We start from the raw sequence: 109,772 nt of genomic DNA on the forward strand, positions 1-109,772 counted from the left end.
TTGTCTGTTAATTTATAGAGTGACTAAAATGCACTTAGAAAGACCAAGTCCCTGCCATGAGGAAACCGGATTTTGACTTTACACAAATATGATATGGGACAATAGCTCAAGCACAAGAAGGCCTTGACAAGTTGTCTCTGAGTAGAACTGCACAGGAAGGATACACAAGGAAAGAAAAAAAAACAGGAGTACTTGTGGCACCTTAGAGACTAACAAATTTATTAGAGCATAAGCTTTCGTGGGCTACAACCCACTTCCCACGAAAGCTTATGCTCTAATAAATTTGTTAGTCTCTAAGGTGCCACAAGTACTCCTGTTCTTTTTGCGGATACAGACTAACACGGCTACTACTCTGAAACAAGGAAAGAAAGACTTTTAGGAGGGAACGGAAGGAAGAGAAGGTTGGTTGCTGCAAAGGACATGGATAATTGCTCCAAGAATACAGATAAGTGTGTAAGAAGGTGTAAAGCTAAGAGAGGGAGAAAGAGACAAACAGAGGAGGGCAAAAACTCACTGTATCTTTACTAGTGAACAATGAACTTCAAAAGCATGGGCAACAGGTATAATAGGCCAGGAATAAGCCTCCCCTAACCCAGGCCGGGGGTCGGGGCAGCGCGGTTCGGCTGGGGCTCCTCCGGGCACGGGGGGGATGGGGGATGGAAGGGTAGGGGCAGGACCTCAGGAAGGGGCCAGGCCAGGGGGCTAGTCTCCCCAAAGGGAGTGTTCACCCATCACCCATGTTCAAAAGGTTCAAATGTTCAGTTTTGATGAACATCAAACCTATCTCCTATGGAATTCTTGCCTGAAAAGCCTTCTTACACAGTTTCCAGTACTTCCTGTACCCGCCAAGTCGGAATACGATATAAACCCCTATTCTCACAGCAGTTCTGCATGCAGAGCTAGATTCAGCCTGTAGGCACCATACCATGCTCCCAGCAGCAAAAAAATCCACTCAGATGGTGATTGTGGTGGCATGAGACACCTGGCCTGGATTTGGTCATTGAAGTCCCTAGAATGGCTGGTACATGTCAGAGAAGGATGTGGTTAGGGTGCTGGTGAGGTGCATCAATTTGCTACCCTTAGGGTAGTCTCCATGGGGTTTCAACCACAATTTAAAACGGACCTATCCCAGCAAAACCACCATCTGCCCCCTTCTGGGCATGAATTGTCAGCTTGGGCAAAAAGCCCCTTCTGGTGCAGGAGGGCAATATTCCTCTGCTCCACCAGGAGGGAATCAAGCCCCAATATTAAACAAACCAATAAATGCAGAGGTGCATGAAAATTAAAACAAACAAAACAGTTAATAAAATTCAAGTTCATTTCAAATGCTGAGAGAAGTGTTATATCATTTCTCATTTGAAAGGTAGTCTGGCCTAGGGAACAGGGTACTGATTGGGACTCCTTGGACTCAAGGTTGCACAAATAGCAGTTTACACTCCTTACCTTATTCCAGAATAATTTCCCCATGTAGACAAACCCAGAGACTCTAGTTTGTCCATAGCAAAGGATAAGCCACATATCACCTAGCTCTAGTAGCTGCCAAATCTAAATCAATCCACCTGAAGTCTCTCACGTATGATCTTCTGACAGAGGAAGGAGTTGGGGTTTTTTGAGAAATGCTGTGGGTAACCAACAAGGGATCTGTTAAATGCAACTGTGATGTTGTGCAGTCTATATGGTTTTATAAAAACATGATGATAAGTGAATATAATGTAACTGGAATAGTTTTATAAAAACATGATAATAAGTGAATATAATGTAACTGGAATATGCTTCATGCAAAAGGTCTCTTGTAAGGTATCATTACAAAGCTTATAATCTACTGAGTGTGATCATCCTATTTGTATAAATGTACCACTCTTGTATCTAAAACTATAAATATGAAATATAACTCTGAGGGCCTATTGTAATTATGCAAAGTGTGGGCCATTAATGGTCTTGGAATCTTGATGACCCAGATTTGGTCTGTTCTGTTGTCATTGATGAGAATTGGTGCCTTTGATTATTTGTAGAATGTTTGGTGGATTAGTTATCTGCTATGCTTTAATATTAGCCTGTGATAACTCTGCAGGGTGTCCAACAGATTTTGTAAATATGGGGTTGCTGGCAGGGACATATGCAGGGTTTATAAATGCTACAGAAAGACCCACCACCTTTTAAATGGGTCTTTTAAATTCCAGACTGAGAGCAGCCAGGAGCAAAAGTATATCTATTACACCACAATTTATAAACTCTATAGGCTGCCTTGTCTTTTTGGGTCTCCTTAATCCCAGTCCTGGCAGCTTTTGGGGGTCCCTTGTGCTCCATATGGACAGAAGTGCTAGGGCGCCTTCAAAGATTATACACTGTGCAAAATCAAAGAGAGATACTGGGGCTGGGACTCCTGCAGAGTTTCTAAGGTCTTTAAGAGCCTGATCCAAAGCCCACTGAAGTCAATGAAAAGACTCCCAATGGATTCATGGCTTTGGATGAGGCCTCAAGAGCGGAGCTGAAGGCAGAGTTTCTGACTAGCATAACTTCTAAGATGCAAACTGTTCTCATTATTATTTATATTACTGTAGCACATCGGAGCCAAGTCATGGACCAGGATCCCATTGCACTAGGTGCTGTACACAAACACAGAACAAAAAGACAGTCCTTGCCCCAAAGAACCTACAATCTAAATAAGAATGTACAATTTAAGTGGTGAAACTTAATTGTTTTATATGTAGGTCAATGATAGTTTACTGAGTTTTACACACAGATTTTAGACAGAAGGTGGTATACATATGAGATGGCCTGTCATTAAGATAAAATTAAGGTTGTAATTACATACATTACAATATTGTAACTATTTAAAAAATGAAAATAAAGAGAATCAAAATTCATATTAAAATACAAATATCTTAAATTAGAATGTTGTACTAACATTTAGATAAAGCCCCTGATTATTAGAAAATTTGGAAATATTCAACTAAAGCACTAAAGTTTTCTTAAATTAGATGTTATACTCAAGGGAAGGCAGCAGACTGTCTCCAAATTTTATCAGTATTTTGTGTCTACAGTATCTTTACAATGTTGTTTTTTGTTTCTTCTGCTTTAGCCTTGCTGTTCCATTATATCAACACAGCAACATATTTCTAAACACAGAAAATGGCCATGACGCTGAAATAAAGGAGGACACAAAAAGATTAAGGTTGTCTATACTTAGAAGGCCTTGCTGGCATGGCTATGTCAATCAGGGGCATGAGGGGGTATGATATTTTGCTGACATAGCTGTGCTGGCAAAAGCAAAAGTGATACCAGAAAAACCGTGCTCCTGCCAATATGGCTTATGTTGCTCTTTCTAGCTGGAGTAAACTATGCTGACAAAAGTGCAGTTTTGCTAGTTCAGCGGTGTCACCATTAGGAGTACTTTGACAGTATAGATACACCAGCAAAGCCTTCTAGTGTAGACAAAGCCTCAGCAACTCTAGGTTAACAATCTACAGTAAAGTATGTTAAGGGACATGGTCCACGAATGCTGACCTCCTGCAATGGGAGGAAGATAATGTAGGATTGCCCATATTAGCTCGAAGTCTGATTTCTAGTTGAGAGGAAGATTAAAAAAAAAAAAAAATCATCTAGCTCCCTGTTCTTGGTATATTCAGCAGCAGTCACATTAGCTGTGTCTACACTGACTAATCCAGAAGTTGTAACTCACCACCTGTGCAGTCCCACTAATGGTGGCAGCAGCAGTGGAGAGGCTCTAGCATGGACAAAACCTGCACATTTTTACCACTGTTTTGTCTAGATCTGTCTCATGAGATCCCAAGAGGCTCGTGAGACTGAGGCCTGGTCTACACCTAAAAATTAGATTGATCTAACTTACCTGGCTCAGGGCTGTGAAAAAATTTCCACCCTATGCAACACAGTTAGATCAATCTTACCGCTACTGTTAATGCAGCTATGTCAACAAAAGAATTCTTCCTCAGCCTCTTGGAAAGGGCGGCTACCTACATCAGCAGAAAAACCCCTTCCATCGACATAGAAAGCATCTACTCTAGCTCTGTCGCTATACTATAGACATGGCCTGAGTTGTTCTGAGAAGTGCTGAATGTTCTCAACTTCCATTGAAATCAGGAAGCTGAGAAAGTCAGAGGCAGTTGAGAGTGTCCAACAGATCTCAGGACTTGCAACTAGCACTTGAGCAGTAACAGGGCCAAAGTTGGGGGCTACTGAAATAGAGAGGTCTAATTTTTAGGGGAAGCTTCTATCCAGATGCCCGTTCCCCTATACCAGCTGGGACAGCTTCAGGAAGGAGGTCCGTTGAGACGGCAAGAGTCACAGCCAGGAGTCACCACTAACACAGCTCTGGACCATCCACCCCCACCAGTTGGGACATTGCTTGGGGCTGGGCCTTTGGCCTAGTCTAGGCTAGGATTTAAGGCATGATATTAGCATATGGAAGCTAACACATTTTAAACGTCTAGTGTAGACAAGTCACACTGCCTTTAACACATACAGTAACTCTTCACTTAAAGTCGTCCTGGTTAACGTTGTTTCGTTGTTACATTGCTGATCAATTAGGGAACATGCTCGTTTAAAGTTGTGTAATGCTCCCTTCTAACGTCGTTTGGCAGCCACCTGCTTTGTCCACTGCTTGCAGGACGAGCAGCCCATTGCAGCTAGCTGGTGGGGGCTTGGAACCAGGGTGGACTGGCAGCCCCCTATCAATCAGCTCCCCGCTCCCCTAAGTTCCCTGTGCAGCAGCTGTCTGCAATTCAACTGTGTCTCTCCCCCCACTGCCATGTGCTGCTCCTGCCCTCTGCCTTGGAGCTGCTCCCCAAGACTCCTGCTTGCTGTGCCGGGGGGGGGGGGAGAAGGAAGAGGGGGGCTAATGTTAGGGTGTTCCCCTCTACCCTGCTCCTGCACCCCACTTACCCCATCTTCCATAGAGCAGGGCTCAGGACAGAGGGAGCTTGCAGCAGCTGTGGTCTCAGCAAGCTGATCTAATTAACAAGGCAGTGTACTTAAGGGAAATGCACATATCTCCCTCCATTCCTGCTGCCTTGCAGAGTGAGAGAGTTAACCCATGAGGGCTCAGCCAATTGTTAGTTCATCATTTAGCACAGGGGTCGGCAACCTTTCAGAAGTGGTGTGCCGAGTCTTCATTTATTCACTCTAATTTAAGGTTTCGCGTGCCAGTAATACATTTTAACGTTTTTAGAAGGTCTCTTTCTATAAGTCTATAATATAACTAAACTATTGTTGTATGTGAAGTAAATAAGGTTTTTAAAATGTTTAAGAAGCTTCATTTAAAATTAAATTAAAATGCAGAGCCCCCCGGACTGGTGGCCAGGACCCAGGCAGTGTGACTGCCACTGAAAATCAGCTCACGTGCCGCCTTTGGCACGCGTGCCATAGGTTGCCTACCCGATTTAGCAGTAAGGGAAATATCCCACCCTCTGACTCCTCCACCTCAACCAAGCTTCACAATCATCATCACTGTGTACCAGTATTAAATTGTTTAAAACTTATACTGTGTGTGTGTGTATATATATATATATATAGTCTTTTGTCTGGTGAAAAAAATTTCCCTGGAACCTAACCCCCTCATTTACATTAATTCTTATGGGGAAATTGGATTCGCTTAACATCGTTTCACTTAAAGTCGCATTTTTCAGGAACATAACTACAACGTTAAGTGATGAGTTACTGTATTAAATTAGTTGAATTAAAGCCAAAGAGGGAGACCTAACTAGCTAACATCACATCTTTAAGTCTTATTCTATACGAGGTCTTTGAGGGAGTCCCCTGCACCATTGGGGCAGTGACAGTGCCTAGGACCAACCTCACACAAATACAAGTATTAAGTGAAAAGCAGAGACCTGCAGCAGGTGGAAGCTTTCCTCTGAGAGAGAACTTTTACAAAAGGGACACTGTAAACATAAAACTTATGTCCAAATATTTGGACTTATCATCTTTCATGTTGTTTGTTTACTTTCTGCATTCCACTCTCCTTTGACAAAGAATCTAGTATAGACTCCTTCGTTTTTATTTCTTGCACAGACACAATGCTCTTTTGGTTGCCATCAATGGACTGCATGGAAATATTCAATACTACCTCCACATCCTTGTTTTTCCTGAAAAATGTTTTTTAAATGCCATCTTTGTGATAGTTCTACTCAAATAACAAAAGTTTTTCTCAAAACAAAACAAAAATCTAATAAACATTTGCCCCAAAACTAATTGACAGAGACCCTTTAAACTATAGTTAAATTTGTAATTGGCAGCTGTGACACTCATGAATTACAAGAATTTGACCTTGTACTTCGTGGGTGTAATGTCCCTATACTCTGTGGAAAAGGTGCACATATGCAATTATTATTAGAGATTTATGACCCATGCTTCCACTATGCATAACTGGCTTACTCTCTGCAACTCTTATGAGGAATGTGGATTTTAAAAAGCAGCCAAAGGGAGCAGAAAAGAAATTTGTCCCACACAACACAAATTCCTAAATTAACGAGCATGATTCCCATACTTCTTCCTTCAAAGAAACAAACAGAAAGAATAGAAAGAGCATCTCTGGACTTGTTTCTCACCCTCAGAGAATGTCAGACTGAGTTCATGGCAGATGTTGCTAGATTTTTTTTTATTGCAATATGAAAGTCGGAACTGGTGAAGGGCCAAATTCAGTCCTGGTATAAACCCACTGACTTGAGTGGAATTGTGCACACATAGATCAGGGTTGACTCTGGCTTGAAATGTCTAATCCTCTGTTCATATTTAGCAAGATATAACTAAATTGTTATATTTATCAAAACAAAACAAAAAAAACCAAAAAACAAAAGTGAATTTTACTTAGTTTGATTATTCCTTTAAACACTGCTTAAGTCACCACCATATGGCTGCGTATTTTGCAATGGGTAGCTTCTAAATTCTCACTTGACATCCCTATAAAGCATGAACAAACATCTGTAAAGGCAATAAACAAAAATCATGATTATGGCTGCTTGTCGTGGCAAAAAAAAAGAATAAAAAGCAAACCCCACAAAATTTAGTTGTTTTAAACCCCCAAAGTCATAGCATTTTAAAAATGTACTAAAACGTAATACATTAATTCAAATATGAAAAATCCATAAAGCACATGACACGCAATGCTGGCCCCACTGAAGATACTAGGAGCCTTGCCCTGTCTTCAGCCAGCATTTCACCCATGGAATATTGATAACCTATAAAATAATACTAAGGTTTTTTTAAAACAAAGACTGTGATACAGTTTTAAATTATGTGGTTTTACAGGCGACCTTAAAGCACAACTTTAAACCAAGAAAAGGAACGTTCTGCACAAGCACTAATTGTTGACAGGATTGAAGATGACAGCACTGCATTGGTTACTTTTGTTCATGTTTAGCAGATTATCGTCAAAACCAAGACTAGAAATTTGTTTTTAAACTGAAAGCTAAAAGAGCACCATGGCCAACTATTGAGCAGCTGTGAAAAACTGCAGAATCTGTGAAAAGTGACAAATGAGCAGTTATAATCATGATTCATAATTAGATCATAAAAACTGACATTACCCGACATGCAACAGTAATTCAAGTGATAAAGGGCATACATCCATCTGCAATATGGCTCACACAGAAGTTAAGAGTTACACCCAGATTTGGTTACCATATAGAATTAGTCATGTGCCATAAATTCTGTTTACATGGAATATTTAGAGCTCCTACTCTCTTTCAGTTTAGACCATGTCTACACTGGGGATTTTAGCCATCAGTGTAGCCGTACCAATTCAAATCCATACCATAGACACAATACACTGGTATAAATAATGACTTGTACCTGTACAGTTCAAACTGGTTTCAAACAGACTGCCCCTCAGCTACAGCTGAATTAGCCCAGTCCCAGCAAGATCCCTAAAGCTGATTTTGACCTGGAATTTCCTAGGGAGGCAATAACCAGAGCACTAGGATGACATACTCTCAGCTGTTTATGTTGTTGAGCAGATGGGCTGTTGCATGCTGAACAAGTTGAAACTTTTTAGAATCGGTCAAAAAATGGGAAAATTTGTCTATAGCAGGGTTCCCCCCACTCCCCCCTCCCCCCCCGCAAATGAATCCCTTTGTCAAAAATGTTTAAAACTCAACATTTCTCAACTATGGTTATGTGTATATCCAGAAGCAGTGATGAGTCCACGTGGCCACCCGGCTTCAGCTGTCTGCCTAAATAGAGAGTGATGTTAAAGAGATGGAAGAGTTCTTCAAAATCTTCACTCTCCCACCAGCACGATCTTAGTCTTCCCATGATTCAGCTTCAACAAGTCATTCTTCATTCAGTTACTGATTCCAGGAGACTCTAGTTTTATAGAATCACGGACATGTGAAAGGACCTCTCATGGCCTTCTAGGCCACCCCACTGCAATACAGCAGGATTGACTTCACCATTCCTAAATACCTGGCCATAACTAAGGTTTTTATTTTACAGGACTTCTTTTCTAATTTTTTATACTGCCACCAGCCCACGCTTCTGTTTGAATGCTGTATTAAAATGCACAGAAAGCCAACTTCATTCTCAGCTATACCCTGTAAATCCAAGATTACCCTATTGATGGCAATTTGCAAGTGTAAACTGAGGGCAAAATTTGCCCCACAGATTGTAAAAGCAGTCTCAATTTACATGCTGTCCTTGTGCTAAGTGAAGGGATTAACATACCTCTCAATGGCTAGATTTGTTCTTTAAACTCTCTATTTGTGACTGGGGTCTTTTCCACTTCATTGTGTATTATGATTTCCCCCAAGTCACAAAAAAGCATTAAAAACCTCTAAAGAACAAGAACTCTCCTGTTAGCAATGGAAAAGCAAGTACACTCCCAAACAAGGTGAAATTCAAACCGATCTGTGTAAATGAGGCAGGGGGTTCTTTTTCTAAAAACCAAGGCATGAAATGAGACACTTTCAGAAGGAAGAGTGTATACACTGACAGGATGGTGAGACAAGCTTAGGTAAACTCTACTTGATTTGTTTATTTTCTTCTCCTTTCCCTCCCATTTCCCATTAGAACACCAAAATACATATATATTTTAAAACTGATCACTACACCTGGGCATACTAGAGATTAATTAGTTGTATGGTACCTGTATTAAACTTTAGAAGGCCTTTCAATTTGAAGCGTCAGAAGGGCAACTGCATATATAACTATTCATATGGAAAGCGATGTCATGTAAAAGTGTAACATAACACTACCCTCCACCTAAATTGATTCTCTGTCACCACTGTGCCAAGAGAACAAACAAATTTCCCTAAATGCTTTGAGTTGACATTATCCTGAAGCCAAGTGTTAATGGAGCAACATCTTTATTGTTAACAGGAAGCTGGCTTTACTTTATACTTAATATACATGATTCTTAATTATGTAAATCATTTTACGCTAAATCAGCCACTGAAGTGAATCTAACTGTAGAGGATTCTGATGCAATAATAGCATTTACATATAAGTTTACAGGTCTGAATAATTTGGAGTTGCATTGTAAGACCTGGAAAATGATTAATACCTGTTAACAGGGCCACAAAAATAATCCTGAGTGCTATTTGGTAGAAGCAACTGCAATGGAAGGCCTCATGTACATACTAAAAGTAAGCTACAAGTGGAGCTGAGTGAGTCATCAGTAGGAGACAAGTCTGAATTATATCCACACACCTGGAAAAAAAACTTAAATCTTTAATGAAGTCAAAATTTGTAAAGAACAAATCATGTCAAACCAATCTGATAGCTTTCTTTGCTAGGATAACGAGTCTTGTGGATAAGGGAGAAGCTGTGGATGTGGTATACCTGGACTTTAGTAAGGCATTTGATACGGTCTCGCATGATATTCTTATCAATAAACTAGGCAAATACAACTTAGATGGGGCTACTATAAGGTGGGTGCACTGGCTGGATAACCATACTCAGAGAGTAGTTATTAATGGTTCCCAATCCTGCTGGAAAGGTATAACAAGTGGGGTTCCGCAGGGGTCTGTTCTAGGACCGGCTCTGTTCAATATCTTCATCAACGACTTAGATATTGGCATACAAAGTACGCTTATTAAGTTTGCAGATGATACCAAAGTGGGAGGGATTGCAACTGCTTTGGAAGATAGGGTCATAATTCAAAATGATCTGGACAAATTGGAAAATTGGTCTGAGGTAAACAGGATGAAGTTTAATAAAGACAAATGCGAAGTGCTCTACTTAGGAAGGAACAATCAGTTTCACACATACAGAATGGGAAGAGACTGTCTAGGAAGGAGTACGGCAGAAAGGGATCTAGGGGTTATAGTGGACCACAAGCTAAATATGAGTCAACAGTGTGATGCTGTTGCAAAAAAAGCAAACATGATTCTGGGATGCATTAACAGGTGTGTTGTGAGCAAGACAAGAAGTCATTCTTCCACTCTACTCTGCGTTGGTTAGGCCTCAACTGGAGTATTGTGTCCAGTTCTGGGCACCGCATTTCAAGAAAGATGTGGAGAAATTGGAGAGGGTCCAGAGAAGAACAACAAGAATGATTAAAGGTCTAGAGAACATGACCTACGAAGGAAGGCTGAAAGAATTGGATTTGTTTAGTTTGGAAAACAGAAGACCGAGAGGGGACATGATAGCAGGTTTTCAGGTATCTAAAAGGGTGTCATAAGGAGGAGGGAGAAAACTTGTTCATCTTAGCCTCTAAGGATAGAACAAGAAGCAATGGGCTTAAACTGCAGCAAGGGAGGTTCAGGTTGGACATTAGGAAAAAGTTCCTAACTGTCAGGGTGGTTAAACACTGGAATAAACTGCCTAGGGAAGTTGTGGAATCTCCATCTCTGGAAATATTTAAGAGTAGGTTAGATAAATGTCTATATGGGGTGGTCTAGACAGTATTTGGTCCTGCCATGAGGGCAGGGGACTGGACTCGATGACCTCTCGAGGTCCCTTCCAGTCCTAGAATCTATGAATCTATGAAAATGCCACAGGATCAAATTCAGCAGATTTAAACACATGGTGCAAACTACCATAGAAAATCCCTGTGCTCTCACAACCCCTGCAGTGACCTAGCTCTCTCACTTATAAGATACAAGTATGCCCCCTATAGTCCACAATTCTGAAGTTGCAGAATTCAACTCTTGCTCCAGAATTGTGTCCCAAAATCTCATCTTTTGTTGTTAAAAAGTTATGTTTTAGCCTCCTGCTTAAGAAGAAACACTTGAAAACGTGAACCATGTGTGAACCAATGCAGTGATGCATCCGTGAGTTTGTAGATACCCTGAAACAATAGCTCTGCGTGGCACAGACTGCTCTGTTCATCTTAATGAGTTAACACTCGGAGCTAATAACGACACCCTACGCATATTGAAAACTGACAACATGGAGGCAAGCTAAAGTAAACTGCATTTAATATCAAAATAAACAACACAGAAGCTACTGCAACGATTGTATTATTCATTTTCCTATTTAAGTAAATAAAAAAACCCTATATTTAACATTTATCTGAACTAGCTGCAGAATTTCCAAAATTTCCTCTGAAGCATTATAGAATCTGGGGAACCTGCTGCAGAGTTTAGGTCCAGTTTGACACAGAGAATACAGGGCCCTGGATATAAGCAGCTCCAATTGAGGCCCATGCAGCATGAGAAGGAAAAGGCTGTTCACCTGCCCTTGCAGAGTGTCCTTTCTTTCCAGCCTAACACTGCTGTAAGCTAGTGGGCTGTTTCACCAGTCCAGGAAGGGAAGCAGATACCACACCCAAGTCCTTTTAAGGCCTTTTCTTCAGCAAAGCACGACTTACTGTTGGAATACAAAAGACATAAAGAACACAAAGTAAACTCTACTATTGGCTACAACCCCCAGACCCTACCACCTTGCTGCCTCCACCACCCAGCAGAAAAGAGAAAACACTCTTTCCCTGTATCCTCTTCCTTATATATTCCGCACAGCCATGTGATACACAGGAATCCTGGAACCCTTTCTAGCCTCCTGTTTCACTTTGTCACAACTAATCAAAAAGTACAGGCTCTGCTGACAACATTAGTGACAAAGTCTGTGTTGTAATGTAAATACCATATCACATTTTTGGTTTACAGGTGCCTACTAGAAAGCACAGGGATCTCAGGACCCAATTTATTTTGGCACTGTCTAGATATGGCATGGAAACAAAAGACTTCCATTGGACATCAGGGTGTTCTAACTAAGGACAAGGAGTGACATTTTAATACCTCCTTTGGTGGACTGTATCCTGGTCTGAACTCAATGATTTAGCAGGTCTTTTTCATCTCTAACCACTAGGATTCTAAACAAAGATAATTAAATGTTAAGACCAATCTCACCTTATTTTGAAAAGCAGTTTTCTAGAACTGAACTGATATAATACAAATCAATATAATTTATAATACATATTTGCATATTGGATTGGTTTTCATGGTCCACGTAGCTGTTCCAGGACACTAATAATAATGTCTAATATAACCTTACTAGCTGTTCTTCTTCTTCGATTCCTGGTCTGAGCTTGGCTGGCTAGCCTGTCTCTGCTGGAGCTGCTTTGTCCATACTTTTATTTTTAGAGTACTAGCTCAAGCCAAGTTAGAGGGAGTCTACCTACCTGGGCTGGGTGGCTTGCTCCCAGCTGCAGTGTAGACATACCCTTATGCTGCTCTGGCTTTTTTATATGACAAAGAAGCTGGAGCGAGGGGAGGGGTGTGTATGTGAAAACCTCAGTCTAGGATTTCAACATGTTAGCTAATATGAGTTAAAAAGACACCATTTTGCATAGTGAAGACAAGGGCTTGGTTTCAGGTTTTAGAAACTAGAAATTCAAGGCCAGGTTTGTGAACCTGTTGGTGAACTTGAGTCAATTTATGTTTTCTAGTAGAAAATCCAGGCTAACTCAGGACTGTATTACTCACAATCAGTCCCGTTGAAGTAAATAAAATTACTGTTCGTAAGAGTAAGGATTACACAATCTCAGTTTTGTCCACTCATGATTTTATTGCAACTCTTGCAATATTTGATGTTGTACTTAAAGCCCCAGCTCCATGAGACAAGTGGAGATGTGACAATGTCAGCTTTCATTTCTGAACAGCTTTAATTTTAGCCCACACAGTTGCAGAGGAAAGCTTGAGCATGTGACTCATGTGCACCAGAAAGGCTAAAAAAACAGAAGGCAAATAAGAAAAACCAAAATGTGTGTGTATGTATGTTTATAATATTTAGACTGATCTCATGATTTTAGGAGAGCAGGCCTTCTGATGTTTTGGACATTTGGAGATGGTGATATTTCAAACCAGTCTTCAGTGGCTTTGCATGATTACTACACAAAACCAGGCAAAACATGGTTTCATCTGAATTTTCAGGTTGATTCAGACTCAGAGCCAGAGAGAAACCCTGAAAGCACGAACCCAGGCTGATCCAAATTGAGGGCAAAAGTTTGTCTGAACCCCTGCAAACTAAACCCCTTGAATTCTGCACTTGTGGTAGCACATAGCTCCTGCAATGCCTTGGAACAGTTTCAGGACTTTCATTCTGATTTGCGGGGCCCAAACAAAACTCCTAACTTACCCCTCCCAACCCGGAGCTACACTCTGAAGCCATGACCCACCCCCAGCTCCGCCGGGGATCCAAACGCGCCAGGCTCCTGGGGCTGGCCCAGCTGTACCACCAGCAGCGCTTGAGTGTCTCGGAGGTCACTAGGTGCAGCATGGCCATGGAGCTGTACTGTCCCGTGCAACGGGGATGCAAGCTGGGCACAGCCATAAGCGATAGGAAGGACCCGCAGCTGCAACTCCGCCAGCCGAGAGAAAGACACTTGTATCCCGCCCGCCTTCCCCGCTGGACCCTGGCCTGCACCTCTGCTGGGGGAAGAGGCGAGGCGAGGCTGGGGACCGCCCCACAGCCCCGTCCAATGGGAACGGTAGTGCTTCCCGTCCTCTGGTTTCTTTTCCCCACCCCCAGCTCCTGGGCAGGGGGAGGAGAGATGCGGAGCTGCCGCCCTCGAGAGAGACGCGGGCGGCGGGACAGGAGGGAGCAGCCGCCTGCCGCACCGCAGCCCCTCGCTCGCACAGCGCTCCTCGGGGGCAGGGGCCAGGCGGGTGCCCCGCCACCCCACACGCAGACACTGGCTGCCTGGTTTGAAGGAGCCTCTCGGCAGCAGAGCAGCCCCCGGCGGAGAAGGAGCAGCAGCAGCAAAGAGTGGGGAAAGTTGCCCCCCCCCTTCCCCCTCAGGAGGCAGAGCCATGGGCTGCAGCGGGGGACTGCGGGCTGCCCGCTCCGCGCTCCTGGCGCTGCTGCTCGGACTCTCTGCCCCGCCGCCGTGGCTGCAGGCGGAGAAGCTGGGTGAGTTCCCCCCTTCCTCCCCGGGGAGCTAGCAGGGGGCACTGCTATCAGACTTGGGCACCCTGCGGGGGGGCAGCAGAGCCAGCTCGGAGGGGGCCTGTCCCAGCCACACAAGGCTCAGGCTCTTGCTTGTCCCAGTCTGATCCCGTGTGTGTGTGTTAGTTAGTCTGAGGTTTTTCCTTCTGTGCCCTCTCCCTTCCCTAGTAGCTTCCCCTTTGCTCCCTGGCTTGCTAACCCACGTGTGCGTGGGGGTGGGGGGTTGCAAGGCAGCAGACTCTGCAAGCTCCCCTCAGCTGGAGCAGGACCTAGTGCAGTTGATCTAAGGCTAGAGAATGGGGCCCCGTCAGCGCCTTAACTGCGAAAACTCCCAAACCATACATACCTGAAACCCGGAATCGGGACCTAAGGTGATCCCTTCTCTGGTTTGCCAGAGCAAAAGGCAACATTGAACTCCACGAGGACAAGGCTAAGAAAATGGGGCTACTAGCTAATGCTGCCCCTTGACCATTTTGCGGGAGGGGATTTCCTCCTTTGAGTCTGATCCTCCTTACTCTATCAATTTGCTTTATCTCTGGCAGCTGGGAACCTTAACTCTGCCAATCTAACCATGAATTATGGTTTCTTAGTTGGTCTCAGGGCTGTATATAGTTTGACCTGGTTAATCCATGCCTGGTTTATCCGTGTGTCTGAGTATCCACAGGATTAAAGTGGTAACCAATCTTACAGCAACTGTACGGATGATTTGTTAATCTTTGGTTAATTAGCCCTGTTCTAAAGCTAAACAAACAAGGAAGAAAGATCACAACAAGTTGTAGGTAATATGCAGGGTTAATTTCTACAAAGGTTACTGTTTTCCTGGTTCCGATCTTACATAATGATAGAGGATATACATTATAAAGCGCAGGGAGGAACATTTTAAAGGTACTTGTGCAATGACCATCTCTGTGAAGAACACAGTATCAGTGCTATTAACTTTCATTCACTATGAATGCTGATAGCATTGGTGCAGTTTATATACAGATGGATCCAATTGTGTATTTGCTTATTAAACAGAACTGCCTTCACTCTTCCTGGAACAAGTTCTGTAGAAACCCCATGGGACTGTGCAAGCAACTTTATTACAGATGGTATACTCACCTGTTTGTCCTAATTTTTAAGTGGCTAACATTTTAATTTCCTGTACAATCAAAAGAGTAGCTATAGTTATATTCAAAACTTGCAACCTTATTGCCATGGAACATCAGTACATGACAGGAGTAACCATCCATCTTTCTTAGGAAAACTCACTAACAGCCAGCAGTTAAATAATGAATGTTGGAATTTGTGATCATTATTAAAATGCAACCATAGCACCTCATTAAGATAGGGGAAGTATATGCTTCACCCAGTGCTATTATTTCAGTCTAGCTACAGATTCAAAAACACATGGTGTGTGGGTTTACATTGTCACTGTTAACATCCCAACAGTAATACTAAAAACTTCTTTGCCTTTAGCCTATTTGTGGAAAGACCATGTATGGAAAATGCATATGTTTTCTGAAACTGGATTTCTGATACGCGTTCGTTAGCCTTTTGAAGCTGAAGTTTTGTATCAGTCTAGTGGCCTTTGATTCTCAAGCTTTGTATACCTTTTATTTTCTATTTAGTATGCTTAACCCCATCATATATATATTCTATATATTTCCCTCTTGGAGCTCCCATATCCCTTTGGCTTATTTCTCAGTTTTGAGACTCAAAAATGTGTTATGGTGTCAGAAACACTTAAAAAAGGTTTTTGTAAAACACAATCCAAGGGAGAGTCATTTAGCAATAACAATTGGCATTAAAATCTGGGTCCAGCTCTCCATGTGCAGGGAGTAAGTGGTGACCCTTTTTCTGATTTGGAATGTATTACAGAACCTCATATTGTCTGAGGAAGTCTCTGAAACGTGGATCTTTGGTACTCATTGAATAACTGTGGGAGAGGTGAGGTGGTTTGGAAACTGGTTTTAATTAAGGAAAACATCTTTTTAAGCTTAACTGGGTTTGGCCCCACTAAAAACAGTGCAGCTCTGACTCTGTATGAATAATAAAGAATTTAGAGATTTAACAACAGGCTCTTCCACATATTCTGTCCCTCAGTGATCTCGTGGTTGTGGTTGCCTTTTTCTCTGCTGTTGACTCCAAAATCCATTTCTCTTCCTATCTGTTCAGCCTCACATCTTCAGCTCTCTGGTATCTCTTCCTGGACTTGCTTCCACCAGCTCAAATTCATGATCAAGTGGAGGCAAACCTGAACTTCTCACCTTTCTCCTTAATTCTTCTCTGGTCCCTCTTTTCACAGTTAAGGATTTAACTATCTTGCCTGTTGCCCAAAATTACTAACTTAGGGCTAGTCTACACTGGCGATGCTAACGCGCTGCTGCGGCAGCGCTTCAACATGGCTTATGTAGTCGCGGCAGAGCTCTGGGAGAGAGCTCTCCCAGCGCTCTAAAAAACCCACCTCCATGAGGGGCGTAGCTGGTGCACTGTCTATACTGGCGCTTTACAGCGCTGAAACTTGCTGCGCTCAGGGAGGTGTTTTTTCACATCCCTGAGCGAGAAAGTTGCAGCGCTGTGAAGTGCTAGTGTAGACAAGCCCTTAGTGTTGTATTTGACTCTCTTTCTTTCCACCATGCACATCTGGGCTCTTGCGAAGTCCTGCCTGTTAGAACTTACAAAAGAAGAAGGGGGGGGGGGGGGGAAAGGACCTTAACTGTTGGAAAAGGTTGCGGGGGAGGAGAACAAGAGGGAGAAGAGGAAAAACAGGACTTTACCTCATTACTGGTGGGATTTAAGCCATCTATTCTTGTAGAATTCAATCTTGTATTTAAAATAAAATTCCTAGCTCTAATGAATGCAAAGATCAACTTCTGAATATCAGTCTGTGTTGTTCATGAGTTTGTAGGCAGCTATGGTCTGATCACTTAAAATTGAGGTTGGCATAGCTGTGGCCCTGGGGTGTGTGAAAAATCCCTGAGCTCCATAGCTATGCTAACATAATAGCCGGTGTAGACGCAGCTAGGCCAATGGAAGAATGTTTCAATCAACCTAGCTACTGTTGTTCAGGGAGGTGGTGTTCCTACAGAGATGGAAAAACACCTTCCATCACTGAAGGCTGCAGCTGCACTATGGTATTTTGCTGGCACAGCTACAGCACCATAGCTTTGCTGCTGTAGTCCCTGTAGTATAGACATGGCCTATGTAGAACCTATGGGCATCAGTGAATAAACTTTTTGAGGCAAGGACCATCATTATTATGTCCTACAGTACCTAGCACAATGGGCCCCAGACCTGGTAAATGCAGCTGAGAGTAGAGATAGAGCTGAGTCTTATTGGTAGGGCCTTACAAAAAAACAAGCATCAGTCTCTGGATGATAAATACTGTATCTGCCCCCCCCCCCCCCCAGGCCTTCTCATCAGTTCCTTCCTGTTCAGTAGCTCCAAAATCCATCCATCCTTCCTCTCCATTCTCCCTGCAAAACCCATGGCCCATATCAGAGCCATCTCCCAACTTGACTACCACTTCAACCTCCTTTATCCCACACTGCTTCTCACCTGACTTCCCTTAATTCTATACAAAATGCCTCAGCAAACTAACACTAACTCCCCTTTTTGTCCTGTGACTACAGGGGTGTTAATGGGCCACTTCACTTTGAATGGTCCCTTAGAATACGTGCTAACTACTAAAGCTAAACTATCTGTTCAATCTTGTATTTAGATGAGTCACTCTCAGGACCCTGCAAACGCTGCATCTGATGCAGCTGCACCACTGTTGCGCTTTGATGAAGACGCTCTAAGCCAATGGGAGAGAGCTCTCCTGTCGGCTTAGTTACTCCACCTCCGTGAGATGGAGAGGTGGAGAAGCTCTCCCACCGTCCTAGCACTGTCTACATGGGATGTTAAGGTCACTACAGAACATAAGAATGGCCATGCTGGGTCAGACCAAAGGTCCATCTAGCCCAGTATCCTGCCTTCTGAAAGTGGCCAATGCCAGGTGCCCCAGAGGGAATGAACAGAACAGGTAATCATCAAGTGATCCATCCCCTATCGCCCATTCCCAGCTTCTGGGAAACAGGCTAGGGAGACCATCCCTGCCCATTCTGGCTAATAACCATTGATGGACCTTGTGATGGATTCCGTCACAGAGATCCTCTTGGGAGTGTCACCTGACGTGCTGAAATTACCTCTGAGCCCGTTTTCCCTGCCAGCTTGGGACTCCTGAACCCTGCCTTGTTGAGACAGACACGCTAGCCTGCTGAAACACAGACCCAGGTCTGGGCCACACCCCCAGAGCTTCAGACTTCAACTAAAAACTGCTCAGCAGGATACCTGTCTCTAGCACCCAGACACCCAGCCCCCAATGGGATCCAAACCACAAATAAATCTGTTTTACTCTGTATAAAGCTTATACAGGGTAAATTCATAAATTGTCCGCCCTCTAGAACACTGATAGAGAGAGATGCAGAGCTGTTTGCTCCCCCAGGTATTAATCACTTACTCTGGGTTTATTAAGAAACAAAAGTGATTTTATTAAGTGTAAAAAGTAGGATTTAAGTGGTTTCAAGTAATAACAGACAAAGTAAGTCACCAAGCAAAATAAAGCAAAAACACGCAAGTCTAAGCCTAATACATTAAGAAATTGATTACAGGTAATATCTCACCCTCAGAGATGGTCTAATAAGCTTCTTTCACAGACTAGACTCCTTCCTAGTTTGGGCCCAGTCCTTTCCCCAGTACAGTCTTTGTTAGATTCAGAAGACATCTCAGGTGGTAAGAAGGGGTTTTCTCAGCCCCTTTTGTCCTGCTCTAACCACTTTTATAGCTTTAGCACAGGGCGAGAATCTTTTGTCTCTCTGGGTCCCCACCCCTCCTTCTAAATGGAAAAGTAGCAGAAATAAGATGGATTTCATTATCGGGTGACATGGTCACATGTCACTGTAAGACCCCTAGTCTCCATTCCCCCTAGGCTGGCCCACACGTACACAGGTAACTACTTTCAAGTAACTAAGGCCATTTACAACTGATTGTTTATGGAGCACCCTTAATGGCCTCCACTTAATATGTTTACATTATTTATATCTTATTTTCCTAACTCCAGATATAGAAATAATACATGCAAACAAATAGGACGAACACACTTAGTAGATTACAAGCTTTCTAATGACACCATACAAGGGGTATTTAGCGTAAAGCATATTCCAGTTATGTCATATTCATAAGCATATTTCCATAAAGCATATGGAGTGCAACATCACAGACCTATCCTCCATGAACTTGTTTAGTTCTTTTTGAATCTTGTCATAGTCTTGGCCTTCACAACATCCTCTGGCAAGGGTTCCACAGGTTGACTGTGCATGGTGTGAAAAAATACTTCCTTTTGTTTGTTTTAAACCTGGTACCTATTAATTTCATTTGGTGGCCCCTAGTTCTTGTGTTATGAGGAGTAAATAACACTTTCTTATTTACTTTCTCCACACCAGTCATGATTTTATAGACCTCTATCATATTCCCCCTTAGTCATCTCTTTTCCAAGCTGAAAAGTCCCAGTCTTATTAATCTCTCCTCATATGACAGCCGTTCCATACTCCCAATAATTTCTGTTGCCCTTTTCTGAACCTTTTCCAATTCCAATATATCTTTTTTTTGAGATGGGGCAACCACATCTGCACGCAGTATTCAAGATGTGGACGTACCATAGAGGCAATATGATATTTTCTGTCTTATTATCTATCCTTTTCTTAATGATTCCTAACATTCTGTTCGCTTTTTGACTGCCGCTGCACATTGAGTGGATGTTTTCAGAGAACTATCCACAATGACTCCAAGATCTCTTTCTTGAGTAGTAACAGCTAATTTAGACTCCATCATTTTATATGTATAGTTGGGATTATGTTTTCCAATGTGCATTACTTTGTATTCATCAACATTGAATTTCATCTGCCATTTTATTGCCCAGTCGCCCAGTTTTGAGAGATCCTTTTGTAGCTCTTCGTAATCTGCTTGGGACTTAACTATCTTGAGTAGTTTTGTATCATCTGCAAATTTTGCCACCTCACTATTTACCCCCTTTTCCAGATCATTTATGAATATGTTGAATAGGACTGGTCCCAGTACAGACCCCTGGGGGACACCACTATTTACCTCTCTCCATTCTGATAACTGACCATTTATTCCCTATCTTTTAACCAGTTACCAATCCATGAGAGGACCTTCCCTCTTATCCCGTGACAGCTTACTTTGCTTAAGAGCCTTTGGTGAGGGACCTTGTCAAAGGCTTTCTGAAAATCTAAGTACACTATATCCACTGGATTTCCCCCCCCCCCCCCCCCTTGTCCACATGCTTGTTGACCCCCTCAAAGAATTCTAGTAGATTGGTAAGGTATGATTTCCCTTTACAAAAATATGTTGACTCTTTCCCAACAAATTATGTTCATATATGCGTCTGAAAATTTTGTATAGTTTCAACCAGTTTGCCCAGTACTGAAGTCAGGCTTATCAGCCTGTAATTGTGGGGATCATCTCTGGAGCCCATTTAAAAAAAATTGGCATGTCATTAGTTATCCTCCAATCAATTGGTACAGAAGCTGATTTAAATGATAGGTTACAAACCACAGTTAGTAGTTCTGCAATTTCACATTTGAGTTCCTTCAGAACTCTTGGGTGAATACCATCTGGTCCTGGTGACATATTACTGTTTAGTTTATCAATTTGTTCCAAAACCTCCTCTAATGACACCTCAATCTGGAACAGTTCCTCAGATTTGTCACCTAAAAAGAATGGCTTAGGTTTGGGAATCTCCATCACATCCTCAGCCATGAAGACCGATGCAAAGAATTCATTTAGTTTCTCTGCAATGGTCTTATCGTCCATGAGTGCTCCTTTAGCATCTCGATCGTCCAGTGGGCCCACTGGTTGTTTAGGAGGCTTCTTGCTTCTGATGTACTTAAAAAAAAAAGTTTGCTATTACTTTTTGAGTCTTTGGCTAGCTTTTCTTCAAATTCTTTTTTGGCCTTCCTAATTATATGTTTACACTTTATTTGCTAGAGTTTATGCTCCTTTCTATTTTCGTCACTAGGATTTAACTTCCACTTTTTAAAGGATGCTTTTTTGTCTCTCACTGCTTCTTTTACTTTGTTGTTTAGCCATGGTGTCAGTTTTTTGGTTCTCTTACTATGTTTTTTAATTTGGGGTATACATTTAAGTTGAGCCTCTTTTATGGTGTCTTTAAAAAGTTTCCATGCAGTTTGCAGGGATTTCACTTTTGGCACTGTACCTTCTAATTTCAGTTTAACTAACTTCCTCATTTTTGTGTAGTTCCCCTTTCTGAAATTAAATGCTACAGTGTTTGGCCACTGTGGTGTTTTCCCCGCTACAAGGATGTTAAATTTAATTATATTATGGTCACTATTACCAAGCGGTTTAGCTATATTCGCCTCTTGGACCAGATCCTGTGCTCCACTTAGGACTAAATCAAGAATTGTCTCTCCTCTTGTGGGTTCCAGGACTAGCTGTTCAAAGAAGCAGACATTTAAGGTATCAAGAAACTTTGTCTGCATCCCATCCTGAGGTGACATGTACCCAACCAATATGGGGATAGTTGAAATCCCCCGTTATTATTTAGTTTTTTATTTTTATAGCCTCTCTAATCTCCCGGAGCATTTCACAGTCCCTATCGCCATACTGGTCAGACAGTGGGTAATATATCCCTACTGCTATATTCTTAGTATTAGAGCATGGAATTTGTACCATAGAATCTCTATGGATAGTGTTTGGTTCATTTATGATTTTTACTTCATTTGATTCTACGCTTTCTTTCACATATAGTGCCACTCCCCCACCAGCACGACCTGTTCTGTCCTTCGGATATACAACAAGTGGCTTTTTCACACCCCTGAGTGATGTAGTTATACTGAAGTAAGTGTGTAGCGTAGACCTGGCCTCAGGACCTTTCTCAGGCTTGAAGAAGATCTCTATGTAGCGCAAAAGCTTGTCTCTCACCAACAGAAGTTGGTCTAATAAAAAATATTACCTCACCCACCTGGTCTCAGTAAAAATAATCTTCCTCACCAGCTGATATGATCCTGTGACTCCCTTCTTCATTACACTCTAGAGGCTTTCTGTCTTCTTCCATGTCTCATTCAGGTTCTTCATCTTCAGCTTCTTCTTGCTTCAACACTGCCTACAAGTCTGCTTTGGTCTCCTACTATTCAGCCCTACACCCTTCACTTCAATTCTACTCACCTTCATGCATCTTTTGGCTGCTTCTTCCTCCTGCAGTTCCACATCTTTTTTCATGCCATTTTGTATCCCTCAAACGGCCTCCCTGAACTTGTGCACCTAGCGACTTCACTTACTCCTTCTTCAGATTTTTCTTTAAACTTTACTTTTTTGCAGCTAGTAATATGCAATTAATCTCCACTTCAGCATTCCCCATTGTCATCCCTATGCCTGACAAGATAGTGTTGTAAAGCAAAAACATAGACGCTCCAAAGAAGCTACTCAACATGGTTATTCAGATTATTGTAACCAAGAGTGTTGTCCCATCTCCCCGGATGCTTTCTCAAAACCTGAGAAAGTGTAGGGATAAAGTGAGAAATGCCAATAGCCAAGCAGAGTTGGACCTTGCAAAGGGAATGAAAGCCAATAGTAAAGGGTTCTATAGCCGTATAAATAAGAAGAAAACAAGGAAAGAAGAAGTGGCACTGCTAACCACTAAGGATGGGGTGGAGATTAAAGATAATCGAGGCATGGCCCACCACCTAAACAAATTCTTTGCCTCAGTTTTTAATGAGGCTAATGAAGAGCTTAGAGGTAGTGGCAGGGTGGCTAATGGGAACGAGAATATGGAGGTAGAAATCTCCACATCCGAGGTGGAAGTCAAACTCAAACAGCTTAATGGGACTAAATCGGAGGGCATCCTGGATAGTCTCCATCCAAGAATATTAAAGGAACTGGCACATGATATTGCAAGCCCAATAGCAAGGATTTTTAATGAATCTGTAAACATGGGGGTCGTATCATATGACTAGAGAAAATGCTAATAGTTCCTATATTTAAAGGAGAAGAAAAGTGATCTGGGAAACTACAGGCCTGTTTATTTGACAATTGTATGCAAGGTCTTGGAACAAATTTTGAAAGAGGAAGTAGTTAAGGACATAAATTTGAACAGTAATTGGGATAAAATACAACATGGCTTTACAAAAGATAGATCATACCAGACCAACCTGATCTTCTTTGAAAAGATAACTGATTTTTTTAGACAAAGGAAATATTGTAGATCTAATAATATACTTGCATTTTAGTAAGGCATTTGATACAGTTCCACATGGGAAATAATTAGTTAAATTGGACAAGGTAGAGATTAATATGAGAATTGAAAGGTGGATAAGGAACTGGTTAAAGGGGAGATTACAACGGGTCATAATGAAAGGTGAACTGTCAGGCTGGAAGGAGGTTATTAGTGGAGTTCCTGAGGGATCGGTCTTGGGACCAATCTTATTTAACATTTTTATTACTGACCTTGTCACAAAAAGTGGGAGTGTGCTAATAAAATTTCTGGATGACACACAGTTGGGCTGTAGTGTCAATATGGAGGAGGACCGGAATATCGTACAAGATTATCTGGATGACCGTGTAAACTGGAGTAATAGAAATCTGATGAAATTTAATAGTGCAATGTGTATGGTCATGCACTTAAGGACTAACAACAAGAATTTTTGCTATAAAATGGGGATGTATCAGTTGGAAATGACAAAGGAGGAGAAAGACCTGGGTGTATTGGTTGCTCACGGGATGACTATGAGCTGCCAATGTGATGAGGCTGTGAAAAAGGTTAATGCAGTCCTGGCATGTATCAGGCAAGGTATTTCCAATAGAGACAGGGAAGTGTTAGTACCATTATACAAGGCACTGGTGAGACCTTATCTGGACTACTGTGTGCAGTTGTGGTCTCCCAGGTTTAAGAAAGATGAATTCAAACTGGAACAGGTGCAGAGAAGGGCTACTAAGATGATCGGAGGAATGGAAAACCTACCTTACGAGAGGAGACTCAAAGAGCTTGGCTTGTTTAGCCTAACCAAATGAAGCCTGAGGGGAGATATGATTGCTCTCTATATATACATCGGCGGGATAAATACCAGGGAGGGAGAGGAATTATTTAAGTTAAGTACCAATGTTGACACAAGAACAAATGGATATAAACTGGCCATCAACAAGTTTAGGTTTGAAATTAGATGAAGGTTTCTAACCATCAGAGGAGTGGAATTCTGGAGCAGCCTTCCAAGGGGAGTAGTGGGGGCAAAAAACCTAACTGGCTTCAAGACTGAGCTTGATAGGTTTATGGGGGGGATGGTGTGATGAGACTGCCTACAATGGCATGTAGCTGATCTGCAACTGATAGCAGCAAATATCTCCAACGGCCGGTGATGGGACACTAGATGGGGAGGGCTCTGAGTTACTACAGAGAATTTTTTCCCAGGTGTCTGGCTGGTGGGTCTTGCTCACATGCTCAGGGTCTAACTGGTCATGATATTTGGGGTCGGGAAGGAATTTCCCCCCAGGTCAGATTAACAGAGACCCAGGGGATTTTTTTGCCTTCCTCTGCAGCATGGGGCATGGATCATTTGCAGGTTTAAACTAGTGTAAATGGTGGATTCTCTGTAACTTGAAGTCTTTAAATCATGATTTGAGGACTTCAGTAACTCAGCCAGAGATTAGGGGTCTATTACAGGAGTGGGTGGGTGAGGTTCTGTGGTCTGCAATATGCAGGAGATCAGACTAGATGATCATGATGGTACCTTCTGACCTTAAAGTCTATGACTCTGATTGTCCCTTCCCCTTTTAGGTCACAACACTAACTTTTTCCCCACCCAGTTTAACTCGTAATGTTCTTAGGATAGGGATTTTGTTTTACAGATGGCCACCTTTAAGGCAATATACACAATTTAATAAAATCATACTTTTCCACATATTGTGTAATTGGAGGAGAATAAGACTGCCTCTGTATGGAAGATAAACATGTACAATTAGTTTTGATCAGTGATAAACTATTGAAAAGATACTAAAAGGAAATAACACCATCATTTGTAGGTATTTGAGAGTTAGTGGGTGTTGTAAGCACTAGCTTGAGTCTGTAAAGGCTTAGGTTCAAGACTAGCTTTGTTACAGTTATGCTCTTATTGAATGCTCTCCCATGACACAACTTGTCAAATCAGAAAACTTTGCACAAACTTCAAACAAGCGAACAAAAACACTTTCCATTGAATTCAGTAGGAACAGGATTGGGCCCCAAACTATCTATTACAACAACAACAAAAATAACTTTGCATAATTTCTTCAAACCACACAACTTTTCAGGAAGACTTAACTAGAGAGACAAACATCAGAGAAGACCGTTTCATGTCAGGGTAATTTTTAATGTCCTTTAAATGAATGTATTTCAGACTACGCAGAAGTGTTCTTTTTGCCTTCACAGTAAATCTGGGAATGTTCAGACCAAATCAGTTTTCCAAGCTAAAGTTACAGGGTGTTAAAGGGCCTTTGTGTTGGAAGTTCCATGCTGGTTCTTGCCTTGGAATCTCTGTTCTCCATTCTGTATGCTAATGGAGATGCCTCCTTGTTCCATCTTCGATGTAAATGAGGCTAGGGGAGTTTCCCTAATCCTGTCATCCTTATTCCAGGGGTTTAGGTGTGTCTCCCACCGCCTTTTCATTGCTTTTTGTAAGTCTTTCTTCTGATCGGTTTTGATTCAAGCAGAGGCTGAGGGGGGAAGGTCTTTCGTGAGTCAGGCTGGGTACTGTGCCCTGGTTCCCCAAGAACACAGAGCTGCTAGGTAACACCCCCCAGTGGTGTAAGTTACCCTGAGCTAAGCGCCAGTGTGGATAGTGCTACATCAGTGGGAGAGCTTCTCCCGCCGACATAGGGTACCGCCTATCATGGAGGTGGATTTATTAATGCCAGTGGGAGAGCTGACTCCCGTTGGCATAGAGCGTCTTCACCAGACGCATTACAGCGGCGCAGGTGCATCGGTGCAGCTGAGCCACTGTAGCATGTCTAGTGTAAACTAGCCCTTACTTACAACACTCCTATTAATACACCCCAGAATTTTATTAGCCTTTTTTGCAACTGCATCCCATTGTTGTACTACCAGCTAGCCATAATGCTCCATTTTGTAGTTTTGTGTGATTTTTTTTTTTTTTTCCCTTCCTAAATGCAAAGTACCTCACTTATCTTTATTGAATTTTATCTTGTTGAATTCAGACCAGTTCTCCAATTTGTCAAGGTCCTTCTGAATTCTAATCCGGTCCTCAAAAGGGCTTGCAACTCTTTCCCAGCATTGTGTAATTTTCAGATTTTTATAAGCATACTGTCCACTCCATTATCCAGGTTATTAATGAAAATGTGTTGAATAGTACCAGAACCAGGACAGGTCCCAGCAGGACCCCATTGCATGTGTTGTCCCAGTTTGACAGCAAACCATTGATAACTGAGTATGGTCTTTCAACCAGTTGTGCACCCATCTTATAGTGATCTGATCGAGACTGTGTTTCCCTAGTTTGCTTATGAGAATGTCATGTGGGTTGGTGTCAAAAGCATTATTAAAATCAAGATATGTTACGTCTACTGCCTCCTCCCATCCACTATGCCAGTAACCCTGTCAAAGAAGAAAACTAGGCAAGATTTATTGATCTGGCATGATTTGTTCTTGACAAATCCATGTTGTCTATTAATTATTCTGTTTATCTTCTAGGTGCTTATTGATTGTTTAAAAATTTGTTACAGTATCTTTCAAGGTATCGAAGTTAGGCTGACTTGTTTATAATTCCCCAGGAACTATTTATTCTCCTTTTTAAAGATAGGTACTATGTTTGCCCTTCTCCAGTCCTCTGGGACTTCACCTGTCCTTCATGAATTCTCAAAGATAATTGCAAACTGTTTTAAGATTTGCTTCGCCTATTTCCTTGAGTACCCTCGGGTGAATTTCATCAGGCCCTGCTGACTTGAATACATCTAACTTACCTGAATATTCTTTAACCTGTTTTTTCTCTATTCTGGATTGTGTTCCTTCCCCCTTGTTGTTAATTTTGTTTAAGCATCTGGTCGCAATTACCCTTTTTAGTGAAGACTGAAACAAAATAGGCATTAAACACCTGTCATCAATTATTAGCTTTCCTTCACTTTTCTCTTGCTCCTAATGTATTTACAGAACCTCTTCCTATTGCCCTTTATGTCCCTTGTCAAGTGTAACTCATTTTGTGCCTTAACCTTTCTGATTTTGTCTCTGCATGCTTGCACTGTTCTGTTGTATTCATCCTTAGCAAACTGTCCATGTTTCAACTTTTTGTTGGATTCCTTTTTGATTTTCAGGTCATTAAAGAGCTGCTGGTGGAGCCATGTTGGCCTTCTGCTATCTTTCCTTTGCATCAGGATGCTTTGCCGTTGTGCCTTTAGTATTGTCCCTTTGGGAAACTGTCAGCTCTCCTGAACTCCTTTATCCCTTAGGTTTTCTTTCCATAGGACCTTACCTACCAGTTCTGTGTTTATTAAAGTTTGTTATGCTTCCGGGTTCTGATTTGCCCTCTTTACTTCCACTGGCCATTTTCTTTTTCCCCCTCTCCCATTATGGGTGTCTGTCTTACAAAGACTTTCTTGCTGCTCAGACTTCTGATCAACGTTCATATGTCATCTTAAAAAGGCCAATGTGAGTGTATGGGTGGGTGTGCTGATTTTGGAATTTTTTTTCCACCAGGGTATTTTACTTTAATTTCCAGGCAGGATTGTGGGAGACAAATTCAGACTAGAAATAAAGTACAAGTGTTTTAGCGGTGTGGATAATTAACCATTGGAACAGTTTACCTAGGCAGAAGGTGAATTTTCTGTCACTTGAATTCTTTAAAACCAGGCTCGATAGTTTTCTAAAAGGTACCCTGTAGTTCAGTGGTCACCAATCAGTAGATCGCAATCGGCTGGCCGCTCGCGGAACCTCTGCCAGTCGATCGTAGTCTCCGGCCGCTAAAAGTCCGGCGGCACAGCAGGGCTAAGGCAGGCTCCCTGCGTGCCCTGTCCCCACGCAGCTCCCGGAAGTGGCCAGCACATCCCTGCATAGTGGAGGGGCGGGGTCTCTATGCATTGCTCCTGCCTGTAGGCACTGCCCCCCACAGCTCCCATTGGCCAAGAACGGGGAACTGCGGCCAATGGGAGCTGCAGGGGCGGTGCCTACAGGGAGGGGCAGTATGCGGAGCAACGTTCCCTCCTGCAAGGACATGCCAGCAGCTTTCGGGAGTGTCACGGGGCAGGCAAGGAGTCTGCCTTAGCCCTGCTGCACCGCCCCCCGGGAGCCGCATAAGGTAAGCGCTGCCCAGTGGGAGCCCGCACCCCTCCCACACCCCAACCCTCTGCCCCAGGCCTGAGCCCCCTCCTGGAGCCAGCACCCCAAACTGCCTCCTGCACCCCAAACCGCTGCCCCATCTCTTAGTCCCCCCCCCCCTGGAGCCAGCACCAAATCCCTTGCACCCCAAACTCCCTCCTGCACCCAAACTTCCTCCCAAAGCTTGCACACTTCACCCCCTCCTGCACCCCTGCCCCAGGCCGGAGCCTCCTCCGACATTCTGAACCCCTCGGCCCCAGTCCAGAGCCTGCACCCCAACACCCTGCCCCTAGCATGGTGAAAGTGAGTGAGGATAGGGGAGAGCGAGCGATGGAGGGTGGGGGGTTGGAGTGAGGGGGGCAGGACCTCGGGGAAGGGGCAGGGTAGATCCTGTGTTGCACTTACTTTCAAAAAGTGATCTTGTGCTTAAAAAGGTTGGAGACCACTGCTATAGCTCCAACCAGATGTTAGAAGCTTGATGCAGAAATTACTGAGTGAGGTTTCATGGCCTGTTTTGCAGGAGGTGAGGCTAGATGATGATGATGGCCCCTTCTGGCTTTAAAAATCTATTACTTAATTTTTCAAAGGTGACCAGTAATTTTGGGTGGGACAGGTTTTTGGTTACAAAATTTAAGACACTTTAAAGGACCCTGATTTTCAGAAAGTGCTGAGCACCCACACTGTGAAAATCAGACCCCTGGTGACTTCAGAAAATTAAGTCCCTATGTTTTCTTGTAAAAATAAAATAAAGGATTATGACTTAACTGAGGTGTATCCAAACTCAAGAAAAGTGAAGCGAGAACTTCTCAGACTTTCCTATATGCCGTGTTCCGTAACATGAAAGCAAGAGGTCAGTTGGTAACATCGATGGCCAATAAATTCAGAAAAAATAAAAGGAAATCTATGGAATCACAGTAGCAATACCACAGAGAAAGTTGCATGAAACATTCCATTCTGTTACCCCTTTCACAGCATTTGCAAATTCCTTTTGGCTTCAAGTTTCTCATACTATCTCCTATCAGAGCAGAAAAGAGTGGGCAAGTGAAAGCTTTAAGAAATGTGCATTTCATATGAAGCACTATAATGTTGATTTTGATGCTGTAGGAGTAGTCATTGATGCTCTACTTTAATTTTTTTAAATTAAAAATGTCTGCAACATCCAATAGCTCCCAGACATAGCCATGATAGCCATAAGAAGGAATGTCTCATATTCTTTTAAGATCCCACAACAATGGGTGCCATGAAAGCTATCGTACAAATACTGAAGAAAGGTGTTTCCAGTTTGTCCACAATGCTCCAATTCAGAAACCTACCTTACAGCTTTGACCATCTTTGCATTTGAACCATTCAGCTTTCCATTTAAACTGCAGTATGCAGGGAAGCATTTATTACTGTCGAAGGATGACTGTAATTAGCCTGAAGAGGACTGACTGCTCCAAGATATGCTGACCCAGGGAAAGGAGAAACAGGAATTTGTGTCTGGGGTGGCTAATGGCAGCTATTGCTCTTGTCATGATTCCATTAGTTTTATCCTGAGTCAGTTGGTGAGGCATGTCTTTGGGATCTTGCATAGGGGATTGTGTAACTTGCTTTGACAAAGGGAATGTGTTCTCTGTTGTCACAACTAACTTAAAATGGCACGTATTCACCTTTTGTTATAAGGTTGTTGCCTATATGACTGAAGTACCAGATAAGACCTTGTCTTAATCATTGTAACTGTCTGATTTATGTTATAACAACAAGGTTTATGTTGTATTTGTAAAATCAAAGTGCTAATAAAAGCTGCTTTCTCAGCTTCTGTTGTAGTGATTTAAAAAGAGAATTCACTTGATGTCAGACACAAGTTTTGTCTCACAAGCTCATGACTGCAGTACGTATAGGACAAATACCAGTGTTGAAAGGGGCATCTTTCTAATAATAAATTTGGCTGTAACTATTAGCCCTGGGGACAATGAATAAAAAAACCACTTTTCCCTTAGTGTTTTTCTTTTATAGAGGACGTTGGCCTAGATGGTGACTTTGAAGAGCAAAGGCAGACCTGTGAGCATCCCCTGGAAGAAGAGCAGGGAAACTTGGAGGTGCCCCTTGAAGTGTCTTTTATAAGTTGTCCCTTAAAGCAAGCTGAGGCTTGGGGGTGAGGACTCTCCCTCCCGGGGGAATGATTCACAGGGGCAAAAGCTGTCTGCATGGACAGCTCCTGGCTCTGCTGGCTGACTTTTCCCTAGCTGCCAGGCTTCTGCTGTGAGCTGAATTGTTTCACTTCTTGATTTCCATACATAAATGAAGCTGGTCAGCTGGAGACAGTGCCACTGATGGCATTCTCCCCTTTCTAAGTGGGCAGGAGGATGCCTGCAAATAGAGAATGTCCTTAGCATGTGTATGTGGAAGTGACACTTCCTGTCCATATAGTTTTTGACTAAGGGTCATTCACTCCAAATCTGTTATGGGTACAAAATCCCATGGGTTATAATGTTAGGACTTCAGATTTGAATATGAGTTAGTGTAAATAAGATGAATCGTAAGGCTTTTTAAAACTGCAAATCTGAACACCAGGTGTAAAGTTAATCCCCTGTTCTCCACTCCCTTTCCACTTTAAAGAAATGTAATTTCTTATAAGTGGGACAATTTAATCCTTTAAAAAATTACTGCTTTTTTTTTAAGTTTTAGAAGGGGAAAATCTAAGTAAACAAAAACTTTATCACTGTAGTTTTTACCTCTATCCCAGGGCTTTTTCACAGGAGAGGGGATTTTTGGCATGGTGGAGGCTCTGCAGATGTCCATGGCAAGCTGACAAAAACAATGTTGTTTAGGTCACTGTGGAGGAATTGAGACTTTTGTGTGTCTGGGTATAGAGATAATTTTTTAAACTGTTGAATTTTAAAATAATCCATGGAGAGCATCTTGGGAATACAGAGCATGTCTTTATTTTACTAAATGGGGAGCTTAAAAGTGGTAGACTGTCTTTCTTAGCTACTTGGTAGTGGTGGCCAAGTTTACCTTGATGACTTCATATATGGCCCATCAGGAGTTGTTCTAATTGGGGCATCTACTGAGCTCTGTTTGTGAGATGGAATGGAAAAGAAAGCTAGGCCTGTAACAGATACCTAAAATGTGAATGTCATGGTGCTACATTGGCTCTACTTAAATAAGCTTCAGACTGGTTTGAAAGACTATTTCAGCTAGACTCTTGGTAAAAATTGGTCATTTATTGTGCTTCTGCCGTGGAACTAATTTAGGATCATTTGCCGCTTTCTCCTTACTACTCAAAGAGGGAGGTTACAGTAAATAATGTCCGAGAAAAGGGGGAAAGTACCTTCTAGTTTGTTTGACTTCCTGCTCCTATTTCTTCCTTTTGATATATCAGTAAGTAAACAGTTTGGTCTGACAAAACAATACACTACAATAATCCTTTGTTTCTCCTCCACCAAGCTGCTGCCTGTTCTTTGCTTTGGCAGCTAAGTGATTGCTGTGAGGAGCTGTTGGAGCATGTGGGTTAAAATGTTTCCTGAGAACCGAATACAGCCAAATATGTGTGGATACAATTCAAAGAAAATACATTACAAGCAATTTATTTTTCCTTTCACAGCATGTTGCAAAGCAAAGGCTTCCCCTTTTAAAAGAGGATCTATGAAATTATACTAATTTAGAGGTCATTAATCACTTACCCGATGCTCTCTCTAATGATATTATACTTGCCTTAATTTTCATTTTTTAGTTAGGAACATTTTTAATAAAAAAAATAAGATCAGCAGTGAAACTCTCGGATTTTGTGAAGGAGGTTGGAGCCATGCTACCATGGAGACTGTAGAGCTGGATTCCTAAAAGTTGCCTGTCATTGGGCAGATCATGCATTACAAATTTATACACTTTTTTTCACATATTGGACTCCCTGGGCCAGATCCTCACCTGGTGTAAATGGCATTCCATCGAAGTCAGTGGAGGTAGGTGAGTTTGCACCAGCTGAAGGTCCAGCACCAGCTGTTTGAGTTTTCCAAACGCTGCCTTTTTGTAAATGAGTGATCTCATCCCAACTCCCTGGACAGCAAGCCCTCAGCAGGACTCCAGTTTTGTAGTGCCAAATGATGTAATGGAGTCTGGTTGTGAGCAAATGTAGTGTTCAGTGGTATCTTGGGCTCTATTGTTACCCTTCCTTTTCAATATGTATATGAGGTCATTAGGAGGTAATGAGAAGGTTAGGTTGTGGTGCATTCTATAAAATTTTAAACAATTTAGATCCTGGATCCCTCAGAGATCACTCCTCTACCTGTGTGACACCAGAAAAGTCATATTTCAGCAACAGTACAGTTGCACAATCACTAAGCTACTGGTGAAGACAGAACTTGGGCATTTCTATCACTTTGTCATGAAAACCTGCTTTGACATGGTGGTTGCAGACAGCTGAACCAAGGGTGTGCTAGTGCTTATGCAGATGCTTTCATGGGTGCAGTTGCACTGTTGCTGGCCGTTGCTGAAGTAGATGTATTTATTTTGCATGTGCTACTCCTGGGGGAATTCTGCACCAAAAAATATAAAAATTCTGCGCACAATATTTTAAAATTCTGTATATTTTGTCAAAATAACCCAATATAATCACACTGGCTTCAATTATTTTGGTAATTTATTTCAAAGTACCTGTCAACAAGTATGTCTGTAACAATGCAGACCAAAAAAAAAAAGATTCAGGAAATGTTTTTGACAAATAGTTTGCTTACTAGGCATATTAATACAGAACTTTGACTAATAATTCATTTAAACTACAATACGGAAATGTATTTCCAGCATGCCTCAGAAGCAGTGCAAAGGTTTGGGGGAGTCGTTGTAATGGAGGAGCTGAGGGAGAGGGAAGTAATTGCTGAGAAGGAGCCTGGGAGTGAACTTGGATAGGGTTGTGTGTGGCTAAGAGAAGGACAGGTTTTGGAACAGGTTTTGGGGTGGAGAGAGGGATTGTTAGGGAGTTGGAAGCCCTCCTCCTCCATGCAGATCCTAGCTAACCCTTAGCCTCTCCCATTCAGTCAGGCACATCTGCCCCCTCACCATGCGGCCCTGCACCCCCACTCAGCCACCTCCCCCCATCACCATGCGGCCCTGCACCCCCCCGTCCTCATGTGGCCCTGCACACCCACTCCCATTCAGCGCCCTCCCCAGTCTGTGCCCCCCCACTAGCCCTTCTGACCCCCCCAGTCTGTGATGACCCCCCCACAGCCCCATATGCCCAGCTCTGTCTCTACTCCTCCCTCCAATCCCCTGCCTCCTCACCTGACATTGAGGGCAGGATGCTGTGATGAATGCAGCCTCTCCTCCTCTATTGGCTGGTGAGCTGGCTGCCCTCTGTTCTGGCACTACAGCAGCCCCTGGTGGGCGAAAGGCATAATTGCAGTGCCTCTCCGGCAGAATGTATTTTCTGCGGAGAAAAAAAATCTGTGGAGAAAATGAATTTTGTCCCCCAGGATTAATGTGCAGACAAGGTCTTCAAGGGAAGCAAATTCTGGCTATATTATTTTTTTTCCACTATTGTATGAAGTTAGTGTGACAGAATGGAATATGTCTCTATCGATTTATGAACTACATTTTGTATTATGTGTGGCCAGAACATTGCATTGCATTTCAGACAGTGCCCTGCCCAGGAGAGGTGCTTGCCACTTCATTGAAGGACCATCCCTGAGAAGCCATCAACTTTGAATGGCTTTCAGCTACGAGCCCATCCCCATGGAATAATGTTTTTTTGACCTGGTCATGCAGGGGGTGGGAGCATGCATGACTGAGGGATGAAGCTGGAACGTCTCAGTGGAGCACATGACAAAGAGACAGAGACTCTCCTTAAGAGTGTGGCGCTACTCTGAGCAGGACCATCCATCATCACCAGTCTGCTCAAAACAAGCAATTTTTGGCTCGTTTAGGGGCAGTCGGGCTGGTGTTTTTAGGCAGTTGTGGCCCACAGGTTTTTCCAATTCTCTCGTGGGCACCCCCCCCTTTTTTTTTTTTGAGACCCGTAATGGTGTTTTTTGACACGAACCCTGCCTTCCGCTTATTTTTTCCGGGTTTTGTGGGTCTACCCCACTGCCCCCAGAGAGACAGAAAAGGACTCTTCCCAGCCTGAAACACTGACAAACCTTGAACTCGCAGAAAGGAGTGAGCTCAGACTGTGACTCAGGACTCTTGTTATTTTCAAAGACTCGTAACAAATGGTTTTACTAATGAAGTTTCTGTGGTAAAGAAATTGCTTCACTAAGCCTGTGCACCTTGCTTTCCTGCCTTGTTTTCCGTAAAGGGGTTAAACTAGAAGGCCAGAGTGTCCTCAGCCTAGGTAGAGCTCCAGAGGAGCAAGTAAGTGACTGGGAGGCTCAGGTGGTCTAGGATGCTGATTTTAGAGTCAAGAGCAGATGGTTGTGGCACCCCATATCTCAAAGAAGGGCTCAGATGAAGAGTTAGAACCAGTGTCTGGACTCTCCCCAGACCCAGATAGCTTGGAAGTATATGGGAGCCAATGACTGAGTCATCTCACAACAGACTGGTGACCATAGAATAGTACTGGGCCAGGTTGTAATAGTTGGCAGCATGGGAATGCAAGGTTCTGTCAAAGTAATGGCTCATTTTGCATGATGGTTAGCAATGACAATCATGAGATTTAAATAAAATGGTTTGTGTGGGGCTACTCAAAAAATTTTCATCAAAACTTCTTGAAAAAAATAATTTCCCTTCGAAAAACATTTTTTTTTTTTTCAGACTGTATCTACTTTCCACAGTTTTCATTTAAAAAAACCCAGTGCCCGAAAGCTTAAATATTTTGCTGCTGTGGAACTTCATGGGAGTTGTAGTTTGGTTGCATCATATCCCCATTCTCCTCCAGTGGGCTTCCCAGATGGATATCTCCCATAACGCCGTAGGGCCAGGGTCTCCCATGATGAGTTGCCTTTTCTCTCCAAGAGGGGAGACCATGAACACTATAAGAGATGCAGTCCAAGCAGGGAGCCTGGCTTACAGAGGAGATTGTGAGCAAGAGACACCAAACTACAACTCCCATGAGGCAAAGAAGCAGCATTTCCAAAGCAGATTTTGGTGTTTTGCTGAAATATTTCCACTGAAGATCAAAATTTTACAACTTATACAAGTACAACATTTCGTTGTTTTTGTGTAAACTTTGTGCAGAAACCCCCAATTTTTGACCAGCTCTAGTTTTAGGTTCTCTGTCTTCTGGTTTCTGAATATTCTAGGTGCTCTTTGTCACATTTTCAAGGTTTTCACCACCACCACAACTGAATCCAAGTATTGCAGCCCACGAGAGACTAGACTAATGTGCTACAGGCAGAGAATAGGCGGGACCAAGGTGCACCACTGGCAGAGGCTCCTGCAATGGCACAGAAATGATTAAGTGAGAGACACCCAGTTAATCTTGGCAAGTGACCTGCACCCACACGCCACAGAGGAAGGTGGGGGAAAAAACAAGGTTGCTGCCAGCCGGACCTGGGGGAAAATTGTTTCCCAACTCCACATACGGTGATCAGTTAGACCCTGAAAACATGAACGAGAGCCCGCCAGCCAAGCACCTGACAGAGAGACTGCTTGGTGCCACCCCAGAGCACAGGCCATCCCATTCACTGTCCAACAATGAGCATCTCCGAAGACATTAGGCCTGCTTAGTTTACCGTCAAGGTATGATAACCATATAGGTAAGATAGACATGGGTAGACTCTTGTTTTTAAAATCCTTTTTCTCTAAATGTTTGTTCCTACTGTGAAAATAAACAATAGTTTAAGATAGCTGTCTGAGCATGATCTAAACCATTTTGTCCCAGACTCCCAAAGGAAAGGACCATGGGGGCTGAACTCAGTTAGACTTGCGGATAAGCACAGTTGATACACCAGGAACTGTAGCCCAGAGCCCACTCAGAGAATTGTGGAATTTCACCCAGGATAGGTCAAGACACGAAGCCAGAGACCTGAAAGGGTGGATTCAGATACACAAGAAAGAGGTCAGAGGTGCAGCTAGTCCAGTAACCATGACAAGTCCTGCCAAGAGAAACTGTCTAGGAGATTTAATGAATTGGTGAAGCCCCATTGTCCCCTGGCCCTTGCTTTCTGAGTTCTGTTGGTTCTAGATCCAAAGGTAAAGTGGAGTTGCCAATACCTTGCATCGCTGTGGTAGGTTTTCCTTCCCCTCAGGTCGCCTGATGCATTTTTCACCATAGAGGCCCTCTGATTTACTGCAGTATAACACAGGTCAGCATGTAACCCAGTAGAGCCAAGAGCAATTTGATGTTATTGGGACCTTTTATGTTTCTTGAGTTTTAGTGATTTGTGCTCCACAACATTAAGTTGTATTTGTTCAACTTTTTGCATTTAATTTCCTCAATTTTTGTTTTGTTTTGTTTTATTTATTTTTAAAGAAACAAAGAAAAGGGAAACAGAATCCCAGAGCTTTTCAGCAGTCAGAACTTAAAATCTCCACTAACTAAACCAATGGAATTTTGACAATTCCTGGCTCTGGGGTATATTGACATTCTTTAGGTGCACTGGCATGTGTATTGAACACTAAGATAATCTTAAGCACATAATCTATAGAAGTACATGGCTTTTAACATTAAGTGATTATTTTTGCACACCTATGAAATGAATTTAAATGGTCAAATCTAATTAAAACCAAATTATTTCAAATCTGATAATGGCAATACACCTCACTGAGGACTAGTTGCATACCAATCCTCTGATTCTGCCAATGGATTTATGTGCATGAAGCCAGGTTCAAGTCAATATTTAACTATATCTTGGTAACTGTAATGGAGGACACTGGGATATCTAACCACAGTGCATCGCACCTTTATCCGTAACACCGTGCTGCTGTGTGGACACAAGCATTGTAGTATGACTGTTATAAATGACATATAGTGTGAATGTTCTCTTCCAAAATAGCTTTTTTGATTGTACTAATAAATTCTACATCAGTGCAACTTCTGCTTGTAGACAAGGCTGTGCTTACCAATAGATGTTGCTACCAAGTGATAGCTATATTTATTATTGCTAGGCAGGGGTAGCACCACTAACGGCAACAACCTGCTCAAAAACCTCAATTGTTGTTTATCCTTACCATTTGCCTGTAACATCAAAAGTAAATAGAGCCACGATAACAAAGGGACTTTTTAGTGTGTGTGTTTTCCAATCGTGTGAACAGTAGGGATTAGAATTGCATTTTAATGGAATTTGGTTTTATAGTGGTAGGAGTCTGAATTTTCACTTTCTGTTCATCTTTTTCCAAACAACACAAGCTAGTAATGATGATAAAGCTTTAAAATAAGTGCTGCTTTCTGTGAAAAGTGTGTGTGTGATGCATTGAATGATGACAGTGTAATTATACAGTATTGTGTAAAAGTTTGACAGGTTGGAGCTTGTCTTTGCAAATTATATCACCTTTTTTGTTGCCAACGTATCACACCTTCACCAGCGCTTCATTTTTATTTGCCATTTCACCCAAATGAGTTAAGTATTTTTCTCTAGTAGTTTAAAACAAGGGGGCATGACTGTTTGACCAAAGTAACCCAATGTAAACTTCTGGATAATTACAGTGTGAGAATCCCCAGCCATTCTGAATAATTATTGTTTGTTTGTTAACAGTGATAGTAGTAGTCATTATTTTAGCACTGATAATGTGAAAAATACTGTACTAGATACAAAGATAAAGACTATCTATGCCCCCAAGAGCTTAAAATCCGAGGACCTGACCCTGCAAGCACTTAGGCATGTGAGTAACTTTACTTACTCAAGAAGTTCCACTGATTTCACTGTGAAACCCAGAGGCATGTGTTTGCTTAAGGCTTTTAAAAATATAAACTTCAAACTACTGGTACACTTACTCTTATTCACACAGTGTATTGCTTCCTTAGTAATCTGAGTCTCTTTTCTATACCGATGCTTCCTTTCTTTCAACTAATGCTTTCTCTATTCAATCTCTGTCCCGCCCATTCTAACAGAGGTGGCTTGAATTTTCATTTGAACTTTCCAGTTGTCATACCTAATGCTGTAACTGACAGTTGTGCACCATCAGTGGCTCTAAACCATCCTGTAGTGCCTTTGCTCCATTGCCCACTCAGGGTGTGTGTTTTCTGTGTGCACATTGGATAAGAGGAGAGAAGAGAATAAACTTGACTATAATAGTGATGGGGTAGTGTGGGGTTAAATTCTCTGTGCTTTCACATACAGTCCAACTTCCTTCTCCCCCAGCAATACTGTGTATTGTATTTCTCTGAAACATGCAGTGGTAACTGGGAGAAAAATATTGATGGCGAAATCATGATAGCCAGATGCTACATTATGTGCTTGCATTCTCAGCAGGATTTGGCCCTAAAATAGAAAATCAGAATAAATTCATCTGTATGTGATTCCTTCAAACTTGAAACAGTAGTTTCTACAGATCTTGGTATCTTGATACACAGCAACCACATTCTCCCCCATGTCCCCTTCTTGTTTTAAAAGAAAGATGCTGTGACTCCATCAATTTTAAATTTACAAGGACTTCTGTATAATGGTGACTAAGCTGAGGAGGAGTAATACAAAATAAAATGCTTTATTTTTGAAACTGGTGAGTGACTATTGAAGCCTTATATATGTTGTTTTTTCTTTTCTCTCTCACCCCTTCCACTGCAAACAGGGGATGGATGTGGACACATGGTGGTGTATCAAGACAGTGGCACTTTGTCATCCAAGAACTATCCTGGGACTTACCCCAACTATACAGTTTGTGAAAAGAAAATTCAAATACCTCAGGGAAAACGACTGATCTTAAAAATTGGAGACTTAGATATTGAATCCCAAAAATGTGAATCTAACTACCTTACCATTCTTAGCTATTCAACAATATATGGTATGTATGAAAAATGGGTAAGATCATAAATTGTTAAAAGATTGTGGGTTTTAATTGATTTGTGATCAGAGGAAAAGTATGGGAATTGTTACCTTGTTTCCTTATCAGAAAAATCTTCCTGCATACTAGAGTATTCTGTTCTCAAGCGTGTAAAGTGGTTGGTGTCTCACATATTGTAAGAAACATAGAAATATGACCATTCTGTACATACTATACAACTGCCTGGCCAAAGTGAATGTGCAACAAGTACTAGCATGTTCACTGACAGTTTTAGCCCCAAATATGTGAAATTTAACAATTATGAACTTTATATTGAAAGCATAAAGGGTTAGGCATTGCAAATGCTAACTGATCAGTCTCTGCTATTTCTCTGCTACACCCTTGTTGTGTATAGCAGCAATACAATTAAAATGAAATGCTTCGCTACTTCACTAAACAGAACTGAGATACCAATTGTAACTGATCGCTCTGCAACAAGTCTCAAAGGCTCTCATACCTGTGGCTAGGTAGGGTACATTTTTACTGCATTGTGGTAAAGGAAAGCCTGAAGCTAGGAGAAGGTGCCCAGGGAAGCCTGCAGTTGGCAGGGGACTTAGGAAGGAAAGACTGGACTAGAGAAGGAGTTAGGACTGGAACAAACCTTAATTAACAATAGATTTTGCTAACTCATAAGCTTTAGTACCCAAACTTTCATGAAAGCAGAAATGGCAAATGCTCGGCCAGCTTTCACTGAGGTAAAATAACTGGACTAGAAGTTAAGTTGTTATGTATCCTGAATAGATACGTTAAAACTGCTTATTCAGAAGAGCTAGGATCCTCTCTGGGGATACCCCATGCCTCCCCCATATCAACTTTTCAAAACTGTAGTTGATGTTGAACCTTTCCACCCGTTCATCCTGTAGGAGGTAAATTACCTTTCATGTCAGTGTGACCACTTACAAAAGTCACTGCTTTTTATTCCGATGAAGGTGTGTGTAACTAGAATGAACAGATACTACACATAAAAGCTCTTATTATTAGATAAGATTTTACATAAAATAAGGATTGTTGGTTGAAGAATTATCTGTACTGTTTCCTCACCAGTATGTGCAACATTGGAAATTACTGATGGGTTGGAGTAGAGCAGTGGTTTTCAACCTGTGATCCTCGGACCCTTGGGGGGTCTGCAGACTATGTTTAAGATGTCCAAAGGGGTCTGCGCCGCCATTTAAAATTTTTTTAGGGGTCCACAAATGAAAAAAGGTTGAAAACCATTGGAGTGGAAGGGAGGGGGAGAGTTAGATAAATTCTACTTGGAATGGTTGCTGGTTTTCAAGGTGACCCTAGCGTGGTGCTTGTCTCAGTGAAGTGTGTGAATCTCTGGAGTTATAGATTCACAAGATAGCTTGAGAGTAAAGAATGATGATTGCCTTTCATTCATGTGTGTGATAGAGCTATAATTCATCTGGTGCAATAAGACCAAGTGAGTTATTAGGGTCTTTCTCACAAATGGAGATAAAGATAATTATCGCCCTTCATGGGTGAGTTATTGTTTTTAAAATAGAAAGTCTTCCCGAAGTGTCAAGAGTGATATGTTCATATCCAACACTTGCATAAATGCTGATCATGAGACTGTGTGAAAATATTTATGATGTGATGGTGGGAAGGGTTGATCAGGTTATTTCTGCAATTTTATTCACTTAAAGTATCTGGGAGTACCCAGCAACAAATTGTACAGGGCAGGTCATCATTGTTCCTTAATCATTTCCACATAATCTCTAACCATGTCTCAGCCATCCCACCGCCCTCCCCTCACATGAGATGAAAGGAGGCTGTAATGGGGATGGAGTCTGGCTCCCAGCTGTTCCTGACATAGGAGCCCCAAACTCCCTTACTCAAATATTGTCCCTTCTTTAAAAATTTTAATCTGATTAATTTCCCCCTTTTTATCTAAAATGCACTTTAAAACAAAATCACCTGTAACTTGGTTACCAGTAACATACATCTAGCTATTTGATTATTGCATTTCTGAATAATTTTTCTTTGGTATAGCCTTGACTTATAATCAAAAGATTTTAATAAGAAAAGGTGGGGAAATATGTACGTATTTTAGAGGTGGAGAATAAGATTTAAATACTGGATAAAGTTCTAACCTCCTGTGCCTCTGCCCTCCTCCCCCCCGCCTTAAAAAATAAAGAAAAGAAAAGAAAAAAAAAAAAGGCATCCGCCAAAAACATGACTCCAGGAGGCTCAGTTTTGCAGAGATTTTTCAGTCCATGGACACAGAAGAGTTGAGCATTATGCAATAAATTACCATATAGTAACTTTAACTATTCCCACATCCTTTTTCTAATTACATAATTGCTCATATAATTTACATTCTCAGTAACCAGCTGCGCAGTCAGCAGCTTTCACTCATACCTGAGCAGGGTGGATTTGATTTAAATCACTAGTGGGGAAGACTCAATTTAATCATGGATTTCTACATAAAAGTGAATTCTTGTTGGTTGTTATAACCTTAATACATATTCTTCACAACTCAGATAGATATAGGTTTCATTTTTAGAAGGTGTACACTATACATTTTTAAAGTTATTTATTTTGAAAACTTTTCAGATTAGTTTTACAGCTATATCAGAAAATGAATGATTATTTGGTTATTTCATTTACCAAAGGTAATTTAAGTAGATAGTTTACCGCCCAATGACTTGATAAATATCTCCAGTTCAACAGGTTAGTGATTAATATTTGGAGGATTTTCTTGCCATGCTGTATTAGAAGGAAAACATCACCAGACAGACATTTAAATTGTTTTATTTAACTAAAACAACAACGTTATGTATTCTGGATTTTTTTCTTCAACAGCAAACATAATATTTTAACAAAACTTATGAATTTTTGAATTTAGTTAAACATTAAAGTTTTTTTTTAAAATCAGGTTTGTTTTTGTTAAAATTGTTTTATCTAAAATAGTTAAATGATTTTTTTTTTTTTAAACAAAAATTAAATCAACTATGTCAGCCAGGTCAACGTGAGAAACGTAAAATATTGGCTTCTGCAGCTAACTCAGTTGTCTTCACCTTCATTTTCCTGTTTGTTCATACTCTGGAAAAGAAAAACAAGCTTTTCTGCTTTTTCAGGTCCCAAACGATTTCTCAATTTGGAATGAATTAGTCCAAAGGAAGAAAATATTCTTGCTACACTGGCAGAAGAAGCTACTGCTGTTAAAAGTGAGATTATCACTTCAACAGTATCTGAATCCAAGTGCTTAAGTGACTTCCACCAGTTCACTGGTGTAACTTTCTTTAAAACATCAGCAAACATATTACTTGAATGGTTCACCCTTAGCTCTGAAATTTATTATAGTTGGCATTATGGAGGGATGATTCCTGGATATCCATGTCATAGCCAGCTCCTCTTCTTCAGCAGTTAAGGATTGACCCTGGTACCGAGTATTGAGAATAATTGCAAGAAAATGAGCTGGAGATAGTGCTTGTCCCATTCGGTTTTTTGTTAATGCTTGTAATTTAACTCTGTCATTGCATATTTCCTTTTTTAAGGTCTCACTCAGTTCCTTCCAGTTTTCAACAGCGTCAGCAATAAAACAGCTATTTCCCTGCATTTTGTTCAAGGCTATAGAAATAGGCTTTAGGGTACTTAGCATGTGTTCAACATTTCTCTTAAGCCCAATGTTGAGAACTTTAGCTGTGACAGTGCCATCTATTTTTTTTTTTTCCCACGATTTTATTCACAAACTGTCATCAGATTAGGCTAGTTTTTGATACAGTGCTCAAAACAATCCACTACTGAGATCCATCGCACATTTTGTGGGAGAGTTAGCTTGGTTCCTCCCACTTTTTTCAGAGCAGCTGCTGCAAAGTGGTTGTTACGGAAGTATTTTGCAATTTCAACAGCATTAGCCTTTATTTCTGGAACACTGAAGTCTTTGGATAGGAGGTGCATCAAATGAGCACTGCAACCGTATGTTATTAGCTTGGGACTCTCTTCTAAATAATTTCTTCTCATCTTGGATACATTTGCAGCATTGTCTGTGACCAAGCTGTGTCCTAGACATTTGAATTTTTTTTTGACAGTTTGTTACAGCTTTTACTGCTACTTCTTGTAAGTATTCTGCTGTGTGTTCATTTCCTGATGTATCAATTGTTTCTGTAAGGAAGACATTCCCTTCTTCTGTTGTCATACAAGCACATACAACAGGATCATTGTGGACATTGCTCCACCCATCAAGACTCAGATTAACAATTTCACCCTCTAGACCAGGGGCGGGCAAACTTTTTGGCCTGAGGGCCACACAGGGTTTCCGAAATTGTATGGAGGGCCGGTTAGGGGAGGCTGTGCCTCCCCAAATAGCCAGACATGGCCTGGCCCCCGCCCCTTATTCGACCCCGCCCCCCTGCTTCTCGCCCCCTGATGGCCCCCCCGGGACTCCTACCCCATTCACCCCTCCCTGTCCCCTGACCGCCCCGGACCCTCCGCCCCTGACTGCCCCCTGCCATCCCATCCAACCCCTTCTCTCATTCCTGACTGCCTCCCCGGGACCTCTGCCCCATCCAACCACCCGTTCTCCCTGACCGCCCCCGGAAACCTTGCCCCTGCCGCCCCATCCACCCCCCCCCGAGACCCCTGCCCCCATTCAATCCCCCTGATCCCTGCCCTCTGACTGCCCCAACTCCTATCCACACCCCCGCCCCCTGACCACCACCCCGAACTTCCCTGCCCTCTATCCAACCCCCCATGCTCCTTGCCCTCTTACCACACTGCCTAGAGCACTGGTGGCTGGCGGTGCTACAGCTGCGCAGTCTAGAGCACCAGGACAGGCAGCCACGCCGCCCAGCTGGAGCCAGCCACGCCACCGCGCAGCACATAGCACCAGGTCAGGCCACGGCTCCGCAGCTGCACTGCCCAGCAAGAGCTCGCAGCCCCGCTGCCCAGAGCATTGCGCCAACGGTGCAGTGAGCTGAGGCTGCAGAGGAGGGGGAACAGCAGGGAAGGGGCCAGGGGATAGCCTCCCGGGCCAGGAGCTCAGGGGCCGGGCAGGAAGGTCCCGCAGGCCGGATGTGGCCCGCAGGCCGTAGTTTGCCCACCTCTGCTCTAGACCTTTTGCACACTGCCCAATTTCTCTTTCACACACTTTATCCATCAATTTGCCTAGGACATCTGCTCTGTTGGGTGGACTGTATCCTGGTGTTAATGACCGAACCATGTTAATGAAGTGCGGGCTCTCAATTGTACGGAAAGGAGAGTTTGTTGCATTAAAAAAAAGGGCAATTTTTTCATCAATTACCTCTTTTTGTAATCTGCTGATTCTTATCACAAACTTTTCTATGGTTGTTTCTGGATGATGGAGATTTTTTTTTCTTTTTTTTCTTTTTGCTACAGGTGATATACTGTGGCTATGTGACATACATGATGTGACTGAAACACTATCATGGGCAGATAACTCTGAAACTATAGAAAATGATGGTGATCTGGAAGCTAGATAGTCTTCAGAATCCTGTACGTTGAGGATGGATTCTCCTAAACAAAATAAGTCAATGCAGTTATTTAATTATTATTACCATACTGCTCATTTAGTATTACTCATTGCATTCACTGACACTCAGTGCTACTTTAAATGTGAAATTGTAACAGGAAGATCTGCCTATTTCAGCTATTTATTTTTGATCACAACTGCATCTAAAATGATAGTACCATATAGTAACAACTATATTTTTTTTGCTCAAACATGAGAATTCAAGAATAGTCCAGAAGGAAGACAGGCAGTCCTTAAGAAAGAAGTATGAAATAAAAAAGTTTACCAACCTGAAGATCCTGTATGTTCCTTTCATCCTCTTCAGCGCAGCTTCCTCCGGAGAAGGAACACTTCTCATGATGTTGTTTTATTCGGGCAACACTTTTGTTTCTACTGCCTGTCCCTCCTTTCTCTCATTTATCTCCAGACTTCTTCTTGTCCAGATCTATTCCTCCCCTACCAAGCTTCTATTCATTGAACTTTTTGAAACTTTGCACTTGTAGAGAGAGGTAAGGGATTGACTCTGTGTACACAAATTTGCAGAGGGACAATAGGGTTGAGGTCTATTATTTCTCACCTTTATTTATTTATATTTATATTTATATTTATATTTTTGCTGTTAACAAGCATGTTCTCTGGAGAGACATATCCACAGTTTGAGAAGGCAAAACTAAGCATCTCTGGTGGTATCTTCTAGACTGTGCACTGAGTCCCATTGGGTAGACAGAAAGATTAACCTAAATAATCTATACAGAAGCCCCTGGAGCCCCATAAGATTGGGTCCCTAATACATGAACTATTGGAACTCATTTACACAACTTTTCATAACATTACATGAATATATTGTCTCATATTTAGAATTAGAATTTATAATCCCTATTCCATGATGAGATATCTTTTGAGCTATAATGTATCTTAATTAAAACTATCTTTAGATAGGTTTTTTCCTCAAAAAGCATTTTATCAAAAAAATCCAATTTAAATAAAAAATAAATCTGATTTTTTTTTTTTTTTTTTTTTAAATCATTGATTTTTATCCACCCTGTACCTGAGTAAGCATGCTGTGAGTTTTGTAGGCACCATTTTTGGTGTTTACAGTGTGCACAGCTCATTGAATCCTGAAGTGTTAAGTTTGTGTGGTTTTTTTGTTTGTGTGTTTGGTTGTTGTGTTTTTTGAATGCTTATCTTACTACTTGTGCTTTTAAAAGATATTCAGAAAGGAATAAAGAGGGTTAACCCTGTGCTAAACAGAGTTGCACCAGTTTAACTAAAAGTTTGATTTTATATCTGTTTGGTTAAAACAGTGAAACTCTCTGTGTGGACGCTCTTAAATCAATTTAAATCTGGCTTATATCCATGAGGCTTGCATCAGTAAATTTATGGGTGCAAACTCAAGTATACAGGTGTCTACACAAATGTTTGCACCTAGTTAAATTGGTATAAAATCACACCTTTACTTAAACTGGGGCAACTTGTATGTAGACAAACCTTTAGAGTAAGTGCAAAGCCCCCCCCCTTTTTTCCCCTATGTTTGAATCAGAACGTTTCCATTAATGTAGGTAATATGGCTCAAAATATCCTTGTTTTCAAATGGTACAAGGTATTGCAGGTACAGCACCAACTTTCTATATAATATACAGATAAAAGGTGATGGTTTTTGCCAATAAAGGGTCTTGCTTTAGACCGTTAAAATAGATTCCAAAATAAGTCAGTTCTTTTGACTTTTTTTCTCTTCATTTTTATGGATAAAAACAAGGCATTCTGTTGATAGACTATTATAGCAGAAATAGCAGCACTTCTGTAGTCTGTAGCTTAAGCTTTTCTTTGGGTTTTCATTCTAAACTCATATTTAACATTTTGAAACTTTCACATTTCAGGCTGAAATTTTCCATGCTTGGTTTCTGCCCTAAAATAAGTATTTATTTTTTAATGGAAATTTGAGCAAAAAGTGTATGGAATTCTACTGTATTTGAGAAATAGTAATTGGAGACTCTATCATACATAGGTGGTCATGTTAATATTATTTATTTTGTGGTAAAACTAAAGGGCCTAATCTGTGTACAATTCTAACAAAAGGGCAGTTGCTGCCTCCAAAGAACTTATTGGTTTTGTAATTATTGCTGAGATTTTTCTTAATTGAGTAGGGTGAGAGAGTGTTCCCAACTCTTAATTTTTTTTTTTTTTTTTTATTATATCATGAGGCTCATAATTGGTTTTTTTTTTTTTTTTTTTTTTCCTTTTTTTCTTAATGCCTGGGCTCCTAGAGTCATGTGAATATGAGAATTTCAGTTTACTTTTTTTTTTTTTTTTAATGGCAGTATCTAGCTCTAATGGTTAGGAAGAAAGCTTGAAAATATGTTGCTTTAAAGGCTTGGAGGGGTGGAAAGGGAAAATAAAACTAAACCAGAATATAATAATGTGTGGGGGTGTTGTTTTTAGTCTCATGATTTTTCAGGGCCTGTCTTGTTGTTTTTGAGTCATTGGCGTTGGCAGTACTGGATTTTCTAAAGCTCCTAAGTAATTTAGGAGCATAAATGCTTTTGAAAGTCATCTGCCTGTTGTGAGCTTCTAAAACTGTCCTCTGAGATATCTGGGGCTGGCCACTGTTGGAGAAAAGATGCTGGACTAGATGGACTTAGGGTCTGATTCAGTATGGTAATTCACCTGTTCCTACGAAAGTTGGTGAGACTTATGCTCCAAAATCACTTAAGAAATTTTGAAAAATCCAGTATTGCCAATCCCATATATTAAGATTAAGTAGGCCCCAAAAGATTGTAAGTCTCCCTGACTTTCAAGGTTACTTGTTCTCCAGTTCTGAGTCACTTAAGTGTTTTTGAAAGTGCTGCACCTCCCACTCCAAGAGCCCAGGATGGGCAATGTCTTGTTACTTGATTTAAAGCTAAGTACCAGTGTATCAGCTGTTTCTGAGCCCTAAGTCCAGGTCTCTTCTTTGCATCCCTCCCCATCATGTACTTCTACCCCAGGCGATGTTTCCTTCCTTCCAAGTATATAAGATGTTGGCTTCAGGGATTTCTTTTTTTGCATGTATAATAATCAGTGATTCTGTAAATAGTGAAAACACATTTAATAGGAGTAATTTAAGACCAATATTTTAAAATGTCATTTTTGTAATTGTTGAACCTTTAAAACAGAGAATCCAACAAGCTTTGATATGCACTAAAAATGCCAACATATGAAGGAAGTCTGAATGTACAAAATATGGTCCACGGTTCTGGTGAGCAAAGCTAGTGTGTTTTCATGATGTATGCAATAATAAGATGACAAGCCCCAAAGAGAAGTTTATTAAATTATTTCTTTTAATCAACAGAGTAGAACACCTGGATACTACAAAAATTGGAAGAGCGGGTATATAGTGTAGAGAATCCGTCAGAAACAAAGTATTTTACAAAATACATCTAAGGCTTCCAGGTAAATTTCCCCTTAGTACAACTACAATTCCCCAATGGCAAAAACGATAACTGCCCCCATATATGTATGTCCGTCATACGTTAACCTTATAAGTAAGTCATGATTCAGACTCCATAATTATTATCTTTTGTTGGGACTAAAGTACTAAAGCAGGGAATACACCAGTTCATTTTTGAACTATTGATGTTCCATAGCCTAAAGGAAACTACTGTTCTATATAAATGAGTGGGTTTGAGGATTTATATTACCTGATAGATTTTTTTTTTTTTCTGTTTCCCCTTTAATAAGTCTGTGACTCTAGGAGTTAAACAACAAAAAAACTAAATATAAGTAATATTTAAATTTGTAGCACGTGACAGATTTTATAGACTAATGTAGATCATTTTGGTTTTAATAATTCTTGAAAAGTATATATAAACTGAAAATTGCTTATGGTGAACTACTAAACCCTGCCTTTCAACTCCATTTAAAAAATGGACATTTTAATACTCTTCATCCTCAGTGCTTTTCTTGAGTTTTAATAAAGCTGGGTATGAAACCATTGTACTTCGATATTTACAATCTCACTTTTTAAATGGCTGAACATTAAAAGAAGCTTAATGTAGTTGTAAAATAAATCCTGCACTTCTGTAGCCTGGTGGCTCTTGATTCTCCCATGCTAAAGAGGTCAATAAATCATTCTCTTAAATCACTACTGACCAACATTCTAATTGTAAATATGCCACTTCTCTCAAGTCCCTCCCACTCAGTTGTTACTGGTAGTTCTCTACAATCCCAGTAAGCTCTGCAGGTATAAGGAACCTAACGCATTTCAAAAGTATCATATATATACCTCAGGCCCATTGCTCTACTAATAATCAGTGTTCACCAGATGAAGCCTCCAAACCAAGTATTGCACTTGTAACTAATAGTTTGGGCTCAGAGTATGTGTAAAGGAACTTCTTCGAGTGCTTGCTCATGTCAATGCCATTCTAGGTGTGTGCGCACCCATATGCACAGTCGTCAGAGATTTTTGCCTTAGCGGTATCTGTAGGTATCGCGTCCCCTTGAGTGCACTGGTATACTAGGTATACTAGGCACCACCAACCCTACTCCCTCTCAGTTCCTTCTTACCTCCCTTGAAGGTTGGTCAGAGCACCTTGTCTTGCATTGCAAGAGCGTTAGTGGTTCTTACAGTGCATTGTTCTGTCTCCTTTGTTTTTAGTTGTTAGGTACTTAGTTAGACCATTAAGTTAAGTGTCCGAGTAGTTTAGTAGTTAGAGTCCCGGCTGGGACTTTGCCTCAGAGCGGGGCATGTCCTGTTCACCGGGCTTTAAGCCATGCTCATTGTGCAGCCAGCCTAGCAACCCTCATGAGAGCTGTTCAAAGTGTTTGAGGGAGTCCCACAGAAAGGACAAGTGCAGGATCTGCAAAAACTTTCGACCTCGAACTCAAAAGGAGCGGGATATTCGCTTGAGTATGGAGGCTGCACTTCGTCCTGCAGTCAAAGTCGATGGGGCCACCGTCACCACAGAAAAAGGGGGCTTAGGCCACATGCCCGCCCTGGAGCTACTTGGAGGTACTGCTGCGGTCGGACCCCTTAGCACAGCCAGGGACCCACTTTGGACTCCTGGGAGTGGCAGGGGTCCCAGCTCCTTGTAGGGCCATCTGTGCCCAAAGCAGGCCCGGTGGCCAAAGAGCAAGTAGGCTGGCTGGCAACGCAGATGCCAAGCCAGGTGATGGACCCAGCTAAGGCCCCAGCATCTATGGGCAAGCCGGTTATGGGACTACCCTCTAAAGCAGTGGAGCATCCCTGGTCTCCGGACCGCAGGTGTTAATCCCCATCACCACGGCCTAAGACACTGGCACTACAGCCTCAATTCCCGGTCAGAAGACCCAGGTCCCTGATGCCAAGGTCTCCACCTACGAGGCACAGGACACCTGAGTCACGACACCGATCCCCGTACCATCGGGCCTCCTACCAGAGATCGCCGCGGTGCAGATCACCATCGCCTAGACAGTCTCCCAGGTATCGATTCTCCCCCCCCCCCCCCCCCCGGTGCAGGATCGTTCCCTGTTGCGGCACCAGTCTCCGGCTCCCCAGTACCGCTCTTCGGGCAGGCACTGATCCTTGCCCTCTCCTAACCGGTTGCTGACGAGGGTCAGTCTCAGTCATCTACGGCTCTGCCCTGGTCACTGGAAGGGCAATGATCTGAGTTCGAAGAACATTTCAGCCCCTCACCCATAAAAGGTGAATCTCCACCGGGCCGCGAGACCGGCGCAGCTCCTGTGGTGGTGGTGTGGAGGTAGGGGCAGTGGCCCGCTCAGTGGCAGTGCTGGAACCCGTGAGGTGTATCTGTTATGCCGGTCCCATACTCCCACTGTTCCTCCCAGGCCGCATCGGACAAACTGCCCCGGCACAGCCGACACCAGAGTTGGAGCACGGTGCCAAATCTGATGCGGGGCGACACAGCGGGCCCTGATGCCCAAGGAGCTGTCCCCAGATGAGCATGGGGAACCAGCCCCTCCCCCTGCGGTGCAGTCGTCTTCGTCGTCTCCAGATGAAGTGGTGACAGGCCTCTCGCAAATGAGCAGCCCCTCCCGACGACTTCAAGGACCATCCAGTCCTGTTCTAAAGGGTGGCTGCCAACCTGAACTTGGAGGTCAGAGAGCTAGCAGAGGAGTCCAACGACCTCTTTCGCCATCTTGGTGGAAGAGGGCAAAGCGGTGGCGAGAGATGCCCTCTAGATAGCCTGGGACACTACGGACTCGGCGGCCAGGGTAGTCGCCTCTGCGATGGTCATGAGGCGCAGCTCTTGGTTACAGTCCTCCAGGCTGTCCCAGGAGATGCAAACTACCCTCCAGGACCTCCTGTTTGTGGGAGCAGGGCTCTTTTCAGAGCTGACCGATGCACGGCTCCACAGCCTTAAAGACTCCCGGGCCTACACATCCCTCAGCAGGCTAGAAAGCCATTCCGTCCCCCCCCCACCTCCGTCGAGGTCATGGGGTGTCCCTCGGTCCAGCTCCTACAGGAAGAAGGGCAGAGACAAAGGATTTAAAATGGTTTCACCCTTCATCTTCCCGTTCCTGTGTCCAGCCTGGTTCTTCCAGATGCCAAGGAAGCCAGAAGTGGGCATTTTGAGGATGCGCCCGAGGATGGTGCCCCAGTCACTTCCCAGGATCCACCCCCCTGCTCTTTTCTCAACCGCCTGCACCCCCAGTCGTCCTGGTCGCAACTGACCTCAGACCGTTGGGTGCCCGACATAATATCTTTTGGCTACACCCTGCAGGTCCCTTTCTTCTATCTCAGCCTTTTATCTGCCGCTTGAGGGTATGACAGTTTTTGCCTAGGACATGACTGCCAGGCTCCTCAAGGGCCTTGAGTGTCTCTACCTGCACGTCAGGGACCCCGTTCCTCCATGGTACCTGAATCTTGTGCAGTCGCTGCTCACGGTACCCCCCTTCGAACCTCTGGCTCCCTGTTCTCTCCTTCTTTCCTGGAAGGTCATGTTTCTGGTTGCAATAACATCCTCCTGTCGCATCTCTGAGATTAGGGCACTACCTTGGAACCGCCCTATATGGTCTTTTACAAAGACATGGTCCAGCTGTGGCCACACCCAGCTTTCCTGCCCAAAGTAGTCTCACAGTTTCATACAGGCCAGGATATTTATTTACCTGTCTTTCTCCCCCCCCCCCCCAAAGCCACATAAGTCAGAGGAGGAGGAGCGTAGGTTGCATTCCCTAGACGTCAGATGGGCACTAGCCTTCTACACTGAAAGGACCAAGCCATTCTGCAAGTCGACGCAATTGTTCGTTGCGGTGGCCAACAGGATGAAAGGTCATCCAGTGTCCGCTCAGAGGATTTCTTCTTGGATCACTGCCTGCATTTGCTGCTGCTACGATCAGGCAAAGGTGCCCCATCCGGCGATTGTCACCGCCCACTCAACCAGGGTGCAAGCCTCTTCAGCAGCTTTCCTAGCCCACGTGCCTATCCAGGACATCTGTAGGGCGGCCATCTGGTCGTCCATTCACACGTTAATGTCCCATTATGCACTTACCCAGCAGGCCCGGGACGATGTTGGGTTCGGTAGAGCAGTGCTGCAAGCCGCTAGACTGTGAACTCTGAGCCCACCTCCGAGGATACTGCTTGTGAGTCACCTAGACTGGAATTGACATGTGCAAGCACTCAGAGAAGAAAAACCGGTTACCTACCTTTTCATAACTGTTGTTCTTCAAGATGTGTTGCTCATGTCCATTACATTACCCGCCCTCCTGCCCCTCTGTCAAGAGTTGTTGGCAAGAAGGAACTGAGAGGACGTAGGGTCGGCGGCACCTAATCTACCAGCGCATGAACACAGCACTCAAGGGGGCGCCACAGCCGACCCTATGGATACCACTAAGGCAAAAATCTCTGACAACTGTGCATGTGGGCGCTAGAATGGTTTAAAATTATTTTATTAATCATCAGATGACAAAGCTAGTCTGACTTCAGTTTCACTAAAACTGCTCACCTTTGTCAGCCAGTCATTTAAATATTAACATAGTCATGCACATGCTACCTACCAGAGAAGCAAGACCTATCCTTTTCTCAGAGGCACAGCTTTAAAGCCGAAGGCACATTTAATCACAGAGCGAGATGGACTAAAACATCAAGAAATTAAGAATAAGGCCCTGCTCTTGCAATGAACACTCTGAGAGCAGACCCTTAATTCAGTGGGGCTCTCGACAGGCATTGCCTGCATGAAGCTTACTGCAGGATCAGAGCCTCGTAAAAGAAAAATGACCTTTTAAATAATAGCTACTGATGTTTCTAGTAGTTAGCTGCTGATGTAAAAACAAAATTAACTATGTGGACCACTGGTCCAGGGAAGACTAAAATAATTGTCACGCTGACTTGTTTGCCCAGATTGTAACAATCCTTTTTTTTTTTTTTTTTTTTTAAGATTGATAGAAAATAACTTTAGTGGCCATATTTCAATTCTTTTGTCTGTCGGCTTCCAGCTCTTGCCCCCCCCAACTCAATCTTCCATTCCTCCCTGCTTCTCCTCCCTTCCCCCTAGATTGCTTGGGGGTATTTTTATTTATTTTGTGAAATAACCTTCAAGCCTTCTTGAGAAAGGAGGGTGATTGAAGGATAGATACTTTTCCCATTGAAGTCAATAGGAGTCAGATTTGGTCCTTCATGAGTGGCTGTTAAATCTGCTGAGTGGCTAGCAGTGATTTGGGTAGTTAATCCAGGTAACTTGTTCTTGCATATTTTATAGCCAGTCACCAGACTGGCTGCAAAACTGACTGCAGAAAACCTATTGGAAAATGCTTTATCCTCCGCACATTCTGCTACTAGGTAGTATTAGACAAATTTTATAAGTGAGTATTTTTTTTTTATATATGGGAACCTGTGATGACTAGTCCCTGTATTTGTTAGAACTGGGTTTCTTTAAACCTATTTCAAAGATTCTCATACCTGTCATTACGTCTCAAGAGGACTCATCCCACTAGTTTTATTATCATCATTATTAAATGTCTTGTGTAACAATAGGTGTGACAGGTACTTTTTCCCATCACAGGAAACTCATAAATGTAGTATTGTTTCCGGTATTTCAGGTAATCTAGTAAATTGTCTGGACAAGCTTTCATTGAACATCAAATTGAGCAGTTTCTAAATAGTCTTGATTCAAAGAAAAGCATTAACAGCTTGGCTTCAGTATCTTTCCAAAGTTTCAATCTTAGCAAGATTGTTATGAACAAAAAGATCTCTGCCTTTATTTTATTAAATACCCTCTAACTATTTCAGATCACAACAGAGTTACATTGTGCTTTATTGCTCTTTGCTTTAATAATGCAGTGTGAAGAATTGTAATCTGTCACACCTCCATTTCTTTGATTAGCTCTGACCAAAGGAGAAGTACAAGGGATATTAATTGTAGGGCATGCAAGCTCCTGGAGGAGGACACTGAACCTGAAGAAATTATAGAAGTTATTATGGTAAATCTCCAGGCCATGATAGGTTTCCCCCAGAATTTTGCAAATTTTTCAGAGCACAACTGGTATAACCAGTCAGATGTCTTTAATGAGATATATTGAAAGAAAAAAGATCTCTGCTACCTGGAGAGGAGCACATATTGTAGTAATACCGAAACCAGGTAAAGACCTATCTAGTTGAATGGCATATACACCCATCTCTTTGTTAAATTAAGTTGCCAAGTGAATAGACTTGGAAAAAAAACTGCCTGTATACATTAACTGAGATCAGACAGCATTTGTGTTAAACAGGCAGTTAGCAAACAACATTCACAAGAGTTTTTGACCTAATTTTTTTTTTTTAGCCGAATCAGCCAAAGAACCTCACACGTTTTTATCATTAGATGCTGATAAAGCTTTTGAGAGAATTGGCAGTCCTTAAAAGGTTTATGGCCCAAATTTTAAAATTGGATATCTGTTGTATTCTCAGATCAGAAGGCTGCAATAAGAGTTGATGGACACCTGTCAGAAAGATTGCCTCTTCTCTTTGCCATGGTAATGGAACCTTCACAGATGGTCAGAAATAATAATATAAAAGAAATAAAAGTAGAAAACAAACTCGTATTTTATATGCAATTGCATGTGAAAAAACCTTCCCGGCACACTACCGGAACTGCAAAAAGAAATACTGAAATTTGGTAAAGTTTCAGGTTTTAAAATAAAGTACAATAAGTCTGAACTTCTGGACGTTGATGTGGGCCCTGACTTGCAAAAATATAAATGGGTGACCTGACCACCTTATTAAAATACCTCAGAGTACACACTTTTTTTTTTTAAAAGCAGAATTTTATAGTATGTATTTAAGAAAATTTAGAACAGATTAGGAAAACTTGTCAAAATGAAAAATCTCATAGCTAGGCAAAATTATATCAGTCAAAATTAATATCTTGCCTTGAATCAGTTTCTCTTCCCAACATTACTGATCATCATCCTGGGGAAACTTTTGAAGACTGTGGATTGGCAATCATCCAATTCATTTGGGGACACAAGAAACCGAGTCAAGCAGGCCACCCTACGAAGACCTTGGCAAAAGGGTCTAGTGCTATCATGCAATAAACAACATCATCAGGGAAGCCAAATCAGTAATGTGCTGTACTGGATAATTCCCAACCATAATAAATATTGGATAGAAATAGAACAGTTACATTGTCATACAGTCAAAATCCTCATAATTGCCTATATAAAAAAAGAACCTATAGGCCAAAAAATGTATATATACCCACTTTATTGAGAGCAACAATAGAGGCATGGGATAACATGAAAAATTAAGCCCTTTCCCATCACCTCTAATGCCCATAGTTGTTAACACCAAAATTCAACCCTAATGAATCTCTGGGAAGCTTGTGGACATGGGAGCATATTGGTACTATGAGATTGAGTCTGTACATTCAGATCATTCTGAAGAGATGCAACAGCATACAAAAGGTTTTAAAGTTCTGCATTACCAATAACTGCACCAGAGACATTTTTCAAGTCTCTCCCTTAGAAAGACAAACCTAGCGTAAAATTGACAGATTTTGAAAAACTACTCATCACACTTATGAAACACACAGGTCTATTTTCTATTTTAGTTTGATTATGACACCATGGCAGATGCTGTCTTTTTTTGATAAACAAATTAATTGGGAAAGGAAACTTAACCATTTTATAGAAATTCTTGTCTTCTCTAACTAAGTCATAGGCCATTTTTAGCACATGCATTCACAAAGGAAATGTTCTAACTAGAGCTGGCTAAAATCTGGAATTTCTGGTTTGACGAGAATTCTGACACTTGAACATTTGGTTTAGGTCCGATTCAGGGCTGCCTTGAAGCCGCTGGCCCTGGAAGCCCATGCTACCCAGCAACCCACCAGACAGGTTTCGGATACAAAAGTTCGTCAAACCCACCATGTTTCCATGAAACACGTTGGGTTTTACAAATTGGCATTTTTCACCAAACCCTGGAAATTTTCTGCCCAGTTCTAATCCTAACTGCTGCTTCCTTTTCTTTTACTGCTGTGCATACCTGATTTTGCCTTATATGTTATAAGCCTAGAGCCAGCCTTAGTCTTTCTTAGGGAGCTTAAACTATTTTTTTCCTCCCTGTCCTGTATATAACTGATTTCTGATCGTGCCACTGTGCACAAGGCTGGCCTGAGAATGTTGTGGAGTGGGATCTTTGGGGGAACTGCAGGCAAAGTGTAGCCCACTGAATTTGTTCTGTGGCTGTGATTTCATGGATCCCAAAGGTCATGGCCTCCACCATTGCAGGCACATAGGGTTGAATAACCCTGATCTTTAGGAAAAATCTGTAACAAACTTTCATCCCTCATGATTGTTTTATGTTCTCAAGGCCATTGTCACAAAGGAACAGCACTAGAAATTTAGTTTACTAACAAAACAAAAAGCGGAGATTAGCATTGCGTCTTCCACATGTCCCAAATCAGCTGTGTAGGCTCCAAAGTCCTGGTTTATATACTAGACCCTTTTCTTCTACCAGCTTCCCTTTCCCTGAACTTGATGCAGTTCTCTCGGTTACATAACCAAAAGGGACCAATCTTAATTTCCTTGCTTCGTTCAGCAGCGACTCCCTTCTGGATGGTTAATGGGTAGGGTTTGGTGTTTTTTAAAGGAAATTCTGTCCAGTCCTCCTCTACCACATGCTAATGACCACTATGCTGTTTTCAAGGGCATGGTCTTGGCAGGGAGAGGCAGATGGGTTATAGTCGTGGTTGAGAGACTCCTTAGGGTTTCGGCAGGGACACACAGACCCTAATTTCCCCCAGCAGAGAGATGCTGACTTGAAAAATATATAGTCTCTATAGGGCAAATGTTTTTTAATAGAAGTCTCTTTGTGAACTTACATACAACATCTTACTGGAGAGTAAGTATTACACATCCTCATAAATGAAGATTAATGGGTATAAACTATCTCCTAGTTTATGGGGCCATCTGTGGTTGAGGGGAGGCCAGAGACTGAGTTACTTCTTGGTACTCTTCCTACTTATTTTCAGTAGGAAAGAGCAGGGAGCAGTGTCCAAGTCAAAGACATTTTCTCTATGGGAAAGGAGGAGGGTCCTGAAGAAAATAGAATAGGTGCCAATAATTCCAGGTTGACCTCTCTGTCACAGGGAAATACTGTGCCAGACAGTATCCTGGGATATTGTAGCTATCAGCAATAAAACTCCTATCTACTTCAATGGGAGCATGAAGGCTACCCTTTTTATTTAAAGATTGTAAAATAAACTTGCATTGTCTACTTAAAAATCCCTTCAAGGCTTTCTTGTTTCAGGATGTTTTTAAGACTGAGAGAGAAAAAGATTCAGTGATTGGTATAAAAATAAATTGTTTTTGAATATTTGATACTGTAAGTGGTGCTGGCGTGTTTCACTGTTCTACTCATGCTACATGTTTTCTTTTAAGAACATGCATGCTTTTTGTTTTTAAGTTGCAGTCATAGCTAAAGTTTCCTGACCTATGTATCTAGATAGGTTATCTTGTAGACTCTGCATAGATGCCTTGGATTGCCTTTAAATATTCCACTCTTTCCTTAATGGGGTTACTGCTGTTTAAAAATCTTATACTTCAAAGGCCAAAGAGCATCAATTATCCATTTGAGGCTAAAAAACTATGAGAAATTTAAATGCCAGAGTTTTCACTGTACTTACAGGATTGGATTCTTGCCATTTTGTGTTACAGTAACTTCAGGTTTCAGACCCACAAAGGTCTCAATCCAAACATCTGAAGTAAACATTTGTAATCATACTTCAAGAGGAGGAGTTTATTGTGAAATTCCTTAGTTATCACAAGACTACCTATTCCCTATTTTATTTATGTCATCTAAAGCTTTTGAAATCTTATTATTTTTTCTGCATTTAGGACCATATTGTGGCAATATGATGCCTGGTCCTAAAGAAATTATCTTGGATACTAATGAAGCAACTATTCGCTTTGAGAGTGGGTCCCATGTATCCGGACGGGGCTTTCTGTTATCCTATGCCAGTAGTGATCATCCAGGTATAGTAATGAGTCCAAAAAGCAAATGTCTGTATGAATTAAAGAGAGAAAACTTGAGGGTACAGATGAACATGCTGCTAATATTCATAAAGCCCAATCTCTGGGTGCCCAGTATTACCAGGGAACTTAGCTACTTTAACCATAATTTTGATATATATATATATATCTTTTTAATACAGTGTACACAAGTACTCCTGGGGGAATTCTGTGCCACTGCGCATGTGCAGAATTTGTGTCCCCCGCAGATTTCTTTGCTTCCCCACTTTGACTTTCTAATGGGAAAGCAACGGGAAGCTACAAGAGTGGTAATGCGACCCTCCCCAGCAGTTTTGGGTACCCAGCAGCCGGCAGAGAGAAATCACTGTGGGGCAGGGAGCGGGACTGGGGAAGACCCGGCTGGTGGCTCCTATTCAGCTGCTAGTCCTGGCTGGGCTGAGCAGGATGGGACTTCCTCTTCCCCCTGCACAGCATCTGGGCCCGTGTCAGACCCACCCCCAGATTTCTTCCCCAACTATAGGAAGCTCTGCAAACTCCCCCCGCTCCCCTTCCTGCACCCATTGCTCCTCAGCTGCTGGCGGAGGGATCACTGTACAGAGAGCTGCGCCCCCCGATCCGCCCAACCCCTGTGCATCCAGACCCCCTCACACACAGACCCTCCCTGGCGAACCCCACTCCCCCTGCATCTGGAACACCCCAACGAGCCACCCGGATCCCCACCCTACCGAGCCCCAACCAGCTGCGCCTGGATCCCCGCCCCACTCCCCAAGCATCTGGACACCACCACCACCCCGAGCTCTCCACACCCAGACCCCCTTGCTGAGCTCTATCCTCCCTACACCCAGACCCCTTCCTGCTGAGCCCCACCCACCTTCACCTGGACCCCCTGCAGAGTCCCATTACTGTTGCACTCAGAACCCCCGCTTTCCCCCCCCAAAACAGGCTCCTGTGCATCCAGATCCTCCCCGCCCCCCATACACACACCGATCACCACTGAGTCACCTGCATCCCGATTGCCTGACACAGAACCCTCTCAACCCACACCTGGATCCCCCCACGCTAAGTGGCTCCACACTTGGATCCTGCTTTGCTGAGCCTGCCCACCCACAGCTGGTACAGGGGGCAGGGCCCTGGGGTGTTTCTGGGCAGGCCCGGTCCTTGCACTGTGTCAGGGTTCGGTGCAGCCTCACCGCTGAGTCCATAACCCAGGGGAGAGCTGCCCAGTGATCTCCCACCTCCATGTAGCCAGTGGCCTGTGCTCCCCAATGCCATGCTGGAGCCTCCACATTTATTTGACAAATAAAATCTGCAGAATTTTTGAATTTTTGGCACAGAATGCCCTCAGGAGTAACACAAGGGACAGTTATAGAGTAGTAATGCATGCACACAGAGCAGCCATTGAAGTCCTACATGGACTGTTTGCGGGATAGGGCTCATCTGAGCAGAAATGAGCGTATTCTCATTAAAGTCCTATTAAAAGAGGCTTCAGGCTCAGATATTTATCACATGGTGATGATGTATCAGGTTGTTGAAGACTAACATTTAACACCAACACCTGATGATGTGATAGTCTCACTGTGCAGTTTACTTTTAATGGTAACAGACAATCTGATTTATGTGTGAGATCAGGGGCAAGAGGGAAAGGGAAGGTGGGAGGATATAGCTGTTTCATTCCCGCTAATAAAAATGTCAACTATCAAGATGTAAATGTATAAATAATATCTGGAGACTTTTTAAAATATAATTTCATGTTTAGCCAGTTTTCTCTACACTTTTATACTCTGCAGTCAGGAATGACTAGTTGTAATATTTTTAACAGATCTAATCACATGTTTGGAGAGAGCAAACCATCACGTGAAGAACGAATACAGGTAAATATGAGTGCAATGCTATGCTCTGCAGTTGTCTCGCTGTGTCTTGTTTGACCTATTCATTGTTGTATCTGGATAAAGTATCTTCTTTGCTGCTTGTAATGTGCTGAAAAGCCGAGCGTTTGCCACAGGAATGTGTTTTCTTGAGAAGTTAGTTCCTTTTCGGTATAATACTGTAATTATCTGTGGCTTATTTGTGAGTAGCAGAAGAGTCATCTCCCCGAGACTTCAGTTTCCAGGACAGACAAGGGGATGCTGCTACAGTGCTCAAACTTTCTTGATTTGTGGCATAAGTGGGCAGTGCCAGGGTAAACTAAAAATACAGAGCTTGACCTTTGGAGGTACTAAAAGCTCTGAACTTCCATTGATGCCACTGGGAGTTGAGGGCAATATGTAACTTCCAGGATCATACCCAAGGTATGTTAAAATTGTTTCTAGGTTAGTTTCTTGAGTCAGTGATCCTGGCAATAGGTTTTGAAATCGTAATGGAACACAAACCAATTTTTACTGTGCTCACGAACAATATTGGGCATATTTTTCTTATCTGAGTTGCTTGGAAAGTGTGTTACCTTGTGTAATAATATTTCCAGAACAAGCAGAACTAACGAGAAAAAAATGCACTTAAATGATTACTATTTTGGCTCTCTGTGTGTCCTACTATATGCAGTAAGCTAATGAACTTGAGTCTGAGAACAAATTTGCCTTTTAAAAACATGCTAATTTATGCTCAGCTAGAACACATTTCTAAAAATATTTCTTGGTTTGTTGGCATTTTGTGTGTGTGTGTGTGTGTGTGGCAGGCATTACAATCCATGTTTTAAATACACTTCTATTCTTTTACTGCAGCAGATACTGTCCTGCTGGTTGCAGAGACATAGCAGGTGATATTTCTGGGAATATAGTGGAAGGATACAGAGATGTAAGTATGAAGAGTAAAGCGTGGGCTTTAGAAAGATGGAATACAAAGGCAGTTGCTAGGGTTGCCAGATCTCTGGTTTTCAACCGAAAAGTCTGGTCAAAAAGGGGACTTGTCAGTAGATCTGATCGGACACTGTCCAGACACCCAAAGTCCCGTTATTGCGGATGGGGGAGGCGGGAAGGTACCAGGTAATCACACACGTCAGACCCTACTCGGCCGGGGCCAGCTCCTAGCCCAGCTCCGCAGGTGAGTCCCTCCTGACGTAGGGAGTGGGGAGGAGAGGGGAAAAGCAGCGAGTGACAGGGGAAGGCAGGAAGAGGAGCAAATGATGGGAGGGCCTTGGGGGAGGGGGCGGGGCTTTGGGGAAAGAGTCACTCCTGCTCGAGTGTCCAGTTTTTAAATATTACAAAGTTGTCAACCCTAGAAAATTCATGGTTATTTAGCACAACAAGCAAAAATGTCATTCATTTTTAGCTCTGTTAGTAATCCCATTCACTGGCACCTTTACTACTTACATTTTACCAAACAAGCCAACCACCCATTTATGAGCAAGAAACATGTAAGTCACTCAGACAACCATGCACTGGAAAGATACTTTTGGCTTCTAGCTACTGTGGTTTTTGTTCTCCCTCTCTCCTTCTTTGTCCGCTAAGTGGTACTGGTTGACATGTTAAACTATTCCTACAATCTCAGGATTCCCTCTCTCTCTTTTGAGAATCCAGTGCACCCCAATTCCAGATCTCAATTACTCCCTGAACAGAGCTTTACCTGCTTATCACAGATCTTTCCATGTTTTTAAGTCCGTCCTCCTAGGGAAAAAATCAGTTTAGTTAGAATTGGATTTTGACACCAATTCTACTTCATTTCAGAGTGATTTCCTGGGATATCTCATGTTTCCTAAACTTGTCCCATTGAGAATTATCAGTGTCTTAAATTATTGAATTTGTGGCACCTTATTGACTTCAATGGATTGCGATCAGGCCTTATATTAGCAGTTCTTTGTTTAAAGAAGAAAGTGGCCTGAGTGGTTCGCTTATGCCTGTATTATACCACACCCTGCTTTGACCACCGGCTGCCCCACAGTTCTAGAATAGAATCCCTAGATTCCTATGACCTCTTTCTAGCATCTCTACGTTTATCTACATAAAGTTCCACTTTTCTTCATCACAAATGGAGTAATAATTGAGTTTTAAATGCCAGTGCATGTCCTCAAACAGCTTACTGATTGTTCAGCCCCTCTGTCTTGGAGAATTATAGGGAAATTGGCTGAAATAACAAGGAAATTCTACACACAACTTGTATCAAAGGGCGCTCTGCTTACCACACCTGATGATTAGAAGTGAAAAGCAACAAACGGCAGGGCCTCACTCAGGCCTTGTCTACACTAAGGAAAGTTTGCAGAATTTTCCCATCGCTGCTAACAGTTTCTCAGTTTTAATGGTGGTAGAAACATTGAAAGCTGTAGTGTAGGCCAGCTGCTGGCATTTTAAGTCCAGTGCCATCTAACTCTGCTTAAAGTGGACATAGTTGATGTGGACCTTAAAATGCTAGTGGCAGCCAGTCTACAGTAGAGCTTCTAATGTTGCTAAAAATGGTGAAACTGAACTATTATCCGCAATGGGAAATTTTTGCCAAACATGTAGACAAGGCCTCAGTTCTTCACCCTGCACAAAGTAATAGGTGTGTCTGGTTTCAGCAGAATAAGCGAATCCATGAAGTAGTTTTACATTAATTTTATCCAGCAAATAGCAGTGATCGTACCTTTTTAAATGACTTTTGCTGGGGGGAGGCATGTGGGAGGGTTGTGTTAGGTGGTGATTCTGGAGCACTTTCCCTACAAGCAAATCAGGGTGTGTGTGTGTGTTTGTTTGTTTATTAAGCATTTGTTTTTTGGGAAGAGTTTTAAACATAACGTGTAGAAAAAAAAAATACTGTACTTTCCTTCTTTATATTCACCTTAAGTCTTCAGAGGATTTTATGATTTTGAAGATCTGTGATTTCTTATGAGAGAGGTAATGGTGGGTTGAGCTTGAAAGTTTTAGTAACTTGCCAAATTTAACCTTTTGTTTGAGTTCTGGTTTCTGCATTCCAGACCTCCTTATTGTGCAAATCAGCCATACACGCAGGTGTTGTTGCAGATGAGCTGGGTGGCCAGATCAATGTGATTCAGCAGAAAGGAGTAAGTCGATACAAAGGCATCCTGGCCAATGGCATCCTTTCACAGGAGTAAGTGTCACAGTAGTTTGTCTTTTTATTCTGTGTTTGAAAGCAACCCTGGAGGCATAATTAACCCACCACATCAGAGAGGGAACAGATGGGACACTGCCAACTCTTCCTCTTTCAGAAGAGAGAAAAATTGGAAGTGTTTAAGTGTTTCTCACTTAATAGTTGACCTTTGGAAGATTAATGTAATACACAATGTCATTTGGTTTGCTGACACTTAATTAAAATGGCATTAGTTTTGGGACACAGAGACATAGTGTCTCAAGTCGTTGGTGCATTAATGACTAGAAATTTTAGATTGTGCTGCTCTTTCTCTCTTTTCACATATTTATCAAATCACCTGGTTCGCAAATACACAAGGTTTTTGGTGTTCTGCAGACAAAATCATACCTTTTTAAATAGTCACTATGTTAAAAAAGCAATGATGAACTAATGGAAAAACCTCAAAAACATTAAAATAATATGCTTGAAGGAATAAATAGCAGTGCTGAGAAGTGGGAGAGTTTAATGAAAACTTTAAATACATTCACAAGCTTTTTGTAGCACTGTTTAAGATTACTAGAGCTACCATTTATCTGCTGCCCCTAAGTGGTATTACACCTGAGGCAAAAATAAAACCTCTTAAAATATCTAACTGTGCAGTGAGCACTTCCAGCAATTGTCTGTGTCACTCAGGAAGATTATTAATATTTTTAATTTTAAAATATCAGGAATATGGGTGAGGTGTTTATTGGTGGGGAGGGAAGCCCTCTCTCCCAAGCATTCTAGCAGGCTGAGTGCCTGGGAGAATATTTTTTCTTCACCCATAGTTTCCCGCTCCCCCTAGTTTTTTTTTCCCAAGCCCTCCTGACATCATGTGATCACCCAGTCAAACCATTTCTTTGTGAGCAGTACTAAGAATATTCACAAAGGTGAAATCTGGAATCTATTGAAGTTAATGGCAAAACTCCTGTTGACTAGGATTTCACCCAAAATGTATCAGGGTTATAAACTCCTGTGCTTCCAGGCATAAGTCAGCCACTAACTGCATGGGGACTGAAGATTAGAAAAAACTTCCCTCATGAGCATGTTATTTCGTAACTGTCCATTATGAGGTATGCCACCCATCCCTTAAGTATCTGGTACTTGCTGTTGTTGGGATCAAGATACAGGATTAGATTGACCACTGATCGTAGAACTAAATTGGGAGGTGAGAGGGGAATAATTTCATCGTATTTCAAAATATGAGTGAAGTGAGTGTTTGCCAGAAAGATAAAAGACAAAATTAGTAGGAAAACACACTGTATCTGTATTTCAAGTTTTTAAAAGGGTTTCGTAATATGTATTTCAAACACTGAATAGCTATTCTGTTCTCGGAACACACGCACGATAACTAAAACGCCTCAGAACTGTCAGCGCTGGAAAGGATAACTCTTTGGCACCTAAACAATAGTATTTTATGAGTTTTAAATACTCCTTTAAATAAAGGCTTTCTATACTTTTTTAAAATCTCATTTACAGTGGATTTCAGTATTAAAGATTTATTTCATTTAGTGACTCTAACTGAAGTTGATCTCATCAAAAGCTACTTCTGCTTGTGTGCATTGAGCCCGTAAATGTGTCTGTATTATAATTTGATGGTTAAGTTATGAATTGCTCACTTACCAGCTCCCCAGAACTGACCTTGGCCTCTATGGCTTCATTTTTTATGCTCTGTTATCTGTGATTTGTAGTTTCCATGATCTATGTGTGGATCTAGACACATGTATTGTATAATGAAGATATAGTGGCCATGGCTCAGATTTATCAGGCATTTCTGACATCTTAAGTGCAAATGTATCAGCTTTTACTTTGTCACCCGAGCTTGCCTATGAGTAAGGCCCTTTGTCTTCAGTTTTTACTGAATTCCTCCCCTTCCCCCCCCCCCCCAATTTTCCAGATTTTGAAAAAAGCAAGTGTGTTGGGTTTTACTGATTTTTTTTTTTTTTTTTTTTTTTTTTTAACCCGAATTTTGCAAGTGCTGGAATTCCCCAGACCTGGCTCCCTTCTCGAAGTCCCTGCTGGATGGCACAGTGTGCCTATGCAGAGAAGGGTAACTACCATTGGCAGCTACTGCTGCTGCACTGTGGAGGAGCAAGATGAGTAGGGAGCCAGGTTCCAGCCCAAGACTGCTGCAGCAACAGGCCCCACAGGAAACAGGGTTCCTATCACCTCCTACCAACCCACTGCCTCTGGTGACTACCAGGCACCCTCCCATCCCACACCCAGAGGCCTTTCATGTTTGGTTTTTACAGATTTTTCACCCACTGCTAATTTAAAAAAATAAAATAAATGCTGATAAATTCACCGGAAATGTTTAAACAAAATAAAAAACAAAAACAAAGGGCTCTTACCTGTGAGGGACTCTGAGAATGCAAGAGTATTTTTCTGTCTTTGAAAATAGAGATAATTGTTTAGGAATTGTACAGATTAAGGTTTGGGTTTAAACAGCATTGTTTACAAAATCTCCTTGAGGTGGACTCTACTATTAAAGTCCTCTTTTGAATGTAAACGTAGTGCAACAGAGAATCTTTCTTTGCACAAGTATCATCACAAGAGCCTTATAGCTCTCACTATCTGCTCAACAGAACTCTTAAGATTAATAAGGAAATGGGGAGCTTTATAGTAGTGTGCCTTACTGACTGTTACATTATGTGAGAAAGTGAATGTTATTTGAGAAATGCCACCTATCACAATATGAAAATGATGATTTACAGTAATTGGATTAGCCCAGTTTTAATGACCTGCAAACTGTAAAAGCTTCTTAAACAAAAACATTTTAGAAATTGTAACCTTCCCTCTTTTAGCTAAAGTTAGAGGCATTTCTTTTAGACGGAATTTCAGTGCCTTTCTTTGATGCAAAAAAAAAAAAAAAAAAGACTTTGTAAGAGATACGTTTGTAAACATTGCTCTAGGAGTATTATAATTCATTGATTTGATAGGCTTTGTGAGCCATCAAGCTTTGTGAGCTTTTGACAGTGGACCACTTTGTATTTAATAAATAAGCAAACATGCCTTTGGCTTACATATGCTTTTGGATGTAATGTAAAATTCTGACATAGAGCATACAGAGCCCATCTGTGAGAAATGCCCTAGAGGACTACTAGTTGCACTTTCTGCTTTGACTCACCTGAACCCCCCAATAAATCAACTCCTTCTGTACAGTCTCTATTTATGAAAGTCTTGGTTTTTCTTTAATCACCAATATTCCCTATCTAGAAAGTGGTGAAGGGAAGTGGTACTTTGACTGGTCTTTTCATGTGGCCACCTGTCCCTTTCTATTCTCAGTTTGCTATAGCTTGGTTCTCAAAATATTTAATTCTGTGGGCCACTATTAGCCCACAGACAAACTGTCCTGGATGACCGTGAAAAAGCAACCTGGAGGGGAGTTCTTTTGTCATTTAAGTACAGAAGTTACTTTAAAGCGTAACATACTCGCAAAGATTTTCCAAAGGGACTAGTGCAGTCCTCAAACTGTGGGGTTCACCCCCCTAAAGGGGTGCAGAGGAACATTCGGGGGGCGCTGGGCATGGTCAGGGAGGGAGCTCCCCAGCTCCACTCTGCCCCCTGCTCCACCCCCAGCCCCGCTCCATCCCCTGCTCCAGCCCCACTCCGCCCCCAGCCCAACTCTGCCCCCAAGCCAGCCTTTAGCCTCAGCTCCTCCCCCATCCTCAGTTCACCCTCCAGCTCTGCCTTCAGCCCAAGCTCCTCTGCTGAGCCAACTGTGCATTAATGGAGGGGGAGCGCGGACAGATTCCATTACTGGTGGGGAGGGGGGACAGGAAGAGTTTGGGCACCACTGGACTACTCATTTTTGGGTGCCTAACTGGCAAAATCCTGAAGGGAACAGATTTTCAGGAAGCCCAAGCACCCATCCCTCTGAACATCAGGCCCCTTTAAGATGCATTTTGATGGGCACCCATAATCCGTAGTCACTTTTTAAAATCTTTGCTACTTTACTGTTCTGCACTATTATGTGAGGTTTTGTGGAGTGGGGCAGGATTATTTTTTGTTTAATGTCCTATATTAAAATAACTCCATGGGTGGGGGAAGTGGGGAGAGAAGACAACAAATGTGGCCCTGTCTTCAGAGACAAAAGAGACATTTTTAAAACTTTAGTTGAACTTGATTATGGCATAGCCATGCTATAACCAGATTAAAACCTCATTTTTTAGCCCTGTTAGAGAATGAGTGTTTCTTTTTAAGCCGTTTGTGGTATCATTTGGCCACATTTAAAGACCAGACTAAAGTGTGATTCAGTTAAAACTAAGTTTAACTAACCGGGTCTGATTATCCTTGCACTTAAATTGGATTTACACCAGTGTAACTCCATTGATTTCAGTTGAGTTACTCTTGGTTTACATTCGTGTGAGAGGAAAATTGGGCTCATTGTTTGAGCAGTGCATGGTGGCTAGATACAGAGCTCCTGTTAACTTGGCATTTTGGCACTTTGTGATGGTTTTGGTGGCTTTTCTGTTGCTTTAGTGGCTTTTTCAGTAGCAAATGGGGAAATTGGGTTAGCATAAAAGTGCCCCAAAGTAGCATAGGTTCTGCGTAGTGGAGATGCTTAAGGGGAAATGTGTTTTGAGGATGATAGTCTGGGTTGGGGGAGAGGTGAATCATTTCAAAGAATTTGTATATGCCAGAACCTGTAAAGGATGGTCTGAGTTTTGTCATTGAGAGACCATGGCAAAAACAGGAGTGCCCTGACAAGAGGTGGAGGAATAGCAAGAAGATGTTGAAGATTGTCTATCTGGTCTGAGAGATTATGTTAGATACAGAATACTCTCACCCCAAAGTGAATATACTGATCTTGGGCTAGTTTGTATGAGCAGCTCCTGACATGTTCAATAACTCTTTTTTTTGTCATTTCCCCCCCCCCCCTTTGTTTTCTTATAGCGGCTCACTCTCAGACAAGCGGTTTGTGTTTACCTCAAATGGTAAGAAAAATACCTTTATTTTAGATATTCAAGTCTTGACTTGCAATTTTTTTCCCGGTAAAAGCTAAAATAACCTGAAAAATGTCAAACTACATATAATGTGGTGGCTTTGAGGATGCCGGTGTATTACAACTATAGCTTGTGATTGGGGAAAAGAAAAAGCCAGGAATAATTTAAATGCATGTGGTTGAGAAGCAGCTGCCATGATGTTGTGATAATATTACATCTGTGGTGCTGGTACATGAATGGAGTTCCACTTTCATTCTCAGGGAGGTGGGACTGAGGCTGGCTGAAGGAGAGGGACCATAGTAATCTGATATTGGATTGCCTGCTGCAAACATTATGCCTAATAGATATAGGGAGAAACAGCAGGGTGGAGAATTATATGAGCTGGTTGTTGTGGGTGGCCTTGTTGGGATATGCTGGGAAAATGCAAGTTGTCTCTTCCATCTCTCTCTGTATTGGAATTCCTTCTAGGCTGCAATAAATCCTTGAGTTTGGGAGATGGATTCATCCCCAACAGCCATATTACAGCATCGTCCTCTTGGGAAGAGACCAGTGAAATTGGGGAAAGTGTTCAGTGGTCTCCTGACAAGGCCTGGCTTCAAGTCCAAGGGATTTCATGGGCTTCCAACCATAGCAGCCACCGGGAGTGGTTGGAAATAGACTTGGGAGAGAAAAAGAGAATAACGGGTAAGTTACCTACTGAATTGCTGGTTCCCAAGCCTGAGGCTTAAGTTCTTCTTCAAGTGATGTCCCTGTGGATGCTCCATTTTAGGTGTTTGTGCATCCCTGTGCTCTTAATCAGAGATTTATGGTAGCAGTGCCCGATTGGGTCACATGCATGGTCCCCGTCTCGCGCTGCTTCAGGCGGTTCACTAGCGCTGTGCAACCAACCCTCCCTCAGTTCCTTCTCTACCACCTTTGGCTACGAGTCAGCGCATTCAGCAGCACCTCAGAGCTTAGCTAGAATAATATACCCAAGTTTAGTTCTAGTTTTATTATATATTGTCAGCCCTTTTTCGTTTTTGTCCCCATTTATTCCCCCCCCCCCAAAAAAAATCCTAATTTGTTTTCCTGATTAGAAGTAGGTTTTTGTTGAACCGTTATTGCCAGTTCTCCCCTCAGGGGAGGGTGAAACTCTCCCTTCAGGGGCATGCCCGGTTCTCTGGGCTTTAAATGCTGCCTCACCTGTAGGCTATCGATTCCAGTGTCAGACAGGCACGCTCAGTGTGTCCGCTGCCTTGGCGAGACACATGTTCTTCAAAAGTGTCCGCACTGCCATAAGCGAACAGCCAGGATCAGGAAAGCCAGGGACTTGCAGCTAAAGCTGCTCCTAAAGGAGAAGTCCCTCAGGCCAGCATCTGAGCCAGAAGCCAGGACTCCCCCGGGACAGAAGTCCCCTACTGCAGCCTCTGACAGAGGCACTACTTCTAAGTAGTAGATGCCACCATCAGTACCGAGTCAATTCTTATACAAAAGGATTTGGCAGTCTCCTCAATGCCTGAGTCGCCTATCCTCAGCACTGACATTACCCTGACTCGCTCAGTACCAAATCACCCTTCTACTCCATCTCACCCAGCTCCCCCTCTTTCGAGCGACAAGGATGATGTCGATGATGGAGAGATTTATTCCCACCACTCTTCTCCCATCCGCAGTATGGCAGGACATGCCTCCACACTGCACACAAAGAATCCCAATGGTACGGGTACCCGTGGATGGCACCCATACCACCTCCACCACAGTGGCTGTGTTGGACACAAGGGACGGCGCATCCCACTTACCACCACAAACCTCCCAGGGAGAGCACACATCCATCACCTGCACTGTTGGTAACAGGACCATCTCAGCCCCCTGAGGACATTCTAGCAGAACAGGATGAACCCTCTGACCAGGACATTGAACCTACCCTTCACTTTTCTTCTTCTCCTGATGACAGCATCGTGCCCCCCCCCCCCCCCCAAACACTAGGGACGACTTTAACAGTTTCAAGACCTCTATAGGAGGGTTGCCAGCTCCTTGGACATCTCTCTAGAAGAAGTTCAGGAAACGCAACACAAGCTTTTTGACATTCGACACACATCTTCCTCCTCTAAAGTTGCCCTACCCATGAATGATGCCATCATGGAACTGGTTAGGCAAATTTGGCAGACCCCAGCAACAATTCCACCAACTTATAAGACATCTGACAAAAAATATTATGTGCTATCAAAGGGCACAGAGTTCCTCTTTTCCTATCTCACACCGAATTCCTTGGTTGTGGATGCAGTTAACAAACAGGGTAGACAGCAATTCCTGAGTAGGGAATACAGGAACACAGGTTTGGGCTGAGCTATCTTATATGCCTTCTGACATATCAATTATCTGTAAACATTACATTGTAGACATTCTACAATGTATTCACACAGTCAGCAATAGAGCTTGGCTGTTGTATCCTGATCAACCTGTAAATGGCTCTTTAGGGTCTATTTATGATGAACTCCCTGTATCAATAAATGACTGTCTAAGCCTGGTCACTGAAACAATGGTATGTTCACATGAAAGGCGCTCCTGTTGCGAGCTCCTTGCATTGTCTAAAATATATAAATTAGTCACTTGTAAACGGATAAAGACCCTCGTAATGGACCATAATCTGAGAGATCCATTGCCATTTTTGGGTCAGTAATCTTTTAAAATTCCATGGCATGTATTTACATAAAGAGCATCTTGAAAGTTTCCTAACCATATAATTTAAATCTGTCATGTGAAATCTCTTCCTGCATTGGTGATGGAGTTCTTTTTAAATACGCCTTGCATGTAACAACAGTGATTGGTTGACAGTGTAGCCTGGGATTAATCTAAGGTTTAAAGTACACCTTTCACAAAAAACAAGTTCTTTATTTAGGTGGTTACTTAGAGTTAATTAAGAAGGTGAAGCATACACGGAAACGTTACGTTTTAGTTAATACAAATATAATTGAAACCGTAGAAAAATCAATACACGTAAATAAAATAAGATTAAGTACAGTAACGTGGTTTCCCACATTACTTACAATTTTACATTGTGCATACTTGTAATCTTATGGAGACCATTAGAACTAAAGATAGAAGAAACAGTGGAGCCCACTACAAGAGGAAATTGCTGGGCCAGGCTTCCTGCCTGGCAGCCCATGCCATTATCCCGGTGTCCCAACTAGAGATGGGTTTGACAACCCTTTCTCCGCCTTTTTTCATTCCATCCACATACATCTGGGAGCATATCTGATCAAGTCTCAGACCCCTATTTATATTTGGTATTCCAGGAGACCAATTTTAGGGTTCTGTTTGTTCATATGTGGTATTCTGGTTGACCATAATTACATTTCCGACAGTTAACCCAATAATTCATGTCAGTCCCTTTCCTAGTAGTTTTGATATGTTAATGTGGTTAGCTTTTATTGCAAAAAGCCCCTAAGATTTTAGCATATGTTCAGTTGGGTTTATCTGTTTATTACATGATGCACTGCTAAACTATTAAAGGATACGTATTGCTAGATTTTATAACCTTAGGTCAAGCATGTATTGTTTCATAACCTTGGTCAAGCACATAATACTCATGCTAACTTATGCCAACTGCCAACTTCTATTAGGTGTCATTCTAAGTCCTTAATGCTTAAAACTATTGCCAAGCCTATTTTTACTACATATGTTTTGGTTCTCCTCCTCCTTACTGGTACAGCTTCAATAACTTCCATTATTACTTCTATAAACATGCTTAGCAAATGGATTATATTTTACCCAAAACTATAGACTTTCCAAGATCAGGTCAGGGGTCCACAACAGAAGCCATGAAATTCATAGTATAAAACTGATTTTCTTCCCCAAACCTGTTGGATTTTTTTGAACTCCAAACTTAGTTTGAGAGGTGAATGAATAGTTTTTAGACAGAACTGTACCTATATTTTTAACACACTTCCTTTTTGAGTTGTGTATGAAAATGTTCCTTTTAAAAAAAGCTAACAAAATATGTTTTTTCTTTTGTTACAAGGGATTAGGACTACAGGATCTACTATGCTGAAGTTTAACTTTTATGTAAAGACCTTTATTATGAACTATAAAAATAACAACTCAAAATGGAGAACTTACAAAGGAATCCTAAGCAATGAAGAAAAGGTAAAGGGGGGGATGGGAACACGAAAGAAAAAATTCTCTAAGATGCTTTGATATTGAAGGAAAGATTTTCACTGTCATGAAAGATTAGGCAGTCTTCATCAGTGTAACTGCATCAATGTAATTTACTGGTGCAGTACGTCTGGGGGCTTAGTTACACACAAAAGTTACCCCAGGTTAAGCAAAGGTGCTATTTCAAACCAATATCGTTAAACTGGTGCAAAAAGGCTGTTTGGCCACTTTTTGCGTTAGCTCAAGGAATCGATGTAAACTAAACCAAAATACTTGCTCTTAAGCCAAAATGTCCACGCAAGAGTATACACAAGTTTAACTTAAATCGATTTAAAAACTAAAATGAAAGCAGTGCAGATATCTCATGTAAACAAGGCCTACATTAGAGGGTTGCACTGGTGTAATTACATTGAATTTCCATGTTGGTCTACTCTGAACAAATCCCAAGAGCCTGATCCTGAGTGTACTCTCATTATTTTCAATGGAACATGTGGGAGCTCAGCATGTTGCAGCACCAAAGCCTAGCTGATCATCAGTTCTCATTATACCCAAAATCTTGCTGTAGAGGGATCTTTACAGACCCTAAAATTCTGAATCGAGAAAGTGGGTTCTTATTATCTCCATGTATCCTGTAGTTTAAATCATTTGGAGAGAAATTTTGTTTGCACAATGTGGACTTCCTCGGGATTTTTAGGCCTTGGCTACACTTGCAAGTTACAGTGCATTAAATCAGCCCCGGGTACCATAACTCCTGAGGTATCCACACTGGCAAGGCACTTAGAGTGCCTGGACTCTGCAGCTGGAGCATTCCTGGTAATCCACCTCCACGAGAAGCATAGAGCTTGCTGCGCCCTGGGGTGTCAGTGTGGATGACATGTTGCATTACTGCGCTGTGATTGGCCTCCGGAAACGTTCCATAATACCCTGAAGTCAAGTGACCGCTCTCGTCATTGTTTTGAACTAGGCCGCAGGCATGCGGATATCCCCTTTCAAAGCTCCGTTTCTCACAGCCCTCATGCTTATCTGCTCCGGGACACAAAGCAAACCATTACTGTGGAATGCTCCTGCTACACAAAGCAAACCATTACTGTGGAATGCTCCTGCTGCAGAGGCAGGGGTGTGTGTGTGTGTGTGTGTGTGTGTGTGTGTGTGAGAGAGAGAGAGAGAGGTGGAGGGTGGGAGCTGATGTCGGGTTTCCCCCTTTCCCCTGCCGCTGTTTGAACTTACAAGATAGCATGCTGACACACACAGCCCCCCCATGCTTTGCAAACCCTTTCCGAAGCACGCTGCAGCCACTTGCACACTGGAGTAGCTACCACAATGCACTGCTCTCTCTGGCGTTGCAAGAGCTGCTAATGTGGACATGCTCCACAGTCACAAGGAGCACAGTGTGAACACACAGTAGCGCTTTCCCTGCTGCTGTCTCCAAGGGCTGGTTTAACTCCCGGCACTCTACATCTGCAAGTGTAGCCATGCCCTTAATATTCTACAGCCTCAGTTTTTTGCCTGCAGTGAAAAATTGGTACAGTAACGGTTCTGAACTATGCAAACTAGATATTTAAAGTTTGCAGGTTTGCACTATTCCACAATGATAATTCTTAAAAGTTTAAAAAAATTGACTTGATTGTTTTTAAATTCCATGTGAATCAAAGTTCCATTAGGGTAAACTTCTAACTGGTTCTACATTACGCCATCATTTTAAAAATCTCATAAGAAACTGTTATATATGATCTTAAACAGAATTAATTGAGCCAGGGCTTCAGGTTTATACACTTTTCATTTAAACAAACAAATAAAAAGGTCCACTTGTAGAATGGGCTGACTGATCAGACAGATTTTGTAAATACAATGAAGAGAACATAGTCAAACAGTTCTTCCTCGAGTAGTGTCCCTATGGGTGCTCCACTCTAGGTGTGCTCATCCCTGTGCAGTTGATCGGAGAACTTAGATAGCAGTGTCCGTTGGGCCCACACCTGCACGCTCTCTCCTCGTGCTGCGCCATGAGGCTAGCCAGCGAGTGCGGGCTAACCGTCCTCAGTTCCTTCTCAACTGCCCCTGGCTAGGGATGGAACCATTAGCTGTCCGTTAGCTGGTTAGCAGATCGTTAACTTGCCTTTTCATTTGAAAATCTTTAGCTTTTAAAAACTTTTTAGCTTTCTTCTGACTCTTTATTTGGCTGTGCCTAAAAAAAGAAAAGACTGTTCTTGTGTTGACCCCCAGCCATGGTGAAGGGTATCCCCAGCTCTCCTGGCTTCAAGTGTCGCACTTGCAGTGAGGCGATCCCAGTAATGGACAAGTACTCCCAGTGCATTCGCTGCCTTTGTGAGGGCCGACTGAGATCCCACAAGGACAGAGCGCCGCCAGAAAATCATCTCTATGGAGGCTCTCCGACCCCAGCCCTCTGGCGGGCGTGAGCCTTCCCATTAACCTTTGACTTCGAAGGATAGTGGGTCGAAGAAACAGTCCAGGGACCCCTCTCACAAGTCAAAAAGAGAGCAGGAAGTCCCCTCAGCGAGCCCAGGAATAGCCGAAAGCGATCACCATCTCGCTTGGTATCCTCTGCGCTGCCAGCACCGAGATCATCTGACACCCATGCCTCACGGCAACCATCGTTATCTGGTACCATTGATAGGCCCAAGGACTCTTTGGGCACAGGCATTGAATCTTTGGCACAGAGAGAGAATGGCAAACATCCCAGTACATGAGCTGACGGTACCACCAGTGGCATTGGCCCATCTGGCACTGGAGAGATCAGTATGAGTGAGGTCCCCATCACATGTCTTCCCCTTTAGATTGTGCCCCCCAGTATTGGGAGGCACAAGTCGTGTATGCCTGTGGAGATATCCCTGCACATCAATCTCCTTGAGTTGAGAGCGGTCAGGAACACCTGAACCCATTTCCTCCCACTGATAACCGGATCACATACAAAAGTAGCCCGCATGTTTTATATCAACCTTCAGGGAGGAGCCAGATCACCCTCCTTATGTACAGAGGCCATGAAACTATGGAACTGGTGCATCTCTCACAACATCACCTTGTCTGCGGCTTACCTCCCAGGCACGCAAAACTCGATAGTGGACAAGCCCAGTCACAAATTTCCATATGACCACGAGTGGGAGATGCACCTATTGGTACTTCACAACTTGTTCACACAGTGCGGGACACCGTCCGCAGATCTGTTTGCCACTTACCAGAACAAGACGTGTCTGCAATACTGTCCCAGGGTGGGGATTGGACAGCACTCTCTGGGCAATGCTCTCCTCCCCCCATGGGACAAGGGCCTTCTTTACCCCTTCCCTCCATTTCCTCTTCTGCTGAAGGGTCTGCTAAGATAAAGAGGGGACAGAGCTTATATAATTTTGATTGCTCCCACGTGGCCGCGACAGACCTGGTACCCTTTCCTGATGCAGCTCGTGATGTGTCCACTGGTCTCCATTCCAGCCACTTCATACCTCTCTCTCAGGACAAAGGGTATACCACACATCCCAACCTGGGGAATCCTCTGCTTCAAAGCATGGATCCTACGTGGTTCCAGCACCTAGAGAGCTCCTGCTCAAAGGAAGCACAGGAGGTTCTACTGCACAGCAGAAAGTCCTCCATACAATGCACCAACCTGCAGAAATGGTCCAGGTTCCAGATTTGGTGCCAACAAATCTCCCCGGTGTCAGAAACTCTTCCACATATTCTGGAATATTCCTTGACCCTTAAAAAATCAGGGTTATCCCTGAGCTCTCTCAGGGTCCACCTGGCAGCTATTATAGTATTTCACCAGCCTGTAGAGAGGTGCTCAGTACTATTGCACCCGACCACTAAAAGGTTCCTTAAGGGAATAACATACCTCTTCCCTCAATCTCGACTTCCTATCCCCTCATAGGACCTAAACCTAGTGCTGAAAGGACTGACTAGGCCCCCCCTTGGAACCTATGGCCACTTTCTTCACTACCATACCAATCGATGAAAACGGCTTTTCTGATTGCAGTTACCTCGGCTAGAAGAATAGGGGAAATAGCAGCTCTGATGGCGTATCCCCCGTACACAGTCCTTTTCCCTGACAAAGGTTACAATTAGGCAGCATCTAAGGTTCATCCCTAAAGTGACCTCTTTGTTTCACATGGATCAGTCTATCCACCTTCTACCCCAAGCTTCACCGAGACAATAAGGAGGCCATACTCCATACCTTAGACGTTAGGAGAGCCCTTGCATTCTACCTCAATACAACAAAGGCCTTCAGGAAATCCCCTAGACTGTTCCTCTCTATGGCGGAAAGGTGTAAAGGCTCAGCGATATCAGCCCAAAGACTCTCCAAGTGGGTCTCGAATTGCATCAGACAGTGCTATCAAATTCGTAACATGACTCCTCCGGACTTGATCTCGTGGAACATGTACGGATCGATCTCCTCATCTGTCACCTTCCTCAGGAATGTCCCCATCTCAGAGATCTGCAGAGCAGCGACATGGGCCTCAGTCCACACCTTTGCAGAACATTACGCGATCACCAGGGACTCTGCCTCTGATGCCATCTTTGGCTCCACAGTACTGTCATCTGTAACTAACCTGACGCCGAAGTCCCAGCCCTCCCAGGGGGGCACTGCTCAGGAGTCACCTAGAGTGGAGCACCCATAGGGACACTACTTGAAGAAGAAGAAGAAGTTACTCACCTTGTGCAGTAACAAAGGTTCGTCGAGATGTGTCCCCTTATGGGTGTTCCACTACCCGCCCTTCTCCCCTCTACTTCTGAGTTCTCACTGATTCTGCGGCAGCGAAGGAACTGAGAATGGTTAGCCAACATGTGCTGGCTAGCCTCATGGCGCAGCATGAGGAGAGACAGCACACGATCGGGCCAAACGGACACTGCTACTAAAGTTCTCCGATGAGCATCACAGGGATGCAGACTCACCTACAGTGGAGCACCCATAAGGGGACACACATCTCGAAGAATCATCATTACTGCACAAGGTGAGTAACTTCTTTTTGGTCACTCATTTAGATTTTGCTGAAGAAAAGAAGTACTGTAGTTTACAAAACATTTTTCATGATTTGATTTCAATCAAAAGTTTTGTTTTGCTTTTGATGCAGGAGGTATTGTTAATTCAAACACAGTAGCATGCATTAGCACAGTGCTGATCAGAAGATGAAAATGGCTAGTTTTATTTCTTTGTCCACACTGAATTAAGCACAAAATGTGAACTTTAGCAAAAACTGTAAAGTAAATTTATTTTAAAATTTACTTCTAATAATCCTAAAGTTACAACACAGTTGAAGATATTTTTGAATGAGTTTTAGGTTGACAAGTGTCCCTCTTTACATTTAAGATGTTCTGTATTTTTAACAACTCACTCTGAAAACACAGCAATTAAAGAGTTTATGTGCTTTAAATTGCAGGTATTCCAAGGCAACTCTAATTATGGGGACGTAGTACGTAATAATTTTATCCCTCCTATAGTGGCCCGATACGTGCGGATCATTCCACAGACCTGGCATCAAAGAATAGCATTTAAGGTGGAGCTGATTGGTTGTCGAATAATGCAAGGTAAGTGGCAAGCAATACTTCCAGGAGCCCAGTGAAGCAATGGAATCCCAAAACCCACTACAGCTCTGTTGCTTTTCCTTTTCTTTTTGCAGCTAACAACTCATTTACTCACCCAATGTGGCAAAGACCAAGTCAAAGCACAGGTGTAGCGGTTGAAAAAGAAGACAGAACCATCACAGAACCCATCCCATCAGAAGAAACCAGCTTAGGTAACACTAGAACAGTACAGTCTCTCTAAAATGTGCCATCTTTTTGAGATGTATACTTCCTGTTCTAACAGGCATCTACACTTTGCCAGATCAAATGTTCCAATCTCATCAATGTTCTTTAATGGTTATCTGCAAATGTGAGAGTGAGGGGAGTCCTCTTTGCTTCTTTATGAAGGATAAAGAGAACTTGAAATCCTTAATTTTTTTTTAAACCGTGTATGTGTATATGTGTATATATGTGTGTGTGTGTGTGTGTGTGTGTATGTGTGTGTGTATGTATATGTGTATGTATGTATGTGTATATATATATATAATATGTATATGTGTATATATATATATATATTAAAAAAAAAAAAATCAGGTATTACTGATGTTGATTTTATTATTTTTAACAAAGAACTTTTCTTCCAAATGTTTTTCAAGTATTTGAATTTAATAGATGTTAACAAAAACAAACCCTAAACTCTTAAATAGTCTGAATAAAAATCATTTCCTCTTTCAATCAGGTTTCACTTCCTTGGTTTGTGTGATGTCCTAAATCTACCAGTTTTCTACTTGTCCCTAGAGTCTTTGAGGAAAAGCTGAGTAGACAAGACCTGAATTTCTAATTTAAAGGAAAAATTTAAAAAGTGCAAAAAACACTTAAAAACAATTTTCAGGTTGTCTTTATCTTTGTGCATCCGAGAGAAGTGACGTGGGCATATGTTCTTTTTAGTTTGCAGGTCACTCTTAATTTTGACCTGCACTGTCTTGAAACATGGGACTGACTCTGTTTTTTGGAATAAAATAAAACCCACTTGTTCTTACAATAGTGGTTTTGCAGAGGATAACCTGCTAGAGACCTTAAGATCCTTGGATTTCCAGAGGTTCTCTCTTTTTCTAATATATATATTAATGACACGCACACGCACGCACACACAAAATAAAGCACCCATTGCTGAAAAGTCGGGTTAGTGCTGTACAAAAAGATATAAATATCCAAACTAAATAATCATAAATTAGGTCACTGACTCAAAAGACCAACCAGAACAATACACCTTACATTTCACTAACTATGAATAGAAGTCTAAGTGGGTGCTTGGAATTGAATAAGATTAATGTGAATACATTCTAACTGAAAAGCACTTTTGATGCTATTCCAATAAACCCAAAGGTTGACTGAGATAGAGGCCCTGTGGGGAAAAAATAGTATGTGATCATGTAATTAAAGGCTATACCATAATGCATACACATAAGGGGGACAAATTAAAATTGCACAGGAAACCTTAATTTTGGCATTTCCTAACATTTGAGTGCTTAATTTTGCAACCTTAATATTCTTATTAGATTTGTGTGTGTAATTTCAAAGTTTTTTCAAAAAGCAAACTGAAAAAACAAATTCTCTCATGTGCTGTCTTGCTGATAAACCACGTGGTATCAATAGGGATGGAACCTTTAGTTCCACTGCACAGGCTTCTGCCACTGACTCTAATGAAGTAACTGATACCAGTGGGTTCAGACAAGCACTTTGCCAGTGGATTTCAAAGATATTTAATGACAACAGAGGATGGAGAGACTCGGGACTCTTCTTCAGTCTTTCCCTGTCCTGTCTTTTCCCCACCCCTGGCTCCTTGTCATGGTCCTATTCTCTTTGCCTACCCAGCTCCAGTCTCTGCTTTACAGGTTTCTCATCCCTGTCTCCTTGCCCAGTCAGCTCTAGTCTCCCCCTCCAGGCTCCTCCTCCAGTCTGTTTCTCTCCCTCCCCTTCCTGAGTTCATCCTATATCAGTCCCCTCTCCCCACAAAGTTACAAGCAATTAAAAATAGGGTCTTCATAATGGGAAGTGTCAGGCAACCTTAATAGGTGGTTTTACCAGCCCAGACTACAATAGGAAAGAATTTACCTTTGGAAGGATGTATACAGGTATTGAGCAACACAGAGACCTAGAGAAAATGGGTTGAGCTCTTGGAATCAATACAGCTGCACCTATTTACATCAAATCTAAATTTGGCCCACAGCCTCCTGCAGTATTGTGCCTTCACTTTCTCACGCACTCTTGAATCAAGATTTTTATCATATATTCATTTTCAGGGTATTTTCCTAAAACAAAATGTATCTAGCTCTGGAAAACAGTGCCCTTGTTACCTTTTAATTTTTTTTTTCCTGCAGGGTTAAAACTTACAGCTATAGTTGTCCCGGTCTTAGTAGGGCTGTGTCTGTTCCTGCTCTCTGGGATTTGTATCTGTGCAGCCATACGAAAGTAAGAGATTTTATTTTTCATCATCTAAATTAAAACAGCTGTAGTGGCATAGATCAGGGGTTCTCAACCTTTTTCTTTCTGAGCTCCCCTCCCCTCCCCCCCCCAATATGCTATAAAAATTCCATAGCTCAGCTGTGCCACAACAACTGTTTTTTTGCATATAAAAGCCAGGGCCAGCGTTAATGGGTAGCAAGCAGGGCAGTTGCCCGGGGCTCCATGCCATAGGTGGCCCTGTGAAGCTAAGGGTTTGTCTACACTGGCACTTCACAGCGCTGCAACTTTCTCGCTCAGGGATGTGAAACACCCCCCCCCCCCCCCCGAGCACAGCAAGTTTCAGCGCTGTAAAGGGCCAGTGTAGACAGTGCCCCAGCACTGAGAGCCGCGCCCCTCGCGGAGGTGGTTTTTTAGAGCGTTGGGAGAGCGCTCTGCCGTGACTACACAAGCCGCGTTAAAGCGCTGCCACAGCAGCGCTTTGATGTTGCCAGTGTAGACTGGCCAAATACAGAGGTAATTAAAATAGCACCCCTTACGCTAGCTCAGATTCCTATATAATTGGTTAATCTGCCTCAGACCTACCTACTCCCATTTACTGACTAATAGCTGAGTCTAGGCTGGTGTAACTTGCACACCTAAGAACCAAAAGAAAGTAGAGTGGAAGCTATTTTAATTGTTATCTTGCCCCCCTCTTATTGGTGGTGTTGCTACATTCATCTCTGCTGGTTCCTTGATATGTAACTCAGTGGGCCAAATTCAGAGCTGCCATGTAAGGGGGTGTATAAAACACATGTTGGGAAGTAAAGCTTGGCAGCTGTCTCACACGTTGAGAAGGCTGGAAAAAGGTAAATTTCACTTGCTTAGACACCCCCTAGTCTTCCATTAATTTGAGCTCTGCCCAGTGGATACAAATGTTCCTGTCAGCAGATGGAGTTTGGGGCTGGGGACAAAGCTCCCTTTGACATCACCTCCCTATGAAAAGGGCTTGCATCGCCTCAGAATCCAGTACCTAAGCTAGGGTTTCTAACAACAGTGCAAAGAATTCAGGATAGTAATCCTAACACAACCAGGAAGATAACGTCTGAGCTGGCATACAGGGACATGAACTGCTAAGAGATCACCGTTTTCCAGTGTCTTTTGCCAGCTCAAACAGCTGGGGGGAAACAAATGTAACAAGATTCAGCATTCATGTCCCCTACTGTAATAAGTGCTGTTACCCAGAAACTAAGGGGGGATGATTTTCCTCACCTGGTGAACATGATGGTTCTCTCCACTGAAGCTAAGGCATGAAGGTAAAGTGCTGTGAGGGACAAAACCTTACAAACATATTCCTGTCTTACAGGAGAGAGACAAAAGGAGGTGCTTATGGTTCATCTGATGCACAAAACCCAGGTTAGTGAAGAATCATGCTCTCTCCTTTCTATGGGTTGGTGGGAAGGATCAAACAATTGAACATCAATTGCATCATTTTCCTTTCATTTTAATTCACAGTATCACAAAGGGGTTAGGGAAAATGATACCACTACTAGTGCCACCTGAAAACAGCAGCCATCGCATGGCTTCCACAACAGAAATGCAATTAGCAAGTGAAAGAGAGACTTTGGGTCACAAACTTTGAGAGTGTTCCTACTGGAAAAAACACCCACCCTCCAGCAAATTGCCCCTTTCCTTTCTCTCTCTCTTCTGCAGCACCTGGGGTTAGCCTCTCCCTAAGGAGGCCAAGACATGGTTTTAATGTGGCTTCCTCTGCTGACCCTCTCCCTAATTCCTGAAAAAGCCCAATAATACTGAATTGTGCTTCATTCATCATATTTGAAGAGAACATTGGCTGGGGGATTTTGCTTTTGGAAGATGTCTGCAAAAACCCTTTTGAAGTAACATCTTTTGTGTCTCCGTTGATTACCTGTCTAGGGTGGGTTTCATTTAGGGTAGGAAATCTGAGGCTAGGTCTACACTACCCGCCTGAATCGGCGGGTAGAAATCGACCTCTCGGGGATCGAATTATCGCGTCTCGTCGGGACGCGACAATCGATCCCTGAATCGACGCTCTTACTTCACCAGCGGAGGTGGGAGTAAGCGCCGTCGACAGGAAGCTGCGGAGGTCGAGTTTGCTACCGTCCTTACAGCGGGGTAAGTCGGCTGCGATACGTCGAATTCAGCTACGCTATTCGCGTAGCTGAATTTGCGTATCTTAAATCGACCCCCCCCGTAGTGAAGACGTAGCCTAAGTTCAGCTGCTATTTAGTTTCTCTCTAGTGGCGCACCCTCCTCCTCTGCCAATTAGATGGTGAAACATCCATCTGAAACAGAAGAAAGGAAAATAAATTCACTTCCCCTCCACTTGTCTCTAAAGCAATCTTGAAACAGACCAACACAGAATACTCCCCTCTCGATAGGTGCCAAAGGATAATACTTATCCCATGATGGGGGAGGGTCCGAGAGACCAGTCTCCAGCCTAAGCCTGAATATCTATACTGCAAGTTCATAACCCCGATGCCCAGGCTTCGGTCAGCTGCGGGTGTTTTACTGCAGCATAGACATACCTTAAATGTTCAGGTGGACCCCGCTGCTGTGCACTAAAATTTCCCTAGTGCGCTTTAATTTACTCCAGTTTTGAAATAGTGTAATTCAAAGCGTCCTAGTTAGTGCACAGGAGCAGGATCCACACGGACACTTAGTGCACAGCAGGCTAGTGCCGGGTAGATTTACATCCCAGCTTGCCGTGAACTGAGTGTTCATGTGGACAAGCCCTTAATGTTTTCTATGTTCATTTATTTCTTCTAGGTTGTTGGAAACAGATCAAGCAGCCCTTCGTCAGACATCAGTCAACGGAATTTACCATCAGCTATAATAATGAAAAGGAGACTCCACAAAAGCTGGATCTAGTCACAAGCGACATGGCAGGTAACAGTTACATCTTTTGAGATGCATTCGCTTTCTTCTGGATGTATAGTACGTAATGGGGAGAGGGGCAGGCAAATACTATCTGAGCAAAACTCTGGGTGCATCAAGAGTAAACATGTGAGGCAGGACCCAGGAATTAATGTGCCTACCCTTGGGCATTGAACTAGTGAAATGGGAGACTATATTGGAAAAACGTACAGGAGATTTTTTAACTCTTTTTAGTTTTGAAATTAAAACTTCCCTCCACGATGTGGAGAGAGATTTGTTTTCTCCTTGTGAAACAGTCATAGTTTAAGTGATAGACACGATATACAAACCTGACTAGAATAGACTAGATTGCCATTGCTGATTGGGATTTTCTGTTTCTTTACTCATGTTTGTACTGAATGTCTTATTTCTTCACAAAAGTTGAGTGACCCGAATAAAGAGTCAGTTTATCCAACAGTTTGAGCTGTGGCCTAATGCCCAACTAGAGATCATATTGAGATCTCTGTTCCTGTCACTTAGTGCCTGAACCACTGTGGAAGCCAGGCCTCCTGAAGTCAACCTAGTTAAGTAAAACAATGATGTATTAATCTGCTGTGTTAGCTTAGCTGCAGCTCATTATTTGGACAGAGCAAATTCCAGCCATCAGTCCCTGTTTGCATCCCACAGGGATACTTCATTCCTTCTCTAAGCACCTCTTGTCCCTGCCTATGTTTTCTCTGTCTGGAAAGGTTAGTGAGCCCAGCCATTTTATGGGATCAGTCAGCACTGCATGGACCTTCCCTGCAAGACTAATTTGCTATCCCCAGCATCCCAAAATTCCAGCTTGCCTTTGATATCAGTTGTCAGAGAAATGCAGTGAAGACCAAATAAAATAAACTGTGACTAGGGTTTAATTTGAATTCTGTGTGACACTAACATGGATGTATTGGTGCTTGCTGTAACAGGATCCTTCTGAATAAATAATGTTATGATGGTCTATTAAAAAAAAGTTATATGGGAGGGGTGAGTAAATATTACTTGTGGTTATGTGAGATGATACCCTGCATGGATCCACACTTTTTGCCTAATGGCCACTACTTTATAGAGGGTTCCAAGCGCTTATGCCATGGGGTGAAAATTTCTAAATTCTGGGGATTTATACAGGCAATGTTTGAGGTTTGGTATTTTATGAATACTGGCCTTAAAAGCAAACGGTAAAGCTGAAAAAAGTGAGTTAAGCCCAGGAATGTGTGCTGAAAGCACCTCAGTAACCAGCTCGTGGAGGGCATTCGCCTTAGAAATGTTTTTTTAAAATCCCTAATATAATTCTTCGCTGTCAAATTCTCTAGTACTTACTAGTCCCTAAAGAAATCCCAGAATGGATCAGGATACTTTATCACATCCTATTAGGAGTTCCATGGAACTAAAGGTGGGAGTAGCGTCAGAGAATGATTTGTTATTTATTTAGTACACCAGTAGTCTCAGCACTGTACAGATAAAGACAAGACCTTCTCTGTCCCAAAGAGTTTACAGTGTAGTTTGAGATGCAAAACAAGAAGTGCCAGAGAATTTCCCCAGAGGACGTAGGGCTGAATTCAGCTCATGTCGGAGATGAAGTGCAAAGCCAAAACAAAAACTGAATTGAACTTCTTAAGGACTACACCAAAACGTGGCAGTCTCGATCAGTGCTGTGTAACAGAGCTGTGCAGGTCAGTTCATCTGCAAAGAGAAGGGGACAGATTTTAGTTTCTTAGTTTCAGACTAGTGAAAATGTTGCAATTTTCTCTTACTACTTTTTTTTTTTTTTTTTTTTTTTTAAGTAATTTTCACCAAGCTAATCCTTTGATGGGACTTTCTTGGATTGGAGTTCCAAACACCCCTGTTGACACTGCAGTCCTCTGATCTTACCTCTGGCTCCTCCATGGGTCATTTGCTGGTTCTGATCCTCTTCCTGCTATCCTCCCAGATCTAGGTGACCTGTCCAGTAATCGCCTTCCTTGCTGTTCCCATTCTTCCCTTACCTCCAGCTCCAAGCCGATATCACACATTACACACTTCCCTTAACCCGTTGGACTCCAACACCTTCCTTCTTGGTTGTTGTCCCATTCAGCTTTCTCCTTCTACTTGCCATTTGACTGTCCTAAGATTCCTTGTTAGTAATGCAGGAACTGGGGGTGGGGGAGGAGGTTAACCATCCTTTAGGCATTGCAGAGAACTTCTCACGTGTGAAAAAAATTCCTATCAGCTTGATGCAAGATCCCTTGCCAGACTTCTCAAGAAGCCCATATCCTGCTGACACTGAACTTTTATCCTCGCTCTAGAACCATAACTACCTCTGACAAATAACGATTCCTTCACTGAATGAAGGAGGTTGGCGCAAACTGAGTTTTCTTACATTCCGAATGAGAATCCCTATCGATAGAGTAGCTGGGTCTCTTAACGTCTTTAAATTCTGCCTCCTGTTACATTATATATATGGTGAAAGCAAAGAAACCAATAGTCTGGCTATATATTTTTGAGCTTTTAATGCTTCTTTCTAGATTATCAGCAGCCTCTCATGATCGGAACTGGGATGGTAACAAGAAAAGGATCCACATTCAGACCAATGGACACAGAGGATGAGGAGAAGAAAGATAGTTCAGTGATCGAGAACCATTATCACTGCCCGCACAGAGCTAGCCGTCATGAATATGCGTTGCCCTTGACCAACCAGGAGCCTGAATATGCCACCCCTATTATAGAGAGGCATCTAGGAAGAGAGAACACTTTTCCCTCTGAAATTGACTACAATGTACCTGTAATTTCTTCTGCTCATAAACATTCCCTTTCTGCTGGCAGTTTCAGTAATTCGGGTAGGATCGATGTCAGGAATGGGGACTATCAAACACCGCAGAGTCTAATCAACTATGATAAACCTAAAGTTAACTGTGTTTTGACCTCAGTGGGCTACAGTACTGACTATCAGAAACCGCAAACTAATTCACTGGTGAATGAGGGTTATTCAACGCCCAGAGACTGCCTAAAACCAATAAACCAGACAGCAATGACAGCACTCTTGTGACTTGCTGAGTTGAGAGATTTGCTGCTCTAGTGAACAATGTTTCTATATAGCTACTGGAATGAATGTATTATAGTTTAAAAGGATCCCACTCCGGCAGCTAAAGACAAACTCAGCCTGTGTACATAATATTGCAGTTCTGTTGTGTTCTGACACTTGAAGACCAGAGTACACTGATAATCACTGACTATAGCAAGAGAAAATTATCAGTGAAGACTCTGCTTTCTGTAACTGATTTGTAATATGTGCAATTTGTACATAGTTTTTATTTAAGAAAAATAACTGAGTTTCCTTTTGTCTGTTTTGTTCTATGTATTTAAATAGTAGGGAAAACAGCTGTTGCAGAAGTTCTCGTACAAAAAATCTTTTGGTCATCTGAACTTAATTTTATCTTCTGTTGTGTTAGCAGTCTTAAACTGTATTCTCCTATGGCTGTGGTGGTTCATTTCCTTTCCCAGGATAGCTGGAAATAAGGCATTTTAATAGTTTTATTCTTGAAGAGCAGAAGAAATAAAACTACTTGAAGCATAAATGTGCACAAGAGGGTGGATGAGCAATTCATTGTGATACTCAAACCAAACTTAGCAGCTACTTTTTTAGTAGCAGTCTTTACATGCTTGAATTTAATTTGATATTAGGATGCAAGATGAGTCTGTCCATGTTATTGTTTATGTTAAAGACAAGTGGAAAAGATTGAAACCAGTCTTGGTTCAAGCAGAGTGTTTTTCGTTGTGGTGATCACTGAACGTCATCTTTTTTGGAATATACAAAATCTACATCTGTGAATCTGGCTTTTCAAGAAGTGTCTGTAGAGCTAAAATGTGAATTAGGACAATTTACAAGCAGCGTAAGTTTTAAACTTTTCATTGAACTCTTGGGTTATTTTTCTTTTAAGTTCAGAGTTTTGCCCCTTCTGTCTGAAGTACACCTCTACCCCGATATAACACGAATTCGGATATAATGCGGTAAAGCAGCGCTCCAGGGGGGCGGGGCTGCGCCCTCTGGCGGATCAAAGCAAGTTCGCTATAACGCGGTTTCACCTATAACGTGGTAAGATTTTTTGGCTCCCAAGGACAGCGTTATATCTGGGTAGAGGTATATTTGCAGACCAGGCAGTGCAATGTGTATGTGGTTTGCTATGGCATTTGAAACATCAGCAAAGTTGTTTTCGAATCGTTTCTTTTTGCTGGGAAGGTCATCCTGGATTCTTGTTTGGGCACTATACTTGCAATGCATTGTGCACTGGGACCCTTCACCCACCTGGAGCCTCCCTGAAATTAACGGGGCTCCGGGTGGAGGCAGGGGCTTTCCATTGCTGTTCTCCCTGCAACACTGGGGCCTTGTTTTGTACTCAAAAGCGTATTGTAAAATGTCAAGAAGTCCTACTCTTGTTGGGAGGAAGAACAATCATGTATTGAAGGCACAGAGCTGAGAACCAGCAAGTAGATCGCAGTTCTGTTAACAGATGTTTGGCCTTGAGCAAATCACTTAGCTTCTCAGGATCTTTAGTTTCCCCATCCATAAAATGGAAATGATATTGACCAGCCTCAAAGGGCTGTAGTGAGGCTAAATTAATTGTTTGCAAAGCGCTTTGAGATCCTCCGGTGGAAGGTGCTATAAAAGTACAAAGTATTATTATTATTTTATTTAAGAACATGCCGTACCTGGTTCTAAAACGAGCTCTTACTAGTTTTCCTGTGCTTGTTTCACTGTGCATGTGCTGTGGACTGTAGTGGTGCAATGACCTTCTGCTGGTGCTGAACTAAACTGTGGAGTGTGTGTGTTGGTGTGTCTCTCCTGTGCGGAAAAACCAATGTAACTATGTAGCCTTCCCATGTTGCTGTCAGTGCAATTTCTGTGAAATGTATGAAACACTTCAAGTCCTGAAGTAAAACTGCAGCAGCCTATTTGCTACACAACATTGGGTGGTATTGTTTACTTTCTGTTGTTTACATACATGTGTAAATAAAGGACACCAACCTTTGCAACTCTGTCAGGCAGGACTGGAGTCTAGCTCTGTTTTATCATCACTTCACACCCCCGCTGTTGCATATCCTGACGGAGGAGAGATTTGACAAACACCCAGAAATAGGTGTTCCTTACCATGTGGAAAAGTAACAGTTGTGCTGCTAATGTGTCTATACAGGCCTTGCTAAAAAAAATTATCATCACTCCACCTCATTTAGTCTCTTTGACCCGTAACTTTTGGGGCAGGGAAGAGAGCCAAGGAAGAAACTAAAACTAAACTCCATGCTGGATTTATATAATGAGTAAGGGATGAGGATACCCTCCTCATGAGCATGATACCAATACTCCACCCACCCACCCAATTAGTCCGACTTGTTACTCCGCAAACAAACAAAGGCTTGTACACACTCCCACTTACGTCGCTCAAGGGGGTGAATAAGCGCCTTGAGTGATGTAAGTTACACCGACCTAAGCACCTGGTGTGGGCAGCGCTATGTTGGTGGGAGAGCCTCTCAGGGAGGTGGTTTTGTTATCCTGACGGGAGATCTCTCTCCCATTGGTAGGGCCCTACCAATTTCACAGACCGCGAAATAAGATCTCCCCGAAATCAGCCGGGCTGGGGAGGGACAGGACTTGTCCTTCCCCGACGCGGCTGTTGTTGGAGGGAGATCAGACCCACCTCCACAGACAGCACAGGAGTGAGGGTGTACCATCGGCGCTTCTGTGCTGCAGCGGCCCTGGGCTCTGGGCTTCCGCCCCCCGCGGCTCTTCTCGGAGCTCAGGGTGCCAGGGCTGGGGGCTGCTGCCGCCCCTGCTGCGGCTCTGGGCTGCTGCTCCTTCCCCCACCCCACACACACACTGGCTCCGGCTGGGGGCCACCAGGGCTCGGAGCTTCCAGCCCCAGCAGTTCCTGCCCAGCTTGAGGCTGCCCCCCGTGGCTCCTGCCTGGGCTCTGAGGGCTTGAGCTCCAGGGCTTCTGCTCCCCCCCCCCCTCCTCCCCGCATGGCTCCTGCCGGGGCTCAGGGCTTCAGCCCCCGCAGCGCCTGCTGGGGCTCAGAGCTTCCACCCTGTATCTCCTGCCAGGGCTGGGTCACCCATTTTTCAAATTGCGTTAATCCACCATTGGCCTTGACTAGCAGCTAGGAGCCCCCGGTTTGGGTGCTCCCAGCAGCACGGGGGAGATCGGACCTACCTCCACCTCTGGGAGTCGTCCTGTTCTCCCTCCTCCTCCTCCCCCCCCCCCCCCCCCCCCAGCTGCAGCAAACTCTGGGAACACTTCAGTCAGGAAACACTTCAGCTGCTGGGCTCTGAAAACAGCACAGAAGTGCATATGGCAATCCTGCAACCCCCCTACAACAGCTTTGAAACCCCGCCCCAATCCCCTTTTGGACCGGCATGGTTACAACACTGTGAAATTGACCAATTTTAAGACCTGTGGCCATGAAATTGACCAACGTGAACCATGAATTTGGTAGGGCCCTACCCACTGGCATAGACGCGCTGCAGCTTCTAGTAGCCTAAGTCATCAAAGCTACGCCCAGGCTGTCAGGAAGAGGCACTGAGATAGCGTATCAGTGTCAGGCTATTAAGCGACCGATGACATGGCTTGTACTATAATAATAATCTTCTGGCATGCCTCGGCCAATTGATTCCTCCATCTGCAAAGCCCTGTATGAATATCACTGTGCAGTTCATGTTAGCACCTGCTTATTTATCCTCTTGCTAGCATCCAAACATGCCTCAACACACAGCCTGATTAATCCCAATAAAATGTTTTGGTTTTTTAATAGTCACAGGAAAGTGCTTAAAAAAATTCCCCAAATATTTTCAGTCTCCTTCCCCCACGTTTTAGTGACTTGACCCTGGAGGAGTGAGTGCCATGTGGTGGGATAAGGCCGGGCTCCCAGGATTTTTGCCACCAAACCCTTTTATTTTTTTTAAAATGGGCCATATGCTGCTCAGTCTCCACTGCAGCTTCTCAGTCAGTCACTACTTCCCAGGTGCAGTTCTGGGCACTGAGCGGGGACAGACTATAAAGCCAGACGTAAGCTATGCATTTGGTACACAAAGACCATTGCACTTTCTACATCATGGAATGCTGTGTTAAGGGCCCTGCCAAGAGGACCCGAGCCTGGTGGGGGGGTATTTGGTGGCTCGCTAAGGGAGAAGGCAGAAAAGACTGCAGGTCCAACAAGATGTCCAATCCCCACAGGACTTCTGGGGTAGACTTGAGATCTCACAGGACTTGGAGCCATAAGATCTCATGGAACTTGGCACAAGATTTGGCCCCATGATAAGATACGTCCACTTCCTGTTTGCTGGCTTCTGGCCACCCGCCAGCCCAGATGGGACCGTAGGGGAGCAGCCCCCCTGGGCTCTGCCTGCTGCTGCTGCAGGTGGGCCAGCAGCTCTGCAAGCCAGCGGGACCATGCTTATATCGCTTTCCCTTGGAGTGATTCGCTTTCATGGTGCCCCATGCAAAGTTGCTCAGGCCAGGTCCTGAGTCAAGGTAAGGGCTGCCTCAGCCTACCCTGTGGGGCTCGGGGTGCTAGGGCAGTGGGGGTTAGGAATTCCTAGGGAGGACAGGGCTGAGCTCCATGGCCCAGGCAGAGCCCTACTGGGAAATCCTGACTGCCTCGGGCTGTGGGCCATGCCCATAAGGGACTGTTTGCTGCCCTGTGGGACTTGAATTGGTTGCAGCAGCAACTGTTGGTTGTGAGCTTGGCTGGCCTAACCCCAGCCAAATGCTCCCCAAGGAGCAAGTCCAAGTGTGCCCCCCAAACCTGTGGGGTGAAATTTATTTAGTGCCTCTGGCTTGCTACGCTAGTCTAGTTGGTTCTTACCCTGGGCCCATCACCGCTTGTGGGGGCTGAGTTGATTGTCCTGATCTGGGCCTGGGGCAGGCGCTCCCTGGTGTGGTTCTTGCTCCTAGTACACAGCCCCTTTCTATCTGAGCATTCCCCATGTGTGTGGTCTCCCCTCACCTCCTGTGGGGCACTGGCCATGCTTGCAGCCTAAACCTAGGCACAACATAGACACTGGCACTTTTGGAAGTAAAAACGGAACCCTCCGCTCCCTGGCAGTAGCTAGTGTGTCTGGGGTGACTTTGTCCCTCTGAGATGTGGTCAGCAAGACGGATAGAATAAAACACCTATTGAGGAGTGTCCATTTCCACGCCAAATATAAACTCCAAGGCCGTTCCTACTGCAATTTAATGGGTTACAGCCCTGCTTCAGGCAGACACACACGGGTTTCACTCTTAGGGCAGCAAAGAGTCCTGTGGCACTCTTAGGGCAAACTTCCTTACTGTAGTTAGGCCCTTCGCTTGCAGATCCTGTATCATGTCTATCCTACCCCAACCATGGGGAACTTCCGCTCCTAAGCATACTGCGTTCATAACTTTCCACCGAGTTCTGGTGGCTATCAGTGCCCATAAATCCCACAGTTCCTACAACAGGCAGAGGTTATACAAGTTGCTTCTTCTACCCTCCTCCCCCCCACCCCCCTAAAATAGTGGCTGGGTCTGTCTCCACTTTATCTCTGCTTAGTCCCTTGATGAGTCTTTGGCCAGGAGAATGCAGCCTTTTCAAGACTAACAAGCTGGGCAAGGACAATCAATCATCTGCACTTGGAAGGCAAATACTCTTCCCACACCTTGCTGAGCCCCACCCCTTCCAAGGGAAACCAAGACACTGGGGGTAGGAATAGAGCAGCTGCTGAAAGGTGTTTGAAAAGCCCTGCTGTGAACCATGCAGTGAGCAAACACTGGTATGAACTGCAGGAAGGGACTTGCAAGGGAGGTTGTACAGAACTGAGCTGGCAGTTAGCCTAATTGGGCTGCTGTAATGTTTGGGCAGAAACATTCCCACACTTTCCTCTCCACCGAACCCTTCCTTCTCATGACTACTTGTTGAGTAAGGCACCACCTGTCTGCTAGTATCTCTGCCACGCTGGGGCTATGGCTAAACATGGTAGCCCCACGAGATTGAGCCACGGCCCCAAAGCATGATGCAGCCTTTGCCTTTGCAGGGCTGCAGGCTGGTCTGTTAACTGTGAGAATCCAAAGGCAGCTCCTGTGAGCCCTAAATCCTAACAGGGTCCTCAAGACAAAGCATTAATGTAGGTGGGAGTTTAACCCCCTTTCCTAGCCAATGTCTGGATTATCAGACTATGCCTCACACGGCTTTGAGTGTCCATCTCTGCGTTTGCAGATGAGTCCGGCTCAAAGACAGCACTCACTGGGGGAGTGATAGCTCAGTGTTTTGAGCATTGGCCCGCTAAACCCAGGGTTGTGAGTTCAATCCTTGAGGGGGCCATTTAGGGATCTGGGACAAAAAAATTGGTCCTGCTAGTGAAGGCAGGGGACTGGACTTGATGACCTTCCAAGGTCCCTTCCAGTTCTAGGAGATAGGTATATCTCCATTTATTATTATATTATTACTAATTTTTCCAGTCAGAGCAGGGTTTTGTGGCCCCCCCAGACTGGCTACAGAGTGAGTGCATGAGGAACTGCACACTCCTCATCAGATCCCTGAATGGAGGAAAGGGCTCAATTCTGGGATTTCTTCCATCTCACGCTCCTAGGGTGCCCTCAGGTAGGCCTGGGGCATGCAGCTCAGGTGCTGAGGTGTGCAGAGCCACCCCTGGAATGGAGTCCTACTTGCCCCAAATGGCCCATGCTTGTGTAACGTGCACATTGTGCTCTAAACAGAAGTTTGTCTCCTCTGGCCTACCAGGCAGGAACTGGACTGCACACTGCTGCTGGCATGATTTCAGGGCAGGACACCAGGACTTAGTCTAGCTCATGTCTCACTCACTGGCCTGTGGAAGAGAGATTTCACTTGCTAGCATGGAGCACAGCAGCCCTTCACAGGGAGGGGAAGGAGTGACTCCACCTGCCTGGAATCGTGACAAGGACTAAAGCTCTCCAAGCACTTGCTTCTGTCTAGAGATGTTTAACAATTAACATTACCAAACAGAAATGTGCATGCAACATTTATTTCACTGCCACGCATGTGCAGGGTTGCCAACTGTCTAATCGCACAGACCCAAACATCCTTGCCTCGCCCCTGCCCTGCCTGCTCCTGAGGCCACACTCCTGCCCCACCCCTTCTCAGAGGCCCTGCCCCCTACTACATCTCCCCTTCCTCTGTTACTCGCTCTCCTCCACCCTCACTCACTTTCACTGGGCTGGGGCATAGGGTTGTGGTGCGGGACGGGGTGCAGGCTCTGGGCTGGGGGGTGGGGCTGAGGGGTTCGGAGTGTGGAAGGGGGCTGGGGCAGGGTGTTGGAGTGCAGGAGGGGGGTCGGGTGCAGGCTCTGGAAGGGAGTTTGGTTGCCGGAGGGAGCTCAGATCTGGGGCAGGGGGTTGGGGGTGTAGAGGGAGTTCGGGGTGCAAGCTCTGGCCAGGCGAGGCTGACCTCAGGCTCCCGCAAGCAGCCGGCATGTCTGGCTCCTAGATGGAGGAGCCAGGCCGTTCTGCGCGCTGCCAGCACCCACAGGCGCTGCCCCCACAGCTCCCATTGGCCATGGTTCCTGGCCAATGGGAGCTGCAGAGTCGGTGCTCGGGGTGGGGGCAGCACACAGAGACCCCCTTGCCGACCACTTCCTGGAATGGCGCAGAGCCAGGGCGGGTAGGGAGCCTGCCATAACTCCGCTGCACCGCCAACTGGACTTTTAGGGGCCTAAAATCTTCCAGATTGGCTTCAGTAGCCCGGGAGATCGAGGCCCATTCTGGGAGACTCCCGGCCAATCCAGGAGGGTTGGCAAACCTACGCATGTGCCTGGGCGTAACAGTGGCATAGCCGATGCTCTCTCACTTGCAGGTCAACTGATTCAGAGCACTAGCCCCAGAGGCCAGAGAAGTGCCAGAACAGGATGCTGGTGGTGGCCCTATGGACTCTTGGTTGCTAGAAGCAGGATCTGCAGCCAAGGGAGCACGTGTACACACACCTTTTTAGCTGACACATGATGGCGTTTGAGGAGTTTCAGGGAGGCTGAGGGTCCACCCAGGGCCTGACCTACACCAGAACACCAAATCTGGTGGTTCATGGGCTCACTATAGCTAAGCAGTTTGCCAGGGTGGCCTTTTACTGCAGGTCTGTGGGTCAGGGATTCATGAACCACAGGATGCAGTAGAAAGGAGCCTCGGCTGCCGAGATGCAGAGCAATGTCAGGAAGCCAGTGACCTCATGGTCCTTAGGCCATTAGTTGAGGTTCTTCCTTGGGTCTACTGTTTGGGGGGAAGGGGGGAAGCTAAACTCTTTAGGGCAGCCTTTCTGTGGGTTTTCTTCAGGGCCTTCCGGGGCCGTGAGTTGCTCATGTCAGCCAAGGGCGACTCTTCAAGGTGGGCTCTCGAACTACAGGGTGTGCAGTGGGAAGGTGACTCTCTACAGCTCAAGGTCCACAGATCAAAACTGATCAAATTGTAGGAACTTGCTGATTTAGGCTCCAGATCAAAAAGTAACATAGTGGATATCCTGGGAGCAACCCCTTATGAGATGGGGGTATCTAGCCCCTTGGCGGCAAATGGGAACCAGGGGCCTGGGCTACCCGGGAGGACCGCCCCACCAATGCGCTTGATGGCAGTGCTGGCTAGGATCAAGGTCCCCTCTTGCCTCAACCCCCATAAGGGGGATGGATGCTAGCAGGCGAGTGGAGACACCCAGAGACCCTGCTAGTGTGATGATAGGGCCCTCTCTGCGGTGGGAGCCCCCAAATTGGCAAAGGATCTATGGGGTGCGAGTGACTGCACTGGGCTGTTGTTCCCCCAGGAACATTGGATGTAATTTGACTAATAAAGTTGCAGCCTGGCTAAAACCCATACCACGTGTCCGTGCCTTCTTTCATGTGGTGGAATCAAGGCAGACCATATCATGGGTGGTCTCCGTATCCTGACTGTGGTTGTGCTAACCAGTTCTGACATGTCACTCCTCATAACAGCGTAATCTGCATCTAGTTAACTTGATGTACAAAAGACATATCCATGCGCCATAGAGCTGCACTTGACAGACAGGGCTCTTTGTGGCCAGAGTGTGGTTAACGTTACTTTGAACTGGATACATTTAAGAATTATGCCTGAGATGCAGCATCACTGGCTATTACTCTAGCCTTGACTAGTTTATTATACCCGGGTCTGAGCCACTTACTTGCTTGGGGCCAAATTTATCCCTGTATTTACTTCAATGACTTCCAGGGAGTCACTAGGGTTGAATTTAACCTGCTATGTCTTAGAATGTCTCATTTTAGTGTAGCAGTAACCTGAGACTAAGGACATGGAGAAAATAGAGTGGTAGAAAAAAGTGAAAAAAATAGCCTTAGTACATGAAACGTCTGTATCCTTAAGGGGTTGGGCTTGCAGTGTTTTTTTCCCCCTCTAACCACAAGGCTTCCCAGCCCCGAAGATAATGTTACTCCTACCCTGGAATTTGAGCTGCTGCAACAGAATTTCAACAACCAGCCTCTTGCATGCAGCAGTCGCTTCCATGAGGCGGGACCAGTAAATTCAATATTAACTGAGCCATAGCCTCCAGGGCCCAGATGAAGCCAGTGGCAAAACTTTGCCTCCACTAAGGTGTAGGGTCCGGGCTTGAAACTGCTCATATCAGTTTGCAACTAAATGCATTAAAAGAATCTCTCTTGAGATCGAAGAGCAAAAAGAAAAGCTTCTTCCACCTTATCGACAACTAAAAAATGACAGCTGCGAAATGGCTCTCTGGCTGGCCCCTCCTGAGTTGAAAGGCACCCTTCCCCTTACCAATGTGAGCCGTTTAAGCAAAAAACAAAACAAAACCCAAGCCATTGTTCTCCACCCCAGTTGTTTGAGACATGGATGGGAAATGAGCCTTCTCAAACTGCACTCTCCTCTTTCCACACACCCCACTTGCCTGTCAAAAGAATAATGAATTGCTGTGGTCAAGTGCAATTGCAAAAGGCTGACTTAAGGGGTTATTTTTGGGGCGGGGGGTTGTTTTGTACAACTGCGGTAGTTTTGATCAGTGAACGTTGCCGCTCCTGTTTCCGTCCATACAATAAGGAAATCTCTATGGTGGGCGGCTGTAGGGGGAGGGGAACAGATTTCAGCATGAGCTGGCACACTGGCCTAACCGAGCCAGCGGGAAATAAGATGTTGCATGATGCTGGGCAAGCCACAAAGACACTTCATGGCCTGATTTGTATAGGTGCGGAGTATTTTCATTCTGCACTGGCTTCAGTGGGTTAGCCTAGCCTGGGTGTGAACAGTGATGCTACAAAGCCACACCCCACATAACTGTGTCCTCACTGGTGCTGTGCTCCTCAATCTAGGGACAAATCCCACAGGTCTTTGGGCTGGAGTATGTTGAGCCTCTGTATGATTCTTTACCAGAGAATTAGAGGAGAATTTGTCTGTCCTTCTGGACACACCTGGGGAATTATGGGATAGCATTGGAGGACTAATCTAGCAGCACTCGTGTGTTTTCACTGTAAACTGGGTGGGTTACCAGCTCAAGTGAAAGGGAAACGCAAGCTCTAACTCACTCTCCCTTGCCATGCCAGGTAACCCCAGGTGAAAGCACCACCAACTTGAGGAAAGAGGATTTTAGGTATGGACAGGATGGGGGTTAGGGGATAACACCTGACTAAGGGCCTGAGTGAAGAGTTCCCAGTGAGCACTGAGGGTGCTAAGCATCTCTGAAAATCAGGCCATTAACCTGTTGTGCCTCAGTTTCTAACCAGTAAAAATTATTACCAGAGGTAATAATTCCCTGCCAGTGTCTGGAGTGAGGCTTCAGTCATTGTTTTCAAAAGAGTTTGGAGAGCCACATTGTGGAGGTGCGACAGCAATAAGAATGACTCAATTCAAGCATTTGCATCACCCAAGAGAAACTCATACTGCTGCCTTTTGAGCGGGCTAAAGCAACAGAGTTGTGCTGTGGTGACATGCCTTCAGACGTGCACAGACAAAGTTATAGAGAGCAGTGATCTTTGGGTCCAACCTTTTGTCTTTAAATAACTGGGCTTTGTGGAGACGAGCGGAAAGCACAGGGGATTGGCAATGTAATAGAAAACATAGCCTTTCACCGCCAGGAAATTGGTTCAAATTTGGTCTAGGGCAGCAGTGACCAAAGTAATTAGCTCTGGGTAGCAGTTTGGTGACCTGTGTGGGCTCAGGACAGGTCGTAGGGGATAGATGTTCACATAATCAAACTGCAGTTCTAGTCTGAAAAGTGCCTCTGTAAAAATGGCATCAGGGGGCTCCTTATTTATAGCGTCTCGCTGAGTCCTGGTAAAATTTGCTCAATGATAGTTCTTCTAACTGCTCACCCTGCAAACTCAGCCTGGAATCTGGGAGGCACGCTGGATTTTTCCTTCTTGTGCATCAGCACCCATAATAAAGATTCTACAGGCTGAATTCTTCTCACAATGACTGTGCAACCCTACTGTCTTCAAATTCTGCCTTCTTACACCATCTTTAATGGGGTCATACAAGTGCAAATGAGGGCAGAATTTTGTCCTTGCAATTGAAACAGTAACCATTGCTATCGATGCAAGTGCTAGAACAGAATGCAGCTTATTTTCTTATAGTTGTGCTGAACTATGCAGGACTAGTAGGGTTAAAAGACAGCAATTTATTTTAGTTCCTAACGTCAACAATTGACTCTGAATAATCCCACAACACAAATATATTTCGGGAGAAGGTGCCATTTCCACAAGTCACTTTTCTGCTCTTAAAACAAACAAAAAAAATCTACTGGTGTTTGGTTTTTACTAAAATCCCCTAATACAGCACCACAAGCCATGAAGGCTATGCAGAAAGTGGGCAGATAAGCTGCTTTTAAAACCAGATAAGGATGGGGGGGAAAGACATCTTTCATTTTGAGAAAGTTACACCATTTGTGATAAGGAAGGAAGCCAAATGTCTGGCTTGTTAGGTGTTATCTTATTGTATTGTCTGGACAAAATAATTTGGGTTTCTTCACCTACATTTTATTGTAGCCGTGGAGACTTTCACCCAAGTTTGTCTTTCCAAACTTACAAACAAATGTACTGTATGATATGTGCAGAAGCTGTTCAGTATCATGTTTTTAGTAGCATCTCTTGAGCAATGTAAAACATACATATATCTATTCACCACCACCACAGATAACTCTAATTGGCTTGGTATTTCCCAGTTTCTCATCCTGTTTATTTATAAACAAGCATTGCAAGAAGTCCATGAAAGATGCAACTATTTTGTCCTAGTCAAGTTATCACTGCTTTTTTGAGACTTCACTTTACACTTTTTATAGTTAAGCTATGATTTCATTCGTCCGCACAGTGACATCAGAACTGACCTACAGAGCACAGTATCACTGGCAATGCTTTCGCTTCCTGAAAACATTCTGAACAGAATTTGGGAACCCTGAAACACCATAGCTAGTCACTCCAAACTTCAGCTGGCCTTACTGGAAAAGCTCTTTTTCTGATCTGCAGAGATTCTTCAGTTTAAAAGGAACCATGGGTTTGAACATCTGATGTTCATCACCACAACTTTGTGCTAGTTAATAGAATGAGAAAGGATACAGTCTGTCACAAATTATTCAGCTATCGTGGGGTTTCTTTAGTCAATCATACCAGATCACAACAGGCAGTAATTAGCCTTAAAAGTGTATATACTGCTGTAGGGCAGGTGATCTATGCCAAAAGCCTACAGTTTAAAGGACCCATCAAACATAATTAAGTACAAAACAAAACAAATATACAGAGAGTGGGACATCTAGGCTGATTGCTTCATGGGATAGGTAGATTACTACAAGTTGCTTGAAGTAGGAGCTGGCAGGACCTTGATGAACACTAAGGCCCAGCTCTTCAATGGTATTTGGGTGCCCAGCTCCCATTGAAGATCTGGACTTTAGTGGACAGCAACTCTCATTGAAATCAATAGAAGATGGGCACCTAAATACCTTTGAGGATCTGGAGCCAAGAGACTAATCTAGGAGGGAAAGATGGCAGAAAGGATGGTGGTATTGTAACCATTCATCATCAGAGAAGGGGAGGAAAGATCATGAGTTCATTTATAGCTACATTAGGCTAACACATTGATCAGGTTCATTAATACTTCATACACAGATACTAGAAACCAGAGCCTTTTCTCCCAAGAGCCCAAAGCACTGTCCAAATATTAACTAACCTTCTGCCAGGCAGCTGTCTCATTTTACAGATGGATAAACTGAGGCAAAGAGGCACACAACCACTTGTCCACGGTCACCCAGAGGGTGGGGTGTCAGTCAAGAAAAAAAATCCAGTTCCCCACACAAGATGTAAAGGACTTAAATCCATGAAAAACCCTGTGTTCTGCAGGCAATGGAAACCTAGGTGATAAGACCAAGATGCCTAAAACAAGTAGCAGATCTTACTTAAAGAGACAGCTTGTCTTCCTATGTATGCCTAAGCTTTTTATCCTTAAGTAACACCATCTGCTCTGACAGACAGTTTTATAAAATTTGAATAGGGCGACCTGGAAACATGTGGATCCTGCATTATGGAAATGTGAAAGTCATACTCAGCTGTGAAAAGAATATGAAGTGCTCATACTATTTGTCTTATAGAGAGACTCAGGCATACATGACCACGACCTTTTGGGAGCTTTCCATCCAAGTTAGACAATAAGTGGGTATTTTGGTAGAGCTGCTGAACTAACTATCCTACTGCCTTAGGTGTTTACACATACTGGCATATGGCATTTATTAAGATGCCCATTTATAAGCTCTAATTCATTTTGACTGGTATAATTCTGACTGATAATTTTTGTCACACTCCATCCCTCATGGTTCTCAGCCTGCTTTCCTTATTGGCATGAAACCATAAGCAACAATGGACATCCAAGGACCTGAGTTTTACTTATAACCAAGCGTATGGTAAACTGATTCATAACCATTCCAATTCTTTGGCAACTGGGTACATTATTCACTCTTCCCCAGAGGCAGAAATGGAGAATGAAATAGATGAAATAATGACTTTTTGGGGATTTGGTGCACAGTGCTCTCAAAGGTGACTGAATTAACTTATCTCCTCCAAGAGTTAGCTTCAAATCCCGAATCAGGGCGCAGTGAAACTACCGTGATGGTGGTCCGGTCCCTGCCTTGTTTTCATTTGTCGTCCTCCCAAAACCACCATATGGTTTGGCACAACTGGCTTCCAGAGAGCACCCAGGACTGGAAATATTCTATGCCCTCAATTATGACTTGTGTGTTGGAACTAGGGGTGCTGCCACACCCCCTGGCTTGAAGTGGTTTCCATCATATACAGGTTTTATAGGTTGGTTCAATGGCTCTCAGCACCCCCACTATACAAATTGTCCCCATACCCCTGACTGCGGTTTACCAGTGCCATTGGTCCCTGGCTTTGAGGAACACTAAGTTCACTCACAAAGATGTAATAGCAGAAGTCAGTGTTTCCACTACAAGTGCAAAATCAAATGAACAATTATTAGAATATTTACCTTGATGTTTAAACATGATCCTCCACTGACACCATTATCCAGTGATGCCTGAAACCAGGGCTTAAATTCTCCGAGTTCTTAAATTCTTGTCCTGGAGCCCAACACGCTCCCCGACCCCCATTCTGTGTGGGAGGCTGCCAGGGCTCGGGGCTTTAGCCCCACAGTGGGGAGTGACGCTGGGGCTCAGGGCTTCATCCTCACGGGGCTAAAATATTTAGCAGTGCTCCACGCCAGACAACGCTGTCTGAATTTAAGCCCTGCCTGAAACCATATCAATTTGTGTGTGTGTCACTGGAGGATCATGTTCAAACATCAGTATAAATATTCTAAAAATTAATATGATCTTACAGCTATAGTAAAACCAGTGACTTACACATGTAGCCCTTATCATAAGGTTATTACATCTTGGACTCCAAATGCTTTCTATGGGCCATCCAAAAAGCCTGTGTTCTCGTCAAAGACTCTGCATTATTGGAACAATTTCTGAAGGACAAGCTTTGTTTAAAAATTATTAATTTAAAAAAAAAAAAAGAAGTTGACAATGATGGTATATTTATTTGCATTTAAAAACCTTGCATTGAAACCAAGTTAGCTTAAAGGATATTAAAGGAACTTGCTGCCCCCTTGTGATACTAAATTAAAACACCAAGTTCTTAGCATATTAGCATTGAGATTATGTTGCCCAACATTAACATATATTTATGATTCTGATGACAAATTCCAATTATTTACTTACAGAAATTGACAAGTTTTGTTTTTGCTCCCATCCATGGAGGTAGCATAAAATAAAGTTGCCCTTTTCCTATTTAATCAACTCTAACAGCTTGAGAGAACCACCACATTAGGTTACCTTAATGCATATGGATCTTGTTAACAGAACACAGTTTGTCTCTCTCTCAAAAAAGCTAAAATCAATTCAGACATGTTTTACCGGGATTTAAGATTGTCTGGAAGAAAAAACAATTTTAGGACCAAACAAAATTTTAGAATTTCCCCCTACCCTCATTCATTTTATGAGGAAGGAAGAGCTGAGCATTCAGGTAAAACTTACACGTTTATGAATGAAAGATGCTGTTTTCACACGCCTGCCTACACAGAAATCTTTACTTCAGTTGATAGTTTCCGTCTAGAAAGTCCACCTCATCTGTACTCTCAAGTCCAAAACTGCGAGTGCTAAGTACTGAGGCCCTGATTCGATAATTGGTTCCACTTAGGCAGTCCCTTGCACCTATGTGAAGCCAATTACAAGATCAGGGCGCACACTCTGAATGCATTGGTACTTAGATCCTGTGGGGAGATGCTTTGTAGCTTCATCTCCATGTTTGGAAGGAATAGCCTCCATGTTCATAATCTGAGATGCACCCACAGCTATTATTTATTTGTAAAAAGCAACAGAGGGTCCTGTGGCACCTTTAAGACTAACAGAAGTATCGGGAGCATAAGCTTTCGTGGGTAAGAACCTCACTTCTTCAGAACCTCACTTCTTGCATCTGAAGAAGTGAGGTTCTTACCCACGAAAGCTTATGCTCCCGATACTTCTGTTAGTCTTAAAGGTGCCACAGGACCCTCTGTTGCTTTTTACAGATTCAGACTAACACGGCTACCCCTCTGATACTATTTATTTGTAGTTATTTCAATGGCACTCATCATTGTAGCATCTAGGAACTCAAAAATATGAATGTGGTAACTAGAATGTATCCCTCAAGAGATCACTACGCACTCTTTGGGTAACTAAGAGATAACAAGGGATATCTTTTTCAGCCCATTGATAGCCTGAACAATTAAATACACCATGTATGTATGTTGTCTCAACCTTTACAAAGCTAGCAAATCCCCAGGTGGATGTCACCTGGTGTCCAATAGGAGATGTTGTGCCAGGGAGGAGAGGGTTTCTGGGTGTCTTTGAATCCAGAACATCCACACCTCTCCACTCCTGGGGATGCATCTTTCTGCTCCAGCCCGCTCCTTCTCATGCTGCTCCACCTCATGCCACAAGTATCAGGGAGAAGGCAGCTGTGTCACCGCAGGCTAAGATGGGAAGTAGCTAGCAGGAAGCAAAGTAGGGCATGTAAAAAACAAACCAACCAAAAACTCTCCACCCACTATGAGGGAGAAAGGACAGGCCAATGCACGTGCGCACACACACACACCAAAAGGGGGTTCAAGAGGGAGTGAGCTGGAGCAAGCCTTGTGTTAGGAGAGGAGTTATAAGGCAAATATGCTCCTATATACAGAGGGCTGAGGCCAAATATATTTACACGCAGTGTCCTCAAGGTTAATGTTTCCCTTCCCTTAGGCAAACTGATCCTAAAACATAGAAAAGCTTAGTCAGTGAGAAGGGAAGTACCCTTAGATGTTAACCTTCACAGGACACCCCCACCATGATATGCTAGTTTACGTGCACTCACTAATATGCCGTTACCAGGAAGATTAAGATTTAATCCCGCAAGGACCTGCCAAGATTTACAGATATATTTGGTAACAAGTTTGTTAACCTTCCTTAAACAGGCAAGTCACCAGATGTCTCCCTGCCAAGAGAGACCCTTCCTGATCCCTGGCACTTATTTTGATTGATCAAAAGGTATCTATTGAAATACCTGAAGTGTCTTGTAGTCACTTATAAAAAAAGCTCTGCTTCTTCATTGCTGGTTGTTAACCGGTTGGCAGAGAACCAGCAGTTGGCAAGCAGTCAGCTGAGTGCTCATGGCCATGTGATTGATGAAGTGAACCAGCAGGGATCTGGAAGTGACTGCAGTGAGGAAGTAGGCAAGAGAAAGTGGCTATCAGGCTAGGAGGAGGGTAAGCAACAGTGGAGAGCTAGGTTAGGGTGCTTGATGTGCAAGGAGAAGGAAGGTTGAAAAGGGTCATGAAGCTGGGAAGACAATCATTGTGGTGGGAGAGGTGAGGACCTGGGTATGGTCTCTGATACAAATCATCCCTGTTTGAGAGGATGGTTTAAAAAACATGTTACCATTTTTGCATTATTTCATTAAAAATAATCCAGCTATTCTCACATATTTCAATAGGGACTGCAGATATGCCTTTTGAATGTCCTATAAGTAGTCTTCCAAACATTTGCATCTGTGCTGCTTTTCCTCAGTGCAATTCACTGAGAACAGATACCCTTGTCGCCAGTGCTCTGTGAATAAGGCTGGCATAACTATAGGGAATGCAGTGTTGTTGTAGCCATGTTGGTCCCAAGCTATTAGAAAGACAAGGTGGGCGAGGTAATATCTTTTATTAGACCAATTTCTGTTGGTGAGAGAAAGAAGCTTTTGAGCTTACACAGAGCTCCTCCTCTTCTTCAGAGATGACAGGGCTGCCAGCATAGATCCTACCAGGTCACCTGAAGAACTATGTGTAAGTTCAAAAGCTTGTCTCTCTCACCAACAGAAGTTGGTCCAATAAAAGGTATTACCTCACTCACCTTGTCTCTCTAATAACTATATGATGTCTGAGAAAGCTAAAGCCCGTGAGTAATATTTTCAAAAGCTCCTAAATGATTTAAGTCCCATTTTCAAAAATGGGCTCCTAAGTGACTGTCACTTTTGAAAATGGGACTTAAGTGTTTTTGAAAATTTTACCCCAGAGACTATTAGCTCAAGAGATGTGGGCTAGGAGCTCTGCCTGCTTCCAGCACAGGTCTCCACACGTGCATGTGTGCAGATGCAGGGAAGGTCAGGAACAGATGCAGTGCTGCTTTTATGGCTGGGACAAACCGAGCACAGAGATGACAGGGCTGCTAGTATGGATCCTACTAGGAAAATAATTACTTCACATGGCATGGCCACAACTTGCCAAAGGGGGAAGGGAGGGAAAAGCAATTGAACTAATGCTTTTCTGTTAAAGGCAGCCATAAGTTTACCAGTAATTTGCATTCCTGTAATATTAAAGATTCACCACTCAGTGCACATACTGTAGCTGCAGCATCCTTACTCAGATTTTCAGTCTGCAAAAAATACCATCCCCATTCTACAAACAGGCCTGCTACATTACCAACCCTCAATTTCTTTGTGTGTGCAAAGACAGGTCCAGAACAGAAAAGGCCGAAGGAAAAAAATTAGAACTATTTGAAAATCACATCATCTTTTCAAGCCTACAGTGCAGCTTTCCCTGCAAGAGTTGATCCTCCATGCACCCCTCCTCCCACAGGAAACTAGGACCTAGATTGTGCCTCACTGCCACTGCCATGTTGCCTGAAAAAGTTGCAGAGGAACAAGCCAAATACTCCAGCCAGTAGAAGCAGCTGCAGAAGTCAAAGCAGGGACTCCTGCATGGGGGGGAGGGGGAGGGAAGAGAGGTAGTAAAATGGGGTCCAACTAGAGCCACCCTTTCTCCCAGCACCTCCCAGGCCCAGAAATATGTTGGGGAGATCCCCTGCACCAATCTAGGGAAACTAAGACCCAAGTGATGCTTCCTCTCTGCCCCTGCCATGTGGGCTTGGGAGACAACTATATGGAGGAACCAGCCAAAGACTCCAGCCGATGGGGCAGCTGCAGAAGCAGCCAAAGCAGGGACCTTCAGACAACTTTCTGCAGTTTGTACTTCAGTTTCCCAAACTTGGGACGCCGCTTGTGTAGGGAAAGCCCCTGGCGGGCCGGGCCGGTTTACCTGCCGCGTCCACAGGTCTGGCCAATCGCGGCTCCCACTGGCTACAGTTCGCTGCTCCAGGCCAATGGGAGCTGCTGGAAGCGGCGGCCAGTACGTCCCTCGGCCTGCGCCGCTTCCAGCGGCTCCCATTGGCCTGGAGCAGTGAACCGCGGCCAGTGGGAGGCGCGATCAGCCGGATCTGCGGATGCGGCAGGTACACAAACTGGCCTGGCCCGCCAGGGGCTTTCCCTACACAAGCAGCGTCCCAAGTTTGGGAAACACTGTTATACTTTCTTTGCTATGTGCTGATTGGCTGTTTGCCAATCCAACCCTCTCCCTCCCTCAGTCTCTTCTCCTCTGCTTCTCCTGTGGAACTAATATGTTTTGTGCCATCATATTGTTCACTCTGCTGATGTGTTCTACCCCTTTGCCCACCCTGTGTCTATCCACTCTATGTAGATTGTAAGCTCTCTGGGACAGGGACTATTTACTTCTGTTTGTGCAGTGCTTGATACAATGGGGCCCCATTCTTGATTGGTTCTTAGACATTACAGTAATAAAACTTAAAACAGTGTAGAGAACACAGAAAAATGCTGTTTCAGGTTCTTGTGGATATCAGCTCTTACAGGGGAAAAAGAAGAGCTTGAACTCAAGGGTAAGTAAAAGGAAATTTTAAATATTTTTATAATAGAACTGTTTTGTAATAAAGCAAATATTAGTTAGGGGCTCTTCAAATGTGAACTGAAAAGCTTTAATACAAATTAATTTTAAGTGATTACTAGAAATTACCAACGTTCCAAGGGATGGCATCTACTGTATGCCCATAGTATAAAAACCAAACACACACATACACATCCCACCTGTTATTCTTTTACCATATCAAATAGAAAAGGAGGATATATTCATGTTTCCAATGGTGCCCAAAGATTTAATCCTTTGACCGGTTTTCAATGGTCTGGATCTTTGCAGCTCTTTTTGGCTCATGGCTATGAGATGTTTATAGCATTATAACCGAACACTTTGTGTTTATCAGATTGTTCCCCCATCCCCGTATAGAAAAACTGCAACAAGAAACATCTCCCAAATTTAATTATTTTTTAGAGGTCTCCTACACCTCCATCTCCCTTTTTCTTTAATTTGCTGTTACACCTCACTGACCAAGATTGGATTAGCTTTAATCTTTATGTTAAGGAGTTTGATTTTTGTCAATGTCTTTTGTGCTTGATACTCTGTATTTGGATGTAAAACAATAAATTTAGCAGAAGCAGATCACGTATGCTGTTTGCTGCCTATTCACATTTTATAAATAAAACAGAGAAAACCTCAAATGTTAATTGTAAATTAGGAACAGAAACCATTGTAATGCATAAGATCCCATCTTTATTTACAGGCTAATAAAAAAATATGAAACTCAGCTTAACTAGGTATAATACAATTGTTGCGAAATGTTACACCTTCCACAGATATGAGACTAACCCAAGATGGAAGGGTGTTTGGACAGATTATACAATAAATAACATCTGAATATTGCTCACCATATCCATTATCAACACATCTGTGGTAAGTTTGAGATACATACAAACCCTCTCCACTGTAGTAAATACACTTCTACCACGGAAATACAAAACACAATTTATGACCCAAGTTACTTTACTGCCATCAAGCTTGTTTGTTAGTAAGCAGTGGTCCCACATCCCTTCAAACTCCATTCACCTTTAAAAAACCAAGAGATAGCTATTCCACTGAAGATTTTAAAAATATGGCCAAGGACTTATCCACACAAAGCTGCACTCTATTCTCTTAAGAGCTTTGTTTTATTATCTGAAGTAAAATATATACAAGTAAACAATGTTCTATACTTTTTTTAAAATAAAAAATGAAAATCTTACTTTCCTTGGAAACTCTTCATGACTAACTCAATCAACCCCTGGGAACCAGTGGGTTTGAGTGTTCCAGTTATTGGCAAAACAGAGTAACGTATTTATAGATTGCATTTAGATATTGCAACTTGTTGTTAAACTACTGTCGCCTTAAAAAAGAACTTCTAATAGTTTCACTATCCCAACAATAAATCTGCAGTGTTATAGCAGGAAGTATGGAGTACAACCACACTATCCTTTCACAGAAAGTCCTAGCAATATTGTCCAACTCAGGGCTTCCCAAACAAAGGTCAGAAAAACTGACAGGGGGGAATTTTGGCATTAATTTGTCAATGCTGGTCATCTTCCCAGCCAGTACACCACTTCTATCACTGATCTCACCCACAGGATGATCAAAGCAGCAGGCAAACAGAGTGGTGATGGAAGGAAAACAATTTCAGCAACCATGTCCAACCTCAAACTGGACGTGGCCGAAAGTATTTGAAATGGAAGATTCTAGGTGCTTCAAGGGGGTGAAGGGACTTCCTCTTTCCCACAGATAAATATCCCTATGCAGCTTCCCTAGACATGACAGAAGGCCATGTCTAACGTCTTCAAACAGAGAGGGAATACCAGAAAAGTGAAAACTGAACTGCCTTCTCTGACAGAGAAATACAATGAGCTCCATGCTACACTCAGCTTCAGAGTACACCTTACTGGAATGACAGTAGATATGACACAATGAATGTCTGGATGCAACATTACAGCAATGACTTCATCTGCTAAAATGCACCTGAACAATTCATGTAATACATGGAGCTTCAGATGCGTAGAAAGATGCCTTCATAAGCAACTGGTGATATGTTTCTTATGAATTCAGCCCTATTTTTTAAATATTAACATATGCTTAGAGGCAATATTATAGAGTATTTTAATATGCTTTACCACAAAAAAAATTGTCTGTAAATGAAACAGCTTTTTGAGTGAATGGAACCATGCACAAAAATTCATGAAAAGAGCAACAGTTAAAGGTTTTATACATAGCAAAATCTTTGAATAAAGTATATACATTTTAAAGATATCTCTATAAACATATATATAGTGCTCCTAAGAGGGATAAGTAACTGTGTTCTACATCAAATGTTTAGAACATTAAACATTAGATTAATTGATATTCCTCTAAAGGCCTTAGAGATTTTTTCTCTATTTATGTACATCAATACAGTAACATTTGCAAAGCTGTTATTTCACATTAGTTTCACTCTCAAAATACAAAATCTCATCTTTTCACATTACAGTTTAACAGTCTGCATAGCAGTAAATAGGAGAGCAGGCATTTCGTGCTTTATCCTGGGTTAATAAAAGCTATTACACTTTTTTATAGTTTGCATATGGAGCATATTGTGTTTCACTAAAATTTCTATAGATACAGCATGAGAAACTAGCCAAGAAAACCACCATTAACTTCACCATTTTCCAAACATGCCTTGGGCCTTTAGATGTACATCAATTATCTATTTTAGGATATAACTGCTCTTGGAAGGCAACAGTATTTCATTTAAACAGTAACAATTAAAATGCTATAGGCTAACAGAACCGTCATACCATTTAGGACCAGATACTTCATGGCCCTGAGCACCTGCTGCGAGATATGGCATGGCTTCAACTCCCTTTGATTTAAAGATAATTTCAATGGGAATTGAGCGTGTTCAGTACCCATCCAAAAGTACTCAGCATCTCATAGGATCAAGCCCATGATGAACAACTCAATGTATAAAACTACGTCATATCAGTTCTAACAGTATACATTCAATAACGAATACTGACTGTATGATGCTCAGATACAATGCACAAGGGCAGACATAATTCTGAACAAGCATTAAGCTATTTTTACACTAATTTTGCATTTAAAAAACAAATAGAACAGTGCTCTGTTTAAATATTTTTGGAGAATATTTTAAGTGCAGCATTGATTGGCAATAAATTGTTTAAAGAAATTAAATAATGCTGAAAATCTCCTCAGATGTAAAATGATTGTGTATTGGGAGATCAGAATTTACAATACTCAACAGTTGTTCTTTCCACTTTTGTTTTCTTAAACTAAAACATTTGCTTTTTGCTATTATGTGAAAATCTGAGTCATGACATTTTTTGTTCCCCCTTTTCCTCCCCGCCCCCCTTCTTTAATTGTAGCTCAAAAAACCTAAATGGAAAATTCAGGGATGCAGTGGTAAATATTCACTTCTCCCCTTTTTAACAGTTAAAGGTTAGTTTGGATCAAAGTGCTGTTAATTCTTTGCTTTTACTCAGTGGCAAAGGAACAAAATAAAGCTGGCTACAATTTTATTCTACACCCTTCAAGGACATCAATAGGATCCAAAGCTGAATGCATTAAGATTATCTTTT

The 109,772-nt window shown here is 43.1% G+C and overlaps 1 protein-coding gene across 1 annotated transcript; it reads left to right on the plus strand.

Annotated features, from left to right (window-relative positions):
• The first annotated feature begins 14,207 nt into the window (after window positions 1-14,207).
• On the plus strand, window positions 14,208-86,492 carry DCBLD1 (discoidin, CUB and LCCL domain containing 1). The gene is made up of 15 exons (XM_065401423.1): window positions 14,208-14,307; window positions 39,332-39,544; window positions 58,344-58,481; window positions 60,298-60,349; window positions 61,196-61,268; window positions 63,361-63,494; window positions 68,409-68,449; window positions 68,927-69,142; window positions 72,456-72,580; window positions 77,971-78,118; window positions 78,211-78,327; window positions 80,476-80,566; window positions 81,903-81,952; window positions 83,345-83,464; window positions 85,972-86,492. Exons 1-15 carry the CDS (start codon window positions 14,208-14,210, stop codon window positions 86,490-86,492), a joined length of 2,139 nt encoding a protein of 712 aa, XP_065257495.1.
• Window positions 86,493-109,772: the final 23,280 nt, after the last annotated feature.

This window comes from Emys orbicularis, chromosome 3 (genome assembly GCF_028017835.1).
Source record: "Emys orbicularis isolate rEmyOrb1 chromosome 3, rEmyOrb1.hap1, whole genome shotgun sequence".
In the NCBI taxonomy this organism is placed as follows: domain Eukaryota; kingdom Metazoa; phylum Chordata; order Testudines; family Emydidae; genus Emys; species Emys orbicularis.

What these genes read in the sequence shown, in the direction of transcription:
- DCBLD1 (XM_065401423.1), top strand. Translation starts at nt 14,208, where the DNA reads ATGGGCTGCAGCGGGGGACTGCGGGCTGCCCGCTCCGCGCTCCTGGCG. An exon ending in GCTGCAGGCGGAGAAGCTGG is followed by an intron (nt 14,308 to 39,331) that starts GTGAGTTCCCCC and finishes CACTGCAAACAG; the next exon opens with GGGATGGATGTGGACACATG. An exon ending in TAGCTATTCAACAATATATG is followed by an intron (nt 39,545 to 58,343) that starts GTATGTATGAAA and finishes TTCTGCATTTAG; the next exon opens with GACCATATTGTGGCAATATG.